Source organism: Aquarana catesbeiana, linkage group LG02, assembly GCF_042186555.1.
Source record: "Aquarana catesbeiana isolate 2022-GZ linkage group LG02, ASM4218655v1, whole genome shotgun sequence".
Taxonomy (NCBI): domain Eukaryota; kingdom Metazoa; phylum Chordata; class Amphibia; order Anura; family Ranidae; genus Aquarana; species Aquarana catesbeiana.
Genome location: NC_133325.1, coordinates 17,992,483 through 18,136,661, shown reverse-complemented (window position 1 = coordinate 18,136,661; position 144,179 = coordinate 17,992,483). Strand labels below are relative to the sequence as shown.

At 47.0% G+C, this 144,179-nt stretch overlaps 3 protein-coding genes across 4 annotated transcripts; 2 read left to right on the top strand and 1 right to left on the bottom strand.

Annotated features, from left to right (window-relative positions):
* Positions 1-52,061: 52,061 nt before the first annotated feature.
* Positions 52,062-70,044, bottom strand: LAMTOR1 (late endosomal/lysosomal adaptor, MAPK and MTOR activator 1). The gene is made up of 5 exons (XM_073612645.1): positions 69,893-70,044; positions 63,518-63,666; positions 55,812-55,889; positions 54,288-54,414; positions 52,062-53,649 (listed from the first exon to the last, which is right to left on the bottom strand). Exons 1-5 carry the CDS (start codon positions 69,932-69,934, stop codon positions 53,557-53,559), a joined length of 489 nt encoding a protein of 162 aa, XP_073468746.1. The 5' UTR covers positions 69,935-70,044; the 3' UTR covers positions 52,062-53,556.
* Positions 70,045-87,581: 17,537 nt separating this feature from the next.
* LOC141126678 (secreted frizzled-related protein 2-like) lies at positions 87,582-112,156 on the top strand. 2 transcript variants are annotated; one of them, XM_073612644.1, is made up of 4 exons: positions 87,582-88,092; positions 90,537-91,071; positions 92,490-92,567; positions 111,823-112,156. In XM_073612644.1, the coding sequence occupies exons 2-4, from the start codon at positions 90,573-90,575 to the stop codon at positions 112,059-112,061; spliced, it is 816 nt and encodes a 271-aa protein (XP_073468745.1). In that variant the 5' UTR covers positions 87,582-88,092; positions 90,537-90,572; the 3' UTR covers positions 112,062-112,156. The 2 variants fall into 2 exon arrangements, with proteins under 2 accessions (XP_073468745.1, XP_073468744.1); XM_073612643.1 differs by lacking the exon at positions 111,823-112,156 and adding an exon at positions 101,984-107,330 and having other exon boundaries at positions 87,614-88,092.
* Positions 112,157-122,917: 10,761 nt separating this feature from the next.
* On the top strand, positions 122,918-137,224 carry LOC141126677 (transmembrane O-methyltransferase homolog). Its single transcript, XM_073612642.1, has 3 exons — positions 122,918-123,185; positions 129,793-129,989; positions 136,904-137,224. The coding sequence occupies exons 1-3, from the start codon at positions 122,924-122,926 to the stop codon at positions 137,222-137,224; spliced, it is 780 nt and encodes a 259-aa protein (XP_073468743.1). The 5' UTR covers positions 122,918-122,923.
* The last annotated feature ends 6,955 nt before the right edge of the window (positions 137,225-144,179 follow it).

Genomic DNA, 144,179 nt, shown 5'->3' with positions numbered 1-144,179 from the left:
TAATGTAAAACACACACATGTCCCCACATAATGGAAAACACAAACATGTCCCCACATAATGTAAAACACACACATGTCCCCACATAATGGAAAACACAAACATGTCCCCACATAATGTAAAACAAACACATGTCCCCACATAATGTAAAACACACATGTCCCCATACAATGTAAAACACAAACATGTCCCCACATAATATAAAACACACACATGTCCTCACACAATGTAAAACACACACATGTCCCCACACAATGTAAAACACACATGTCCCCACACAATGTAAAACACAAACATGTCCCCACATAATATAAAACACACACATGTCCCCACACAATGTAAAACACACACATGTCCCCACATAATGTAAAACACACACATGTCCCCACACAATGTAAAACACACACATGTCCCCACATAATGTAAAACACACATGTCCCCACATAATGGAAAACACAAACATGTCCCCACATAATGTAAAACACACACATGTCCCCACATAATATAAAACACAAACATTTCCCCACATAATGTAAAACAAACACATGTCCCCACATAATGTAAAACACACATGTCCCCATACAATGTAAAACACACACATGTCCCCACACAATGTAAAACACACATGTCCCCACACAATGTAAAACACAAACATGTCCCCACATAATATAAAACACACACATGTCCTCACACAATGTAAAACACACACATGTCCCCACATAATATAAAACACACACATGTCCTCACACAATGTAAAACACACACATGTCCCCACACAATGTAAAACACACATGTCCCCACATAATATAAAACACACACATGTCCTCACACAATGTAAAACACAAACATGTCCCCACACAATGTAAAACACACACATGTCCCCACATAATATAAAACACACACATGTCCTCACACAATGTAAAACACACACATGTCCCCACACAATGTAAAACACACATGTCCCCACATAATGTAAAACACACACATGTCCCCACATAATGTAAAACACACACATGTCCCCACATAATATAAAACACACACATGTCCCCACATAATGTAAAACACACACATGTCCCCACACAATGTAAAACACACATGTCCCCACATAATATAAAACACACACATGTCCTCACACAATGTAAAACACACACATGTCCCCACACAATGTAAAACACACATGTCCCCACATAATGTAAAACACACACATGTCCCCACACAATGTAAAACACACATGTCCCCACATAATGTAAAACACACACATGTCCCCACATAATGTAAAACACACACATGTCCCCACATAATGTAAAACACACACATGTCCCCACACAATGTAAAACACACACATGTCCCCACATAATGTAAAACACACACATGTCCCCACATAATGTAAAACACACACATGTCCCCACATAATGTAAAACACACACATGTCCCCACATAATGTAAAACACACACATGTCCCCACATAATGTAAAACACACACATGTCCCCACATAATGTAAAACACACACATGTCCCCGCATAATGTAAAACACACATGTCCCCACACAATGTAAAACACACATGTCCCCACATAATGTAAAACACACACATGTCCCCACATAATGTAAAACACACACATGTCCCCACATAATGTAAAACACACATGTCCCCACATAATGTAAAACACACACACATGTCCCCACATAATGTAAAACACACATGTCCCCATACAATGTAAAACACACACATGTCCCCACATAATGTAAAACACACACATGTCCCCACATAATGTAAAACACACATGTCCCCACATAATGTAAAACACACACATGTCCCCACATAATGTAAAACACACACATGTCCCCACATAATGTAAAACACACACATGTCCCCGCATAATGTAAAACACACACATGTCCCCACACAATGTAAAACACACATGTCCCCACATAATGTAAAACACACACATGTCCCCACATAATGTAAAACACACACATGTCCCCACATAATGTAAAACACACACATGTCCCCACACAATGTAAAACACACATGTCCCCACATAATGTAAAACACACACATGTCCCCACACAATGTAAAACACACATGTCCCCACATAATGTAAAACACACACATGTCCCCACATAATGTAAAACACACACATGTCCCCACATAATGTAAAACACACACATGTCCCCACATAATGTAAAACACACACATGTCCCCACACAATGTAAAACACACATGTCCCCACATAATGTAAAACACACACATGTCCCCACATAATGTAAAACACACATGTCCCCACATAATGTAAAACACACACATGTCCCCACATAATGTAAAACACACACATGTCCCCACATAATGTAAAACACACATGTCCCCACATAATGTAAAACACACATGTCCCCATACAATGTAAAACACACATGTCCCCACACAATGTAAAACACACACATGTCCCCACATAATGTAAAACACACATGTCCCCACACAATGTAAAACAAACATGTCCCCACATAATGTAAAACACACATGTCCCCACATAATGTAAAACACACACACATGTCCCCACATAATGTAAAACACACATGTCCCCACATAATGTAAAACACACATGTCCCCATACAATGTAAAACACACACATGTCCCCACATAATGTAAAACACACACATGTCCCCACATAATGTAAAACACACATGTCCCCACATAATGTAAAACACACACATGTCCCCACATAATGTAAAACACACACATGTCCCCACATAATGTAAAACACACATGTCCCCACATAAAGTAAAACACAAACATGTCCCCACATAATATAAAACACACACATGTCCCCACATAATGTAAAACACACATGTCCCCACATAATGTAAAACACACACATGTCCCCACATAATGTAAAACACACATGTCCCCACGTAATATAAAACACACACATGTCCCCACATAATGTAAAACACACACATGTCCCCATACGATGTAAAACACACATGTCCCCACACAATGTAAAACACACACATGTCCCCACATAATGTAAAACACACACATGTCCCCACATAATGTAAAACACACATGTCCCCATACAATGTAAAACACACACATGTCCCCACATAATGTAAAACACACACATGTCCCCACATAATGTAAAACACACATGTCCCCACACAATGTAAAACACACACATGTCCCCATACAATGTAAAACACACACATGTCCCCATACGATGTAAAACACACACATGTCCCCACATAATGTAAAACACACATGTCCCCACACAATGTAAAACACACACATGTCCCCACACAATGTAAAACACACACATGTCCCCACATAATGTAAAACACACATGTCCCCACACAATGTAAAACACACACATGTCCCCACATAATATAAAACACACACATGTCCCCACATAATGTAAAACACACATGTCCCCATACAATGTAAAACACACACATGTCCCCACATAATGTAAAACACACACACATGTCCCCACATAATGTAAAACACACATGTCCCCACATAATGTAAAACACACATGTCCCCATACAATGTAAAACACACACATGTCCCCACATAATGTAAAACACACACATGTCCCCACATAATGTAAAACACACATGTCCCCACATAAAGTAAAACACAAACATGTCCCCACATAATATAAAACACACACATGTCCCCACATAATGTAAAACACACATGTCCCCACATAATGTAAAACACACACATGTCCCCACATAATGTAAAACACACACATGTCCCCACATAATGTAAAACACACATGTCCCCACACAATGTAAAACACACACATGTCCCCACATAATGTAAAACACACACATGTCCCCACATAATGTAAAACACACATGTCCCCATACAATGTAAAACACACACATGTCCCCACATAATGTAAAACACACACATGTCCCCACATAATGTAAAACACACATGTCCCCACACAATGTAAAACACACACATGTCCCCATACAATGTAAAACACACACATGTCCCCATACGATGTAAAACACACACATGTCCCCACATAATGTAAAACACACATGTCCCCACACAATGTAAAACACACACATGTCCCCACACAATGTAAAACACACACATGTCCCCACATAATGTAAAACACACATGTCCCCACACAATGTAAAACACACACATGTCCCCACATAATATAAAACACACACATGTCCCCACATAATGTAAAACACACATGTCCCCATACAATGTAAAACACACACATGTCCCCACATAATGTAAAACACACACATGTCCCCACATAATGTAAAACACACATGTCCCCACACAATGTAAAACACACACATGTCCCCCTACAATGTAAAACACACACATGTCCCCATACGATGTAAAACACACACATGTCCCCACATAATGTAAAACACACATGTCCCCATACAATGTAAAACACACACATGTCCCCACATAATGTAAAACACACACATGTCCCCACATAATGTAAAACACACATGTCCCCACATAATGTAAAACACACACATGTCCCCACATAATGTAAAACACACACATGTCCCCACATAATGTAAAACACACATGTCCCCACATAATGTAAAACACAAACATGTCCCCACATAATATAAAACACACACATGTCCCCACATAATGTAAAACACACATGTCCCCACATAATGTAAAACACACACATGTCCCCACATAATGTAAAACACACATGTCCCCACATAATATAAAACACACACATGTCCCCACATAATGTAAAACACACACATGTCCCCATACGATGTAAAACACACACATGTCCCCACATAATGTAAAACACACATGTCCCCACACAATGTAAAACACACACATGTCCCCACATAATGTAAAACACACATGTCCCCACACAATGTAAAACACACACATGTCCCCACATAATGTAAAACACACACATGTCCCCACATAATGTAAAACACACATGTCCCCATACAATGTAAAACACACACATGTCCCCACATAATGTAAAACACACACATGTCCCCACATAATGTAAAACACACATGTCCCCACACAATGTAAAACACACACATGTCCCCATACAATGTAAAACACACACATGTCCCCATACGATGTAAAACACACACATGTCCCCACATAATGTAAAACACACACATGTCCCCACACAATGTAAAACACACACATGTCCCCACACAATGTAAAACACACACATGTCCCCACATAATGTAAAACACACACATGTCCCCACATAATGTAAAACACACACATGTCCCCACATAATATAAAACACACACATGTCCCCACATAATGTAAAACACACATGTCCCCACATAATGGAAAACACAAACATGTCCCCACATAATGTAAAACACACACATGTCCCCACATAATGTAAAACACACATGTCCCCACATAATGTAAAACACACACATGTCCCCACACAATGTAAAACACACATGTCCCCACACAATGTAAAACACACATGTCCCCACATAATGGAAAACACAAACATGTCCCCACATAATGTAAAACACACACATGTCCCCACATAATGTAAAACACACACATGTCCCCATACAATGTAAAACACACATGTCCCCACACAATGTAAAACACACATGTCCCCACACAATGTAAAACACACACATGTCCCCACATAATGTAAAACACACACATGTCCCCACATAATGTAAAACACACATGTCCCCACATAATGTAAAACACACACATGTCCCCACATAATGTAAAACACACATGTCCCCACATAATGGAAAACACAAACATGTCTCCACATAATGTAAAACACACACATGTCCCCACACAATGTAAAACACACATGTCCCCACACAATGTAAAACACACATGTCCCCACATAATGGAAAACACAAACATGTCCCCACATAATGTAAAACACACACATGTCCCCACATAATGTAAAACACACACATGTCCCCATACAATGTAAAACACACATGTCCCCACACAATGTAAAACACAAACATGTCCCCACATAATATAAAACACACACATGTTCCCACACAATGTAAAACACACACATGTCCCCACACAATGTAAAACACACACATGTCCCCACACAATGTAAAACACACACATGTCCCCACATAATGTAAAACACACACATGTCCCCACACAATGTAAAACACACACATGTCCCCACACAATGTAAAACACACACATGTCCCCACACAATGTAAAACACACACATGTCCCCACATAATGTAAAACACACACATGTCCCCACATAATATAAAACACACACATGTCCCCAAATAATGTAAAACACACACATGTCCCCACATAATGTAAAACACACACATGTCCCCACATAATGTAAAACACACACATGTCCCCACATAATGGAAAACACACACATGTCCCCACATAATGTAAAACACACACATGTCCCCACACAATGTAAAACACACATGTCCCCACATAATGTAAAACACACACATGTCCCCACACAATGTAAAACACACACATGTCCCCACATAATGTAAAACACACACATGTCCCCACATAATGTAAAACACACACATGTCCCCACATAATGTAAAACACACACATGTCCCCACATAATGTAAAACACACACATGTCCCCACATAATGTAAAACACACACATGTCCCCGCATAATGTAAAACACACATGTCCCCATACAATGTAAAACACACACATGTCCCCACATAATGTAAAACACACACATGTCCCCACATAATGTAAAACACACACATGTCCCCACATAATATAAAACACACACATGTCCCCACATAATGTAAAACACACATGTCCCCACACAATGTAAAACACACACATGTCCCCATACAATGTAAAACACACACATGTCCCCATACGATGTAAAACACACACATGTCCCCACATAATGTAAAACACACATGTCCCCACACAATGTAAAACACACACATGTCCCCATACGATGTAAAACACACACATGTCCCCACACAATGTAAAACACACACATGTCCCCATACGATGTAAAACACACACATGTCCCCACATAATGTAAAACACACATGTCCCCACACAATGTAAAACACACACATGTCCCCATACAATGTAAAACACACACATGTCCCCATACGATGTAAAACACACACATGTCCCCACATAATGTAAAACACACACATGTCCCCACATAATGTAAAACACACATGTCCCCACACAATGTAAAACACACACATGTCCCCATACGATGTAAAACACACACATGTCCCCACATAATGTAAAACACACATGTCCCCACACAATGTAAAACACACACATGTCCCCACACAATGTAAAACACACACATGTCCCCATACGATGTAAAACACACACATGTCCCCACATAATGTAAAACACACATGTCCCCACATAATGTAAAACACACACATGTCCCCACATAATGTAAAACACACACATGTCCCCACATAATGTAAAACACACATGTCCCCACACAATGTAAAACACACACATGTCCCCATACAATGTAAAACACACACATGTCCCCATACGATGTAAAACACACACATGTCCCCATACGATGTAAAACACACACATGTCCCCACATAATGTAAAACACACATGTCCCCACACAATGTAAAACACACACATGTCCCCATACGATGTAAAACACACACATGTCCCCACATAATGTAAAACACACATGTCCCCACACAATGTAAAACACACACATGTCCCCACATAATGTAAAACACACATGTCCCCACATAATGTAAAACACACACATGTCCCCACATAATATAAAACACACACATGTCCCCACATAATGTAAAACACAAACATGTCCCCACATAATGTAAAACAAACACATGTCCCCACATAATGTAAAACACACATGTCCCCATACAATGTAAAACACAAACATGTCCCCACATAATATAAAACACACACATGTCCCCACACAATGTAAAACACACACATGTCCCCACATAATGTAAAACACACACATGTCCCCACATAATGTAAAACACACACATGTCCCCACATAATGGAAAACACACACATGTCCCCACATAATGTAAAACACACACATGTCCCCACATAATGTAAAACACACATGTCCCCACATAATGTAAAACACACATGTCCCCATACAATGTAAAACACACACATGTCCCCACATAATATAAAACACACACATGTCCCCATACAATGTAAAACACAAACATGTCCCCACATAATATAAAACACACACATGTCCCCACACAATGTAAAACACACACATGTCCCCACACAATGTAAAACACACACATGTCCCCACACAATGTAAAACACACACATGTCCCCACACAATGTAAAACACACATGTCCCCACACAATGTAAAACACAAACATGTCCCCACATAATATAAAACACACACATGTTCCCACACAATGTAAAACACACACATGTCCCCACACAATGTAAAACACACACATGTCCCCACACAATGTAAAACACACACATGTCCCCACATAATGTAAAACACACACATGTCCCCACACAATGTAAAACACACACATGTCCCCACACAATGTAAAACACACACATGTCCCCACACAATGTAAAACACACACATGTCCCCACATAATGTAAAACACACACATGTCCCCACATAATATAAAACACACACATGTCCCCAAATAATGTAAAACACACACATGTCCCCACATAATGTAAAACACACACATGTCCCCACATAATGTAAAACACACACATGTCCCCACATAATGGAAAACACACACATGTCCCCACATAATGTAAAACACACACATGTCCCCACACAATGTAAAACACACATGTCCCCACATAATGTAAAACACACACATGTCCCCACACAATGTAAAACACACACATGTCCCCACATAATGTAAAACACACACATGTCCCCACATAATGTAAAACACACACATGTCCCCACATAATGTAAAACACACACATGTCCCCACATAATGTAAAACACACACATGTCCCCACATAATGTAAAACACACACATGTCCCCGCATAATGTAAAACACACATGTCCCCATACAATGTAAAACACACACATGTCCCCACATAATGTAAAACACACACATGTCCCCACATAATGTAAAACACACACATGTCCCCACATAATATAAAACACACACATGTCCCCACATAATGTAAAACACACATGTCCCCACACAATGTAAAACACACACATGTCCCCATACAATGTAAAACACACACATGTCCCCATACGATGTAAAACACACACATGTCCCCACATAATGTAAAACACACATGTCCCCACACAATGTAAAACACACACATGTCCCCATACGATGTAAAACACACACATGTCCCCACATAATGTAAAACACACACATGTCCCCACATAATGTAAAACACACATGTCCCCACACAATGTAAAACACACACATGTCCCCATACGATGTAAAACACACACATGTCCCCACATAATGTAAAACACACATGTCCCCACACAATGTAAAACACACACATGTCCCCACACAATGTAAAACACACACATGTCCCCATACGATGTAAAACACACACATGTCCCCACATAATGTAAAACACACATGTCCCCACATAATGTAAAACACACACATGTCCCCACATAATGTAAAACACACACATGTCCCCACATAATGTAAAACACACATGTCCCCACACAATGTAAAACACACACATGTCCCCATACAATGTAAAACACACACATGTCCCCATACGATGTAAAACACACACATGTCCCCATACGATGTAAAACACACACATGTCCCCACATAATGTAAAACACACATGTCCCCACACAATGTAAAACACACACATGTCCCCATACGATGTAAAACACACACATGTCCCCACATAATGTAAAACACACATGTCCCCACACAATGTAAAACACACACATGTCCCCACATAATGTAAAACACACATGTCCCCACATAATGTAAAACACACACATGTCCCCACATAATATAAAACACACACATGTCCCCACATAATGTAAAACACACACATGTCCCCACATAATGTAAAACACACACATGTCCCCACATAATGGAAAACACACACATGTCCCCACATAATGTAAAACACACACATGTCCCCACATAATGTAAAACACACACATGTCCCCACATAATGGAAAACACACACATGTCCCCACATAATGTAAAACAAACACATGTCCCCACATAATGTAAAACACACATGTCCCCATACAATGTAAAACACACACATGTCCCCACATAATATAAAACACACACATGTCCCCACATAATGTAAAACACAAACATGTCCCCACATAATGTAAAACAAACACATGTCCCCACATAATGTAAAACACACATGTCCCCATACAATGTAAAACACAAACATGTCCCCACATAATATAAAACACACACATGTCCCCACACAATGTAAAACACACACATGTCCCCACATAATGTAAAACACACACATGTCCCCACATAATGTAAAACACACACATGTCCCCACATAATGGAAAACACACACATGTCCCCACATAATGTAAAACACACACATGTCCCCACACAATGTAAAACACACATGTCCCCACATAATGTAAAACACACACATGTCCCCACACAATGTAAAACACACACATGTCCCCACATAATGTAAAACACACACATGTCCCCACATAATGTAAAACACACACATGTCCCCACATAATGTAAAACACACACATGTCCCCACATAATGTAAAACACACACATGTCCCCACATAATGTAAAACACACACATGTCCCCGCATAATGTAAAACACACATGTCCCCATACAATGTAAAACACACACATGTCCCCACATAATGTAAAACACACACATGTCCCCACATAATGTAAAACACACACATGTCCCCACATAATGTAAAACACACACATGTCCCCACATAATGTAAAACACACACATGTCCCCACATAATATAAAACACACACATGTCCCCACATAATGTAAAACACACATGTCCCCACACAATGTAAAACACACACATGTCCCCATACAATGTAAAACACACACATGTCCCCATACGATGTAAAACACACACATGTCCCCACATAATGTAAAACACACATGTCCCCACACAATGTAAAACACACACATGTCCCCACATAATGTAAAACACACACATGTCCCCACATAATGTAAAACACACATGTCCCCACACAATGTAAAACACACACATGTCCCCATACGATGTAAAACACACACATGTCCCCACATAATGTAAAACACACACATGTCCCCACATAATGTAAAACACACATGTCCCCACACAATGTAAAACACACACATGTCCCCATACGATGTAAAACACACACATGTCCCCACATAATGTAAAACACACATGTCCCCACACAATGTAAAACACACACATGTCCCCACACAATGTAAAACACACACATGTCCCCATACGATGTAAAACACACACATGTCCCCACATAATGTAAAACACACATGTCCCCACATAATGTAAAACACACACATGTCCCCACATAATGTAAAACACACACATGTCCCCACATAATGTAAAACACACATGTCCCCACACAATGTAAAACACACACATGTCCCCATACAATGTAAAACACACACATGTCCCCATACGATGTAAAACACACACATGTCCCCACACAATGTAAAACACACACATGTCCCCACATAATGTAAAACACACACATGTCCCCACATAATGTAAAACACACACATGTCCCCATACGATGTAAAACACACACATGTCCCCACATAATGTAAAACACACACATGTCCCCACATAATGTAAAACACACACATGTCCCCATACAATGTAAAACACACACATGTCCCCATACGATGTAAAACACACACATGTCCCCACACAATGTAAAACACACACATGTCCCCATACAATGTAAAACACACACATGTCCCCATACGATGTAAAACACACACATGTCCCCACACAATGTAAAACACACACATGTCCCCATACGATGTAAAACACACACATGTCCCCACATAATGTAAAACACACATGTCCCCACACAATGTAAAACACACACATGTCCCCACATAATGTAAAACACACATGTCCCCACATAATGTAAAACACACACATGTCCCCACATAATATAAAACACACACATGTCCCCACATAATGTAAAACACACACATGTCCCCACATAATGTAAAACACACACATGTCCCCACATAATGTAAAACACACATGTCCCCACACAATGTAAAACACACACATGTCCCCATACGATGTAAAACACACACATGTCCCCACATAATGTAAAACACACATGTCCCCACACAATGTAAAACACACACATGTCCCCACATAATGTAAAACACACATGTCCCCACATAATGTAAAACACACACATGTCCCCACATAATATAAAACACACACATGTCCCCACATAATGTAAAACACACACATGTCCCCACATAATGTAAAACACACACATGTCCCCACATAATGGAAAACACAAACATGTCCCCACATAATGTAAAACACACACATGTCCCCACATAATGTAAAACACACATGTCCCCATACAATGTAAAACACACACATGTCCCCACATAATATAAAACACACACATGTCCCCACATATTGTAAAACACACACATGTCCCCACATAATGTAAAACACACACATGTCCCCACATAATGGAAAACACACATGTCCCCATACAATGTAAAACACAAACATGTCCCCACATAATATAAAACACACACATGTCCTCACACAATGTAAAACACACACATGTCCCCACACAATGTAAAACACACATGTCCCCACACAATGTAAAACACAAACATGTCCCCACATAATATAAAACACACACATGTCCCCACACAATGTAAAACACACACATGTCCCCACATAATGTAAAACACACACATGTCCCCACACAATGTAAAACACACACATGTCCCCACATAATGTAAAACACACATGTCCCCACATAATGGAAAACACAAACATTTCCCCACATAATGTAAAACAAACACATGTCCCCACATAATGTAAAACACACATGTCCCCATACAATGTAAAACACACACATGTCCCCACACAATGTAAAACACACATGTCCCCACACAATGTAAAACACAAACATGTCCCCACATAATATAAAACACACACATGTCCTCACACAATGTAAAACACACACATGTCCCCACATAATATAAAACACACACATGTCCTCACACAATGTAAAACACACACATGTCCCCACATAATATAAAACACACACATGTCCCCACACAATGTAAAACACACACATGTCCTCACACAATGTAAAACACACACATGTCCCCACACAATGTAAAACACACACATGTCCCCACACAATGTAAAACACACACATGTCCCCACATAATATAAAACACACACATGTCCTCACACAATGTAAAACACAAACATGTCCTCACACAATGTAAAACACACACATGTCCTCACACAATGTAAAACACACACATGTCCTCACACAATGTAAAACACACACATGTCCCCACATAATGTAAAACACACACATGTCCCCACACAATGTAAAACACAAACATGTCCCCACACAATGTAAAACACACACATGTCCTCACACAATGTAAAACACACATGTCCCCACATAATGTAAAACACACATGTCCCCACATAATGTAAAACACACATGTCCCCATACAATGTAAAACACACATGTCCCCACACAATGTAAAACACACACATGTCCCCACATAATGTAAAACACACATGTCCCCACATAATGTAAAACACACATGTCCCCACATAATGTAAAACACACACACATGTCCCCACATAATGTAAAACACACATGTCCCCATACAATGTAAAACACACACATGTCCCCACATAATGTAAAACACACACATGTCCCCACATAATGTAAAACACACATGTCCCCACATAATGTAAAACACACACATGTCCCCACATAATGTAAAACACACACATGTCCCCACATAATGTAAAACACACACATGTCCCCGCATAATGTAAAACACACACATGTCCCCACACAATGTAAAACACACATGTCCCCACATAATGTAAAACACACACATGTCCCCACATAATGTAAAACACACACATGTCCCCACATAATGTAAAACACACACATGTCCCCACACAATGTAAAACACACATGTCCCCACATAATGTAAAACACACACATGTCCCCACACAATGTAAAACACACATGTCCCCACATAATGTAAAACACACACATGTCCCCACATAATGTAAAACACACACATGTCCCCACATAATGTAAAACACACACATGTCCCCACATAATGTAAAACACACACATGTCCCCACACAATGTAAAACACACATGTCCCCACATAATGTAAAACACACACATGTCCCCACATAATGTAAAACACACATGTCCCCACATAATGTAAAACACACACATGTCCCCACATAATGTAAAACACACACATGTCCCCACATAATGTAAAACACACATGTCCCCACATAATGTAAAACACACATGTCCCCACACAATGTAAAACACACATGTCCCCATACAATGTAAAACACACATGTCCCCACACAATGTAAAACACACACATGTCCCCACATAATGTAAAACACACATGTCCCCACACAATGTAAAACAAACATGTCCCCACATAATGTAAAACACACATGTCCCCACATAATGTAAAACACACACACATGTCCCCACATAATGTAAAACACACATGTCCCCACATAATGTAAAACACACATGTCCCCATACAATGTAAAACACACACATGTCCCCACATAATGTAAAACACACACATGTCCCCACATAATGTAAAACACACATGTCCCCACATAATGTAAAACACACACATGTCCCCACATAATGTAAAACACACACATGTCCCCACATAATGTAAAACACACATGTCCCCACATAAAGTAAAACACAAACATGTCCCCACATAATATAAAACACACACATGTCCCCACATAATGTAAAACACACATGTCCCCACATAATGTAAAACACACACATGTCCCCACATAATGTAAAACACACATGTCCCCACATAATATAAAACACACACATGTCCCCACATAATGTAAAACACACACATGTCCCCATACGATGTAAAACACACATGTCCCCACACAATGTAAAACACACACATGTCCCCACATAATGTAAAACACACACATGTCCCCACATAATGTAAAACACACATGTCCCCATACAATGTAAAACACACACATGTCCCCACATAATGTAAAACACACACATGTCCCCACATAATGTAAAACACACATGTCCCCACACAATGTAAAACACACACATGTCCCCATACAATGTAAAACACACACATGTCCCCATACGATGTAAAACACACACATGTCCCCACATAATGTAAAACACACATGTCCCCACACAATGTAAAACACACACATGTCCCCACACAATGTAAAACACACACATGTCCCCACATAATGTAAAACACACATGTCCCCACACAATGTAAAACACACACATGTCCCCACATAATATAAAACACACACATGTCCCCACATAATGTAAAACACACATGTCCCCATACAATGTAAAACACACACATGTCCCCACATAATGTAAAACACACACACATGTCCCCACATAATGTAAAACACACATGTCCCCACATAATGTAAAACACACATGTCCCCATACAATGTAAAACACACACATGTCCCCACATAATGTAAAACACACACATGTCCCCACATAATGTAAAACACACATGTCCCCACATAAAGTAAAACACAAACATGTCCCCACATAATATAAAACACACACATGTCCCCACATAATGTAAAACACACATGTCCCCACATAATGTAAAACACACACATGTCCCCACATAATGTAAAACACACATGTCCCCACATAATGTAAAACACACACATGTCCCCACATAATGTAAAACACACATGTCCCCACACAATGTAAAACACACACATGTCCCCACATAATGTAAAACACACACATGTCCCCACATAATGTAAAACACACATGTCCCCATACAATGTAAAACACACACATGTCCCCACATAATGTAAAACACACACATGTCCCCACATAATGTAAAACACACATGTCCCCACACAATGTAAAACACACACATGTCCCCATACAATGTAAAACACACACATGTCCCCATACGATGTAAAACACACACATGTCCCCACATAATGTAAAACACACATGTCCCCACACAATGTAAAACACACACATGTCCCCACACAATGTAAAACACACACATGTCCCCACATAATGTAAAACACACATGTCCCCACACAATGTAAAACACACACATGTCCCCACATAATGTAAAACACACATGTCCCCACACAATGTAAAACACACACATGTCCCCACATAATGTAAAACACACACATGTCCCCACATAATGTAAAACACACATGTCCCCATACAATGTAAAACACACACATGTCCCCACATAATGTAAAACACACACATGTCCCCACATAATATAAAACACACACATGTCCCCACATAATATAAAACACACACATGTCCCCACATAATGTAAAACACACACATGTCCCCACATAATATAAAACACACACATGTCCCCACATAATGTAAAACACACATGTCCCCATACAATGTAAAACACACACATGTCCCCACATAATGTAAAACACACACATGTCCCCACATAATGTAAAACACACATGTCCCCACACAATGTAAAACACACACATGTCCCCCTACAATGTAAAACACACACATGTCCCCATACGATGTAAAACACACACATGTCCCCACATAATGTAAAACACACATGTCCCCATACAATGTAAAACACACACATGTCCCCACATAATGTAAAACACACACATGTCCCCACATAATGTAAAACACACATGTCCCCACATAATGTAAAACACACACATGTCCCCACATAATGTAAAACACACACATGTCCCCACATAATGTAAAACACACATGTCCCCACATAATGTAAAACACAAACATGTCCCCACATAATGTAAAACACAAACATGTCCCCACATAATATAAAACACACACATGTCCCCACATAATGTAAAACACACATGTCCCCACATAATGTAAAACACACACATGTCCCCACATAATGTAAAACACACATGTCCCCACATAATATAAAACACACACATGTCCCCACATAATGTAAAACACACACATGTCCCCATACGATGTAAAACACACACATGTCCCCACATAATGTAAAACACACATGTCCCCACACAATGTAAAACACACACATGTCCCCACATAATGTAAAACACACATGTCCCCACACAATGTAAAACACACACATGTCCCCACATAATGTAAAACACACACATGTCCCCACATAATGTAAAACACACATGTCCCCATACAATGTAAAACACACACATGTCCCCACATAATGTAAAACACACACATGTCCCCACATAATGTAAAACACACATGTCCCCACACAATGTAAAACACACACATGTCCCCATACAATGTAAAACACACACATGTCCCCATACGATGTAAAACACACACATGTCCCCACATAATGTAAAACACACACATGTCCCCACACAATGTAAAACACACACATGTCCCCACACAATGTAAAACACACACATGTCCCCACATAATGTAAAACACACACATGTCCCCACATAATGTAAAACACACACATGTCCCCACATAATATAAAACACACACATGTCCCCACATAATGTAAAACACACATGTCCCCACATAATGGAAAACACAAACATGTCCCCACATAATGTAAAACACACACATGTCCCCACATAATGTAAAACACACATGTCCCCACATAATGTAAAACACACACATGTCCCCACACAATGTAAAACACACATGTCCCCACACAATGTAAAACACACATGTCCCCACATAATGGAAAACACAAACATGTCCCCACATAATGTAAAACACACACATGTCCCCACATAATGTAAAACACACACATGTCCCCATACAATGTAAAACACACATGTCCCCACACAATGTAAAACACACATGTCCCCACACAATGTAAAACACACACATGTCCCCACATAATGTAAAACACACACATGTCCCCACATAATGTAAAACACACATGTCCCCACATAATGTAAAACACACACATGTCCCCACATAATGTAAAACACACATGTCCCCACATAATGGAAAACACAAACATGTCCCCACATAATGTAAAACACACACATGTCTCCACATAATGTAAAACACACACATGTCCCCACACAATGTAAAACACACATGTCCCCACACAATGTAAAACACACATGTCCCCACATAATGGAAAACACAAACATGTCCCCACATAATGTAAAACACACACATGTCCCCACATAATGTAAAACACACACATGTCCCCATACAATGTAAAACACACATGTCCCCACACAATGTAAAACACAAACATGTCCCCACATAATATAAAACACACACATGTTCCCACACAATGTAAAACACACACATGTCCCCACACAATGTAAAACACACACATGTCCCCACACAATGTAAAACACACACATGTCCCCACATAATGTAAAACACACACATGTCCCCACACAATGTAAAACACACACATGTCCCCACACAATGTAAAACACACACATGTCCCCACACAATGTAAAACACACACATGTCCCCACATAATGTAAAACACACACATGTCCCCACATAATATAAAACACACACATGTCCCCACATAATATAAAACACACACATGTCCCCAAATAATGTAAAACACACACATGTCCCCACATAATGTAAAACACACACATGTCCCCACATAATGTAAAACACACACATGTCCCCACATAATGGAAAACACACACATGTCCCCACATAATGTAAAACACACACATGTCCCCACACAATGTAAAACACACATGTCCCCACATAATGTAAAACACACACATGTCCCCACACAATGTAAAACACACACATGTCCCCACATAATGTAAAACACACACATGTCCCCACATAATGTAAAACACACACATGTCCCCACATAATGTAAAACACACACATGTCCCCACATAATGTAAAACACACACATGTCCCCACATAATGTAAAACACACACATGTCCCCGCATAATGTAAAACACACATGTCCCCATACAATGTAAAACACACACATGTCCCCACATAATGTAAAACACACACATGTCCCCACATAATGTAAAACACACACATGTCCCCACATAATATAAAACACACACATGTCCCCACATAATGTAAAACACACATGTCCCCACACAATGTAAAACACACACATGTCCCCATACAATGTAAAACACACACATGTCCCCATACGATGTAAAACACACACATGTCCCCACATAATGTAAAACACACATGTCCCCACACAATGTAAAACACACACATGTCCCCATACGATGTAAAACACACACATGTCCCCACACAATGTAAAACACACACATGTCCCCATACGATGTAAAACACACACATGTCCCCACATAATGTAAAACACACATGTCCCCACACAATGTAAAACACACACATGTCCCCATACAATGTAAAACACACACATGTCCCCATACGATGTAAAACACACACATGTCCCCACATAATGTAAAACACACACATGTCCCCACATAATGTAAAACACACATGTCCCCACACAATGTAAAACACACACATGTCCCCATACGATGTAAAACACACACATGTCCCCACATAATGTAAAACACACATGTCCCCACACAATGTAAAACACACACATGTCCCCACACAATGTAAAACACACACATGTCCCCATACGATGTAAAACACACACATGTCCCCACATAATGTAAAACACACATGTCCCCACATAATGTAAAACACACACATGTCCCCACATAATGTAAAACACACACATGTCCCCACATAATGTAAAACACACATGTCCCCACACAATGTAAAACACACACATGTCCCCATACAATGTAAAACACACACATGTCCCCATACGATGTAAAACACACACATGTCCCCATACGATGTAAAACACACACATGTCCCCACATAATGTAAAACACACATGTCCCCACACAATGTAAAACACACACATGTCCCCATACGATGTAAAACACACACATGTCCCCACATAATGTAAAACACACATGTCCCCACACAATGTAAAACACACACATGTCCCCACATAATGTAAAACACACATGTCCCCACATAATGTAAAACACACACATGTCCCCACATAATATAAAACACACACATGTCCCCACATAATGTAAAACACAAACATGTCCCCACATAATGTAAAACAAACACATGTCCCCACATAATGTAAAACACACATGTCCCCATACAATGTAAAACACAAACATGTCCCCACATAATATAAAACACACACATGTCCCCACACAATGTAAAACACACACATGTCCCCACATAATGTAAAACACACACATGTCCCCACATAATGTAAAACACACACATGTCCCCACATAATGGAAAACACACACATGTCCCCACATAATGTAAAACACACACATGTCCCCACATAATGTAAAACACACATGTCCCCACATAATGTAAAACACACATGTCCCCATACAATGTAAAACACACACATGTCCCCACATAATATAAAACACACACATGTCCCCACACAATGTAAAACACACATGTCCCCACATAATGTAAAACACACACATGTCCCCACACAATGTAAAACACACATGTCCCCACATAATGTAAAACACACACATGTCCCCACATAATGTAAAACACACACATGTCCCCACATAATGTAAAACACACACATGTCCCCACACAATGTAAAACACACACATGTCCCCACATAATGTAAAACACACACATGTCCCCACATAATGTAAAACACACACATGTCCCCACATAATGTAAAACACACACATGTCCCCACATAATGTAAAACACACACATGTCCCCACATAATGTAAAACACACACATGTCCCCACATAATATAAAACACACATGTCCCCACATAATGTAAAACACACATGTCCCCACATAATGTAAAACACACACATGTCCCCACATAATGTAAAACACACACATGTCCCCACATAATGTAAAACACACACATGTCCCCACATAATGTAAAACACACATGTCCCCACATAATGGAAAACACAAACATGTCCCCACATAATGTAAAACACACACATGTCCCCACATAATATAAAACACAAACATTTCCCCACATAATGTAAAACAAACACATGTCCCCACACAATGTAAAACACACATGTCCCCACACAATGTAAAACACAAACATGTCCCCACATAATATAAAACACACACATGTCCTCACACAATGTAAAACACACACATGTCCCCACATAATGTAAAACACACACATGTTCCCACACAATGTAAAACACACACATGTCCCCACACAATGTAAAACACACACATGTCCCCACACAATGTAAAACACACACATGTCCCCATACGATGTAAAACACACACATGTCCCCACATAATGTAAAACACACATGTCCCCATACAATGTAAAACACACACATGTCCCCACACAATGTAAAACACACATGTCCCCACACAATGTAAAACACAAACATGTCCCCACATAATATAAAACACACACATGTCCCCACACAATGTAAAACACACACATGTCCCCACATAATGTAAAACACACACATGTCCCCACACAATGTAAAACACACACATGTCCCCACATAATGTAAAACACACATGTCCCCACATAATGGAAAACACAAACATGTCCCCACATAATGTAAAACACACACATGTCCCCACATAATATAAAACACAAACATGTCCCCACACAATGTAAAACACACATGTCCCCATACAATGTAAAACACACACATGTCCCCACACAATGTAAAATACACATGTCCCCACACAATGTAAAACACAAACATGTCCCCACATAATATAAAACACACACATGTCCTCACACAATGTAAAACACACACATGTCCCCACACAATGTAAAACACACACATGTCCCCACACAATGTAAAACACACACATGTCCCCACACAATGTAAAACACACACATGTCCCCACACAATGTAAAACACACATGTCCCCACACAATGTAAAACACAAACATGTCCCCACATAATATAAAACACACACATGTTCCCACACAATGTAAAACACACACATGTCCCCACACAATGTAAAACACACACATGTCCCCACACAATGTAAAACACACACATGTCCCCACATAATGTAAAACACACACATGTCCCCACACAATGTAAAACACACACATGTCCCCACACAATGTAAAACACACACATGTCCCCACACAATGTAAAACACACACATGTCCCCACATAATGTAAAACACACACATGTCCCCACATAATATAAAACACACACATGTCCCCAAATAATGTAAAACACACACATGTCCCCACATAATGTAAAACACACACATGTCCCCACATAATGTAAAACACACACATGTCCCCACATAATGTAAAACACACACATGTCCCCACACAATGTAAAACACACATGTCCCCACATAATGTAAAACACACACATGTCCCCACACAATGTAAAACACACACATGTCCCCACATAATGTAAAACACACACATGTCCCCACATAATGTAAAACACACACATGTCCCCACATAATGTAAAACACACACATGTCCCCACATAATGTAAAACACACACATGTCCCCACATAATGTAAAACACACACATGTCCCCGCATAATGTAAAACACACATGTCCCCATACAATGTAAAACACACACATGTCCCCACATAATGTAAAACACACACATGTCCCCACATAATGTAAAACACACACATGTCCCCACATAATATAAAACACACACATGTCCCCACATAATGTAAAACACACATGTCCCCACACAATGTAAAACACACACATGTCCCCATACAATGTAAAACACACACATGTCCCCATACGATGTAAAACACACACATGTCCCCACATAATGTAAAACACACATGTCCCCACACAATGTAAAACACACACATGTCCCCATACGATGTAAAACACACACATGTCCCCACATAATGTAAAACACACATGTCCCCACACAATGTAAAACACACACATGTCCCCATACAATGTAAAACACACACATGTCCCCATACGATGTAAAACACACACATGTCCCCACATAATGTAAAACACACACATGTCCCCACATAATGTAAAACACACATGTCCCCACACAATGTAAAACACACACATGTCCCCATACGATGTAAAACACACACATGTCCCCACATAATGTAAAACACACATGTCCCCACACAATGTAAAACACACACATGTCCCCACACAATGTAAAACACACACATGTCCCCATACGATGTAAAACACACACATGTCCCCACATAATGTAAAACACACATGTCCCCACATAATGTAAAACACACACATGTCCCCACATAATGTAAAACACACACATGTCCCCACATAATGTAAAACACACATGTCCCCACACAATGTAAAACACACACATGTCCCCATACAATGTAAAACACACACATGTCCCCACATAATGTAAAACACACATGTCCCCACACAATGTAAAACACACACATGTCCCCATACGATGTAAAACACACACATGTCCCCACATAATGTAAAACACACATGTCCCCACACAATGTAAAACACACACATGTCCCCACATAATGTAAAACACACATGTCCCCACATAATGTAAAACACACACATGTCCCCACATAATATAAAACACACACATGTCCCCACATAATGTAAAACACACACATGTCCCCACATAATGTAAAACACACACATGTCCCCACATAATGGAAAACACACACATGTCCCCACATAATGTAAAACACACACATGTCCCCACATAATGTAAAACACACACATGTCCCCACATAATGGAAAACACACACATGTCCCCACATAATGTAAAACAAACACATGTCCCCACATAATGTAAAACACACATGTCCCCATACAATGTAAAACACACACATGTCCCCACATAATATAAAACACACACATGTCCCCACATAATGTAAAACACAAACATGTCCCCACATAATGTAAAACAAACACATGTCCCCACATAATGTAAAACACACATGTCCCCATACAATGTAAAACACAAACATGTCCCCACATAATATAAAACACACACATGTCCCCACACAATGTAAAACACACACATGTCCCCACATAATGTAAAACACACACATGTCCCCACATAATGTAAAACACACACATGTCCCCACATAATGGAAAACACACACATGTCCCCACATAATGTAAAACACACACATGTCCCCACACAATGTAAAACACACATGTCCCCACATAATGTAAAACACACACATGTCCCCACACAATGTAAAACACACACATGTCCCCACATAATGTAAAACACACACATGTCCCCACATAATGTAAAACACACACATGTCCCCACATAATGTAAAACACACACATGTCCCCACATAATGTAAAACACACACATGTCCCCACATAATGTAAAACACACACATGTCCCCACATAATGTAAAACACACATGTCCCCATACAATGTAAAACACACACATGTCCCCACATAATGTAAAACACACACATGTCCCCACATAATGTAAAACACACACATGTCCCCACATAATGTAAAACACACACATGTCCCCACATAATGTAAAACACACACATGTCCCCACATAATATAAAACACACACATGTCCCCACATAATGTAAAACACACATGTCCCCACACAATGTAAAACACACACATGTCCCCATACAATGTAAAACACACACATGTCCCCATACGATGTAAAACACACACATGTCCCCACATAATGTAAAACACACATGTCCCCACACAATGTAAAACACACACATGTCCCCATACGATGTAAAACACACACATGTCCCCACATAATGTAAAACACACACATGTCCCCACATAATGTAAAACACACATGTCCCCACACAATGTAAAACACACACATGTCCCCATACGATGTAAAACACACACATGTCCCCACATAATGTAAAACACACATGTCCCCACACAATGTAAAACACACACATGTCCCCACACAATGTAAAACACACACATGTCCCCATACGATGTAAAACACACACATGTCCCCACATAATGTAAAACACACATGTCCCCACATAATGTAAAACACACACATGTCCCCACATAATGTAAAACACACACATGTCCCCACATAATGTAAAACACACATGTCCCCACACAATGTAAAACACACACATGTCCCCATACAATGTAAAACACACACATGTCCCCATACGATGTAAAACACACACATGTCCCCACACAATGTAAAACACACACATGTCCCCACATAATGTAAAACACACACATGTCCCCACATAATGTAAAACACACACATGTCCCCATACGATGTAAAACACACACATGTCCCCACATAATGTAAAACACACACATGTCCCCATACAATGTAAAACACACACATGTCCCCATACAATGTAAAACACACACATGTCCCCATACGATGTAAAACACACACATGTCCCCACACAATGTAAAACACACACATGTCCCCATACGATGTAAAACACACACATGTCCCCACATAATGTAAAACACACATGTCCCCACACAATGTAAAACACACACATGTCCCCACATAATGTAAAACACACATGTCCCCACATAATGTAAAACACACACATGTCCCCACATAATATAAAACACACACATGTCCCCACATAATGTAAAACACACACATGTCCCCACATAATGTAAAACACACACATGTCCCCACATAATGGAAAACACAAACATGTCCCCACATAATGTAAAACACACACATGTCCCCACATAATGTAAAACACACATGTCCCCATACAATGTAAAACACACACATGTCCCCACATAATATAAAACACACACATGTCCCCACATATTGTAAAACACACACATGTCCCCACATAATGTAAAACACACACATGTCCCCACATAATGGAAAACACACATGTCCCCATACAATGTAAAACACAAACATGTCCCCACATAATATAAAACACACACATGTCCTCACACAATGTAAAACACACACATGTCCCCACACAATGTAAAACACACATGTCCCCACACAATGTAAAACACAAACATGTCCCCACATAATATAAAACACACACATGTCCCCACACAATGTAAAACACACACATGTCCCCACATAATGTAAAACACACACATGTCCCCACACAATGTAAAACACACACATGTCCCCACATAATGTAAAACACACATGTCCCCACATAATGGAAAACACAAACATTTCCCCACATAATGTAAAACAAACACATGTCCCCACATAATGTAAAACACACATGTCCCCATACAATGTAAAACACACACATGTCCCCACACAATGTAAAACACACATGTCCCCACACAATGTAAAACACAAACATGTCCCCACATAATATAAAACACACACATGTCCTCACACAATGTAAAACACACACATGTCCCCACATAATATAAAACACACACATGTCCTCACACAATGTAAAACACACACATGTCCCCACATAATATAAAACACACACATGTCCTCACACAATGTAAAACACACACATGTCCCCACACAATGTAAAACACACACATGTCCTCACACAATGTAAAACACACACATGTCCCCACACAATGTAAAACACACACATGTCCCCACACAATGTAAAACACACACATGTCCCCACATAATATAAAACACACACATGTCCTCACACAATGTAAAACACAAACATGTCCTCACACAATGTAAAACACACACATGTCCTCACACAATGTAAAACACACACATGTCCTCACACAATGTAAAACACACACATGTCCCCACATAATGTAAAACACACACATGTCCCCACACAATGTAAAACACAAACATGTCCTCACACAATGTAAAACACACACATGTCCTCACACAATGTAAAACACACACATGTCCCCACATAATGTAAAACACACACATGTCCCCACATAATGTAAAACACACACATGTCCCCACATAATGTAAAACACACACATGTCCCCACACAATGTAAAACACACACATGTCCCCACATAATATAAAACACACACATGTCCCCATACAATGTAAAACACAAACATGTCCTCACACAATGTAAAACACACACATGTCCTCACACAATGTAAAACACACACATGTCCCCACATAATGTAAAACACACACATGTCCCCACATAATGTAAAACACACACATGTCCCCACACAATGTAAAACACACACATGTCCCCACACAATGTAAAACACACATGTCCCCACATAATGTAAAACACACACATGTCCCCACATAATGTAAAACACACACATGTCCCCACATAATGTAAAACACACACATGTCCCCACACAATGTAAAACACACACATGTCCCCACATAATGTAAAACACACACATGTCCCCACATAATGTAAAACACACACATGTCCCCACATAATGTAAAACACACACATGTCCCCACATAATGTAAAACACACACATGTCCCCACATAATGTAAAACACACACATGTCCCCACATAATGTAAAACACACACATGTCCCCGCATAATGTAAAACACACATGTCCCCACACAATGTAAAACACACATGTCCCCACATAATGTAAAACACACACATGTCCCCACATAATGTAAAACACACACATGTCCCCACATAATGTAAAACACACATGTCCCCACATAATGTAAAACACACACATGTCCCCACATAATGTAAAACACACATGTCCCCACATAATGTAAAACACACATGTCCCCACACAATGTAAAACACACATGTCCCCACATAATGTAAAACACACATGTCCCCACATAATGTAAAACACACATGTCCCCATACAATGTAAAACACACATGTCCCCACACAATGTAAAACACACACATGTCCCCACATAATGTAAAACACACATGTCCCCACATAATGTAAAACACACATGTCCCCACATAATGTAAAACACACACACATGTCCCCACATAATGTAAAACACACATGTCCCCATACAATGTAAAACACACACATGTCCCCACATAATGTAAAACACACACATGTCCCCACATAATGTAAAACACACACATGTCCCCACATAATGTAAAACACACACATGTCCCCACATAATGTAAAACACACACATGTCCCCGCATAATGTAAAACACACACATGTCCCCACACAATGTAAAACACACATGTCCCCACATAATGTAAAACACACACATGTCCCCACATAATGTAAAACACACACATGTCCCCACATAATGTAAAACACACATGTCCCCACATAATGTAAAACACACACATGTCCCCACATAATGTAAAACACACATGTCCCCACATAATGTAAAACACACATGTCCCCACACAATGTAAAACACACATGTCCCCACTTAATGTAAAACACACATGTCCCCACATAATGTAAAACACACACATGTCCCCATACAATGTAAAACACACATGTCCCCACACAATGTAAAACACACACATGTCCCCACATAATGTAAAACACACACATGTCCCCACATAATGTAAAACACACATGTCCCCACATAATGTAAAACACACACACATGTCCCCACATAATGTAAAACACACATGTCCCCACATAATGTAAAACACACATGTCCCCATACAATGTAAAACACACACATGTCCCCACATAATGTAAAACACACACATGTCCCCACATAATGTAAAACACACATGTCCCCACATAATGTAAAACACACACATGTCCCCACATAATATAAAACACACACATGTCCCCACATAATGTAAAACACACACATGTCCCCACATAATGTAAAACACACACATGTCCCCACATAATGTAAAACACACATGTCCCCACATAATGTAAAACACAAACATGTCCCCACATAATATAAAACACACACATGTCCCCACATAATGTAAAACACACATGTCCCCACATAATGTAAAACACACACATGTCCCCACATAATGTAAAACACACATGTCCCCACATAATGTAAAACACACATGTCCCCATACAATGTAAAACACACACATGTCCCCACATAATGTAAAACACACACATGTCCCCACATAATGTAAAACACACATGTCCCCACATAATGTAAAACACACACATGTCCCCACATAATATAAAACACACACATGTCCCCACATAATGTAAAACACACACATGTCCCCACATAATGTAAAACACACACATGTCCCCACATAATGTAAAACACACATGTCCCCACATAATGTAAAACACAAACATGTCCCCACATAATATAAAACACACACATGTCCCCACATAATGTAAAACACACATGTCCCCACATAATGTAAAACACACACATGTCCCCACATAATGTAAAACACACATGTCCCCACATAATATAAAACACACACATGTCCCCACATAATGTAAAACACACACATGTCCCCATACGATGTAAAACACACATGTCCCCACATAATGTAAAACACACATGTCCCCACACAATGTAAAACACACACATGTCCCCATACGATGTAAAACACACACATGTCCCCACATAATGTAAAACACACATGTCCCCACACAATGTAAAACACACACATGTCCCCACATAATGTAAAACACACATGTCCCCACACAATGTAAAACACACACATGTCCCCACATAATGTAAAACACACACATGTCCCCACATAATGTAAAACACACATGTCCCCATACAATGTAAAACACACACATGTCCCCACATAATGTAAAACACACACATGTCCCCACATAATGTAAAACACACATGTCCCCACACAATGTAAAACACACACATGTCCCCATACAATGTAAAACACACACATGTCCCCATACGATGTAAAACACACACATGTCCCCACATAATGTAAAACACACATGTCCCCACACAATGTAAAACACACACATGTCCCCACACAATGTAAAACACACACATGTCCCCACATAATGTAAAACACACATGTCCCCACACAATGTAAAACACACACATGTCCCCACATAATATAAAACACACACATGTCCCCACATAATGTAAAACACACATGTCCCCATACAATGTAAAACACACACATGTCCCCACATAATGTAAAACACACACATGTCCCCACATAATGTAAAACACACATGTCCCCACACAATGTAAAACACACACATGTCCCCATACAATGTAAAACACACACATGTCCCCATACGATGTAAAACACACACATGTCCCCACATAATGTAAAACACACATGTCCCCATACAATGTAAAACACACACATGTCCCCACATAATGTAAAACACACACATGTCCCCACATAATGTAAAACACACATGTCCCCACATAATGTAAAACACACACATGTCCCCACATAATGTAAAACACACACATGTCCCCACATAATGTAAAACACACATGTCCCCACATAATGTAAAACACAAACATGTCCCCACATAATATAAAACACACACATGTCCCCACATAATGTAAAACACACATGTCCCCACATAATGTAAAACACACACATGTCCCCACATAATGTAAAACACACATGTCCCCACATAATATAAAACACACACATGTCCCCACATAATGTAAAACACACACATGTCCCCATACGATGTAAAACACACACATGTCCCCACATAATGTAAAACACACATGTCCCCACACAATGTAAAACACACACATGTCCCCACATAATGTAAAACACACACATGTCCCCACATAATGTAAAACACACATGTCCCCATACAATGTAAAACACACACATGTCCCCACATAATGTAAAACACACACATGTCCCCACATAATGTAAAACACACACATGTCCCCACACAATGTAAAACACACACATGTCCCCACATAATGTAAAACACACACATGTCCCCACATAATGTAAAACACACACATGTCCCCACATAATGTAAAACACACACATGTCCCCATACGATGTAAAACACACACATGTCCCCACATAATGTAAAACACACATGTCCCCACACAATGTAAAACACACACATGTCCCCACACAATGTAAAACACACACATGTCCCCACATAATGTAAAACACACACATGTCCCCACATAATGTAAAACACACACATGTCCCCACATAATATAAAACACACACATGTCCCCACATAATGTAAAACACACATGTCCCCACATAATGGAAAACACAAACATGTCCCCACATAATGTAAAACACACACATGTCCCCACATAATGTAAAACACACACATGTCCCCACACAATGTAAAACACACATGTCCCCACACAATGTAAAACACACATGTCCCCACATAATGGAAAACACAAACATGTCCCCACATAATGTAAAACACACACATGTCCCCACATAATGTAAAACACACACATGTCCCCATACAATGTAAAACACACATGTCCCCACACAATGTAAAACACACATGTCCCCACACAATGTAAAACACACACATGTCCCCACATAATGTAAAACACACACATGTCCCCACATAATGTAAAACACACACATGTCCCCACATAATGGAAAACACAAACATGTCCCCACATAATGTAAAACACACATGTCCCCATACAATGTAAAACACACACATGTCCCCACACAATGTAAAACACACACATGTCCCCACATAATGTAAAACACACACATGTCCCCACATAATGTAAAACACACACATGTCCCCACACAATGTAAAACACACACATGTCCCCACATAATATAAAACACACACATGTCCCCACATAATGTAAAACACACACATGTCCCCACATAATGTAAAACACACATGTCCCCACATAATGTAAAACACACACATGTCCCCACATAATGTAAAACACACACATGTCCCCACACAATGTAAAACACACATGTCCCCACATAATGTAAAACACACACATGTCCCCACATAATGTAAAACACACACATGTCCCCACATAATGTAAAACACACACATGTCCCCACACAATGTAAAACACACATGTCCCCACATAATGTAAAACACACACATGTCCCCACATAATGTAAAACACACACATGTCCCCACATAATGTAAAACACACACATGTCCCCACATAATGTAAAACACACACATGTCCCCACATAATGTAAAACACACACATGTCCCCATACAATGTAAAACACACACATGTCCCCACATAATGGAAAACACACACATGTCCCCATACAATGTCCCCAAAACACATGTCCTCAAATAATAAAAAGCTGTCCCCCACATATGTCCCAATGATTATCTGCACACATATGTCCGTGGTCACCTGCGCACATCTGTACATGATCATTTGCGTACATATGTCTGTGATCACAGGAACCAATTATTATACACTTAACAGAAATTTTTTTCATCAAAAACATGTAGCAAAATACATTTTGGCTTAAATTTATGACAAAATTCGATTTTATTGGATTTCTTTTAAAACAGAAAGAAGAAAGTATTGTTATTTTTCCAAATTTCCGCTCTTTTTGCGCTTATATCGCAAAAAAAAAAAAAAAATGGAGTCGTGAATAAATACCACCAAAAGAAAGCTCTATTTGTGCGAACAAAATAATAAAAACTTCATTTGGGTACAGCGTAGCATGACTGAGTAATTGTCATTAAAAGCGCGAGAACGCTGAAAGCTGAAAATTTTATCTTGAAGCTGAAAAGTGACAAAAATGTCACTTTTATTCCTGTTACAAGGAATGTAAACATCCCCTGTAATAGAAAAAAGCATGACAGGTCCTCTTAAATATGAGATTTGGGGGTCAAAAATACCTCAGATCTCACATTTACACTAAAATGTGGCGGGTCGGTAAGTGGCTAGGAAAAGGATCCGATCGCCTCCGCTGTTGGTAAGCGGCGGAGGGGACCGGATCGCGGCGGGGGGGGGGGGGGGGCGCCACCGACAAAAGTGATCTCATGACGAATCCGCCGCAGAGACCACTTTAATCTTGAAGCGGACCGCCCTGCTGAAGAAGAGGATATACCGGGGTTATGGCAGCTAGCTGTTGCCATAACAACGATATTCCTCTTCAAAGTACCGACGTACGAAAAATGGCCTGGTCAGGAAAGGGGGGGGGGGGGGGTGTAAAACCTTCCGGGGCTGAAGTGGTTAAAAACACATAAAAAAAATAAAAGATAAATAATAATAATAAACAATTGATGGGAACAACAGAAATCATAAAACACAAATATAAAGAATATGAAATAAAGATGTATATACACAGTACTCACCGAGGGGCGCTCTCCTCAGAACCGCCTGATTGTTATCATGAGGGGAGAGAAGAAAATAGGTTAGTATTATTGTTATTACTATTATATATAATATTATTATTATTACTATTATTATTAATATTACTATTATAAATATTATTATTTGCCTTACCTCTGTCCTGTGACATTTTTTACTGCTGAGGAATCTCCTCACACACTTTCCCGCCTCAGCAACTACGCACCTAGCCCTCGAAGATACGCGGGGCGTGGCCTACTGCTCAAACCACGCCCCTTCTCCAGAACCTCTGGTCTGTCTAAAAAAGTTCCAACCTGTCAAAAAACGAGGGGGTGTGGCTGCAGACTGGAGCTCCACCGATGACCGGAAGCATGGGTCCTCCACTCCACTCATTTTACTTTTTTTTTTTTTTTTTAAATAAACTTTATTGTGAATCTCTGCAGCTGGATCTCCACACTACTGGAAGTGGAGGTCACATGACTTGTGTGTGTGGAGTGGAGCTCCAAGTGAGTGCAGTCTGCAGCACATGGCTGATCCATTCTGGTGGGATTGGCAGAAATAAGAGATTTTTGGGAGGTTTTGTAATTTCTGGTAAAGTTTTTCTCCTTCAGATAACTTTGTAAACTGGATTTGCTTGTGAAAGGCGATTGTCTAACATCTCCCAATGTACATGTTTAGGGATGATGCTGTAAGTTCATGTTGGGAGAAGAATTCAATCGATGTCTCTAATAAACAATCTCATTGTCCTTGTCTGCCCCACCTTCATCCCAACTAACAGGACCAAGACTGAGACACACAACGATCGATCTCCACACAACAAATGTTTTACGCTTCAATGATATGTCGGCATTAAACCTCCATCTTCCTGAAAATCATATCTGTTCTACTGCAAATATTATCCACATAACGATCGCCCCGCCACATTGTACTGAGGATGGGGGACTCTACTGAGGACGGGGGGCGCTGTACTGAGGACGGGGGCTCTGTACTGAGATCGGGGGACTCTACTGAGGACGGGGGACTCTACTGAGGACGGGGGGCGCTGTACTGAGGACGGGGGGCTCTGTACTGAGATCGGGGGACTCTACTGAGGACGGGGGACTCTACTGAGGACGGGGGGCGCTGTACTGAGGACGGGGGTTCTGTACTGAGGACGGGGGACTCTACTGAGGACGGGGGGCGCTGTACTGAGGACGGGGGGCACTGTACTGAGGACGGGGGACTCTACTGAGGACGGGGGGCGCTGTACTGAGGACGGGGGCTGTGTACTGAGGACGGGGGGCTGTGTACTGAGGACGGGGGGGTTCTGTACTGAGGACGGGGGCTCTGTACTGAGGACGGGGGGGTTCTGTACTGAGGACGGGGGGCGCTGTACTGAGGACGGGGGGCTCTGTACTGAGGACGGGGGGCGCTGTACTGAGGACGGGGGGCTCTGTACTGAGGACGGGGGGCTCTGTACTGAGGACGGGGGGCGCTGTACTGAGGACGGGGGTTCTGTACTGAGGACGGGGGGCGCTGTACTGAGGACGGGGGTTCTGTACTGAGGACGGGGGGCTCTGTACTGAGGACGGGGGGTTCTGTACTGAGGACGGGGGGTTCTGTACTGAGGACGGGGGGCTCTGTACTGAGGACGGGGGTTCTGTACTGAGGACGGGGGGCGCTGTACTGAGGACGGGGGGCTCTGTACTGAGGACGGGGGGGTTCTGTACTGAGGACGGGGGCTCTGTACTGAGGACGGGGGTTCTGTACTGAGGACGGGGGGCGCTGTACTGAGGACGGGGGGCTCTGTACTGAGGACGGGGGGCGCTGTACTGAGGACGGGGGGGTTCTGTACTGAGGACGGGGGTTCTGTACTGAGGACGGGGGTTCTGTACTGAGGACGGGGGGGTTCTGTACTGAGGACGGGGGTTCTGTACTGAGGACGGGGGGCTCTGTACTGAGGACGGGGGGCTCTGTACTGAGGACGGGGGGGTTCTGTACTGAGGACGGGGGCTCTGTACTGAGGACGGGGGTTCTGTACTGAGGACGGGGGGCGCTGTACTGAGGACGGGGGGCTCTGTACTGAGGACGGGGGGCGCTGTACTGAGGACGGGGGGGTTCTGTACTGAGGACGGGGGTTCTGTACTGAGGACGGGGGTTCTGTACTGAGGACGGGGGGGTTCTGTACTGAGGACGGGGGTTCTGTACTGAGGACGGGGGGCTCTGTACTGAGGACGGGGGTTCTGTACTGAGGACGGGGGTTCTGTACTGAGGACGGGGGGGTTCTGTACTGAGGACGGGGGTTCTGTACTGAGGACGGGGGGCTCTGTACTGAGGACGGGGGTTCTGTACTGAGGACGGGGGGCGCTGTACTGAGGACGGGGGGCTCTATACTGAGGACAGGGGGTTCTGTACTGAGGACGGGGGTTCTGTACTGAGGACGGGGGGCTCTGTACTGAGGACGGGGGTTCTGTACTGAGGACGGGGGGCTCTGTACTGAGGACGGGGGTTCTGTACTGAGGACGGGGGGCGCTGTACTGAGGACGGGGGGCGCTGTACTGAGGACGGGGGGCTCTGTACTGAGGACGGGGGGGTTCTGTACTGAGGATGGGGGGCTCTGTACTGAGGACAGGGGGTTCTGTACTGAGGACGGGGGGCGCTGTACTGAGGACGGGGGGCTCTGTACTGAGGACGGGGGGTTCTGTACTGAGGACGGGGGGTTCTGTACTGAGGACGGGGGGCTCTGTACTGAGGACGGGGGCTCTGTACTGAGGACGGGGGGCGCTGTACTGAGGACGGGGGGCTCTGTACTGAGGACGGGGGGTTCTGTACTGAGGACGGGGGGCTCTGTACTGAGGACGGGGGGGTTCTGTACTGAGGACGGGGGCTCTGTACTGAGGACGGGGGTTCTGTACTGAGGACGGGGGGCGCTGTACTGAGGACGGGGGGCTCTGTACTGAGGACGGGGGGCGCTGTACTGAGGACGGGGGGGTTCTGTACTGAGGACGGGGGTTCTGTACTGAGGACGGGGGTTCTGTACTGAGGACGGGGGGGTTCTGTACTGAGGACGGGGGTTCTGTACTGAGGACGGGGGGCTCTGTACTGAGGACGGGGGTTCTGTACTGAGGACGGGGGTTCTGTACTGAGGACGGGGGGGTTCTGTACTGAGGACGGGGGTTCTGTACTGAGGACGGGGGGCTCTGTACTGAGGACGGGGGTTCTGTACTGAGGACGGGGGGCGCTGTACTGAGGACGGGGGGCTCTATACTGAGGACAGGGGGTTCTGTACTGAGGACGGGGGTTCTGTACTGAGGACGGGGGGCTCTGTACTGAGGACGGGGGTTCTGTACTGAGGACGGGGGGCTCTGTACTGAGGACGGGGGTTCTGTACTGAGGACGGGGGGCGCTGTACTGAGGACGGGGGGCGCTGTACTGAGGACGGGGGGCTCTGTACTGAGGACGGGGGGGTTCTGTACTGAGGATGGGGGGCTCTGTACTGAGGACAGGGGGTTCTGTACTGAGGACGGGGGGCGCTGTACTGAGGACGGGGGGCTCTGTACTGAGGACGGGGGGTTCTGTACTGAGGACGGGGGGTTCTGTACTGAGGACGGGGGGCTCTGTACTGAGGACGGGGGCTCTGTACTGAGGACGGGGGGCGCTGTACTGAGGACGGGGGGCTCTGTACTGAGGACGGGGGGTTCTGTACTGAGGACGGGGGGCTCTGTACTGAGGACGGGGGGGTTCTGTACTGAGGACGGGGGGCGCTGTACTGAGGACGGGGGGCTCTGTACTGAGATCGGGGGACTCTACTTAGGACGGGGGACTCTACTGAGGACGGGGGGCGCTGTACTGAGGACGGGGGGCTCTGTACTGAGATCGGGGGACTCTACTGAGGACGGGGGACTCTACTGAGGACGGGGGGCGCTGTACTGAGGACGGGGGTTCTGTACTGAGGACGGGGGACTCTACTGAGGACGGGGGGCGCTGTACTGAGGACGGGGGGCACTGTACTGAGGACGGGGGACTCTACTGAGGACGGGGGGCGCTGTACTGAGGACGGGGGCTCTGTACTGAGGACGGGGGCTGTACTGAGGACGGGGGGCTGTGTACTGAGGACGGGGGGGGTTCTGTACTGAGGACGGGGGGCTCTGTACTGAGGACGGGGGGGTTCTGTACTGAGGACGGGGGCTCTGTACTGAGGACGGGGGTTCTGTACTGAGGACGGGGGGCGCTGTACTGAGGACGGGGGGCTCTGTACTGAGGACGGGGGGCGCTGTACTGAGGACGGGGGTTCTGTACTGAGGACGGGGGGCTCTGTACTGAGGACGGGGGTTCTGTACTGAGGACGGGGGGGTTCTGTACTGAGGACGGGGGTTCTGTACTGAGGACGGGGGGCTCTGTACTGAGGACGGGGGGGTTCTGTACTGAGGATGGGGGGCTCTGTACTGAGGACAGGGGGTTCTGTACTGAGGACGGGGGGCGCTGTACTGAGGACGGGGGGCTCTGTACTGAGGACGGGGGGTTCTGTACTGAGGACGGGGGGTTCTGTACTGAGGACGGGGGGCTCTGTACTGAGGACGGGGGCTCTGTACTGAGGACGGGGGGCGCTGTACTGAGGACGGGGGGCTCTGTACTGAGGACGGGGGGTTCTGTACTGAGGACGGGGGGCTCTGTACTGAGGACGGGGGGGTTCTGTACTGAGGACGGGGGCTCTGTACTGAGGACGGGGGTTCTGTACTGAGGACGGGGGGCGCTGTACTGAGGACGGGGGGCTCTGTACTGAGGACGGGGGGCGCTGTACTGAGGACGGGGGGGTTCTGTACTGAGGACGGGGGTTCTGTACTGAGGACGGGGGTTCTGTACTGAGGACGGGGGGGTTCTGTACTGAGGACGGGGGTTCTGTACTGAGGACGGGGGGCTCTGTACTGAGGACGGGGGTTCTGTACTGAGGACGGGGGTTCTGTACTGAGGACGGGGGGGTTCTGTACTGAGGACGGGGGTTCTGTACTGAGGACGGGGGGCTCTGTACTGAGGACGGGGGTTCTGTACTGAGGACGGGGGGCGCTGTACTGAGGACGGGGGGCTCTATACTGAGGACAGGGGGTTCTGTACTGAGGACGGGGGTTCTGTACTGAGGACGGGGGGCTCTGTACTGAGGACGGGGGTTCTGTACTGAGGACGGGGGGCTCTGTACTGAGGACGGGGGTTCTGTACTGAGGACGGGGGGCGCTGTACTGAGGACGGGGGGCGCTGTACTGAGGACGGGGGGCTCTGTACTGAGGACGGGGGGGTTCTGTACTGAGGATGGGGGGCTCTGTACTGAGGACAGGGGGTTCTGTACTGAGGACGGGGGGCGCTGTACTGAGGACGGGGGGCTCTGTACTGAGGACGGGGGGTTCTGTACTGAGGACGGGGGGTTCTGTACTGAGGACGGGGGGCTCTGTACTGAGGACGGGGGCTCTGTACTGAGGACGGGGGGCGCTGTACTGAGGACGGGGGGCTCTGTACTGAGGACGGGGGGTTCTGTACTGAGGACGGGGGGCTCTGTACTGAGGACGGGGGGGTTCTGTACTGAGGACGGGGGGCTCTGTACTGAGATCGGGGGACTCTACTTAGGACGGGGGACTCTACTGAGGACGGGGGGCGCTGTACTGAGGACGGGGGGCTCTGTACTGAGATCGGGGGACTCTACTGAGGACGGGGGACTCTACTGAGGACGGGGGGCGCTGTACTGAGGACGGGGGTTCTGTACTGAGGACGGGGGACTCTACTGAGGACGGGGGGCGCTGTACTGAGGACGGGGGGCACTGTACTGAGGACGGGGGACTCTACTGAGGACGGGGGGCGCTGTACTGAGGACGGGGGCTCTGTACTGAGGACGGGGGCTGTACTGAGGACGGGGGGCTGTGTACTGAGGACGGGGGGGGTTCTGTACTGAGGACGGGGGGCTCTGTACTGAGGACGGGGGGGTTCTGTACTGAGGACGGGGGCTCTGTACTGAGGACGGGGGTTCTGTACTGAGGACGGGGGGCGCTGTACTGAGGACGGGGGGCTCTGTACTGAGGACGGGGGGCGCTGTACTGAGGACGGGGGTTCTGTACTGAGGACGGGGGGCTCTGTACTGAGGACGGGGGTTCTGTACTGAGGACGGGGGGGTTCTGTACTGAGGACGGGGGTTCTGTACTGAGGACGGGGGTTCTGTACTGAGGACGGGGGGGTTCTGTACTGAGGACGGGGGTTCTGTACTGAGGACGGGGGGCTCTGTACTGAGGACGGGGGTTCTGTACTGAGGACGGGGGGCTCTGTACTGAGGACGGGGGTTCTGTACTGAGGACGGGGGTTCTGTACTGAGGACGGGGGTTCTGTACTGAGGACGGGGGGCTCTGTACTGAGGACGGGGGTTCTGTACTGAGGACGGGGGGCTCTGTACTGAGGACGGGGGTTCTGTACTGAGGACGGGGGGGCGCTGTACTGAGGACGGGGGGCTCTGTACTGAGGACGGGGGGGTTCTGTACTGAGGACGGGGGGCTCTGTACTGAGGACAGGGGGTTCTGTACTGAGGACGGGGGGCGCTGTACTGAGGACGGGGGGCTCTGTACTGAGGACGGGGGGTTCTGTACTGAGGACGGGGGGCTCTGTACTGAGGACGGGGGCTCTGTACTGAGGACGGGGGGCTCTGTACTGAGGACGGGGGGCGCTGTACTGAGGACGGGGGGCTCTGTACTGAGGACGGGGGGTTCTGTACTGAGGACGGGGGGCTCTGTACTGAGGACGGGGGGGTTCTGTACTGAGGACGGGGGGCTCTGTACTGAGGACGGGGGGCGCTGTACTGAGGACGGGGGGCTCTGTACTGAGGACGGGGGGTTCTGTACTGAGGACGGGGGGCTCTGTACTGAGGACGGGGGGGTTCTGTACTGAGGACGGGGGGCGCTGTACTGAGGACGGGGGGCTCTGTACTGAGATCGGGGGACTCTACTGAGGACGGGGGACTCTACTGAGGATGGGGGGCGCTGTACTGAGGACGGGGGGCTCTGTACTGAGATCAGGGGACTCTACTGAGGACGGGGGACTCTACTGAGGACGGGGGGCGCTGTACTGAGGACGGGGGTTCTGTACTGAGGACGGGGGGCGCTGTACTGAGGACGGGGGGCACTGTACTGAGGACGGGGGACTCTACTGAGGACGGGGGGCGCTGTACTGAGGACGGGGGCTCTGTACTGAGGACGGGGGCTGTACTGAGGACGGGGGGCTGTGTACTGAGGACGGGGGGCTGTGTACTGAGGACGGGGGGGTTCTGTACTGAGGACGGGGGCTCTGTACTGAGGACGGGGGGGTTCTGTACTGAGGACGGGGGCTCTGTACTGAGGACGGGGGTTCTGTACTGAGGACGGGGGGCGCTGTACTGAGGACGGGGGGCTCTGTACTGAGGACGGGGGACGCTGTACTGAGGACGGGGGTTCTGTACTGAGGACGGGGGGCGCTGTACTGAGGACGGGGGGCTCTGTACTGAGGACGGGGGGCTCTGTACTGAGGACGGGGGTTCTGTACTGAGGACGGGGGGCTCTGTACTGAGGACGGGGGTTCTGTACTGAGGACGGGGGGCGCTGTACTGAGGACGGGGGGCTCTGTACTGAGGACGGGGGGGTTCTGTACTGAGGACGGGGGCTCTGTACTGAGGACGGGGGTTCTGTACTGAGGACGGGGGGCGCTGTACTGAGGACGGGGGGCTCTGTACTGAGGACGGGGGGCGCTGTACTGAGGACGGGGGTTCTGTACTGAGGACGGGGGGCTCTGTACTGAGGACGGGGGTTCTGTACTGAGGACAGGGGGCTCTGTACTGAGGACGGGGGTTCTGTACTGAGGACGGGGGTTCTGTACTGAGGACGTGGGGGTTCTGTACTGAGGACGGGGGTTCTGTACTGAGGACGGGGGTTCTGTACTGAGGACGGGGGGGTTCTGTACTGAGGACGGGGGTTCTGTACTGAGGACGGGGGGCTCTGTACTGAGGACGGGGGTTCTGTACTGAGGACGGGGGGCTCTGTACTGAGGACGGGGGTTCTGTACTGAGGACGGGGGGCTCTATACTGAGGACGGGGGTTCTGTACTGAGGACGGGGGTTCTGTACTGAGGACGGGGGTTCTGTACTGAGGACGGGGGGCTCTGTACTGAGGACGGGGGTTCTGTACTGAGGACGGGGGGCGCTGTACTGAGGACGGGGGGCGCTGTACTGAGGACGGGGGGCTCTGTACTGAGGACGGGGGTTCTGTACTGAGGACGGGGGGCGCTGTACTGAGGACGGGGGTACATTGTGTATGGGGTCACCGCCTGGGACACTCTCATTTTTGGTTTCAATGATTTCAATAATACCCCCCAGCATTTTTGCGTTCGTTTTGTGGCTGGTCTCCACTGACTAATATATCTCAGTATATATACGATCGCCTCCTATCCTGAACTCTTCAGTGCTTTTTTCACCTTCTTGGGGACTTATTTTTTGTCCGGGGTCTTCCTCCTCCTAACTAAAACTAGCATTTTGTATTGATGGCTGTGAGTAATATTAGGTTTCATTGTTTTGCCTCCCATATTGTATGTAATCACATTATATATTATTTATTATATATTTATGTACGTTGCCATTAATAGTACCCTGATCTCCTGAAGAAGCACATTCCATGAAACGTGTTGTGAACTATCCCCTCCCTTCGCTATGCCAAGACAGCATTTTATATTTTTCTCTTTTCATGTAGTATTATTATTTATGGTGACCATCTATGAATACAATATATCAGGTCTATGCTGGGTGGGGGGCGCTATGTACAGGGTGTTTCATTGCATTCCCTTTAATCATTCATGTTTCATGTGGCTATACTATTATTATTATTATTATTAGTGAAATGTTTTTACTTCAATATCTTTTAATAATGTATAATAAAGGTACTTGTTTTGTATCTATATTTTGTGTGTTGTTTCCTGTAAAGTGTTAGAACCTTAAGGCTATGTTTCCACTAGTGCGACTTTTCATGCGACTTGGGACTGAAAAGTCGCATGATAAATAGTACCCCATGATTTCCAATGAGTACCGTTCATATCTGTGCGACTTCAAGTCCCAGCGACTTCAAAGTAGTCCCTGCACTACTTTGGTCCCACTTTGATGCGACTTGAGGTACATAGACACAGGCATTGCTTCAAATCGCGGTAAAAAGTCGCGGTAAAATCGTGGTAAAAAATCGCGGCAAAATTGCGCGACTTTGGGGACGCAATAGTGGAAACATAGCCTTAAAGTGCCACATTTTTCTATATGGTTTGGATGTATATACATGATTTGGGATGTGGTGCATTATTTACCCAGTTACACCATTGTTCATATAAAATAACCCCCAGCATTGGTGTCAGCAGACACAGTAATAACCCCCAGCATTGGTGTCAGTGGACACAGTAATAACCCCCAGCGTTGGTGTCAGTGAACACAGTAATAACCCCCAGCGTTGGTGTCAGCGGACACAGTAATAACCCCCAACATTGGTGTCAGTGGACACAGTAATAACCCCCAACATTGGTGTCAGTGAACACAGTAATAACCCCCAGCGTTGGTGTCAGTGGACACAGTAATAACCCCCAACATTGGTGTCAGCGGACACAGTAATAACCCCCAGCATTGGTGTCAGTGGACACAGTAATAACCCCCAGCACTGGTATCAGCGGACACAGTAATAACCCCCAGCATTGGTGTCAGCGGACACAGTAATAACCTCCAGCGTTGGTGTCAGTGGACACAATAATAACCCCCAACATTGGTGTCAGTGAACACAGTAATAACCCCCAGCATTGGTGTCAGCGGACACAGTAATAACCCCCAACATTGGTGTCAGTGAACACAGTAATAACCCCCAGCGTTGGTGTCAGTGGACACAGTAATAACCCCCAACATTGGTGTCAGTGAACACAGTAATAACCTCCAGCGTTGGTGTCAGTGGACACAGTAATAACCCCCAGCGTTGGTGTCAGTGGACACAGTAATAACCCCCAACATTGGTGTCAGTGAACACAGTAATAACCCCCAGCGTTGGTGTCAGTGGACACAGTAATAACCTCCAGCGTTGGTGTCAGTGGACACAGTAATAACCCCCAACATTGGTGTCAGTGGACACAGTAATAACCCCCAACATTGGTGTCAGTGAACACAGTAATAACCCCCAGCATTGGTGTCAGTGAACACAGTAATAACCTCCAGCGTTGGTGTCAGTGGACACAGTAATAACCCCCAACATTGGTGTCAGTGGACACAATAATAACCACCAACATTGGTGTCAGTGGACACAGTAATAACCCCCAGCACTGGTGTCAGTGGACACAGTAATAACCTCCAGCGTTGGTGTCAGTGGACACAGTAATAACCTCCAGCGTTGGTGTCAGTGGACACAGTAATAACCCCCAACATTGGTGTCAGTGGACACAGTAATAACCCCCAACATTGGTGTCAGTGAACACAGTAATAACCCCCAGCACTGGTGTCAGTGGACACAGTAATAACCCCCAACATTGGTGTCAGTGGACACAGTAATAACCCCCAGCACTGGTATCAGTGGACACAGTAATAACCCCCAACATTGGTGTTAGCAGACACAGTAATAACCCCCAACATTGGTGTCAGTGGACACAGTAATAACCCCCAGCACTGGTATCAGTGGACACAGTAATAACCTCCAGCGTTGGTATCAGTGGGCACAGTAATAACCCCCAGCATTGGTGTCAGCGGACACAGTAATAACCCCCAGCGTTGGTGTCAGTGGACACAGTAATAACCCCCAACATTGGTGTCAGTGGACACAGTAATAACCCCCAACATTGGTGTCAGTGGACACAGTAATAACCTCCAGCGTTGGTGTCAGTGGACACAGTAATAACCTCCAGCGTTGGTGTCAGTGGACACAGTAATAACCTCCAGCGTTGGTGTCAGTGGACACAGTAATAACCCCCAGCGTTGGTGTCAGTGGACACAGTAATAACCTCCAGCGTTGGTGTCAGTGGACACAGTAATAACCCCCAACATTGGTGTCAGTGGACACAGTAATAACCCCCAGCACTGGTATCAGTGGACACAGTAATAACCTCCAGCGTTGGTGTCAGTGGACACAGTAATAACCTCCAGCGTTGGTGTCAGTGGACACAGTAATAACCTCCAGCGTTGGTGTCAGTGGACACAGTAATAACCCCCAACATTGGTGTCAGTGGACACAGTAATAACCCCCAACATTGGTGTCAGTGAACACAGTAATAACCCCCAGCATTGGTGTCAGTGGACACAGTAATAACCCCCAACATTGGTGTCAGTGGACACAGTAATAACCCCCAACATTGGTGTCAGTGGACACAGTAATAACCCCCAACATTGGTGTCAGTGAACACAGTAATAACCTCCAGCGTTGGTGTCAGTGGACACAGTAATAACCCCCAACATTGGTGTCAGTGGACACAGTAATAACCCCCAACATTGGTGTCAGTGAACACAGTAATAACCTCCAGCGTTGGTGTCAGTGGACACAGTAATAACCCCCAGCATTGGTGTCAGTGAACACAGTAATAACCCCCAACATTGGTGTCAGTGAACACAGTAATAACCCCCAGTGTTGGGGGGAAAGAGCCCTAAAGCAAGACATGTTAGGTATCTATTTACTCAGTGTAACATCATCTTTCACGTTATACAAAAAATTGGGGTAACTATTGTGGGTTTTTTTTTTTTTTAAATTCATTAAAGTGTATTTTTTTTCCCCTATAAAATTGCGTTTGAAAGACCGCTGCACAAATACCGTGTGAGATAAAATATTGCAACGATCTCCATTTTATTCCCTAGGGTCTCTGCTAAATATACAGTATGTCACAAAAGTGAGTACACCCCTCACATATTTGTAAATATTTTATTATATCTTTTCATGTGACAGCACTAAGACCCCTTTCACACTGGTCCAGTAGCGGTAAAGCGGCGCTTTATCGCCAAAGCTATTCGGGCGGGTAGCTTTTAACCCCCTAGAAGCACCCATGCAGCGCCACTGCCGAAGCGCTCTGCAGGCACATTGGCAGCGCTGCCCATGCGTTCCAATGGGCAGGGGCGGTTTAGGAGTTTTGTATACACCGCTCACAAACCGCCGCACAGTTGCTGCTTGCAGGACTTTTTCTAACGTCCTGCAAGCGCACCGCCCCAGTGTCAAAGCACTCGGGCTTTCACACTGGGACTGCAGATAAAGCATTTTTCAGCCGCTTTAAAGGCACTATTTCTAGCACTAAAGTGCCTTAAAAAATGCCCTGGTGTGAAAGGGGTCTAAAGAAATGACACTTGTCTACAATGTAAAGTAGTGAGTGTACAGCTTGTATAACAGTGTAAATTTGCTGTCCCCTCAAAATAATTCAACACACAGCCATTAAACCGCTGGCAACAAAAGTGAGTACACCCCTAAGTGAAAATGTCCAAATTGGGGCCAAAGTGTCAATATTTTGTGTGGCCACCATTATTTTCCAGCACTGCCTTAACCCTCTTGGGCATGGAGATCACCAGAGCTTCACAGGTTACCACCGGAGTCCTCTTCCACTCCTCCATGATGACATCACGGAGCTGGTGGATGTTAGAGACCTTGCGCTCCTCCACCTTCCGTTTGAGGATGTCCCACAGATGCTCAATAGGGTTTAGGTCTGGAGACATGCTTGGCCAGTCCATCACCTTTACCCTCAGCTTCTTTAGCAAGGCAGTGGTCATCTTGGAGGTGTTTGGGGTCGTTATCATGTTGGAATACTGCCCTGCGGCCCAGTCTCTGAAGGGAGGGGATCATGCTCTGCTTCAGTATATCACAGTACATGTTGGCATTCATGGTTCCCTCAATGAACTGTAGCTCCCCAGTGCCAGCAGTACTCATCCAGCTCCAGACCATGACACTCCCACCACCATACTTGACTGTAGACAAGACACACTTGTCTTTGTCCTCCTCACCTGGTTGCCCCCACACACGCTTGTCACCATCTGAACCAAATAAGTTTATCTTGGTCTCATCAGACCGCAGGACATGGTTCCAGTAATCCATGTCCTTAGTCTGCTTGTCTTCAGCAAACTGTTTGTGGACTTTCTTGTGCATCATCTTTAGAAGAGGCTTCCTTCTGGGACGACAGCCATGTAGACCAATTTGATGCAGTGTGCGGCGTATGGTCTGAGCACTGACAGGCTGACCCCCCACCCCTTCAACCTCTGCAGCAATGCTGGCAGCACTCATACGTCTATTTCCCAAAGACAACCTCTGGATATGACGCTGAGCACGTGACCTCAACTTCTTTGGTGGACCATGGCGAGGCCTGTTCTGAGTGGAACCTGTCCTGTTATACCGCTGTATGGTCTTGGCCACCGTGCTGCAGCTCAGTTTCAGGGTCTTGGCAATCTTCTTATAGTCTAGGCCATCTTTATGTAGAGCAACAATTCTTTTTTTCAGATCCTCAGAGAGTTCTTTGCCATGAGATGCCATGTTGTACTTCCAGTGACCAGTATGAGAGAGTGAGAGCGATAACACCAAATTTAACACACCTGCTCCCCATTCACACCTGAGACCTTGTAACACTAACGAGTCACATGACACCGGGGAGGGAAAATGGCTAATTGGGCCCAATTTGGACATTTTCACTTAGGGGTGTACTCACTTTTGTTGCCAGCGGTTTAGACATTAATGGCTGTGTGTTGAGTTATTTTGAGGGGACAGCAAATTTACACTGTTATACAAGCTGTACACTCACTACTTTACATTGTAGCAAAGTGTCATTTCTTCAGTGTTGTCACATGAAAAGATAGAAGAAAAGATTTACACAAATGTGAGGGGTGTACTCACTTTTGTGAGATACTGTGTGTGTATATATATATAATGTCTGGGGGTTCTCTAGTACAAAATATGAATTTAAACTTGAAAACAAAAAGTCCCAGAAAAGGCCTGGTCAGCAAGTGGCTAACCTACCCAATACATCATCATTTCAGCGATTGTTGACACCCCTCCCCCCATTTGTAAGGATCCTCAATGTCAGACTTCATATCTCCGAATAATACTCTGTCTTGGTGCACCGGGTCCTCCAGTCCAACATTTAAATGACAACCCTCTGCTCTTCTCTGCTCTTCTCTGCTCCTCTCTGCTCTTCTCTGCTATTTTTGTGATATTTCTATACAATATACGGATATGATACTGAGACAGAATGACACATATCATTCCTTTCCACATGACTATTTTTCCCGTATTGCTCATATATTCACAAAGCGGCAATTTCTTCCTCCTATTATTAACCACTTGCCTACAAGGCGCTTTTACCCCCCTTCCTGTCCAGGCCAATTTTCAGCTCTCAGCGCTGTCACACTTTGAATAACAATTGAGCGGTCATGAAACACCTTACCCAAATCAAATTTTTATCATTTTTTTAAAAAAAGACCTAAAATGTCGAAGAAAGGAAAAGAAATTTTTTTTCTTAGTTCCTGTTATAAAATTTTGCAAACAGCTAATTCTTTTCCTTCAGTGATGTGCACTGATTGGCTGCACTGATGACGAGGCACTGATAATCAGGACAATGATGACCTCTCCCTCTCCCTCGAAAATGCCGATAACCGGCAAGTGTGTTTACATCATGAGCAGCTGTGATTGGACGCAGCTGATCACGTGGTAAAGAGCCGCTGTGATTGGCCTTTTACCCCGATCTGTGATCACAGAGCGCCCCGCAGTGGGCGGGATTACGGGAGGACATCAGATGACGCCCTCCTAGAACTGACTGACCGTGTTGTAGCCGTCATTTTTCTATAGCGTGACCAGCAAGTGGTTAAAGCTCAGATTGTCCCCGCCTCTCGCTCTGATCGTGATCATGTGACCCCGTTAGCGCCTCGCTTTACACACATTCTTTGGCGGGTGAATGATTCTCCTCTCACTTTTTTGGATACAGTACAATCTATTCAAAATTCTCTATTTTGCTAAAAATTGTGTTTCCGTCAGATCCATTTGGGAAGCTCATAAAGACACATTTTGGACGGGGGGGAGGGGGGTATAAGCACGCAGGTAACCCTCGCAGGCGCAGCCCCACTACAAGGGTTCATTTTTTTAGGTTTGCCGGAGTTGGGCTTTAACAAACATTCCCGATAGAAAGAGGAATTCTTCAAGGTCCCCCCCCCCACCTTTCCCCCACGGAGTTTATTTTATCTACCCCCCCCCCAACACACCTCATAATACGGTGTGCGGACTTCGCTTATTCCTGGACAATATGAACTTAAAACCCGACTCCAGGCACAAGAAATAAAAGTCTCGGGGGATGCAGAAGACACAGAGGGGTTGATTTACTAAAACTGGAGGGTGCAAAAGCTCTGCATAGAAACCAATCAGTTTATAACTTCAGCTTCTTCAATTAGGGAGAATCTTCAGTCATTTTTTCATCTTTCCATCTATTAAATCTGTTGTTGTTGTTGTTGTTGTTGTTGTTGTTGTTGTTGTTACTTTGGATAGTAAAGCATTTTATTTTCTGCCAGTAAATCCCTTCTACAGCCCACTTCATGTCTCTTGTCTGGTCCTTAGTCTAGACCAGTGATGGGGAACCTTGGCATCCCAGATGTTTTGGAACTCCATTTTTCCATGATGCTCAACTACACTGCAGAGTGCATGAGCATCATGGGAAATGTAGTTCCAAAACATCTGGGGTGCCAAGGTTCCCCATCACTGGTCTAGGCTTATGACATCATGCTCGTGAGAGTTTGCCAGGAAGGGAGAGGGGGGGTTATAAGAGGGCCAGTGAGAGCTGCAGAGCTGGAGGTCTGCCTCTGTGTATCTGTGTAAATCCAGGAAGTGAACAGGCAGCAGCTTCAGTTGCTCACAGTTAAAATGGCTGCAGCCAGACTCAGTGGAGGGAGATTTCTGCAGGATATTTGGCAAATACAGAATCCCAGTGTATATAAAATAATATGCAAAGTGGTTGGAGGGAAGCTTCAGAATGGCAAAGATGTTTTTTTTTCTTTTTATTATTACAAATTATGTGAGCAGACTGCAGTTCCTCTTTAAGCTTTGACAAAAAAAAATAAAAACCTGGAAGCCGATGCACATGCACAGCAGATTTTGCACTCTCCAGTTGAAGTAAATCACCTCCCCCCCCCCCTGTATTACTTACCGGACTCCCCACCCCGGCCGGCTCCGACACTCCTCTCACCCTGCACTGTGTGTGGGTGAGGCTGAAGTACAGCGGAATGTAGGTTACAGAGGAACATTGGCATTGATATTAGTTAGGCCCTCCATGCACACCGGGTGTTTGGTCCTGGTGCATGGGGGGGGGGGGGGCTCCGGCATTTAGCTGTGGGCACAAGCGCCCCGTTGAGCCCAGCTGCTGCCTGTCAAAATCCATGCCGGTCTGACCGCTGCTGCGGCTGAGTGGTGCACCTATCTGTACATTTAGGGCAGTGTATGCCCGGAGAATTCCGGGCATTCCATCCTGGGCACATCATGCCCTAAACATTTGTACAGCTGAGCGGGAGAAGACTCTCATAGTGTTTGACAGGCTGGACACTTGTGCCCTCCACCCACCGCTAAACGCCATCGCCTCCCCCATGTGCCAGGGCTAAATGCCCAGTGTGCCTGGGGCCTCACTATAACAACAATGGGAGATCGCCAGCTCTTAATATTTCTTTACCAAAGGAGACGGTCACTACCCAGCAAACCAACGTTCTCTTATCATGGCAACCTACCCATTTAGATTCCTTGGAAATGAAAGTGACCCCCAAAATATAATTCTTTATATTCTACCAACTATATTCATACTTTCTGAAACTCAGAGACTTAACCAGTTCAGGTCCTTCCCATAGCAGGTTTACTGCTACGGGGCGGCACCTGCGGTCCGGCTCTAGCAGGTAGGGGGCGTGCATCCGCCGATGATGGAGGAGAGAGACACAACGGTGGTCTGTCTATGTAAACAAGGCAGATCGCCGTTCTGTCAGTAGGGAAAGCCTGGATCCCGTGTTCCTGCAAAGCAGAGACTACGATCCATGCCTTCCCTTAGTAAAAGCACCTCCCCCACAGTTTAGAAAAACACTGGCTAGGCACACATTTAACCCCTTGATCGCCCCCCCCGATGTTTAACCCCTTCCTTGCCAGCGTCATTAGTACAGTGATGAGAAGAACCCCAGCGCTCAGGTAGAGCCACAAACAAGAAGTCCTTTTCCTCCAGAGAAGAAAGAGCCCCAGGTGATGGCTAATGCAAGTGTAGATGAAGGCAAGTGGAAAAGTTCTGGACAGCCGCACACCGATAGAAATTTCTTATGCCTTTATTTGTAAACCGAGATCACTATACAGGGCACCAAAGCAGAGTGGTACAGAACAGCTGACGCGTTTCACACTTATACCAAGTGCTTACTCATAGCACTGTCCAGAACTTTTCCACTTGTCTTCATTAGTACAGTGATGGTGTATATTTTAAGCACTGATCACTGTTATTGGTGTCACTGTCCAAATTGTCCGCCGAAATATCGCAGTTCTGCTATAAGTCGCTGATCACCACCATTGCTAGTAATAAAATAAATAAATATATCAGTTTGGTTTGCGTAAACATTATAGCGTCTACAATCAATATTCACTTATTGTTTTTTTTTTTTAACCAAAAAACATGTAGCAGAATACATATTGACCTAAGGACTAAGAAGCTACCCAAATAAAATTTGTCATTTTTTTCCCCCACAAATGATTTTGGTTGTAATTTGATCACCTCTGCTGTATTTATTTTTTGCGATATAAACAAAAGAAAGATTGAAAAAAATAAACACACCATACACATACACATACACATACACATAGTTTTTTATAGCAGAAAGTAAAAAAAGTGTAACACACAAATCCCCCCAAATAAAAAACAAATTTCTTCATTAATTTAGGCCAATGTGTATTCTGCTACATATATTTGGTAAAAAAAAAAATCCCAATAAGCATATATTGATTGGTTGTTTTCTCAAAGTTACAGCGTCTACCAACTATGGAATATTTTTATTTCTTTTTTTTTTTTTTATTATTATTTTACAGGGAGACACTCACTACTTTACATTGTAGACAAGTGTCATTTCTTCAGTGTTGTCACATGAAAAGATAGAAGAAAAGAGTTACACAAATGTGAGGGGTGTACTTACTTTTGTGAGTAGTCAGCAGTTACCGGAAAAAAGCTCCCGCTACATGCTAGCGATCGGGAGCTTTTCCGATCATGTGACAGCCAATCACACAGAGGTCACATGACCCGAACGCCCACCTCCGGGCGTTTAAATCCCTTAAAGGGCCGGGAGGCGGCTGGCAGGAAGGGGGTTAACATGTATCCTGCAATTTGTCAAATCTTTTAAAAACTAAAAATAAACAAAAAAAAAAAAAAATTAAATACTTCATGTAAATTGTGTTTTTTTTTTTAATTACAATATTACATTTCCCTTCAAAAACAGTAAAAAAAAAAAAAAAAAAAAAAGACTAAAACAATAATCAGAAAACGTTAGACGTTAATAATGCCCTGCAGAGTTCCCGGTTACACAATCCGATGGAGAATTTTTAGACCGATCCGCCCAATTCACCTTCCCTTTTTTATAAAGATGACCCGGAACCCGACCAGAACAAATAAAACACAGAGCCGGGGAAATCTTTGAGGAATAATTTTTAATCTCTAGTGCCAGGAACTATTTAAAAAAAAAAAAAAAAAAAAAAAAAAAAAAAAAAGTAAAAACAGAACGGGGGAGGGGTATCAAACATCCAATCTTTATAATCCATGAATTCCATAAACTCTGAGATTTATAAAAGGAAACAAATACATTTCATCCACTCTTCTATAAACTTGGCAAAAAAAGTTCCTCAACATGGAAAATCTAAAGCTGTAAATGGCGCAGCTCTGCGGACTTGAAGTGAAGGCCTTCACCTTGATGAAGCGACGCCATCCTGGTTGTGACCGATCGGTATTCCGACCATCAGTTCTCCACACAGTCATCAAGAAGAGTGCAACGATCGTCCCCCCCCCCCCTTCTGCCTCTTGCGGTCGCTCCATCCCGGGGGGAGGGGACTGAGGGGCTTCATCCGATTGCAAAGATGGATACCAGACAAGTCCTCTAGAAGAGCCGGGAGATGGCGGCTTTCGCCTTCAATGGACAGATCTGCATCATGTCTGGAGATTAAAGTATACAGCTGGTTGTGGTGAAGACTGATCGAAAAATCAGCTAAAAAAACCAAGCCAAGTGCATCAAAACAAGGGAGGTGTGCCGACTGTTTTCTGAAGAAAGCAAAGCCTGTCCCCTGCCAGCACGCTGCAGAGAAGGTGAGCTCTAATTCTGATGGGTTAAGCGGGACCTCTGCAGAGAGGACACTGCTTACACATAAGCCGAATATATATATATATATATATATATATATATATATATTTTTATATATAAATATATGTGTGTGTATATATAAATATGTGTGTGTGTATGTGTGTATATATATATATATATATATATATATATATATATATATATATATATATATATATATACATACATATACATATACATACACATACACATACATATACATAGAACAACTTTTGTTTGGATGCACCTGAAATGTATTTAGCTGATCGCCGTGAGGTTGGGCTTTAAACTCCGGTCACCCCTGAGTGATTCCAAATCACAGGACGCTTGTGTGATGCCGTTACTTCTTAATGACACCCCAAAACACGCCGCCATTGTGTGCAGTTTGCATGCCAATGGCACCGTGCGGCACTTGTCACCCAAAAAGGAGCTCCTTTTGCAGCGACAGCGACGTTCGTTGCCATTTGCCACGATTGCCGTGCGCTATATTGCGTGACAATCGCAACCCCGATTGGGGTGCCACTAAGTAGTTAATGGCATCGCACAAGCGTCCCGCGATTTGGAACCGCAGAGATTCGGAGTCGCTCGGGTGTGAACGGAGCCTCAATGTTTGCAGGAAATGGTGAGTTTCTATAAATTAGCTATAAAATGTCGGGCTGTGTTCCGGATCCCCCGCATACCGAGTGCTGGGCAGTGCAAAGACTGGTGTCTGAAGTCTCGGGGCAGAAAGCGGGGACCTGGGGGGGGGGGGGATTGGGGGAGCCTGTGCGTTAAGTACAGAAAGTGGGGGGAGGGGGGAGCCCGTGTGCTGAGGGGGTGAATGAGGGGTGAATGAGGGGTGTGCGGGAATTAGGGAATCCCAAACTGTACGACAAGATCCTCCTTCGCATCCACACGGATCTGTGAAAGTGCACTGAAGGCGTAAGCTGCTATCTTTGAAACCTGTGTATAAAAAAAATAAAAAAAAAAAAATAATTAGAATCCAATTCATCACAAAAGGAAAACAGTCCATTTTATCCACAAGTGATATTTTTTTTGTCTGGAAATAAACTAAAGGAATATCCTGAATTCTCATTTTCAGTCAGTAGATGGCGCTCTCCTCAGCACTTCTGTTTGAAATTTACAATTCTAGAAGTGAATAAGTCAGAGGGCGAGGGCCCCCCCAGCCCCCCCGCCTCCAGAGCCCCCGCCTCCAGAGGCATGACTCCAGAAACGGGAGTTTAGGTAAAATTAAGACCTACATTATAGAAAGGAGCCCCCACCTCCAGAGGCAGAGCCCCCGCCTCCAGAAAGGGGAGTTTAGGTAAAATTAAGACCTACAATTATGGAAGGAAGGAAGGAAGGAAGGAAGGAAGGAAGGAAGGAAGGAAGGAAGGAAGGAAGGAAGGAAGGAAGGAAGGAAGGAAGGAAGGGATTCCCCCCCCCCCCCCCATGTCCTCACTGCTGTACACCGCTTAGTGTGGGGACTCCCACAGACTGGAGTAATGATCAGGCAATGCTCGGTTGGGCTGCGCCTATGTGTGATGACATCATACAATTTCCGGTCCCCAGCCCCGCCCACCCCCCCATGGGCTGCTTACCTGCTGGATATCTGCATAAGGAACGGGGTCGCTGGCGAGTATTTGGTGTGGTTGGGCGGTGAGCGAGGGCAGAGGGGGCAACTTCTTCCAGTGTGTTAGGTTACTGTTGAGCTTCGCTAGCCGTGTGCTGCAGAGACACAAAGAGAAACGCATGACTGAGGAAGCGCACCGTAACCATGGAGACCGCGGTGACACCGGAATCCATCAATAGACAAATACACAGAAGACACACCCACAGCTCAATTGTTATACCTGTCAGAGGCCGACACCCCAAAGATCCCCCTGTCCCTGCTCTGCGGTGGAGGCCGACTACATTTTCCTATAGATTATGTGCCACTTCCCCTCCTCCTGCCCCCTCCAGACTACAGACAAGGCCCACACTGAGCCCCTCCTTCCTGTGTCACTGCCCCGCCTCCTGCCACCACACTACAGACAAGGCCCACACTGAGCCCCTCCTTCCTGTGCCACTGCCCCACCTCCACACTACAGACAAGGCCCACACTGAGCCCCTCCTTCCTGTGCCACTGCCCCACCTCCACACTACAGACAAGGCCCACACTGAGCCCCTCCTTCCTAGGCCACTGCCCCACCTCCACACTACAGACAAGGCCCACACTGAGCCCCTCCTTCCTGTGCCACTGCCCCACCTCCACACTACAGACAAGGCCCACACTGAGCCCCTCCTTCCTAGGCCACTGCCCCACCTCCTGCCACCTTCACACTACAGGTAAGGCCTAAGCTTAGCCCTTCCTTCCCGTGTCACTGCCCTGCTTCCCGTCACCTCCACACTACAGACAAGGCCCACACTGAGCCCCTCCTTCCTGTGTCACTGCCCCGCCTCCTGCCACCAGACTACAGGCAACGCCCACACTGAGCCCCTCCTTCCTGTACCACCACCGTGTCTCCATTAGATTACGGATAAAATCAACACTATACCTCCACTGCCCCACCTTCTTTAGATTACCAATAAGGCCAACACAAAACGCTCTCTGTGATACTGCCCCGCCTCCCTTAAACACCGGCAAGGCCCCCCCCCCCCCCAGTGTAAGCCCCCTCCCACCTATCCAGCATTTGCAAGCCTCATTACAGCTGGTGGGCAGTTCCTCATTTTAAACTTTTTTTTTTTCTTATTTACACTTTATTTTCTGACTTTTGTATCCATGACCTAAATGAAACCCAAAGCCTATTTTTCAGTATTGGTCATCAGGCCTCACTGTATGCAGTTCAGCTGTGAATCTGCTGCAAAGTTTCTCACCTGGATGAATGGTGACAACCCTGAGCCCCCTAACTTGGCAATTTGCAGCAGTGTTGTCAGCCCGTCTCTCCGAAGTCCATCAAACGACCGACCAGACAGGTGGGAGAGCACACACGGCAGGCTGACAACCCTGCTGCAAAACGGGAGGCCGGGGCTTAGGCGTTGTCACCCTGCAAAAGGTAAAAGCAGGATCTCCAGGGAAAAAATCTGCATCCGATTCATAAAAAAACCACAAAAAAGGTCACGACTCCCGTAGGGACACGGCTCACCTGTACTGCCTGGCTCTGTCCATACATTCGTGTTGCTCCATCCCCTGGGACTCTACAGCCGATACGTCGATGATGTTCCTGTGTAGACACAGAACAATACACACACAGCTTTAGGTCATGGGAGGAAAAAAGATTCATAAAGGTCAAAATAATAAAAAAAAAAAAAAATGTAATCACCAGAAATACCAATTCCAGCAGCTTTATCTGCAGTGCTCTCCCCTCCCCCTCTTAACCTTTTTAACCACTTAAAGACCGAGCCTCTTTCAGACTCGGTGTTTACAAGTTAAAAACAATTTTTTTTGCCAGAAAATTACTTAGAACCCCCAAACATTATACATTTTTTTTTCTAACACCCTAGTGAATAAAATATCGGTCGGTGTAATACTTTCTGTCACACTGTATTTGCGCAGAGGTCTTACAAGCGCACTTTTTAAAAAAAATTAACTTTTTTGAAAAGTAAAGTAAAGTTAGCCCAATTTTTTTTTTATATTGTGAAAGATAATGTTACGCAGAGTAAATTGATACCCAACATGTCACGCTTCAAAATTGCGCCCGCTCGTGGCATGGCGTTAAACTTTTACCCTTAAAAATCTCCAAGGTCGACATTTAAAAAAATTCTACAGGTTGCATGTTTTGCGTTGCAGAGGAGGGCTAGGGCCAGAATTATTGCTCTCGCTCCAACGTTCGCGGCGATACCTCACGTGTGTGGTTTTGACCACCATTTTCATATGCGGGCACTACTCACGTATGCGTTTCCTTCTGCGCGCGAGCTCGTCGGGAGGGGGGCACTTAAAATTTATTTTTATTTTTTTTTATTTATTTTACTTGATTTTATTTTTACACTTTTTTTTTTAATTGTGTCACTTTTATTCTTATTACAAGGAATGTAAACATCCCTTGTAATAGAAAAAAAAAAGCATGACAGGTCCTCAAATGTGGGATCTGGGGTCAAAATGACCTCTGATCTCATATTTGGACTTTTTTAAATGCAATAGAAAAAAAAAAAAAAAAAAAAAAAACAATTTTGTCATTTGAATAAATTACAAAAAAATAAAAAAAAAGTGCCTTTAAGACGTCGCTTCCGCCCTGCTATGGTATGGAGATGGGTGGGGGGCCACCTTCCCCTCACTCGTCTCCATACCACAGGAAGGACAGGTCCCGATCGCCTGCGCCGCTGCCCATGGCTCCGGTAAGTGGCGGAGGGCGTGGGAGCTCCTCTCCCGCCGCCAATAACGGTGATCTTGCGGCACATCCGCCACAAAGACCACCATTATCGTTAACAGGATCGCCCACTGAAAAGATGGATATTTCTATTGTGGCAGCAGCTGCTGCCGTTACCGAGATAGCCATCTTTAAATTGCCAACGTATATGTACAGGAGCCGGTCCCAGGGCTACAATTTTATAAGACGTTTAAAACCTCAATATTTTTAAACGTGAAACGTAAAAAGGAAGAATTGAACACCTTCCCGCCTGGCCTATAGCAAATTGACAACCCGGCTGGGGGTTCCATTGTTCGGACTGGGCGTCCTATCTATGCTGTCCTTCAGAACAAGCTGCTCATGGGCATCCCTGGGGGGGGGGCGGGGGCTGGGGGGGGGGCGCAATCAGTGATGCGGTGTGTCACGGTCACACCGCATCTCCAATCACAGTAAGGCCTCAGCACACTGAAGCTGATAAACGGACCTTTTTGGGAGTTTGGGCGTTTTTTTTTTTTTTTACAGCCCTTAAACTCCCCTGTATGATATCCTATGTGTCCACGCACACATGGACGTTTAACAGTGGGGGAGTTTATGGGCTGTTGTCAGAACACCCTAAAATTGCGTTCAAGAGCAGTCCTGACTACAAAAAAAAAAAAAAAAAAAAATGCAGAAAAATGCACTTTTATCAGTGTTTTGAGCTGAATGTAAGCTGGTGTAATTTAAAAAAGTCCAAAACACGAAATAAAAAAATAAAAAAAAACACACACGCATAAACGTTTTTAGAAAACGCTGCTAAAAGTGCGTTTTTGAAGCAGCGTTTCCTGCCAGCATTCCGACGTCCAGAACGAGCGTCCTGTGTGCCTTAAGAGCCGATGGCGTAGGATCGTTACCATGTGATCAGCTGTGTCCAATCACAGTGTAAATACGAAGTGCAGGTTATCGTTTTTCCTCTAATTACGCTGACAATGCGAGAGTAGAGGAGACGATAAGAGGCTTTCCTGATGGGGGGGGGGGGGGGGGGGGGGGGGGGGGGGGGGGTCTGCACTGTTAATCAGTGCATTGATTATCAGTGCTGCCTCACCAGTGTCACCCATAAAGGCTGCCCACCAGTGCCGCCCATAAAGGCTGCCCCACCAGTGTCGCCCATAAAGGCTGCCCCACCAGTGCCGCCCATTAATCCCAACCACGACACTACCTGCCTGGAGTTTGCATGTTCTCCCTGTGTCTGCGTGGGTTTCCTCCGGGTACTCCGGTTTCCTCCCACACTCCAAAGACATGCTGGGAGGTTAATTGGATCCTGTCTAAATTGTCCCTAGTATGTATGAATGTGAGTTAGGGACCTTAGATTGTAAGCTCCTTGAGGGTAGGGACTGATATGAATGTATAATGTATATGTAAAGCGCTGCGTAAATTGACGGCGCTATATAAGTACCTGAAATAAATAAAATAAAGGCTGCCCCACCAGTGTGGCCCATAAAGGCTGCCCCACCAGTGTGGCCCATAAAGGCTGCCCCACCAGTGTGGCCCATAAAGGCTGCCCCACCAGTGTGGCCCATAAAGGCTGCCCCACCAGTGTCGCCCATAAAGGCTGCCCCACCAGTGTGGCCCATAAAGGCTGCTGGCCCATAAAGGCTGCCCCACCAGTGTTGCATATTAGAGCCTCCTCATCAGTGCAGTAGAAAAATTACCGGTTTACAAAACTTTGTAACAAACTTAACATTTTTGGTCTATTTTCATTTGTTTAGCAAAAAAAAAAAAAAAAAAAAAAAAAAAACAGTGATTCAATACCACCAAAAGAAAGCTCTAAATTGATGGTGCAATTACCAGTTAAATTAGCTCAGTGCTGAATAGCAAAAAACGCCCTGGTTATGAAAGAGGGAAAACCTTCCGGAGAAGAAGTGGGTGAAAACCCTTAGCGTTTTAAAGCACAGATTTTTGGACGTCCGGTAAGGAGTTTGGAGGGTCTCAGCCGAGGCGATTGACTTGGTGGAATTTTTTCGATGGGTATTAATGGGAAATGCGCAGCGAATGTATTCTAAGAGATGAGTGTAAAGGAAGATTGGATTCAGAGGAAGGAGGAAGTTGATGGACAGACGATGCCTGATCTTCGGTTATACAGAGACATTACTGAACTTGTTATATTGGGGGTTTGAGAACGCTGGTCACTTATCATTGAAAACAATAACCTGATAGCAGTTTTTAAAAAAGGTAAATTCACCTTTTCACGAAAAAAGATAAAATGAAAAGGTGAGCGGACTCCAAATATCCCGGCCGCCCCTTTGGACCCCACTGCATATAAGAGACGTGATGCCCCGGTGTGGTGTTATGTATCCCATAATACTCAGCTCCAGACTGAGGATCCATCATCATGCCTGCAATGGAAAGTCAATCCAATAAGTATTACAGCGCTGCTAGGGAAAAAAACAATTTGAATCTTGAATCGAGTTGAGAGGTCAAATCGATTCAAAATTTAAGCAAATCGATTTTTTTTTTTTTCACCAGGACCGGCGAGGCCGGACGCCGCGGACTAGGCCTAAGCCATGGCCTCGCCTAAAAACTCCTGCCCACAGCTCCTCAGGAATCGTGAATCAAGGAATCGAATCGTGAATCAAGTTTTTTTTTTTTGAGAAAAATCGCCCAGCCCTAAGTGCTGCCTAATATAAACTCATAGAACACAGTTCTAGGCTCCTATACAGTTCATAAAGTCCAAAAAATATCATCTGTGTTCAAACAAATGTTGACAAAGTGCTCGGTGCTTATTCCATGTAAAATTAAAGCGGGGGTTCACCCACACCGCTAAAAAAAAAAATGATTAAAAGCCAGCAGCTACAAATACTGCAGCTGCTGACTTTTAATAAATGGCCACTTACCTGTCCCAGGGTCCAGCGATGTCGGCAGGCGACGCGGAGAACCCGCTCGGTTCTCGGCAGCTGCCGCCGCCAACCTAGGTGAGGGAATCAGGAAGTGAAGCGTTGCGGCTTCACTTCCCGGTTCCCTACTGCGCATGCGCGAGTCGCGCTGCGCGTCCCTAGTGGTCCCCGCTCTCTCCTGGGAGCTTTGTGTTCCCAGCAGACAGCGCGGTGGGGACGGGAAGAGGCATAGACTCCCATGGGTGCAGTGGGTGCAAATGAGACACCGGAGGGGGGGAGGGTTCCAAAAAGCGGAAGTTCCATTTTTGTGTGGAACTCCGCTTTAAATAAAAGGTATCTGACCCCCTGCTGATTTTGTACGTTTGCCCACTGACAAAGAAACGATCAGTTTATAATTTTAATGGTCGGCTTATTTTACCGGTGAGAGACAGAACAACAACAATATCCAGAAAAATGCATTTCAAAAAAAGTTATAAATTGATTTACATTTTAAATGAGTGAAATAAGTATTTGCTCCTCCTATCAATCAGCAAGATTTCTGTCTCCCAGGTGTCATTTATACAGGTAACGAGCTGAGATAAGCAGCACTCTCTTAAAGGGAGTGCTTCTAATTCCTGCTTGTTACCTGTATAGAAGACACCTGTCCACAGAAGCAATCAGATTCCAATCTCTCCACCATGGCCAAGACCAAAGAGCTGTCCAAGGATGTCAGGGACAAGATTGTAGACCTACACAAGGCTGGAAAAGGCTACAAGACCATCGCCAAACAGCTTGGTGAGAGGGTGACAACAGTTGATGCGATTATTCCCAAATGGAAGAAAACACAAAATAACTGTCAATCTCCCTCGGTCTGGGGCTCCATGGAAGATCTCACCTGGTGGAGTTTCAGTGGTCATGAGAACGGTGAGGAATCAGCCCAGAACTACACAGGAGAATCTTGTCAATGATCTCAGCTGGGACCACAGTCACCAAGAAAACAATTGGTAACACACTACACCGTGAAGGACTGAAATCCTGCAGCACCCCCAAGGTCCCCCTGCTCAAGAAAGCACATGTACAGGTCCATCTGAAGTTTACTAATCAACATCTGAATGATTCAGAGGAGAACTGGGGGAAAGTGTTGTGCTCAGATGAGACCAAAATTCAGCTCTTTGGCATCAACTCAACTCGCCGTGTTTGGAGGAGGAGGAATGCTGCCTATGACCCCAAGAACACCATCCCCCACCATCAGACATGGAGGTGGTGTTTTTCTGATAAAAGGACAGGACAACTTAACCGCATCAAAGGGGCGATGGAGGGAACCATGTACCATCAAATCTTGGGTGAGAACTTCCTTCCCTCAGCCAGGGCATTGAAAATGGGTGGTGGATGGGTATTCCAGCATGACAATAACCCAAAACACACCGCCAAGGCAACAAAGGAGCGCCTCAAGAAGAAGCACATAAAATACTGGCCTAAACAGTCTCCAGACCATAGAAAATATGTGGAGGGAGCTGAAGGTTCGAGTTACCAAACATCAGCCTGGAAACCTTAATGACTTGGAGAGGATCTGCAAAGAGGACAAAGTCCCTCCTGAGATTTCTGCAAATGAGGTCACCAACTACAAGAAACGTCTGACCTCTGTGATCGCCAACAAGGGTTTCTCCACCAAGTACTAAGTCATGTTTTACGAAGGGGTCAAATTCTTATTTCACTCATTAAAAATGCAAATCGATTTATAACTTTTTTGAAATGCGTTTTTCTGGATATTTTTGTTGCTATTCTGTCTCTCACTGTTCTAATAAACCGACCATTAAAATTATAGACCGATCGTTTGTCAGTGGGGCAAACATACAAAATCAGAAGGGGGTCGAATACTTTTTCCCTTCACTGTATAACAGGCACCGATCGTATATGAAGTCTTTTCTTCCTCTTATATATGATCAGTGCCTGTTATACACCGAATGTTGGTGAGTAGGGGGGGGATCACATAGGGAAGGAGTCACGTCTGAGCACAGAAGTCACCAGTTTACATGGAATAAGCACCGAGCACTTGGTCACCATTTGTTTGAACACAGATGATATTTTTTGGACTTTCTGAAGTGTATAGGAGCCTAGAACTATGTTCTATCAGTTTATATTAGGGCAGCGCTGTGAGACCCCCCCATACACACTATTATGCCCCGTACACACGATCGGACATTGATCGGACTTTCCGACAACAAAACCGTGGAATTTTATTGAAGGTTGTTGGCTCCAACTTGTCTTGCATACACACCGTCACACAAATGTGGGCCAACAATTACGAAAGTAGTGACGTACAAGACTTACGACGAGCCGAGAAAAGGGAAGTTCAATAGCCAGCGCGGCTCCTTCTGCTCGATTCCGAGCATGCGTGGAACTTTTGTGCGTCGGACCTGTGTACACACGATCGGAAATTCCAAGAAGGTTTTGTTGGCGGAAAATTTGAGAACCCGAAAGTGGTTTGATGGAGCGTACACACGGTCGGACTTTCAGCCAACAAGCTCACATCCAACATTTGTTGTGGGAAAATCCCATCGTGTGTACGAGATTTTCTGCAGATTTTTGTCTTCAGATTTACCAAAACCATGTAGTGCGAGGGCCTGCCCTGATTGCATACAAATTGAAAAACACTTAAAAGGTTTGACCTCCTATTATATGGTTTTGGTAAATCTGAAGACAAAAATCTGCAGAAAATCTAATAGTGTGTATGAGGCCTAATACTTATTGGATTCACACTACAGGAGTACACAGGCACCTACATTGCAGCGGCCGCCTCATCCAATTTAACTTAATTGGTTTAATCATCTGAATTTATTTTCACATTCAAATTTAAACCACAGCGCAGGTGCATTTCTACTACTGCTCATTGGTTGCTGCTACCATGTGAGCATGTCGACCAATGAGAAGTGCATCTAAGGCTTCTTCTTTCCATAAGGGGCCTCAGAAGAAAGAAGCACTTCAATGGTCACTCCGGTAACATGGTGGCATGTGCAGCGGGATCCAAAGGGTACCTTATAACCCTGAGGCTCACCACAGTCATTATTATAATCTGACTGTACAATCAAAGATAGATCTACCAGAACAATTTCATACCAGGACTTTTTCCAAACACTATTTAAAAAAAAAACCAAAAAAAAAAACCACATAAAATTGGAAAAAAAAAAAAAAAAAAAAAACAAACAAAAACACTGAAGTAAGCCCAATTCTTTTTGTATAATGTGAAAGATAATGTTACGCCGAGGGGGGGGGCTTACATTTTATATTTTTTATTTTTTTATTGTCGATTTCATTTTAATTTTTTTTTATTTTTACACTTTCCCTTAAAATTTTTATTTTTTGATCACTTTTATTCCTATTAGAAGGAACGTAAAAATCCCTTGTAACAGGAATTGGGGCATGACAGGAAATCTTTATGGAGAGATGTGGAGTCTATAAGACCCCACAAGTCTCTCCTCTAGGCTGAAAAGCCTGAGATCAAATTAAAAAAATAATCTCAGCTTCCCAGCCCAAAAAAACGGCAGCGTTTACATCTGCCAGAGGTGGCGTCATAACATCGCGCCCGGCCTCTGAAGGTCATGGAGGTGGCCGGGGAAAAAAAGAAATGATATCTGGACCCCCTCCGACTATACTCACTGAGCCGTCCGGGCCAGGATCCGCGAGAGCAGCGCCTGCTCGTCCGTCCGGGCCGCCGGGTTATTGATGGAGTTGTGTTCTGCTCCATTGGGCGTCCTGTTGGGAAGCGTCTGATTGGAGGGCAGCAGATGTTCCCTTTCACCCTGCTCCTGCCCGAGAGAGAAAACACAGGAACAAAAATATGTTACCTCACCCGCTACAACGTGACACCCGATACCCCTCGCCCGCGACACCCGATCCATCCCCCTCGCCCCCGCTACAACACGACACCCGATCCCCCTCGCCCCCGCCCCAACGCGACACCCGATCCCCCTCGCCCCCGCCCCAACGCGACACCCGATCCCCCTCGCCCCCGCTACAACGCGACACCCGATCCCCCTCGCCCCCGCCCCAACGCGACACCCGATCCCCCTCGCCCCCGCCCCAACACGACACCCGATCCCCCTCGCCCCCGCCCCAACGCGACACCCGATCCCCCCCGCCCCAACGCGACACCCGATCCCCCTCGCCCCAACGCGACACCCGATCCCCCTCGCCCCAACGCGACACCCGATCCCCCTCGCCCCAACGCGACACCCGATCCCCCTCGCCCCAACGCGACACCCGATCCCCCTCGCCCCAACGCGACACCCGATCCCCCTCGCCCCAACGCGACACCCGATTCCCCTCGCCCCAACGCGACACCCGATTCCCCTCACCCCCGCTAGAACGGGACACCATCACCCCCGCGCCACTGCTACAACGCGACACCCTCACCCCCGCACCACCGCTACACCCGATTCCCCTCACCCCCGCTACAACGCGACACCCTCACCCCCGCGCCAGCGCTACACCCGATCCCCTCACCCCCGCTACAACGACACACTCAATCCCCTCACCCCCACTACAACACGACACCCGATTCCCCTCACCCCAACGCAACACCCGATTCCCCTCACCCCCGCTACAACGCGACACCCTCACCCCCGCGCCACCGCTACACCCGATCCCCTCACCCCCGCTACAACGAGACACTCAATCCCCTCACCCCCACTACAACACGACACCTGATCCCCTCGCCCCCGCTACAACGAGACACCCGATCCCCTCACCCCCGCTACAACGAGACACCCGATCCCCCGCGACACCCAATCCCCCGCGACAACGCGACACCCAATCCCCCGCGACACCCGATCCCCCGCGACAACGCGACACCCAATCCCCCGCGACACCCGATCCCCCGCGACAACGCGACACCCGATCCCCCGCGACAACCGATCCCCCACTACAACGCGACACCCGATCCCCCGCTACAACGCGACACCCGATCCCCCGCGACACCCGATCCCCCGCTACAACGCGACACCCGATCCCCCGCGACAACGAGACACTCAATCCCCTCACCCCCACTACAACGCGACACCCGATCCCCCGCGACACCCGATCCCCCGCGACACCCGATCCCCTGCGACAACGAGACACTCAATCCCCTCACCCCCACTACAACGCGACACCCGATCCCCCGCGACACCCGATCCCCCGCGACAACGAGACACTCAATCTCCCGCGACACCCGATCCCCCGCGACACCCGATCCCCCGCGACACCCGATCCCCCGCGACACCCGATCCCCCGCGACACCCGATCCCCCGCTACAACGCGACACCCGATCCCCCGCTACAACGCGACACCCGATCCCCCGCTACAACGCGACACCCGATCCCCTGCTACAACGCGACACCCGATCCCCCGCGACACCTGATCCCCCGCTACAACGCGACACCCGATCCCCCGCGACACCTGATCCCCCGACACCTGATCCCCCGCTACAACGCGACACCCGATCCCCCGCTACAACGCGACACCCCGATCCCCCGCGACACCCGATCCCCCGCTACAACGCGACACCCGATCCCCCGCTACAACGCGACACCCGATCCCCCGCTACAACGCGACACCCGATCCCCCGCGACACCTGATCCCCCGACACCTGATCCCCCGCTACAACGCGACACCCGATCCCCCGCTACAACCGATCCCCCCGCGACACCCGATCCCCCCGACACCCGATCCCCCCGACACCTGATCCCCCCGACACCTGATCCCCCGCTACAACGCGACACCCGATCCCCCGCTACAACGCGACACCCGATCCCCCGCTACAACGCGACACCCGATCCCCCGCTACAACGCGACACCCGATCCCCCGCTACAACGCGACACCCGATCCCCCGCTACAACGCGACACCCGATCCCCCGCGACACCCGATCCCCCGCGACACCCGATCCCCCGCTACAACGCGACACCCGATCCCCTCGCCCCGCTACAACCCGACACATGTCAGAGTGGAGCTCGGTGAGGTCACGATATCAGGGTGGAGTTGGGTGATGTCTGTGTTGCCCCCTCCCCCCATAGTGAAGTGAGGACTGTCTGTGTTGCCCATAGTGAAGTGAGGACTGTCTGTGTTGCCCATAGTGAAGTGAGGACTGTCTGTGTTGCCCATAGTGAAGTGAGGACTGTCTGTGTTGCCCATAGTGAAGTGAGGACTGTCTGTGTTGCCCCCCCTCCCCCCATAGTGAAGTGAGGACTGTCTGTGTTGCCCCCCCATAGTGAAGTGAGGACTGTCTGTGTTGCCCCCCTCCCCCCATAGTGAAGTGAGGACTGTCTGTGTTGCCCCCCTCCCCCCATAGTGAAGTGAGGACTGTCTGTGTTGCCCCCCTCCCCCCATAGTGAAGTGAGGACTGTCTGTGTTGCCCCCCTCCCCCCATAGTGAAGTGAGGACTGTCTGTGTTGCCCATAGTGAAGTGAGGACTGTCGGTGTTGCCCATAGTGAAGTGAGGACTGTCGGTGTTGCCCATAGTGAAGTGAGGACTGTCTGTGTTGCCCCCCCTCCCCCCATAGTGAAGTGAGGACTGTCTGTGTTGCCCCCCTCCCCCCCATAGTGAAGTGAGGACTGTCTGTGTTGCCCCCCCTCCCCCCATAGTGAAGTGAGGACTGTCGGTGTTGCCCCCCTCCCCCCCATAGTGAAGTGAGGACTGTCTGTGTTGCCCATAGTGAAGTGAGGACTGTCGGTGTTGCCCATAGTGAAGTGAGGACTGTCTGTGTTGCCCCCCTCCCCCCATAGTGAAGTGAGGACTGTCGGTGTTGCCCCCCTCCCCCCCATAGTGAAGTGAGGACTGTCTGTGTTGCCCATAGTGAAGTGAGGACTGTCGGTGTTGCCCATAGTGAAGTGAGGACTGTCTGTGTTGCCCCCTCCCCCCCATAGTGAAGTGAAGTGAGGACTGTCTGTGTTGCCCCCCTCCCCCCATAGTGAAGTGAGGACTGTCTGTGTTGCCCCCCCTCCCCCCATAGTGAAGTGAGGACTGTCTGTGTTGCCCCCCCTCCCCCCATAGTGAAGTGAAGTGAGGACTGTCGGTGTTGCCCCCCTCCCCCCCATAGTGAAGTGAGGACTGTCGGTGTTGCCCCCCCCTCCCCCCATAGTGAAGTGAGGACTGTCTGTGTTGCCCCCCTCCCCCCCATAGTGAAGTGAGGACTGTCTGTGTTGCCCCCCCTCCCCCCATAGTGAAGTGAGGACTGTCTGTGTTGCCCCCCTCCCCCCCATAGTGAAGTGAGGACTGTCGGTGTTGCCCCCCTCCCCCCCATAGTGAAGTGAGGACTGTCGGTGTTGCCCCCCCTCCCCCCATAGTGAAGTGAGGACTGTCTGTGTTGCCCCCCTCCCCCCCCATAGTGAAGTGAGGACTGTCTGTGTTGCCCCCCCTCCCCCCATAGTGAAGTGAGGACTGTCTGTGTTGCCCCCCTCCCCCCCATAGTGAAGTGAGGACTGTCTGTGTTGCCCCCCTCCCCCCCATAGTGAAGTGAGGACTGTCTGTGTTGCCCCCCCTCCCCCCATAGTGAAGTGAGGACTGTCTGTGTTGCCCCCCCTCCCCCCCATAGTGAAGTGAGGACTGTCGGTGTTGCCCCCCTCCCCCCCATAGTGAAGTGAGGACTGTCGGTGTTGCCCCCCTCCCCCCCATAGTGAAGTGAGGACTGTCGGTGTTGCCCCCCTCCCCCCCATAGTGAAGTGAGGACTGTCGGTGTTGCCCCCCTCCCCCCCATAGTGAAGTGAGGACTGTCTGTGTTGCCCATAGTGAAGTGAGGACTGTCTGTGTTGCCCCCCCCTCCCCCCCCATAGTGAAGTGAGGACTGTCTGTGTTGCCCATAGTGAAGTGAGGACTGTCTGTGTTGCCCCCCCTCCCCCCATAGTGAAGTGAGGACTGTCTGTGTTGTGTGTTGCCCCCCTCCCCCCCATAGTGAAGTGAGGACTGTCGGTGTTGCCCCCCTCCCCCATAGTGAAGTGAGGACTGTCTGTGTTGCCCCCCTCCCCCCCATAGTGAAGTGAGGACTGTCTGTGTTGCCCCCTCCCCCCATAGTGAAGTGAGGACTGTCTGTGTTGCCCCCTCCCCCCATAGTGAAGTGAGGACTGTCTGTGTTGCCCCCCTCCCCCCATAGTGAAGTGAGGACTGTCGGTGTTGCCCCCCTCCCCCCCATAGTGAAGTGAGGACTGTCGGTGTTGCCCCCCTCCCCCCATAGTGAAGTGAGGACTGTCTGTGTTGCCCCCTCCCCCCATAGTGAAGTGAGGACTGTCGGTGTTGCCCCCCTCCCCCCCATAGTGAAGTGAGGACTGTCTGTGTTGCCCCCCTCCCCCCCATAGTGAAGTGAGGACTGTCTGTGTTGCCCCCCTCCCCCCATAGTGAAGTGAGGACTGTCTGTGTTGCCCCCCCTCCCCCCATAGTGAAGTGAGGACTGTCTGTGTTGCCCCATAGTGAAGTGAGGACTGTCTGTGTTGCCCATAGTGAAGTGAGGACTGTCTGTGTTGCCCCTCCCCCCCATAGTGAAGTGAGGACTGTCTGTGTTGCCCCCCTCCCCCCCATAGTGAAGTGAGGACTGTCTGTGTTGCCCCCCTCCCCCCCATAGTGAAGTGAGGACTGTCTGTGTTGCCCCCTCCCCCCATAGTGAAGTGAGGACTGTCTGTGTTGCCCCCCTCCCCCCCATAGTGAAGTGAGGACTGTCTGTGTTGCCCCCCTCCCCCCCATAGTGAAGTGAGGACTGTCTGTGTTGCCCCCTCCCCCCCATAGTGAAGTGAGGACTGTCTGTGTTGCCCCCCTCCCCCCCATAGTGAAGTGAGGACTGTCTGTGTTGCCCCCCTCCCCCCCATAGTGAAGTGAGGACTGTCTGTGTTGCCCCCCTCCCCCCCATAGTGAAGTGAGGACTGTCGGTGTTGCCCCCCTCCCCCCATAGTGAAGTGAGGACTGTCTGTGTTGCCCCCCCTCCCCCCATAGTGAAGTGAGGACTGTCTGTGTTGCCCATAGTGAAGTGAGGACTGTCTGTGTTGCCCATAGTGAAGTGAGGACTGTCTGTGTTGCCCCCTCCCCCCCATAGTGAAGTGAGGACTGTCGGTGTTGCCCCCCTCCCCCCATAGTGAAGTGAGGACTGTCTGTGTTGCCCCCCCTCCCCCCATAGTGAAGTGAGGACTGTCTGTGTTGCCCATAGTGAAGTGAGGACTGTCTGTGTTGCCCATAGTGAAGTGAGGACTGTCTGTGTTGCCCCCTCCCCCCCATAGTGAAGTGAGGACTGTCTGTGTTGCCCCCCTCCCCCCCATAGTGAAGTGAGGACTGTCTGTGTTGCCCCCCTCCCCCCCATAGTGAAGTGAGGACTGTCTGTGTTGCCCCCTCCCCCCCATAGTGAAGTGAGGACTGTCTGTGTTGCCCCCCTCCCCCCCATAGTGAAGTGAGGACTGTCTGTGTTGCCCCCCTCCCCCCCATAGTGAAGTGAGGACTGTCTGTGTTGCCCCCTCCCCCCCATAGTGAAGTGAGGACTGTCTGTGTTGCCCCCCTCCCCCCCATAGTGAAGTGAGGACTGTCTGTGTTGCCCCCTCCCCCCCATAGTGAAGTGAGGACTGTCTGTGTTGCCCATAGTGAAGTGAAGTGAGGACTGTCTGTGTTGCCCCCTCCCCCCATAGTGAAGTGAGGACTGTCTGTGTTGCCCCCTCCCCCCATAGTGAAGTGAGGACTGTCTGTGTTGCCCCCCTCCCCCCCATAGTGAAGTGAAGTGAGGACTGTCTGTGTTGCCCCCCTCCCCCCATAGTGAAGTGAAGTGAGGACTGTCTGTGTTCCCCTCAGTGAAGTGAAGTGAAGTGAGGACTGTCTGTGTTGCCCCCCTCCCCCCATAGTGAAGTGAAGTGAGGACTGTCGGTGTTGCCCCCTCCCCCCATAGTGAAGTGAGGACTGTCTGTGTTGCCCCCCCCCCCATAGTGAAGTGAGGACTGTCTGTGTTGCCCCCTCCCCCCATAGTGAAGTGAGGAATGTCTGTGTTGCCCATAGTGAAGTGAAGTGAAGTGAAGACTGTCGGTGTCTCACCCCCTTGGCGGTGTCGGTCTCGCCGCTGTAGCAGCAGCCCATGTCCTTCCCGGAGAGCCCACAGACTCAGCTCCCTCACATGACCAGCCGGAAGTGGTGAACTTCGCTGAACTTCCTCTTCCTGTCCGCAGACAGTCACGAGACGGGTTGTCGGGGAAACGGAGAGGGGCGGGGCTGTGTTTTGATTGAGAATGGGCGGGGAAAGACTGCTGGCTCCTCAAAGGATAGGCGGGACTTTATAAACCTGGGGCGGGGCAAACATGCAGCGAGAGCCCAGAACTTTTGTGGGCGGGGCCAATTGGGAAAGTGGGTGTGACCTACTGAAGAGTCTTCAGAGCTGGGAAAGAGAGAGTGGGCGGGGCTGTGCACAGTCAGGAGACGAGGAGATATCATATCAGTGATATCAAGGGGAAGTTGGGTGATGTCAGGGTGGAGCTCGGTGATGTCACCGTATCAGGGTGGAGCTCAGTGATGTCAGGGTGGAGTTGGGTGATGTCAGGGTGGAGCTCGGTGATGTCACCATATCAGGGTGGAGCTCAGTGATGTCAGGGTGGAGTTGGGTGATGTCCAGGTGGAGCTCAGTGATGTCAGGGTGGAGTTGGGTGATGTCCAGGTGGAGCTCAGTGATGTCAGGGTGGAGTTGGGTGATGTCAGGGTGGAGTTGGTTGATGTCAAGGTGGAGCTTGGTGATGTCAGGGTGGAGTTGGGTGATGTCAGGGTGGAGTTGGGTGATGTCCAGGTGGAGCTCGGTGATGTCAGGGTGGAGTTGGGTGATGTCAGGGTGCAGTTGGGTGATGTCCAGGTGGAGCTCGGTGATGTCAGGGTGGAGTTGGGTGATGTCAGGGTGGAGTTGGTTGATGTCAAGGTGGAGCTTGGTGATGTCAGGGTGGAGTTGGGCGATGTCAGGGTGGAGTTGGGTGATGTCCAGGTGGAGCTCGGTGATGTCAGGGTGGAGTTGGGTGATGTCAGGGTGGAGTTGGGTGATGTCAGGGTGGAGCTCGGTGATGTCAGGGTGGAGTTGGGTGATGTCCAGGTGGAGCTCAGTGATGTCAGGGTGGAGTTGGTTGATGTCAGGGTGGAGTTGGGTGATGTCAGGGTGGAGTTGGTTGATGTCAAGGTGGAGCTTGGTGATGTCAGGGTGGAGTTGGGTGATGTCAGGGTGGAGCTCGGTGATGTCAGGGTGGAGTTGGGTGATGTCAGGGTGGAGTTGGGTGATGTCCAGGTGGAGCTCGGTGATGTCAGGGTGGAGTTGGGTGATGTCCAGGTGGAGCTCGGTGATGTCAGGGTGGAGTTGGGTGATGTCAGGGTGGAGTTGGGTGATGTCCAGGTGGAGCTCGGTGATGTCAGGGTGGAGTTGGGTGATGTCCAGGTGGAGCTCGGTGATGTCAGGGTGGAGTTGGTTGATGTCAAGGTGGAGCTTGGTGATGTCAGGGTGGAGTTGGGTGATGTCAGGGTGGAGCTCGGTGATGTCAGGGTGGAGTTGGGTGATGTCAGGGTGGAGTTGGGTGATGTCCAGGTGGAGCTCGGTGATGTCAGGGTGGAGTTGCGTGATGTCAGGGTGGAGTTGGGTGATGTCCAGGTGGAGCTCAGTGATGTCAGGGTGGAGTTGGTTGATGTCAAGGTGGAGCTCGGTGATGTCAGGGTGGAGTTGGGTGATGTCAGGGTGGAGTTGGGTGATGTCCAGGTGGAGCTCGGTGATGTCAGGGTGGAGTTGGGTGATGTCAGGGTGGAGTTGGGTGATGTCCAGGTGGAGCTCGGTGATGTCAGGGTGGAGTTGGGTGATGTCCAGGTGGAGCTCGGTGATGTCAGGGTGGAGTTGGGTGATGTCCAGGTGGAGTTGGGTGATGTCAGGGTGGAGTTGGGTGATGTCCAGGTGGAGCTCGGTGATGTCAGGGTGGAGTTGGGTGATGTCAGGGTGGAGTTGGGTGATGTCCAGGTGGAGCTCGGTGATGTCAAGGTGGAGTTGGGTGATGTCAGGGTGGAGTTGGGTGATGTCCAGGTGGAGCTCGGTGATGTCAGGGTGGAGTTGGGTGATGTCCAGGTGGAGCTCGGTGATGTCAGGGTGGAGTTGGGTGATGTCCAGGTGGAGTTGGGTGATGTCAGGGTGGAGTTGGGTGATGTCCAGGTGGAGCTCGGTGATGTCAGGGTGGAGTTGGGTGATGTCAGGGTGGAGTGGGGTGATGTCCAGGTGGAGCTCGGTGATGTCAGGGTGGAGTTGGTTGATGTCAAGGTGGAGCTCGGTGATGTCAGGGTGGAGTGGGGTGATGTCAGGGTGGAGCTCAGTGATGTCAGGGTGGAGTTGTGTGATGTCCAGGTGGAGCTCGGTGATGTCAGGGTGGAGTTGGGTGATGTCAGGGTTGAGTTGGGTGATGTCCAGGTGGAGCTCGGTGATGTCAGGGTGGAGTTGGGTGATGTCCAGGTGGAGCTTGGTGATGTCAGGGTGGAGTTGGTTGATGACAAGGTGGAGCTCGGTGATGTCAGGGTGGAGTTGGGTGATGTCAGGGTGGAGTTGGGTGATGTCCAGGTGGAGCTCGGTGATGTCAGGGTGGAGTTGGGTGATGTCAGGGTGGAGTTGGGTGATGTCCAGGTGGAGCTCGGTGATGTCAGGGTGGAGTTGGGTGATGTCCAGGTGGAGCTCGGTGATGTCAGGGTGGAGTTGGTTGATGTCAAGGTGGAGCTCGGTGATGTCAGGGTGGAGTTGGGTGATGTCAGGGTGGAGTTGGGTGATGTCAAGGTGGAGCTCGGTGATGTCAGGGTGGAGTTGGTTGATGTCAAGGTGGAGCTCGGTGATGTCAGGGTGGAGTTGGGTGATGTCAGGGTGGAGTTGGGTGATGTCAAGGTGGAGCTCGGTGATGTCAGGGTGGAGTTGGGTGATGTCAGGGTGGAGTTGGTTGATGTCAAGGTGGAGCTCGGTGATGTCAGGGTGGAGTTGGGTGATGTCAGGGTGGAGTTGGGTGATGTCAAGGTGGAGCTCGGTGATGTCAGGGTGGAGTTGGGTGATGTCAGGGTGGAGTTGGGTGATGTCCAGGTGGAGCTCGGTGATGTCAGGGTGGAGTTGGGTGATGTCAGGGTGGAGTTGGGTGATGTCCAGGTGGAGCTCGGTGATGTCAGGGTGGAGTTGGGTGATGTCCAGGTGGAGCTCGGTGATGTCAGGGTGGAGTTGGTTGATGTCAAGGTGGAGCTCGGTGATGTCAGGGTGGAGTTGGGTGATGTCAGGGTGGAGTTGGTTTATGTCAAGGTGGAGCTCGGTGATGTCAGGGTGGAGTTGGGTGATGTCAGGGTGGAGTTGGGTGATGTCAAGGTGGAGCTCGGTGATGTCAGGGTGGAGTTGGGTGATGTCAGGGTGGAGTTGGGTGATGTCCAGGTGGAGCTCGGTGATGTCAGGGTGGAGTTGGGTGATGTCAGGGTGGAGTTGGGTGATGTCCAGGTGGAGCTCGGTGATGTCAGGGTGGAGTTGGGTGATGTCCAGGTGGAGCTCGGTGATGTCAGGGTGGAGTTGGTTGATGTCAAGGTGGAGCTCGGTGATGTCAGGGTGGAGTTGGGTGATGTCAGGGTGGAGTTGAGTGATGTCAAGGTGGAGCTCGGTGATGTCAGGGTGGAGTTGGGTGATGTCAGGGTGGAGTTGGTTTATGTCAAGGTGGAGCTCGGTGATGTCAGGGTGGAGTTGGGTGATGTCAGGGTGGAGTTGGGTGATGTCCAGGTGGAGCTCGGTGATGTCAGGGTGGAGTTGGGTGATGTCAGGGTGGAGTTGGGTGATGTCCAGGTGGAGCTCGGTGATGTCAGGGTGGAGTTGGGTGATGTCAAGGTGGAGCTCGGTGATGTCAGGGTGGAGTTGGGTGATGTCCAGGTGGAGCTCGGTGATGTCAGGGTGGAGTTGGGTGATGTCCAGGTGGAGCTCGGTGATGTCAGGGTGGAGTTGGGTGATGTCAAGGTGGAGCTCGGTGATGTCAGGGTGGAGTTGGGTGATGTCAAGGTGGAGCTCGGTGATGTCAGGGTGGAGTTGGGTGATGTCCGGGTGGAGCTCGGTGATGTCAGGGTGGAGTTGGGTGATGTCAGGGTGGAGTTGGGTGATGTCAGGGTGGAGTTGGGTCATGTCCAGGTGGAGCTCGGTGATGTCAGGGTGGAGTTGGTTGATGTCAGGGTGGAGTTGGTTGATGTCAGGGTGGAGTTGGGTGATTTCAGGGTGGAGTTGGTTGATGTCAAGGTGGAGTTGGGTGATGTCAGGGTGGAGTTGGGTGATGTCAGGGTGGAGCTCGGTGATGTCAGGGTGGAGTTGGGTGATGTCAGGGTGGAGTTGGGTGATGTCCAGGTGGAGTTGGTTGATGTCAGGGTGGAGTTGGGTGATGTCCAGGTGGAGCTCGGTGATGTCAGGGTGGAGTTGGTTGATGTCAAGGTGGAGTTGGGTGATGTCAAGGTGGAGCTCGGTGATGTCAGGGTGGAGTTGGGTGATGTCAGGGTGGAGTTGGGTGATGTCAGGGTGGAGTTGGGTGATGTCAGGGTGGAGTTGGGTGATGTCAAGGTGGAGCTGGGTAATGTTGGGGTGGTGTTGGGTGATGTCTGATATTATGGGGAAGTTGGGCAATGACAGGGTGGAGCTCAGTGATGTCACCATATCAGGGTGGAGCTCAGTGATGTCACCATATCAGGGTGGAGTTGAGTGATGTCAAGTTGGAGTTGGGTGTTGTCAAGGTGGAGCTCATGATGTCAGTGATGCCAGAGTAGAGTTGGGTGATGTCAGGGTTGAGCTCGGTGATGTCAGAGTGGAGCTCAGTGAGGTCACGATATCAGGGTGGAGCTTGTGATGTCAGGGTGGAGTTGGGTGATGCTAGAGTGGATTTCAGTGATGTCAGGGTGGAGCTCGGTGATGTCAAGGTTGAGTTGGGTGATATCAGTGATGCCAGAGTGGAGTTGGGTGATGTCAGGGTGGAGTTGGTTGATGTCAAGGTGGTGCTTGTCCTATGTCACCCAGTGACCTCAGAGCATCCTATGTCACCCAGTGACCCCAGAGTATCCTGTTTCACCCAGTGACCCCAGAGTATCCTGTGTCACCCAGTGACCTCAGAGCATCCTATGTCACCCAGTGACCCCAGAGTATCCTGTGTCACCCAGTGACCCCAGAGTATCCTATGTCACCCAGTGACCCCAGAATATCCCATGTCACCCTGTGACCCCAGAGTATCCTGTGTCACCCGGTGACCCCAGAGTATCCTGTGTCACCCAGTGACCCCAGAATATCCCATGTCACCTAGTGACCTCAGAGCATCCTATGTCACCCAGTGACCCCAGAGTATCCTATGTCACCCAGTGACCCCAGAATATCCCATGTCACCCTGTGACCCCAGAGTATCCTGTGTCACCCAGTGACCCCAGAGTATCCTGTGTCACCCAGTGACCCCAGAATATCCCATGTCACCCTGTGACCCCAGAGTATCCTATGTCACCCAGTGACCCCAGAGTATCCTGTGTCACCCAGTGACCCCAGAGTATCTTATGTCACCCAGTGACCCCAGAGTATCCTGTGTCACCCAGTGACCCCAGAATATACCATGTCACCCTGTGACCCCAGAGTATCCTATGTTACCCAGTGACCCCAGAGTATCCTGTGTCACCCAGTGACCCCAGAATATCCCATGTCACCCAGTGACCCCAGAATATCCCATGTCACCCAGTGACCCCAGAGTATCCTGTGTCCCCTAGTGACCCCAGAGCATCCTATGTCACCCAGTGACCCCAGAGTATTCTATGTCACCCATTGACTACAGAGTATCCTATGTCACCCAGTGACCCCAGAGCATCCTGTGTCACCCAGTGACCCCAGAATATCCCATGTCACCCAGTGACCCCAGAGTATCCTGTGTCCCCTAGTGACCCCAGAGCATCCTATGTCACCCAGTGACCCCAGAGTATCCTGTGTCACCCAGTGACCCCAGAGTATTCCATGTCACCCTGTGACCCCAGAGTATCCTGTGTCACCCAGTGACCCCAGAGTATTCCATGTCACCCAGTGACCCCAGAGCATCCTGTGTCACCCAGTGACCCCAGAATATCCCATGTCACCCAGTGACCCCAGAGTATCCTGTGTCCCCTAGTGACCCCAGAGCATCCTATGTCACCCAGTGACCCCAGAGTATTCTATGTCACCCATTGACTACAGAGTATCCTATGTCACCCAGTGACCCCAGAGCATCCTGTGTCACCCAGTGACCCCAGAATATCCCATGTCACCCAGTGACCCCAGAGTATCCTATGTCACCCAGTGACCCCAGAGTATTCTATGTCACCCATTGACTACAGAGTATCCTGTGTCACCCAGTGACCCCAGAGTATTCCATGTCACCCAGTGACCCCAGAGTATCCTGTGTCACCCAGTGACCCCAGAGTATTCCATGTCACCCAGTGACCCCAGAGCATCCTGTGTCACCCAGTGACCCCAGAATATCCCATGTCACCCAGTGACCCCAGAGCATCCTGTGTCACCCAGTGACCCCAGAATATCCCATGTCACCCAGTGACCCCAGAGCATCCTATGTCACCCATTGACTACAGAGTATCCTGTGTCACCCAGTGACCCCAGAGTATTCCATGTCACCCAGTGACCCCAGAATATCCCATGTCACCCAGTGACCCCAGAATATCCCATGTCACCCAGTGACCTCAGAGCATCCTATGTCACCCAGTGACCCCAGAGTATCCTGTGTCACCCAGTGACCCCAGAGTATTCCATGTCACCCAGTGACCCCAGAATATCCCATGTCACCCAGTGACCCCAGAATATCCCATGTCACCCAGTGACCTCAGAGCATCCTATGTCACCCAGTGACCCCAGAGTATCCTGTGTCACCCAGTGACCCCAGAGTATTCCATGTCACCCAGTGACCCCAGAGTATCCTGTGTCACCCAGTGACCCCAGAATATCCCATGTCACCCAGTGACCTCAGAGCATCCTATGTCACCCAGTGACCCCAGAGTATCCTATGTCACCCAGTGACCCCAGAATATCCCATGTCACCCAGTGACCCCAGAGTATCCTATGTCACCCAGTGACCCCAGAATATCCCATGTCACCCTGTGACCCCAGAGTATCCTGTGTCACCCAGTGACCCCAGAGTATCCTGTGTCACCCAGTGACCCCAGAATATCCCATGTCACCCTGTGACCCCAGAGTATCCTATGTCACCCAGTGACCCCAGAGTATCCTGTGTCACCCAGTGACCCCAGAGTATCTTATGTCACCCAGTGACCCCAGAGTATCCTGTGTCACCCAGTGACCCCAGAATATCCCATGTCACCCTGTGACCCCAGAGTATCCTATGTCACCCAGTGACCCCAGAGTATTCTGTGTCACCCAGTGACCCCAGAATATACCATGTCACCCTGTGACCCCAGAGTATCCTATGTCACCCAGTGACCCCAGAATATCCCATGTCACCCAGTGACCCCAGAATATCCCATGTCACCCAGTGACCCCAAAGAATCCTATGTCACCCAGTGACCCCAGAATATCCCATGTCACCCAGTGACCCTAGAGTATCCTGTGTCCCCTAGTGACCCCAGAGCATCCTATGTCACCCAGTGACCCCAGAGTATTCTATGTCACCCATTGACTACAGAGTATCCTGTGTCACCCAGTGACCCCAGAGTATTCCATGTCACCCAGTGACCCCAGAGTATCCTGTGTCACCCAGTGACCCCAGAATATCCCATGTCACCCAGTGACCCCAGAGAATCCTATGTCACCCAGTGACCCCAGAGTGTCCTATGTCACCCAGTGACCCCAGAATATCCCATGTCACCCAGTGACCCCAGAGTGTCCTATGTCACCCAGTGACCCCAGAATATCCCATGTCACCCAGTGACCCCAGAATATCCCATGTCACCCAGTGACCCCAGAATATCCCATGTCACCTAGTGATTTCAGAGTATCCTGTGTCACCCAGTGACCCCAGAGTATCCTTTGTCCCCAGATATTTCAGTGTCACCCAGTGAAAATGAGCCCTGGTTGTCCTTATATGACAATATATCAGTCATTGGATGTGTGTCAGGCTGGTCTACTCCCCTCCCCCCGCCGATGTCCCCATCTCCCTGACCCGTCTCTGTTTCCAGTACAATGTGCGATGTTTCCAGGGCCTGACACAGCTCTCTGCACTCAGGACATTCGGGGACACAAATCACCCATCCGCCACAGCTGTAAACAGTCAACAATGAGCTCCACTGAGAACCCAACACCCCGATAGAGACAACCTGATCCCTTCCATACACCTCGAGATCTCACTAATCATCAACACTCTGCAACCACCCCTCTCCCCCCATAGTCTTCTCTCTATCTTAGGGATACCTGCACTTACCAGGTCTGTACACCTGATGTGCCCATTATGAGGGGTTCCCACCATCCCTGTGCTGAGTTCCCGGGTCTGTACACCCGCTGTGCCCATTATGAGGGGTTCCCACCATCCCTGTGCTGAGTTCCCAGGTCTGTACACCTGCTGTGCCCATTATGAGGGGTTCCCACCATCCCTGTGCTGAGTTCCCAGGTCTGTACACCTGATGTGCCCATTATGAGGGGTTCCCACCATCCCTGTGCTGAGTTCTCAGGTCTGTACACCTGATGTGCCCATTATGAGGGGTTCCCACCATCCCTGAGCTGAGTTCCCAGGTCTGTACACCTGATGTGCCTAATTATGAGGGGTTCTCACCATCCCTGTGCTGAGTTCCCAGGTCTGTACACCTGATGTGCCCATTATGAGGGGTTCCCACCATCCCTGAGCTGAGTTCCCAGGTCTGTACACCTGATGTGCCCATTATGAGGGGTTCCCACCATCCCTGTGCCGAGTTCCCGGGTCTGTACACCTGCTGTGCCCATTATGAGGGGTTCCCACCATCCCTGTGCTGAGTTCCCGGGTCTGTATACCTGCTGTGCCCAATATGAGGGGTTCCCACCATCCCTGTGCTGAGTTCCCGGGTCTGTATACCTGCTGTGCCCAATATGAGGGGTATGGTGTTGCGATTAAGTTCATAGTTTAGGGTGGGTAGGGGGCGCTCTTTGGAATAGGCTGTTCTGTGGCCCCCCGTCCGCTCACTGTCCCGGAGTATTATGTGAATTCCAGAAACCTCCACAACCATTTATCACCCAATTCTGGGTGGAGCCATAAAACAATCCACTGAATGACTTCCTGTCCTCATCTACCTGCAGGTCCTACTTTGAAGTCGCCGGAGTGCCGAGGAGATCGTTATCCCCACCGCCCTGTCCTTTTATATGGGTTTACAGCTCATCGTAAAGTGGACCTGTCATTGTCTCCGCCCATCTCCCTGGATACAGGTATGACATCACAATGTACAGCATTGTCCAGAAGTGCTGCGGAGGAAAGTGCTGTTGCAGAACTTCAAGTCCCACGAGGCATTGCAAGGCTGACAGTTACAAGCATGATCTCCCAAAAGCAGAGGCATGATGGGATTTGTAGTTCAGCAACAGCTGGAGGGCCACAGGTTGAGCACCCAGGTGATGTTGGATGTCCTCCAGCCAGGAAATAAGGCGTGGCTCTATATGACTTGCTGCAGCTTCTAATGCACATGGCGAGATGCTCTAAGTGTGCAGTGAAATCAGAGGAAGCCATTTCAGCCCAGGAGAGGAGGCACAGGAAAGAAAGTGAGGGAAAATGTTCCAATGAGGACACCAGGACAGGAAATAAGGGTAAATCTTCCAATGGGGACACCAGGACAGGAAGTGAGGAAATATCTTTTCAACGGGGACACCAGGACAGGAAGTGAGGAAATATCTTCCAATGGGGACACCAGGACAGGAAGTGAGGGGACATCTTCCAATGGCGACACTGGGAGACAGGAAATATTCTAATGGGAACAACAGGATAGGAAGCTAGAGGAAATATTCAATTAGGCACATCAGGGACAAGTGAAGGAAACATTTCCAGTGGGGACTCTAGGACAGCATGTAAGAGGAAATCTTCCAACAGACATAGTAAGACCAGAAGTGAAGGGAATGCTTCCAATAGGCACAGCAGGAAAGGGACTGAGAAAAAATCTTCCAAAGGGGACACCAAAACAGGAAGTGAGGGGAAATTTTCAAATGGGAACAGCAGGATTCGATGTAAGAGGAAACTTTGCAATGGAGACACCAAGACAGGAAGTAAGGGTAACTCTTCCAATGGGGATAGCACGTCAGAAAATGAGGGTAAGCCTTCCAATGGGGATACCAGGACAGGGAGTGAGGGGAAATTTTCCAGTGGGGACACCAAGCTTGGAAGTGAGGGTAAGTCTTCCAATGGGGATATCAGGACAGAAAGTGAGGGTAAGCCTTCCAAGGGGGACACCAGGACAGGAAGTGAGGGTAAGTCTTCCAATGGGGATATCAGGACAGGAAGTGAGGGTAAGAGCCCATTCACACAGGGATGACTTGTCAGGCGACCTAGTCGCCTGACAAGTCGCCTCCCGTTCTGTGCTATGGAACCATTCTAAGGGGAGCGACGCAAGTCGCTCCGACTTAGAAAAAGGTTCCTGTACGACTTCGGGGGCGACTTGGGGCGACTTGCATAGACTTCTATACAGAAGTTGTTTTGCAAGTCGCCCGGGCAGTCGAGACACCAAGACAGGAAGTAAGGGTAACTCTTCCAATGGGGATAGCACGTCAGAAAATGAGGGTAAGCCTTCCAATGGGGATACCAGGACAGGGAGTGAGGGGAAATTTTCCAGTGGGGACACCAAGCTTGGAAGTGAGGGTAAGTCTTCCAATGGGGATACCAGGACAGGAAGTGAGGGTAAGTCTTTCAATGAGGACAACAGGACAGGAAGTGAGAGTAAGTCTTCCAATGGGAATACCAGGACAGGAAGTGAGGGTAAGTCTTCCAATGGGGACACCAGGACAGGAAGTGAGGGTAAGTGTTCCAATGGGGATACCAGGACAGGAAGTGAGGGTAAGTCTTTCAATAAGTATACCAGGACAGAAGGTGAGAGTGAGTCTTCCAATCGAGGTATCAGGACAGGAAGTAAGGGTAAGTCTTCCAATGGGCATATCAAGACAGGAAGTGAGGGTAAGTCTTTCCATTGGGACACCAGGACAGGAAGTGAGGGTAAGTCTTTCAAAGGGGATATCAGGACAGGAAGTGAGGGTAAGTCTTTCAAAGGGGATATCAGGACAGGAAGTGAGGGTAAGTCTTTCCATTGGGACACCAGGACAGGAAGTGAGGGTAAGTCTTTCCATTGGGACACCAGGACAGGAAGTGAGGGTAAGTCTTTCAATGGGGATATCAGGACAGGAAGTGAGGGTAAGTCTTTCCATTGGGACACCAGGACAGGAAGTGAGGGTAAGTCTTTCAATGGGGATATCAGGACAGGAAGTGAGGGTAAGTCTTCCCTGTTTTCTACCACTCTGGAGGAATTTGCTCTCAGTTCCTGTTGTGACTACAATTAAAAAAGATTGAAAAGGTCAGTCCTACATTTCCCTACTGCACTATAAGTGAAAAAAACATTTGTTGTTAGATATAGTTGGAAGCTGATCATACACTATACATATACAATCTGATTGTACCATCCCCTTTAGATCTTCCATCTCCCATATAGGGTCAGGGCCTGTCTGATTGGATTGTTCAGGTGTGTCCTCCTATTGCACAGTTTTGGTAAATCTAAAGGAGATTGTACAACCAGATTGTACAGTGTATTGCCAGCTTGTGATGATAATGTTGTATATTGTTATAGTGATTGCACAGACACATGCTGGTTGTCAGTGGATTAGTGTTATCAGGTGAAGGGTTAGCGGGTGTGGTGAAGATTGTTGGTGTTGGACACCCCGGAGATCCTAGGGGGAGGGGAGCTCCGTTCTCTGATACCATGAGATCATTGCTGGCTATAGAGCGGGATTCCGAGAAAATTTCATGAATATTGAATCACTGACAGCGATATACACACAGATGGTGAGATGTCTCTGGGGGACAGACGGTGAGATGTCTCTGAGGGACAGGCGGTGAGATGTCTCTGAGGGACAGGCGGTGAGATGTCTCTGGGGGGGACAGACGGTGAGATGTCTCTGAGGGACAGGCGGTGAGATGTCTCTGAGGGACAGACGGTGAGATGTCTCTGGGGGGGACAGACGGTGAGATGTCTCTGGGGGGGACAGACGGTGAGATGTCTCTGAGGGACAGGCGGTGAGATGTCTCTGAGGGACAGACGGTGAGATGTCTCTGGGGGGGACAGACGGTGAGATGTCTCTGAGGGACAGGCGGTGAGATGTCTCTGGGGGGACAGACGGTGAGATGTCTCTGGGGGGACAGACGGTGAGATGTCTCTGGGGGGACAGACGGTGAGATGTCTCTGAGGGACAGGCGGTGAGATGTCTCTGGGGGACAGGCGGTGAGATGTCTCTGGGGGACAGACGGTGAGATGTCTCTGGGGGACAGACGGTGAGATGTCTCTGAGGGACAGACGGTGAGATGTCTCTGGGGGACAGACGGTGAGATGTCTCTGAGGGACAGACGGTGAGATGTCTCTGGGGGACAGACGGTGAGATGTCTCTGGGGGGGACAGACGGTGAGATGTCTCTGAGGGACAGGCGGTGAGATGTCTCTGAGGGACAGACGGTGAGATGTCTCTGAGGGACAGGCGGTGAGATGTCTCTGGGGGGACAGGCGGTGAGATGTCTCTGGGGGGACAGACGGTGAGATGTCTCTGGGGGGACAGACGGTGAGATGTCTCTGGGGGGACAGACGGTGAGATGTCTCTGGGGGGACAGACGGTGAGATGTCTCTGGGGGGACAGACGGTGAGATGTCTCTGGGGGGACAGACGGTGAGATGTCTCTGGGGGGACAGACGGTGAGATGTCTCTGAGGGACAGGCGGTGAGATGTCTCTGGGGGGACAGACGGTGAGATGTCTCTGGGGGGACAGACGGTGAGATGTCTCTGAGGGACGGGCGGTGAGATGTCTCTGGGGGGACAGACGGTGAGATGTCTCTGAGGGACAGGCGGTGAGATGTCTCTGAGGGACAGGCGGTGAGATGTCTCTGAGGGACAGACGGTGAGATGTCTCTGGGGGGACAGACGGTGAGATGTCTCTGGGGGGACAGACGGTGAGATGTCTCTGGGGGGACAGACGGTGAGATGTCTCTGGGGGACAGACGGTGAGATGTCTCTGGGGGACAGACGGTGAGATGTCTCTGAGGGACAGGCGGTGAGATGTCTCTGAGGGACAGGCGGTGAGATGTCTCTGAGGGACAGGCGGTGAGATGTCTCTGAGGGACAGGCGGTGAGATGTCTCTGGGGGGACAGACGGTGAGATGTCTCTGGGGGACAGACGGTGAGATGTCTCTGGGGGGACAGACGGTGAGATGTCTCTGGGGGGACAGACGGTGAGATGTCTCTGGGGGGACAGACGGTGAGATGTCTCTGAGGGACAGGCGGTGAGATGTCTCTGGGGGACAGACGGTGAGATGTTTCTGGGGGGACAGGCGGTGAGATGTCTCTGGGGGGACAGACGGTGAGATGTCTCTGGGGGACAGACGGTGAGATGTCTCTGGGGGACAGACGGTGAGATGTCTCTGAGGGGGGGACAGGCGGTGAGATGTCTCTGGGGGGACAGACGGTGAGATGTCTCTGGGGGGACAGACGGTGAGATGTCTCTGGGGGACAGACGGTGAGATGTCTCTGAGGGACAGGCAGTGAGATGAAATGAAAAGAGATCTGAGTCCTCCAAAAGTTCAGATGGGAAGGGGAGCAATCAAAGCCATTATGATACAAAGTATGGGTCAGATCTTCCCGTGTTTATGAGGAAGGAAGGTGTGCGATGTCACCTGTGTCCCCACAGAGCATGAGAACGCACTCTGTACCAGCAGGTGTGCTGTGGTGTAATTCATTCTTTATGGCGCCTCAAATTTACCAGCAAACAGATGAGCTCCAAATTACGCGGCATGGTCACTTCCTGTCACCCATTGTACTGCGATGGGATTTGTAGAAAGGGGGATTTCTTATCTTCTGTGTGATAGTTGGGTGAAAGGCGGCCCTCTGCAATGGATGAGCTGGCTGATCACTGTCCTACCTCCATAGGTGTGAATGGAGCCTAAGGACTCATTTAGACAAACTCTGCCCTCTGAAGATGGATCACTATTCAGAGAGCATGAAGATATCTCCTCACTTCCTGTCCTGGTGTCCCCACTGGAAAATTTTCTTATTTCCTGTCCTGGAGTCCTCATTGGGAGATTTCCCCTCACTTCCTGTCTGGGTGTCCCTATTGGAAGATATCCCCTCACTTCCTGTCCTGGTGTCCCCAATGCAAGGTTTTCCCTTCCTGTCCTGGTATTTCCACTGGAAGATTTCCCCTTACATTCTGTCCTGGTGTCCCCATTAGAAGATTTCCCCTTAACTTCTGTCCTGGTGTCCCCATTAGAAGATTTCCCCTTACATTCTGTCCTGGTGTCCCCATTAGAAGATTTCCCCTTACATTCTGTCCTGGTGTCCCCATTAGAAGATTTCCCCTTACATTCTGTCCTGGTGTCCCCATTAGAAGATTTCCCCTTACATTCTGTCCTGGTGTCCCCATTAGAAGATTTCCCCTTACATTCTGTCCTGGTGTGCCCATTAGAAGATTTCCCCTTACATTCTGTTTTGGTGTCCCCATTGGAAGATTTCCCCTCGCCTTCTGTTTTGGTGTCCCCATTGGAAGATTTCCCCTCGCCTTCTGTTTCAGTATCCCCATTGGAAGATTTCCCCTCACCTTCTGTCCAGGTGTCTCCATTGGAAGATTTCCCCTCACCTTCTGTCCAGGTGTCTCCATTGGAAGATTTCCCCTCACCTTCTGTCCAGGTGTCTCCATTGGAAGATTTCCCCTTACTCCCTGTCCTGGAGTCCCCATTGGGAGCTTTTTCCTCACTTCCTGTCTGGGTGTCCCGATTTGAAGATTTCTCATTTTTTCCTGTCCTGGTGCCCCCATTGGAAGATATCCCCTCACCTTCTGTCCTGGTGTCCCAATGGAAGATTTCCTCTCACTTTCTGTCCTGGTGTCCCCGTTGGACGATTTCCCCTCCCTTCCGGTCCTGATGTCCCCATTGGAAGATTTCTCCTCCCTGGGGACACCAGAACATAAAATGAAGTTAAATCTTCCAATGGGGATACCAACAAAGGAAGTGAGGAGAAGTTTCTCAATGGGGCACCAGGACATGAAGTTAGAGGAAATATTCCATTGGGGACACCAGTACAGGAAATTAGGGGAAATCTTACCATGAGGACACCAAGACAGGAAGTGAAGGGGAATCTGTTTCTCGTGTGCTTTCCGATGGGGTAAGCAAGCCATTGCACACAATGCATCATGAGACCACGCTTGAAGAGCTCAGTCCCACGGTCTGGTGAGCTCATTGACGCGTCCGGAGAGCTTAATCCTGTAATTTTTTTTTTTTTTTAATTTATTTTGGATATAGGAGAGATGGGTTACCCTTTGGTAATTGGGGGAGATTTGCCTTCACTTCCTGTCTGGGAGACACCATGATAAGTGAGAAGAAATCCTCTCTTAGACAGTTGTCGCCAGAACTAGTGTCCCCAATGGAAGATTTTCCCTCACTTCCTGTCCTGTTAACTGACTTTTCCCATCACTTTCATTCCTGGGGAGAGATCTCACCAATGGAGTCCCTGAGATATACAAGAGACTGTCGGGGGGGGGGGGGTCTTCTCTCAGTTTTGAGATGAGGTGACCCTTTTCATAGATGGTTTGCTGGGTGTTCAGGACTTGTAGGCCCTCCATGGTCAGGGGTCTTCTGGAAGATGGAGGAGGTGAGTCTGGGCACACACTGGTTGTACAGCAAAGTGATTGTCACCTGCAACAGATGGGGGACCCGATACTTCATGGTTGGTGCCTCCTGAAAACAGCAAAACTACCGAAGCGATGACCTCCGATATCCCCCACTGAGGAGGAACTCCGAGTCCTTCTACACTATGGGGGGGCAGAGACTGATGTGACTGGCTCAATGTTCTCTGTACAGCACTGCGGTATATGTCAGAGCTATATAATTGTATAATAATAATAGTGTGTGACTGTGGGGGGACATTAGAGTGTAAGCTCCTCTGGTACAGAGACTGATGTAACTGTGTAGGGACATTAGAGTGTAAGCTCCTCTGGTACAGAGACTGATGTGACTGTGGGGGGACATTAGAGTGTAAGCTCCTCTGGTACAGAGACTGATGTGACTGTGGGGGGGGGGGGACATTAGAGTGTAAGCTCCTCTGGAACAGAGACTGATGTGACTGTGAGGGGAGGGGACATTAGAGTGTAAGCTCCTCTGTACAGAGACTGATGTGACTGTGAGGGGAGGGGACATTAGAGTGTAAGCTCCTCTGGTACAGAGACTGATGTGACTGTGGGGGGGGGGGACATTAGAGTGTAAGCTCCTCTGGTACAGAGACTGATGTGACTGTGAGGGGAGGGGACATTAGAGTGTAAGCTCCTCTGTACAGAGACTGATGTGACTGTGAGGGGAGGGGACATTAGAGTGTAAGCTCCTCTGGTACAGAGACTGATGTGACTGTGGGGGGGGGGGACATTAGAGTGTAAGCTCCTCTGGTACAGAGACTGATGTGACTGTGAGGGGAGGGGACATTAGAGTGTAAGCTCCTCTGTACAGAGACTGATGTGACTGTGGGGGGAGGGGACATTAGAGTGTAAGCTCCTCTGGTACAGACACTGATGTGACTGGCTCAATGTTCTCTGTACAGCACTGCGGTATATGTCAGAGCTCTATAAATGTATAATAATAGTGTGTGACTGGGGGGAGGGGGACATTAGAGTGTAAGCTCCTCTGTACAGAGACTGATGTGACTGGCTCAGTGATCTCTGTACAGCACTGCGGTATATGTCAGAGACATTTAAATGTATTATAATAATAATAATAATAATAATAGTGTGTGACTGGGGGGGGGGGGGACATTAGAGTGTAAGCTCCTCTGGTACAGAGACTGATGTGACTGGGGGGGGGGGGACATTAGAGTGTAAGCTCCTCTGGTACAGACACTGATGTGACTGTGGGGGGGGGGGGGGGGACATTAGAGTGTAAGCTCCTCTGGTACAGAGACTGATGTGACTGGGGGGGGGGACATTAGAGTGTAAGCTCCTCTGGTACAGAGACTGATGTGACTGTGGGGGGGGGGGGGACATTAGAGTGTAAGCTCCTCTGGTACAGAGACTGATGTGACTGGCTCAGTGTTCTCTGTACAGCACTGCAGTTTTTTTTTTTTTTTTTTTAATTAAACAGCCATCTTTGAGCTCCAGTTCCAAGCTGAGATGATGTCATCAGTCTGCTGCAGGCAGGAGCAAGCATTTACTCAGTCTCTCCCCTCCCCCCAGTGATCAGACTGCAACATTGTAACTTTGTAGCAAGTCACTTGAATTTACATGATTGGAAGTGAGAATCTCACTTCGTGAAGTCGATTGGTGACCCTGGATGATGCCTGAACAAACATGGCGCTGTCCTTTTTTTTTAGCGTCTCTCCTCTGCTCCGTCGTGTTTTCATAGCACCCTATATAGTGGCTTTTATAGGTGCTGCACATCTGTCTTTTTATAGGATCCAGGGCCGAGCCGGGGTGTTGGCAAACAAAAAGGGCAGAAACTGCAACCTATGCTGCTAAATGTGTTCAGAGCTCATTGGGGGGGGGGGCAAATTTCGGCCCGTTCTCCCTGGGTGGTAAAGGGCCTTCGCCCCGACACCGGCGGGACCCATATTCTCCACCTTCGTCACGTCGGTGAATTCCAATTTCAAATCCAAGATCTCGGTCTCCCTGCGTGCCGAGTCTTGTTCTGCGAACACAAAACAAATCTGCGAGGACTTAACTCTTCAAACCGAAGGACTCGCTCCATAGAATAAACACCAAGTCAGCTCGTTTTTTGTGTGTGTGTGTTTGCACAAGAGACCTTTTCAGGACTCCGTCTGCTGGTGGTGCTTTTTTTTTTATTGAATTATCGCCACGCCTGGAAATTTATGATACTAATCCGAGGGGAGTTTGTGTACTGTGCCTGCGGGCAAAACACAGCCCCAGCCGGAGAGCCGAGCGAGAGACCCGCTCTAATTATTGGCTGGAGGTTTTCTTTTTTTTTTCTCTTACATCCCCCTCCATTCCAGCAGCTGAACATTCAAGACACGACACATACCTATCCAGACTTTCCTGCCAGAGCCTGTTCTCCTTGGGAGTTCGCCGTCTGCTCGCAAAACCTACGCAAGGTAAGTCCATTGCATGGTGGTTTGGAGTGGAGGTAGAGGGTCACCTGGTGCATGGTGACCACCAAACAATTCTTTTATATTTTAGATTAAGGTCTTTATTTTAGAGAAACGAGCAGAAGATGACCAAGAGGTCCATCCACTCTGCATCTTTTTGTATAGTATAGATCTATGAGCCATGTTCACTTACTCGCTACCTCTGCTGGAAGTCTGTTCCAAGCATCAACTACTCTTTTGATCAAAACTAACCTCAGAGAATATTATTTAAACTTTCAGCTGGTGATCCCTCTAGTGATCTAAAGATCTATATAGAGCAATTAGAACCTCCCGCTGGTGATCCCTCTAGTGATATAAAGATCTCCATAGAGAAATCAGGACCCCCTTCCTCCTGCTGGTGATCCCCCTAGTGATATAAAGATCTCTATAGAGAAATCAGGACCTCCTTCCTCCTGCTGGTGATCCCCCTAGTGATATAAAGATCTCTATAGAGAAATCAGGACCTCCTTCCTCCTTCTGGTGACCCCTCTAGTGATATAAAGATCTATATAGAGGAATCGGGACCTCCTTCTAGTGATCCCTCTAGTGATCTAAAGATCTATATAGAGGAATAAGAACCTTCTGCTGGTGACCCCTCTAGTGATATAAAGATCTATATAGAGGAATCAGGACCTCCTTCTTGTCTGGTGGTGACCCCTCTAGTGATATAAAGATCTATATAGAGGAATCAGGACCTCCTTCTTGTCTGGTGGTGACCCCTCTAGTGATATAAAGATCTATATAGAGGAATCGGGACCTCCTTCTGGTGATCCTTCTAGTGATCTAAAGATCTCTATAGAGAAATCAGGACCTCCTTCCTCCTTCTGGTGATCCCTCTAGTGATATAAAGATCTCTATAGAGAAATCAGGACCTCCTTCTTGTCTGGTGGTGACCCCTCTAGTGATATAAAGATCTATATAGAGGAATCAGAACCTCCTGCTGGTGACCCCTCTAGTGATATAAAGATCTATATAGAGAAATCAGAACCTCCTTCCTCCTTCTGGTGATCCCTCTAGTGATATAAAGATCTCTATAGAGAAATCAGGACCTCCTTCTTGTCTGGTGGTGACCCCTCTAGTGATATAAAGATCTATATAGAGGAATCAGAACCTCCTGCTGGTGACCCCTCTAGTGATATAAAGATCTATATAGAGGAATCAGGTCCTCCTTCTTGTCTGGTGGTGACCCCTCTAGTGATAAGAAAGATCTATAGGAATCAGGACCTCCTCCCTCCTGCTGGTGACCCCTCTAGGGATATAATGCAGATTCCAAATGCACTTAGAAATGTTGATTTGCAGATTCCGTTGCTTCACCCAATCTTCTAGCACAATGACTTGTCTAACCCACCAAACCTTCAGGTACATCACAAGCAGATTAAATAGAACGGGGCCTACTACAGAGCCTTGGGGTACACCACTAGTGACTGGTCTCTCTTCAGTTCAGTCCTTAGAGACCAGCCTTTATTTCACCCATTTTATATATTATTCCACCACTTTACAGTGTAATCTGTACCCTTTTATTACTTAGTAGGTTGGCACTTTATAGAGGAGTGACAGTCAAAGCCATATTTGGCTATATGGCTCGCCGCTATTTAACCAAGAGGGGCTGTTTGGGAGGGGGCCGATTCCTGCATGGGACAAAATTCTTGGAAACTTTTTTTTTTTTTTTTTTTTTTTAAGGTCTTATTGCTTATAAAACCACTTTTTATTGGTTTTTGTTTTTTTTGTGTCTGTTTTCCAATTCGATGTTTGTTTCCAATTTTGTCATCCCGGTTTTAGCCGCCTTTTGCTATATTTAGTTGGAAGACAAAACTTTCATAAGCACTCCAAATTTAATTAGCATAGTCATAGAGCAAAGAGAGACGCAACCACCTTCGTTGTCTGTCTATACGGTCACCAGTTATATATTGATAGAATTCTGATATATTCCATAGTGCTGTACAGAGAACACTGAGCCAGTCACATCAGTCTCTGTACCAGAGGAGCTTACACTCTAATGTCCCCCCACAGTCACACACTATTATTATTACACATTTATATAGCTCTGACATATACCGCAGTGCTGTACAGAGATCACTGAGCCAGTCACATCAGTCTCTGTACCAGAGGAGCTTACACTCTAATGTCCCCCCCACAGTACTATTATTATTATTACACATTTATATAGCTCTGACATATACCGCAGTGTTGTTTATTGGGGTGAAGTTCTGCTCATTTCAAATAAACTGGGCTGCCAAAAATGTGATTGTGAGACCCTGTATTGGGTCCATCTTCCAGAGTGAATAAACTCATACCCAACCCTCACTGGGTGACCCCTGAGATCTGGTTTTGATGGACCTGATAGACTTCTTTATTTCTTTAGGTAATATATGAAGGTCAACGAATTTCTGACTTTTGTTTCTTTCTTTTAGTCCATCTAGAATTGTGTCCTCTATAACACTCCAGAGATGATCATGTGGCTACTCCAGTGCATCGGGGTCCTCTTGGGCATCGGGGTCCATCTTCACCCAGCGGGCGCCTCTCCCTTCATTCTCACCCAGCTGAGCACCCGCAAGAGCAGCTGCAAGCAAATCCCCAGCAGCATGACGCTCTGCCATGCAGTGGGCTACGGAGAGATGCGTCTGCCCAACCTGCTCGGCCATGACACCATGAAAGAGGTTCTGCAGCAGGCCGGATCCTGGGTGCCTCTTCTCACCAAGCAGTGCCACGCTGACACCAAGAAGTTTCTGTGCTCGCTGTTCGCCCCCGTCTGTCTGAGCGACCTGGAGGAGGCCATCCACCCCTGCAGATCCCTCTGTGAGGAGGTCCGTGATGGTTGCACACCCGTCATGGCTGCCTTTGGTTTCCCATGGCCTGAAATGTTTAACTGCACCCAGTTCCCTGAGGGCAACGAGCTGTGTGTGCCCCCTGCTGGCTTGGATGAGAAGCCACTTTTGGTGAAAGAAGGTAGGTGACCCTGATCATCAATGGTCAGGACTTGGGTCTGGAGGTCCCAGTACAATGACCTATAATTTAACTTAACCGGGAAAGGACTGAAAACCTTTGGCCTGAGGAGCATATGCAACCAACCAGCCCTTTCGTTGTAGAGCAGAATTCTGTGGGCTACAGAAAGTTGGCCATGCAAAGTGTGCCATAGTTCTCGATGGTCATGGTAAAGGTGGTGTCCCTAATGGCATGGCTTATTGTGCGAGATTGTGATCTTCCAGCATCGGCTGCCTTTGAAGCTTTTACCATTTTGTCAGGTGATATTCAAGAGACCCCAAGGAAGTCCACACTGGAAGGCTTCCCTCTGCCAGATACTGTAATTGCAGGTCTAAATGGGGAGCAGATCGGTATATAATGCCCTGTCACTGGCTATGGTCCTCCAATTTGATGTCTGAATGGATGAGCCCAATGTGCTTCGGTTCGGTTTGTGGTGGGTTCGGCAAACAGTAATAGCCTTTTTCCGGCAGGGGATTGTCAAAAAAAAATGCCATGGGGTCGTGGCCCTGGACATGTAGAAAACCCAAAAAAAAATGTTTAAAAATTCAGTTTGGAGGGGACCGGCGATTTTTAAAAGGTCAACATTACAAATGCAAAGAGGGGAACCTCCATTCACACACAAAAAAAAGCGCAAGGTTCCCCCGAAAACTACATACCTTATCCTTGATGAGGGTCTACTATGGATGCCAAGGGAGACCTCAAAAAAAAAAAAAAAGTTTGGAGTTCCCCTACATTTTATACCTGACCCTTGGGGTCCAGTATGAATTTTGAGGAGGAACCCCTACGCTCCTACCTCACATACACAATTGCCTATAATTAGTATATTAGAAAAAAAAAATTAAAAAACAAACAATCCTTTTTCATGTAACTACGTTCTTATGAACTTGTTTTTCCATACTTTTTTTTTTTCGTAATAAATATAGAGATTTGTAGATTGGCCACTAGAGGGAGTTGAAACATTTGGATCACTTCTTTGCCAAGACCATGAACTTCAGAATAGCACCTACGTAGTGCACTACATACTATTGAGAATGTGTTTTTTTTTTTTTTTTTTTTTTTGTTTGTTTCTGTGTCCCAACTGGTGAGGTTTCCCATCACTTTGGTCTTAACAGGAAGAGAAGGTAAATGTCTCCAACGTGGACTCAGGTGGCAATAAAAGCCAGGCAGAACCCTTTCTTGCTCTATTCATAGTGAAATTACGAGTTTTGCATATAAAAGGTTTTGGACCACGTTTTTGTCCCCTCTGTACATGTCTATAGACAACCTAGGGTTTCAGATATGCTTCATCTTCTTTCAAATACGCAGAGTTTAGGCCTAGCGAAATCATTGAAATCTCAGAGGAGTCTCTATCCACTCAGTGTAATCGTGTCTTCTGTCCGCAGAGCTCCCATGTGCTGCCTGCCAGAGCGGAGGGGACGCTGACAAAGAATTCTTGCAGGATTATTGCTCTTGGGATTTTGGTAAGTACCTTTTTAAAGTTGTTCTTGCATGATGACCAGAGTTTAACTTCTACACTGACCACTAATGTGAGGAGCATTCACCCCACTGACCACCAATGTAAGGGTCCTAGTAGACCACCTGGGGCTCCCAGTAGACGATAGGCTCAGCGATGGCATGCAATGCTAAGCTGCTGCTAACAGAATATTGGCATGCATTAAAAAGGGGATCAACGCAAGAGATAAAACGATAATTCTCCCGCTCTACAAGACTCTGGTCCGGCCACACCTGGAGTATGCTGTCCAGTTCTGGGCACCAGTCCTCAGGAAGGATGTACTGGAAATGGAGCGAGTACAAAGAAGGGCAACAAAGCTAATAAAGGGTCTGGAGGATCTTAGTTATGAGGAAAGGTTGCGAGCACTAAACTTATTCTCTCTGGAGAAGAGACACTTGAGAGGGGATATGATTTCACTTTACAAATACCGTACTGGTGACCCCACAATAGGGATAAAACTTTTTCACGGAAGGGAGTTTAATAAGACACGTGGCCACTCATTAAAATTAGAAGAAAAGAGGTTTAGCCTTAAAGTATGTAGAGGGTTTTTTATTGTAAGAGCGGCAAGGATGTGGAATTCCCTTCCACAGGCGGTGGTCTCAGTGGGGAGCATCGATAGTTTCAAAAAACTATTATATAATCACCTGAACGACCGCAGCATACGGGAATATACAATGTAATACTGACATATAATCACACACATAGGTTGGACTTGATGGACTTTCTTTTTTTTTTTAACTTCGCCTACTATGTAACTATGTAAGGGACATTCTTCTCACTGATCATCAATGTAAGGGACATTCTTCCCACTGATCACCAATGTAAGGAACATTCTTCTCACTGATCACCAATGTAAGGAACATTCTTCCCACTGATCACCAATGTAAGGAGCATTCTTCTCACTGATCACCAATGTAAGGAACATTCTTCTCACTGATCACCAATGTAAGGAACATTCTTCTCACTGACCACCAATGTAAGGAACATTCTTCTCACTGATCACCAATGTAAGGAACATTCTTCTCACTGATCACCAATGTAAGGAACATTCTTCTCACTGACCACCAATGTAAGGAACATTCTTCTCACTGATCACCAATGTAAGGGACATTCTTCCCACTGATCACCAATGTAAGGGACATTCTTCTCACTGATCACCAATGTAAGGAACATTCTTCTCACTGATCACCAATGTAAGGAACATTCTTCCCACTGATCACCAATGTAAGGAACATTCTTCTCACTGATCACCAATGTAAGGAACATTCTTCCCACTGATCACCAATGTAAGGGACATTCTTCTCACTGATCACCAATGTAAGGAACATTCTTCTCACTGATCACCAATGTAAGGAACATTCTTTTCACTGATCACCAATGTAAGGAACATTCTTTTCACTGATCACCAATGTAAGGAACATTCTTCTCACTGATCACCAATGTGAGGGACATTCTTCTCACTGATGACCAATGTAAGGAACATTCTTTTCACTGATCACCAATGTAAGGAACATTCTTTTCACTGATCACCAATGTGAGGGACATTCTTCTCACTGATGACCAATGTAAGGAACATTCTTCTCACTGATGACCAATGTAAGGAACATTCTTCTCACTGATCACCAATGTAAGGAACATTCTTCTCACTGATGACCAATGTAAGGAACATTCTTCTCACTGATCACCAATGTAAGGAACATTCTTCCCACTGATCACCAATGTAAGGAACATTCTTCTCACTGATCACCAATGTAAGGAACATTCTTCTCACTGATCACCACTCTAGTTTGCATTATTCCCACAGACCCCAAGTGAATTAATCTTAGCTGAGGTTCCCTGAAACCTGAAAATTATTTCAAGGGTTCCCCTGCGGTAAAACAGTTGAGAAAGGTTACAGTAGACTCTGGCCAAATGTATTGTCATCAGCTGTGCACAGGGCCAACCAATGCAGTTAATTTAATTGACAAATTGCCAATAATATACCTATTTGGACATAAAACCTCTTATGACTATTTACTTCCTTGTCCTTTGATTTGATTAACACCTTTTATAGTAAAAATAATAATATCTCATTGTCTTATGATCTTGATTCACGTGTATAACTGGACCAAGAGGTCCTATTTCCTGGTAATGGCTTTTTACAATTGTTTGTTACCTTCAGAAACTCAAAAAAAATAAAAAAAACGCCAAAAAGTAAGGAACTAACAAAAATCTTTCATCACTGAAAAAAATCCCAAATAATCAAACCAAATACTGCATCATTCTTCTAAGCTAGCATAAAGGAGTTGTTCATTAAACCATTTTGTCTCCTCAGGACGAGGCCTAAGAACCCTTTTCATATCTTCCCTCCTGTGGCATCATGACCGAAACTTCCATTAATTTACCCAAAAAAGCATGGTTATATCCTTCATTAGAGGGCTGCATCTTCTGGTCCACCCCATGGATCCCCTTCACTTGACACATAGGGATTGATTTACTAAAACTGGAGAGTGCAAACTCTGGTGCAGCTCTGCATATAAACCAATCAGCTTCCAGGTTTTTTTTTTTTTTGTCAAAGCCTAATTGAACAATCTGAAGTTAGAAGCTGATTGGCTACCACGCAGAGCTGCACCAGATTTTGTACTCTCCAGTTTTAGTAAATCGACCCCATAATCTCCTTGGGGGGGCAACATCTACAAGCAGGCCCAGACTGGAACATAAAACAGGCCAATGCATTCCAGACCAAGCAGCCAATTCCTCCCAGGTCCGTGGGTAAAGCCAGGACCAGGATACCCACGAAGCTGGTCCCCTGCACTGCAACGCAAACCCCCCCCCCCCACATACAATGATCTCCTACAAAGAAAACAACGGTAAAATAAATGGATCGGCATCAACAAGTGGAACCCTCCAGATACCAATAAACTGGTAGGCTGGAGAAAAGCATTCCATATGGGTTTTAGTTCTTTTCAAAGATGCATTCAGATACTTAAATATTGGAAGACCTTTCATAAACCTTGATGTTGTTTTTGAAAAAAGTAGACCCGAAGAAAAATAAACAGGAAAGTCATTTGCAACAACATTAGCAATCAGACCAATGGTAACCACATATCCAAATCCATTCATGAGAATATGTATAGTTTTGGGCCAGTGGGATTAGGGTTTGCTGGGTTTTTTTTGTTTTTGGATCTTTACCTTCTCAGAAGAGGCAAAGAGGCAGGGCCAGGTTCGTGGCGTGTGGGGTTGCACTCTATTCTGGTCAGATGCTGGACGGGGTTGACCCCTACTAATGCCCCGTACACACGGTCGGATTTTCCGACGGAAAATGTGTGATAGGACCTTGTTGTCGGAAATTCCGACCGTGTGTAGGCTCCATCACACATTTTCCATCGGATTTTCAGACACAAAAAGTTTGAAAGCAGGATATAAAATTTTCCGACAACAAAATTCGTTGTCGGAATTTCCGATCGTGTGTACACAAATCCAACGCACAAAGTGCCACGCATGCTCGGAATAAATAAAGAGATGAAAGCTATTGGCTACTGCCCCGTTTATAGTCCAGACGTACGTGTTTTACGTCACCACGTTCAGAATGATCGGATTTTCCGACAACTTTGTGTGACCGTGTGTATGCAAGACAAGTTTGAGCCAACATCCGTCGGAAAAAATCCATGGATTTTGTTGTCGGAATGTCCGAACAAAGTCCGACCGTGTATATGGGGCATTACAGTGAGAAGTAGAAATTGATTAAGGGGGCCTGCCTTTCATTTTTACCACTTATGCCGCGTACACACGAGCGGACTTTACGGCAGACTTTGTCCGGCGTACTTTTCGACAGACTTCACGACGGACTTTCCAAATGAACGGACTTGCCTACACACAATCCACCAAAGTACGTCGAATTCGTATGTGATGATGTACGACCGGACTAAAACAAGGAAGTTCCTAGCCAGTAGCCAATAGCTGCCCTAGCGTCGGTTTTAGTCCGTCGGACTAGCATACAGACGAGCTGACTTTTCGACCGGACTCGAGTCAGTCGGACAGATTTGAAACATGTTTCATTTCTAGGTCCGTCAAACTTTTGAGAAAAAAGAGTCCACTGGAGCCCACACACGATCGAATTGTCCGACGGACTACGGTTCGCCGGACCAAGTATGCCGCAAAGTCCGGTCGTGTGTACGCGGCATTAGAATGCAAGAAGGGAGAGAACTAGTGTGGGTCTGTCCGCCTTAAAGCCGAGGATGTCTTCCGTTCATGGCTTTTTACCATGACAGTCTTCAGGCTGGGCAAATAAACTTCCTGTTACCTCCAAATCAAAAGAACTCCTGAGTCGTCTACTGAAGACAGGACTAACCCAATGTTTTGCTGCTGCACTAACCCTTGTATCAGCAAAATCCCTTTTTACACTATAGACACACCTCTATGCAATCAGCAATATAATCTCCTAATGCTCCCACCATCTCTGTGCCCCTTGTCTAGAGTTACACAGTTCTGATTTCCTAAAGTGTCTGTAAAGCCAACATATTTCTTAAACAGTTGTCATCAGAACAGGTGTCCCAAATGGAGAGGACAATAAAAACCTGAGGGGGTTTTAAATACCTCACCATTCTTTCCAAACCTAGAAAAAAGTTTAAGCTATACATATTTTATCTTGTAAAGTGCTGCGTAAACTGTTGGTGCTAATACATAAAATCTGTATAATAATAATAACATTTTTCTTTTAAGATATTTCTTTTAAATTAAAACAATACATCTCCGATCCACAACTGAGTCTGTAGGATTAAAATATTTACAAAGAACAGCTACAAAGCTTTGGTGTTCCACCATGAGCCTTTTTATGGCTACCAGCAGTGCTTTGATAATCTGGAGACCCCCTAGGCAATCACTTGAACAAAGATGTATGAAAGCAGCATTGAAGCAAAGTGTTTTAGGGCTTGTGTTGATGGTCTATGGCAACCTTTTGAACCCAGGGTTCCTCTAGAGATTGATAGAGATACAGTATTTTGAAGCAGTAATGGATTGATCTCCTGCTTCCAATGTCTCTTGCCAGAATCGGCAGTGTGGGACTAGTGAAGCCTCATCCTCATCTCTGAGGAAAGTAACCATTGACAGTAATGATCTTTTTAGCAGTTTGTAAGGCAGCATTCTTATCCCTAATATAATAAAGAATTGGTCCCAATGACCACCAATGTAAGATGACACTACACTGACATCAATGAAATGTGTATTCTTTCCACTGGCCATCAATGTCATGAGGCCCTTGTCCATTGGCCATCAATGGAAGGGGACCTTGTCCGTTGGCCATCAATGGAAGGGGACCTTGTCCGTTGGCCATCAATGGAAGGGGACCTTGTCCGTTGGCCATCAATGGAAGGGGACCTTGTCCGTTGGCCATCAATGGAAGGGGACCTTGTCCGTTGGCCAGCCATGGAAGGGGACCCTGTTACATAGTTACATAGTAGGTGAGGTTGAAAAAAGACACAAGTCCAACCTATGTGTGTGATTATATGTCAGTATTTACATTGTATATCCCTGTATGTTGTGGCCGTTCAGGTGCTTATCTAATAGTTTCTTGAAACTATCGATGCTCCCCGCTAAGACCACCGCCTGTGGAAGGGAATTCCACATCCTTGCCGCTCTTACAGTAAAGAACCCTCTACGTAGTTTAAGGTTAAACCTCTTTTCTTCTAATTTTAATGAGTGGCCACGAGTCTTGTTCATTGGCCATCAATCAAAGGGTACCCTGTCTATTGATCATCAATGGCAGGAGACTCTGTCCACTGGCAATCAATGCAAGGGGCCCTGTCCACTGGCCATCAATGCAAGGGGATCCTGTCCACTGGCCATCAATGCAAGGGGATCCTGTCCACTGACCATCAATGCAAGGGGATCCTGTCCACTGGCCTTCAGTGGAAGGGGATCCTGTCCACTGGCCTCCAGTGGAAGGGGACCCTGTCCACTGGCCTTCAGTGGATAGGGGGACCCTGTCCGCTGGCCTTCAGTGGATAGGGGGACCCTGTCCGCTGGCCTTCAGTGGATAGGGGGACCCTGTCCGCTGGCCTTCAGTGGATAGGGGGACCCTGTCCGCTGGCCTTCAGTGGATAGGGGGACCCTGTCCGCTGGCCTTCAGTGGATAGGGGGACCCTGTCCGCTGGCCTTCAGTGGATAGGGGGACCCTGTCCGCTGGCCTTCAGTGGATAGGGGGACCCTGTCCGCTGGCCTTCAGTGGATAGGGGGACCCTGTCCGCTGGCCTTCAGTGGATAGGGGGACCCTGTCCGCTGGCCTTCAGTGGATAGGGGGACCCTGTCCGCTGGCCTTCAGTGGATAGGGGGACCCTAATGCAAGTTGGTTTTTTTTTTTTCCTGTGACCTGCATTGTAGAATGCTAAAATTTTTACTGCTTTCATTTATTTTCTGACCAGACTTGGCTGTAGTTTGTTTTCAGATCTGTAGATATTAAAATTATGTCTCAAGGGACCCCTGCTAAAATGATTTTAAGGTTTCCACTGGGGTAATAAGTTTGAGAAAGTCTGGTTTATGAGAATGCGAAACCCCCATGAATCGGGTCAGATGGAGGTCCGCTGCATGACAAAAGCACCTGCCAATGAATTCTGAATGATCTCAAAGGCATCTCACACTAATGCCATTGACACAAGGCCAAAAGCCCATCCATAGAGGACACTTTACCAAGGCAGAGCAAAGCACTGGCTTTGCTGCAACCTTTCCCTACCAATCTGGACATACTCAGCATTTTTTATTCCCTTCAAAGCTCTATTTAAATGCCAGAAGAGAAGAGCATATCCAATAACTTCAACGCTGTCACCAGGACAGAAAGTGAGAAGATATCCAATTTCTTACTGTTATCACCTCAACAAGAGGGCAAACCTTTCTAAGAGAACACCTGTTCCAAAGAGAAAATAAAATAATCCCCTTACACTATCCAGAAATAAAACATATATATTTGGATTTGATTATACTTTTAAAAACCTTGGGGTGTTCATTAATCCCCCCCACCCCCATTCTGAAATCTGGAGCAGTTAGCTGTGGAGTTTTTGCTTTTTCTACATCTTGCTTGGCTTTATCCCCATACTATGTTGGGGGGGGGGGGGGGACTCCCACCTGAAATATCTCTATTTTTTGGGTGGAGATCTTTCCTCTGGGTCTTTTCCTGATGCTTAAGGCTCCAATGTAGGAGATCACCTCCGACTCAAACACAGCTGTGGTCAATAGAGCTTGACTTTCAGTTGAGGTAATGGTTTCTTCAGGAAAAAATGAGTTCCACCTATATTCCAATATAGGGTGCAACAGGACTCAGAGTGGGAGGAACAGCTAACACAGGGAAAGTTTAAGTTGTTGATGAGGTGATGATTATATACGCTATGGAGACCGATGACTTAATAACTAGTATTGAGACTTGAATGACCTGCATTATGTCTTCTCTGATGCCCCCCCCCAGTATTATGTCTTCTCTTAACCCCCCCCCCAGTATTATGTCTTCTCTGAGCCCCCCCCCCCAGTATTATGTCTTCTCTGACCCCCCCTAGTATTATGTCTTCTCTGCCCCCCCCATAGTAGTATGTCTTCTCTGCCCCCCCCCCCAGCAGTATGTCTTCTCCGACCCCCCCCCCCCCCAGTAGTATGTGTTCCCCGACCATCTTCAAACCCACCCCCCATGAATGTCTTCTCTGCCCCCCCCCCGTAGTATGTCTTCTCCGACCCCCTTCCAGTAGTATGTCTTCTGCGAGGTAGTAGTATGTCTTTTCCGACCCCCACCTCCAGTAGTATATCTTCTCTGACCCCCCCCCTCCTGTAGTATGTCTTCTCTGACCACCCCCTCCTGTAGTATATCTTCTCCGACCCCCCCCCCCCCCTCCTGTAGTATGTCTTCTCTGACCCCCCCCCTCCTGTAGTATGTCTTCTCTGACCCCCCCTCCTGTAGTATGTCTTCTCTGATCCCTTCTCCTGTAGTATGTCTTCTCTGATCCCTTCTCCTGTAGTATGTCTTCTCTGATCCCTTCTCCTGTAGTATGTCTTCTCTGACCCCCCCCCCCCCCCTGTAGTATGTCTTCTCTGACCCCCCCCCCTCCTGTAGTATGTCTTCTCTGACCCCCCCCCCTCCTGTAGTATATCTTCTCCGACCCCCCCCCCCTCCTGTAGTATGTCTTCTCTGACCCCCCCCTCCTGTAGTATGTCTTCTCTGACCCCCCCTCCTGTAGTATGTCTTCTCTGACCACCCCCTCCTGTAGTATGTCTTCTCTGACCACCCCCTCCTGTAGTATATCTTCTCCGACCCCCCCCCCCCTCCTGTAGTATGTCTTCTCTGAACCCCCCCCCTCCTGTAGTATGTCTTCTCTGAACCCCCCCCCCCTCCTGTAGTATGTCTTCTCTGAACCCCCCCCCCTCCTGTAGTATGTCTTCTCTGACCCCCCCCTCCTGTAGTATGTCTTCTCTGACCCCCCCCCCTCCTGTAGTATGTCTTCTCTGACCCCCCCCCCTCCTGTAGTATGTCTTCTCTGACCCCCCCCCCTCCTGTAGTATGTCTTCTCTGACCCCCCCCCCTCCTGTAGTATGTCTTCTCTGACCCCCCCCCTCATGTAGTATGTCTTCTCTGACCCCCCCCTCATGTAGTATGTCTTCTCTGACCCCCCCCCCTCCTGTAGTATGTCTTCTCTGACACCCCCCCCCCCCCCCCGTAGTATGTCTTCTCTGACACCCCCCCCCTCCTGTAGTATGTCTTCTCTGACACCCCCCCCTGTAGTATGTCTTCTCTGACCCCCTACTGTAGTTATGTCTTTCAGTAGGAGGGCATGCAAAAAGGGCAAGGCCTGCAACCTATGCCACTAAAGTAGTCTTCAGCTCATGCTGGGGCACACAATGGTGTTTGAGTGCTAAAATACCTTGTCCCAGCAATGCTAACAATTGTCTGTTATACACTTAAAGTGGACCTCCACCTCAGTGGCAAAACACTGCATAAAAATAACGGAGGGGGGGTGGGGGATGAATTGACCTTTCCTACTTGTGTAGTGCAGGGGGTGGCATCATCCTTCTTGTAAATTCTGAGCCCAAATGAGGAGATACTACAGCACAATGTAGGATCTTCTTATCCCAAAATCCAGGGCTTTTCAACAATCTCTGGCTAGAAGGATCATGTTACCCTCACCTAGGTGCTGTGGGAGAAGTTGGAGAAAGGTAAATATATTATCTTTTTTTTTTTTTAACATCACTGGTAATTTTGTGCAGCAATTTAGTTGGGGGGGCAGCACCTTGAGTAAGTGCACATTGCTACTAAGGTGGAAGGTCCACATTAAATGTTACGTGTGGCCCTTTACATCTTTCAGGGGACAACAGTTGAGGCCTCCTATACCTTGTAAGTTGACCGCCACTGCTTTATCATCTTGTCATCCTCAGCCCTAAAGATCAACATTCACTCGACGTCCACTCTGGATGGAGACCTCATGGTGGTCCCGGAAGTGAAGAGCAGGACCGTATACAAGGCCAAAGGGTGGACAGAGGAGGAGCTGAAGAAGAAGACCTACCTGTGGCTGACAGACGGGGACAGCTGCATCTGCCGAGACCTCCAGGAACCCGGGACCACCGTGCTGGTCATGGGCCACCGAGTGGACGACAGGCTGGTCATCTCCTGGGTGCGTAAGTGGCAGAAGACGGAGAAGGAGATGAAGAGGTTTTCTCGGACTGTCCGCAAGCTTCAGTGCTAGATGCAAGATAAATCCACCAAATGCTGGGTGTGGAACGTAACCTTGTGCTGAGACCCAAGAACATGCATCCTCGTAATTTCTGCTCTTTGCCCCAATTCTGCCACCACCGCGTAGGCAAAAAAAAAAAAACACGAAGAACTATTTGTACGTAAGCTCACCACGTTCCATTTATAAGGTTCCATTTTTAGCACTACTACAACGCTTTCTGTGAAAAGACTTTTTTTTAATTTTTTTGGTTGTGCCCATAACTGCCAGGTACATGTGCAACAACTTGAACATTTGCTCTTGTGTATAGCCACTCCTCATCAGCTGAGCAAATTGAGTTTTCCCTGCCTGCTCCTGCATTGCAATGATGTAGTGGAGGAGATGAGCGGAGACATGCAGATTGTGAAGGTGTGGGCAGACATCAGGAAGGGAGATAAAATGTCTTCACTCTTTTTGTATTTAGCTATTTCAAAAGGTTTTAATAATATCTTGTTCTTTAATCGGTTACCAGGAGCACCATATCTTTTTATTTTTTTATAAAATCAACAGCCAAAGTCCGTAATCGATGACCGCAACATGCAACGAACATTGCCGCCATGGCCTTAAAGGGAACCTTTCATGGGGGAAATTGAGGGGAAGGGGGCATTGCTAACCTCCTGCTGAAAATGCTATTTTTCTGGTTTTCATACTGGTCCTCTGCCTTCAATACATTAAGGGCTTTGTAAGCATAGCTACTTTGTCAAACATGTTGCCCCCCTGTGGCTGTCCAGCAACGTGGTGGCAAGCAGAATTCGGCCAACCGAAATGAGCAGCGGCAAGAGAAATTCAGATGGATGGGAGGCTGGCACATCCTGAACCCTCCTTCCTGCATTCTTCTTGCCGACACTTGTCTCGAGAAGTGTTTGGAGCAGAGACTATAGCCGGTTATCAAGAAGCTGTCTCCTTGCTAGCTAAGTTGTGAGATGATCCCGAGGAGGAGGAGGAGGGGGCGGGGGGGGGGGGGACAGGTCCTCATAGCTAGGTCTACATAGGACGTAGGTACAAGGGACAAACTACTACATGTACTTTGTCCCTGAGGGACTCTGAAAAAATTGAAGTGGGACCTCTTCAAAAAGATTCCATATATGTGTTGGGTTATCTATACCAGTGGTCATCAACCCTGTCCTCAGGGCAGAATAACAGGCCAGGTTTTATGTATTACCTTGGGGAGATGCAGACTAGAATACTGCAATCACTGAGCAGCAAATTATATCATCTGTGATGCATTTCAGTTATCTTGCAAACCTGGCCTGTTAGTGGGCCCTGAGGACAGGGGTTGATGACCACTGATATAGATAACCCAACACACATAGTTTTTAGTACACGTAGCGTGAAATTATTCTATTTTGTACAATGGCTGCTAAATACCTGGTTATCCGGCCAGTGACTGTTTCAAACCGACCAAGCAGATCCATGCTGTAGTGGTCACTTTGAGTCCCTTTGGTTTGCTGCTGTACTGGATTGTAGCAAGGTCCCAGGCCTCCTTTGATCTAATGAGAACCTCCAGAGCCAGAGATAGCTGACATCCTTCTATAGGTGGTGGGTTGTGAGGCATGGTGGGTGCAGAGTAGTTAAATTTATTGGGCGCCAGACACTTCTTGAATGCAAAAGAAAGTTTATTTCTCTTAACAACAAACTTTTTAGGGGGAGAGAGGGTTAGGGCAAGGACACCCTTAGGTAGTTGCAAGATTAATTGGTAGACTCAGAGACTTCAATAGGAGGACAGCCATGCAGGGAAAAGCATCCAGCAAGATGCCACATCTGCATGTGCAGGAATGCTGTCTCCTATGGCAACAGTCTTTAACAGCTCCTAACACAAAGTGTAACAGTTCCCTTCTCCTTCACTACAACCTCTCCTTGTAGCCCACTGAGCCCCCAGTCACTCTCACTAGACCCACTGATTCACTGCCACTGAATCCCTTGTGCTCCTCCGATCTTCATGGTGGTATCTTCCTCAAGCGTCACCCCTGCCTCTTTGCTGGGTCCCTGGCTTGGCACTCAAGATGCTTCTCAAGCTTCACCCCACTGGCCTGCTCGGTCCCTGGCTTGGCACACAAGGCTGTTCTGCAAGCATCACCTCCGCTGGCTGGGTCCGTGGCTTGCTTCCCAAGTTTTTCGATTCTTCACCGTCCCCGTCTGGTGAGAATACTGCTCCGGTACTTGCTTCAGTTACTCACTGTGGTCCCTGGTAATTGGGCGGATAGTCCTTTACTGGCGACATCTTCCCCTCTACCTCCGATCACAACAGGTTCTCCGGCCGGCAGAACCGTCACTTTTGGTTGGGCTACAAGCCGCAGTCCCAACCCTGCGCTGCTCTCTTGCTTCTGGATAGGCCCTCAAACAGTCTAGCAGCCAGATGTGCCCAGGATAGGCCCCATCTCCGGCCTAGAATCCCAGGCAATACAACACACGTCCACCCAGACAGCCGTCCAGGTGGCACAGAGCACCGATCACCTGACCTCACCCGAATAGTCAGGTTCTTCCAGCAGGCCAAGGGAAAACGCCTGCCTATTGGCTGAGATACCTCACATACCCATAACTTGACCTTGTGTTGTCCTTCTCACATCTAGTACCACCAAGTGGAAGAAGAGAAAGGTGCAACAAGGCCAAACTTGGGGAGAAATCAATAGATCTCTAATAATCAACCAGGATAATTATTCCTGGCAAGTCAATTTGTGAGGAGCAACCCTGCCTCAGGGTGCTACAAGGATAATGTGCCGATGCATTGTCTATCTGTATCAGTGGTCATGGCCCCACCCAGCAGCTCCCAGTACGAGTGTTAAATGGCAGCGGCTCTCAGTACGAGTGTTAAATGGCAGCAGCTCCCAGTAGGGGTGTTTTATATGACAGCGGCTCCCAGTAGGGGTGTTATACGGCAGTGGCTCGCAGTAGGGGTGTTATACGGCAGTGGCTCGCAGTAGGGGTGTTATATGGCAGTGGCTCGCAGTAGGGGTGTTATATGACAGCGGCTCCCAGTAGGGGTGTTATACGGCAGTGGCTCGCAGTAGGGGTGTTATATGGCAGTGGCTCGCAGTAGGGGTGTTATATGGCAGTGGCTCGCAGTAGGGGTGTTATATGGCAGTGGCTCGCAGTAGGGGTGTTATATGGCAGTGGCTCGCAGTAGGGGTGTTATATGGCAGTGGCTCGCAGTAGGGGTGTTATATGGCAGTGGCTCGCAGTAGGGGTGTTAATTGGCAGTGGCTCGCAGTAGGGGTGTTAATTGGCAGTGGCTCGCAGTAGGGGTGTTAATTAGCAGTGGCTCCCAGTAGGAGCGTTTAATTGGCAGTGGCTCCCAGTAGGAGTGTTTTTATATGACCGCAGATCCCAGTAGGAGTGTTAATTGGTAGTAGCTCCCAGTAGGAGTGTTTAATTGGCAGTGGCTCCCAGTAGGAGTGTTTAATTGGCAGTGGCTTCCAGTAGGAGTGTTTTAATTGGCAGTGGCTCCCAGTAGGGGTGATAATTGGCAGTGGCTCCCAGTAGGGGTGTTGGTAGTGGCTCTCAGTATAAGTGTTGGCAGTGGCTCCCAGTAGGAGTGTTAATTGGCAGTGGCTCCCAGTGGGAGTGTTTAATTGGCAGCGGCTCCCAGTGGGGGTGTTGGCAGTGGCTCCCAGTGGGGGTGTTGGCAGTGGCTCCCAGTGGGGGTGTTGGCAGTGGCTCCCAGTGGGGGTGTTGGCAGTGGCTCCCAGTGGGGGTGTTGGTAATGGCTCCCAGTAGGGGTGTTGGTAATGGCTCCCAGTAGGGGTGTTGGTAATGGCTCCCAGTAGGGGTATTGGCAGTGGCTCCCAGTAGGGGTGTTAATTGGCAGTGGCTCCCAGTAGGGGTGTTTAATTGGCAGTGGCTCCCAGTAGGAGTGTTTAATTGGCAGTGGTGGCTCCCAGTAGGAGTGTTTAATTGGCAGTGGTGGCTCCCAGTAGGAGTGTTTAATTGGCAGTGGTGGCTCCCAGTAGGAGTGTTTAATTGGCAGTGGTGGCTCCCAGTAGGAGTGTTTAATTGGCAGTGGTGGCTCCCAGTAGGAGTGTTTAATTGGCAGTGGTGGCTCCCAGTAGGGGTGTTGGCAGTGGCTCCCAGTAGGGGTGTTATATGGCAGTGACTCCCAGTAGGGGTGTTATATGGCAGTGACTCCCAGTAGGAGCCTTGCTGTCCAAACCTGCACATATCCCACCATGTATGACATCACTCTTCCCACCTGCAAGCCTACAGCATTGTCACTGTGGATGGCAGATGTAGGGCCACACCTACTACAGCAGTGTCACACCAGCCCTGCCCCCTCTCCTCTCTACTAATTGAGTGATCAAAGTGGTTCTAATGTATTTTTCTAGGAGGAGGGTGATGAGAAACTGCAAATGTCATGGCTGCCCGCCTCCTAGTACTCAGACCCTCGGGGGGGGGGGTGGGGGGGGGGGTTCTATAATGATTGACAGCAGCTCTTATAAAAGGCCTTGCTGTTGTTCTATAGCGGGGCATTCCAGCAGCACACTGGGCAGACGACAGCTACACATATGTATGAGATGCGATATGGTACTACCGGTCACCGCCATGAGAGTTTGCAACTGCCAAAACCGCAACTGTCCACCTACTAGTGCTCAGAACCGAGGGGGTGGTTCTTCTAGAATGATTGACAGCAGCTCTTATAAAGCGCGGCACCTTTTATGTTTATATGTAACCTTTTGCTGCCAGTAAATTGTGCAAGCTGCTTGTTATTCGTAGGCGCAGGTTTATTGTTGTTTTTGCTCATATAAAGAGCCTTGCTGTCGCTCTATAGCAGGGCGTTCAGCTGAGCACTGTGCTTAGTATAAGGAGCCGACAACAGCTGCACATGTATGAGATTTGGCGTGGTGCTGCCCGCCGGTTATCTTAGGACCTCCCCGACAGCCGTCATGTGACCGCCGTACAGTTGCCAAATAAAGGTGTTATTGATGTGTTGGTTGTGGCAAACTACCTGGCAATGCTTACTTGTAATAATACATTATGTCATGATTACATTGTGTTTCATTATATCACATTATTACATTGTATTTAATTCCATCATGTTATAATCATTATTACATTATTGTATTACATTGCATTACAGCTTGGAAAGCTTTGAACCTTTACATAGCCAGGCAACCAGAATTTTTTTTGAAGGAGGCCAGCAATGGCAGCCCCCCCCCATATATATTTTCATTTCAATATAAATGAATAACGTTGCTTGTATTTCTTCTAGTCTCGGAAATGTTACGAAGGGGCTTTAAACCAGAAAAAAATTTTTGTTGTCATATTTTTTAATGCATAAAAAAAACTATATATATAAAGGATAATGCTGGGTTTACACAAAGCGTGTTACTTCCTGCATTAAGGTCCCTCTGTTAGGGCAGCCTGTTTGTAAAGACAAATTGGAGGGATGTGGTGCCATTCCTTCTTAACGCATTTTAGTGCCCAACAAGGCGTGATAATGCAACGGGTGCTGTAGTGCACTACCATTAACAAGAAAAACTACATGCATTTTTTTTTTTTTTTGCTGCATTTTAGTGCATTCAGGAGACAATTCCAATGAATGGGCTGCCCTATCAAAATGCATGGCAATGCATTAGGTAACGCATGTCAGCGCAGTTTGTGTTAATGCACCTCAAAATAGTGAACATTACAGAGATGCTGCGTTGGCCTGACGCTGCCTCTTGCATGGTCGGGCAAACATAATTATATACGCATTAATGGTGTGTCTATGATGAAAGGGATGTTTGTCTTTGCTGATCAAGGGCGGTGTCTATGCTAAATAAGGAGTGAGTGTCTATGCTAAGCAGGGGATGTTCCTATGGTGAGCAGGGGGTGGGTGTCAATGCTGAGCAGGGGATGTTCCTGTGGTGAGCAGGGGGTGGGTGTCAATGCTGAGCAGGGGGTGATCCTGTGGTGAGCAGGGGGTGGGTGTCAATGCTGAGCAGGGGGTGGTCCTGTGGTGAGCAGGGGGTGGGTGTCAATGCTGAGCAGGGGGTGGTCCTGTGGTGAGCAGGGGGTGGGTGTCAATGCTGAGCAGGGGGTGGTCCTGTGGTGAGCAGGGGGTGGGTGTCAATGCTGAGCAGGGGATGGTCCTGTGGTGAGCAGGGGGTGGGTGTCAATGCTGAGCAGGGGATGGTCCTGTGGTGAGCAGGGGGTGGGTGTCAATGCTGAGCAGGGGATGGTCCTGTGGTGAGCAGGGGGTTGGTGTCAATGCTGAGCAGGGGGTGGTCCTGTGGTGAGCAGGGGATGGTCCTGTGGTGAGCAGAGGGTGGGTGTCAATGCTGAGCAGGGGATGGTCCTGTGGTGAGCAGGGGGTTGGTGTCAATGCTGAGCAGGGGGTGGTCCTGTGGTGAGCAGGGGGTGGGTGTCAATGCTGAGCAGGGGGTGACCTGTGGTGAGCAGGGGGTGGGTGTCAATGCTGAGCAGGGGGTGGTCCTGTGGTGAGCAGGGGGTGGGTGTCAATGCTGAGCAGGGGGTGGTCCTGTGGTGAGCAGGGGGTGGGTGTCAATGCTGAGCAGGGGATGGTCCTGTGGTGAGCAGGGGGTGGGTGTCAATGCTGAGCAGGGGATGGTCCTGTGGTGAGCAGGGGGTGGGTGTCAATGCTGAGCAGGGGATGGTCCTGTGGTGAGCAGGGGGTTGGTGTCAATGCTGAGCAGGGGGTGGTCCTGTGGTGAGCAGGGGATGGTCCTGTGGTGAGCAGAGGGTGGGTGTCAATGCTGAGCAGGGGATGGTCCTGTGGTGAGCAGGGGGTTGGTGTCAATGCTGAGCAGGGGGTGGTCCTGTGGTGAGCAGGGGGTGGGTGTCAATGCTGAGCAGGGGGTGGTCCTGTGGTGAGCAGGGGGTGGGTGTCAATGCTGAGCAGGGGGTGGTCCTGTGGTGAGCAGGGGGTGGGTGTCAATGCTGAGCAGGGGGTGGTCCTGTGGTGAGCAGGGGGTGGGTGTCAATGCTGAGCAGGGGGTGGTCCTGTGGTGAGCAGGGGGTGGGTGTCAATGCTGAGCAATCAATGGGTCTATGCAGTGCCGGGACAAGGCCATCTAGCGGCCAGGGCAAAGATGCCAAAATCCCCCCCAACCCTCCTAAAACAAATCTCCACTCATCTTCCCCTTTTCGAGCACAATCCCCCCCCCCGCAATCCCGCCTCCTAACTCCTAGCACATGTCTACCCCCCCCCCCCCCCCCCAATTATCCTTACTAGCACAAATCCTCCCCCTCAAATCACTATTCCTAACACAACCCTCCCCCCCCCAGCACCCCCCTTCCAAGAAAAAAAACTCTCTTGACCTCTCATGGTTGTGGAGGCGCCTAGGGCTCGGTTCACACTGGGGCGACTTGGGATCCGACTTGTACGCCCTCAAGTCGCCCCAAGTCGCTTTGCATTTAGATTACAATTGTAGTGAATTGAACCGTCTTAACTGACACTACTGAAGTCGCTCCGACTTCAAAAAAGGTTCCTGTACTACTTCTATCCGACTTGTAGGCGACTTGTACCCATTCAACTCAATGTAAGTCGCCTGCAAGTCGGATCTCTCAAGCGACTTTGCAGAGAAAACCCCTCCCTCCCCCCTCCCTCCCAGAGAGGTGATTGGCCACAGGCGAAGTCGCCTGTCATGGAGGCGACTTCAAGTCGCCTCATAATTTGCGGAAGTCGCGCTGAAGTCGCGCTAAAGTCGCGCTGAAGCCGCGTTGAAGTCGCGGTACAAAGTCGCGCTAAAGTCATGTTGCCCATGTGTGAACCGACCCTAGGGTAGCTGCTTTAAAAAAAAAAAAAAGTGTTGACAGGCAGCTGGGAGGGAGAGGTGGAGGTTGGGATCGTGGCCGCAGGGTCTCACAATAGAGATGCTACTAGCTATCACATCGGAGTGAGCAGGGTTTTCTTATCCACAGAGAGAGAGACGAACATACACAGCCTGAACCTCCTCCCAGCTCTCTCCAGATTTGGCTATGTCACTGTAAAGCCTCGTACACACGATCGGTTTTTCCGACGAGAAATGTGTGATGACAGGCTGTTGGCGGAAAATCCGACCGTGTGTACGCTGCATCGGACAATTGTTGTCGGATTTTCCGCAGACTAATGTTGGATGGCAGGCTAGGAATTTTTCGGCGGACAACGGTCTGTTGTCGGATTTTTCCAATTGTGTGCACACAAGTCCGTCAGACAAATGTCCAAAGTACAAACACAGAAGCGGTCGGTCTTGTAAACTAGCGTTCGTAATGGAGAATTAACATTTGGGACGCGGCAAATTATGAAATCTGGAAATGCAGCGCACAATTCTCTTCTTCTTTAATGGGATAATAATGAAGCTGCTTTGCTGGTGATACTGATGGAGTTATTTTCAAAGGCTTTTTTTTTTTCTAGTGATATCAAGAATAATATTATTATGCTTTTTTTTTTTTTTTTTTTTTTTTTCTTTTACCACAACACCATTATCTAGTAGTTTTTAAGATCAAAGATACAACTATGTTGGTGTTCCTTGTTAATATTACATTGTATTTTGTAAAATGTAACTGGCTACTCCCAGACTGTCATTTGAAATAAAACACACATAGCCAAGTAGTATTCCACACAATTTTTTTTATTGTGCATTAAAAAAAGAAAACAAACAAAATTAGACATGTTATCTACCAAAAAGTGAATTCTATGCATCCAAAAATATAGAAAATATACCAAATCAAATCATTATTTTCCAACCAAAAATTAAAATAAAAGCCTCCTGCATGTGTCCTTCTTCTTAGTATAGGGGGGTCAACAATGCCAAGAGTTGGTGAAAGCAGGGGTCCGTCATCCGGAGATAATTCCAAAAATCATCCGGATTATTCTCCTGGAGCTCCCACAGCAAAGGCATATGACAGAATTGGTCACAATTAATAAAGCAACCAATTTTTGGTCCAAGAACTCCTCCTCCTCCTGTTCCTGGACTGGACTTGGGTCAAAGCAATAACTCCAAGGCCAATAATAAATAACACGTTATCTCCTCCGATTCCGCAACATGTCTGGCTGACGAACGGCCGTTCAGTAACAAACTGAAAAGCGCGAAATGAAAAGTGAGAATCAACACTCGCCAAACTTCCACTAACACGAAATTAGCAGAAGGAGCCCAAAGGGTGGCGCTAAAGAGCTGAAAAACAACGTAGTACGTCACTACGTTTGTATTTGTTGGCTGATAATTCCTTGCCGCTTGTATGTATGCTGAGCAGGGGCGTGTCTCTATGCTGAGCAGGGGATGTCTACACTGAGTGGGGGGTGTGGATTTGACTTGTGCTGATGAACTTGTAGAAAATGTTTTAAGCGGCTTGTTAACTGGCGCTGCCATAGAGTACAGAATAACTGTTATTATACTATCCTCCTGCAAGATTAATGTAATATTGATCATTCACCATATCACAACTCATCTTGTATTTGAAGGGTACCTTACACAAGATGATTTACAGTCATTAACATATTTTTTTTTTTTTACACTTGGAATGAACGTTGTGAAAATTATATGTATTAGAGATCTAGAAAAACTTTCAACTCGGCTCTTCTCCTCCAATCAGTGATTTGCCCTCCTACGCGGAGCGACCATGTACAAAGGACAGACCGGAAAGTAGAGTGCACCGCTCCCAAGCCCAGAAAATGGGTCACCATCGAGATGACCGGGTGCCAGGAGCCAGACAGGGGGCACTCCATGCACTGCAAGCCAAACAAGTCCAGGGTAAAGGAAGCCGGCTCTGATAACTTTATTGATTTTGACAAACAGACAAGGAGTCCTCATCCTCTGGCTCATTTCAATTGAGTAGTTAGTCTTGTCCGTGAAATTCATCATGGCAGGAGATCTCAAGTGGGAACTCCTTGTCCGTTTGTTCAGTTTAATAAAGTTTTTAGACTTTTGCAGTGTGTCCCTGGCTTTCTTTATCATGCACAAACGACATCCACCTAGACGCCTACATTTTGGAGCACTCATGCCAAACACCAAGTCCCACCTAGACGCCCCTGCACCAATAATCAATTGCAACAGATTGCCAAATGGTCAATGTGTCCCAAACACCTTCTGATCATGGTTAGCCATAAAGAGGACCTGTCACCTTTTTGCATGATTATAAAACTGACAGCAAGAGGTCACTGTATGTTGGTGAATATCTGCTCCATGTTACAATAAATTTGGCTGACCTTGACATCTTATGTGATTGGTGGAATCCCGGGGATGATACAATGGAGACCCAAAATACATAACATGGATTCATTAACTGTAAAAAAATAATAAGACGCAGCCTACAATAACATTTGTCCAAGGAGAGACCCGACCCTGGTGTTTAGTTACATTTTAGCTGCTACTGTGTGTTTATCCATCTCTCTGGGACTCTGTTGGTGAGACCCCTGTGCTGATTTCCTCGATCTGTACACCTGCTGTGCCCATTATGAGGGGTTTCCACCATCCCTGTGCTGAGTTCCCGGGTCTGTACACCTGATGTGCTCATTATGAGGGGTTCCCACCATCCCTGTGCTGAGTTCCCGGGTCTGTACACCTGATGTGCCCATTATGAGGGGTTCCCACCATCCCTGTGCTTAGTTCCCGGGTCTGTACACCTGCTGTGCCCATTATGAGGGGTTCCCACCATCCCTGTGCTGAGTTCCTGGGTCTGTACACCCGCTGTGCCCATTATGAGGGGTTCCCACCATCCCTGTGCTGAGTTCCCGGGTCTGTACACCTGCTGTGCCCATTATGAGGGGTTCCCACCATCCCTGTGCTGAGTTCCTGGGTCTGTACACCCGCTGTGCCCATTATGAGGGGTTCCCACCATCCCTGTGCTGAGTTCCTGGGTCTGTACACCCGCTGTGCCCATTATGAGGGGTTCCCACCATCCCTGTGCTGAGTTCCCGGGTCTGTACACCTGCTGTGCCCATTATGAGGGGTTCCCACCATCCCTGTGCTGAGTTCCTAGGTCTGTACACCTGCTGAATCCAGAATAAGGCAATAGAAGTTAGGGGGTAGAGGGTCCCATGCCCCATCCCATGGTGTCCTCACATGCAGACTGGCACCTGGGTCTCTCACTCCTAAGGCACCAATCTTGGATAAGACAATAGAACAATGGAGGTAGGGGGTAAAATCCCCAATACAGATTTTCATCTGGAGGTCCCTCAACCTTAAACCACCAATCCAGACTAAGGCAATAGAAATTCGGAGGTAGGGGGTAGAGTTAGGGTTTCCACCTCATCCCTTTAAACCCAAACACATCTAAATTACACAAGTTCTAATGCCGTGTACACACGACGGGACTTTTCAACAGCAGCGAATCCGTCAGACAATTCAATCGTATGTGGGCTTCATCTGACCTTTTCTGTCGAAAAATCTGACCGACTTTAGAAATAGAACATGTTTCAAATCTTTCCAATGGACTTGAGGCCTATAGAAAATCAGTTTGTCTGTATGCTAGTCCGACGGACCAAAAACGACGCAAGGGCAGCTATTGGCTGCTGGCTATGAACTTCCTTATTCTAGTCCGGTCGTACGTCATCACGTTCGAATCAGTCGGACTTTGGTGTGATGGTGTGTAGGCAAGTCCGTTTCGTTGGAACTCCGTCAAAAAGTCCTTCGGAGTTCAGTCCGACGGAAAGACCGGTCGTGTGTACGCGGCATAAGGCTAACTTAATGCAGATAAGGCACCAAGTGAGTTTAATTACTACCTCAATCGGCCAAAGAACCTGTGTAATTATTATGTGTTGGGGTTTAAAGGGATGAGGTGGCAACTCTAGGTAGGGGGTCACTGTACATCATCCCATGGTGTCCCCTCAATTGCAGATCTTCATCTAGAGAGGTCCCTCACTCATTTACCACCAATCAGGTTATGGCAATAGAAGGTCCTGTGTACCATCCTGTGGTGACCCTAACTGCAGATTTGCCCTCACTCCTGACCCACCAATCCAGGATAAGGTATTAGAACTAGAAAGGTGGAGGATGCTTGTGCCCCATCCCATGGTGTTACCTGCTTTCTGTGAGGTTGTCCCTTATTCAATGAGACATTTATTGCGATGACATGAACCTTGTTCTGTCTATAAAAATCCTCCGTGGTTGCTGTTTTTATATGAAATGCAATAAATGAGATAAATCATTTTCATATGGCACACCTTCTGTAGCTGGAAACTTACACGCAGATCTCCTCTCAGGGAGGCAGATTAGCAGACCAGGAATTCAAACTGGTCAGCTGACCCCCCAATATTATTGCAGAGATCTACAGGCTACTTTAGAGCAACCACAAAGATCTTGGATATTCCCTCCTGTGTGTGGGCACCCTTATGGCCCTGTCCTTTATTTAGGACCCAGAACTTGCCTGTGGAGGGGGTGTTGTGATTTCAAGGGAACCTGTCATGACACAAGTAGCAAGGCTCCCGTCCAGTGCTAACCTCAGCGTTGGGACCTGTAGAGTCATTTGCCTTCTAGTGGGACTTTACCCCAGCTGGGTAGGGGAGCTCTTGTACAGCATATTTGCACATTATGGCACCCCTACCCAGGGTCGCTGATAAGGCAGTACAGCCAGCCCTCCTGTATTGGGCAAAAGCCCCATCAGTTTAAAAAGGGGACACAGGCACCTGCCGAACAGGAGGTCGGGCTTTACAGCCTTGGGACTCTTGTGGATCCCCTTGCAGTGCTGCCGACTTTCTCCCTCAGGCTGTGCTGCAGGGAAATCAGTTGTCTAGTATCTGAGCCCCTTTCCACCTGCTGCGAATTGTCCCCTGTGTGCCCCTCCTCTCCTCCCCCCTCTGGGAGCTGCTCAGGGCACGCAGGGGGGATTGCAACAGGATAAAAAGCTGGGGGGGGGTAAATATTTTCTATACAGTATATTACCTAAATGAACACAGCAATTGGTAGCAATTACTCCTGTGTCCATCCATCACTGAAGCATAGTAAGCTGTGTTTACTATGCTTCAGTTTGTGAATAATCAGGGAGCCTCAGAGCACTTCCTATTCATTCATCGGTGCAGATGAGGCTGCAGAGAAAGGGACCGATGAATCACAAATCTCTGTCCTCAGTCCCTTTCTCTGTCTCAAATGTGGTACATGAGGGGTCTCTTTCGCCCCTGCCATTTCACCAAAGCCCCCCAGCAGGGCAGTTAAAAAAAAAATGTAAAAAATACATAAAGTTCTAAAAAAAAAAAATAAAAACAAAGAATGGCTTTTTCACATGTGCTTTGCTTTCTGAAGAGCAGTCAGTATTTGGTTTACTTCCATTGCTAGCAGGTCCACGCTTGCTGTCTCTGTTCATTCCGGAATGAGCCACCTGCGTGTGTTGGGGTGGTGGAGGGTCCTGTGTCTCATCCCATGGTGTCCACAATTGCAGATTTGCATCCAGGGGTCCCTCACTCCCGAGCCACCAATTCAGGATGAGGCAATAGGAACTTGGAGGTAGAGGGTAGAGGGTCTCATGCCCCATCCCAAGGTGTTCTCAGTTGAAGACTTGCACCCAGGGGTCTCTCACTCTGAGCCACCAATTCAGGATAAGGCTATAGAAACTTGGAGGTAGAGGGTCTCATGCCTCATCCCAAGGTGTTCTCAGTTGAAGACTTGCACCCAGGGGTCTCTCACTCTGAGCCACCAATTCAGGATAAGGCTATAGAAACTTGGAGGTAGAGGGTCTCATGCCTCATCCCAAGGTGTTCTCAGTTGAAGACTTGCACCCAGGGGTCTCTCACTCTGAGCCACCAATTCAGCATAAGGCAATAGAAACTTGGCAGTAGAGGGTCTCATGCCCCATCCCAAGGTGTTCTCAGTTGAAGACTTGTACCCAGGGGTCCCTCACTCCCAAGGACCAATTCAAGATAAGGCAATAGGAACTTGGAGGTAGAGGGTAGAGGGTCTCATGCCCCATCCCAAGGTGTTCTCAGTTGAAGACTTGCACCCAGGGGTCCCTCACTTTAAACCAATTCAGGATAAGGTTATAGAAACTTGGAGGTAGAGGGTCTCATGCCTCATCTCAAGGTGTTCTCAGTTGAAGACTTGCATCCAGGGGTCCCTCACTCCTGAGCCACCAATTCAAGATAAGGCTAAAGAAACTTGGAGGTAGAGGGTCTCATGCCTCATCTCAAGGTGTTCTCAGTTGAAGACTTGCACCCAGGGGTCCCTCACTCCTGAACCACCAATCCAGGATCAGGCAATAGAATCTAGAAGGTAAGAGTTAGGGGATCCTGTGCCCCATCCCATGGTGTCCCCAATTAAGGGCTTGCATCCAGGGATCCCTCACTCCTGAGCCACCAATCCAGGATAAAGCAGTAGAACCTAGAAGGTAGAGGGTAGAGAGTCTCCTGCCCCATCCCGTTCTTCACTGCTTCCTCTGGGTTCAACATTTCTCCTCCTCAGCAAGTGGGCAGCCATTGACGGGGGTTACAATGTGTCAACATTTTGGGGTATCCTGCCCATCCCTGAGTTTACCCCCTATGAATTGTCCTGGAACACATATTTTCTCTGTGCACTACATCATGAAAAAATCCTAACCCTCTCCACACTGAGGATCCACCCTAAGGGCACACAAAATGCTTCCTCCTGCCTTCTACAAAGTTACAAAGTCTGATCCCTGGGGGAGGGGAGACTGAGGAAATGCCTCCTCCTGCCTGAAGCAGACGTAACATCATCCCAGCCTAGGCAAAGTCACTGGCCAGAGATTGAGGGTGTCTTCTTAATGATAAAAGGTGGAAAGTTTTTGAAGAATCAAACCTGTTTATATATATATTGTGACATGACAGGTGTGTGTGCAGAGAAGTTTCTGACTGGTCCACTTAAAACCTTCACTCATTTTTCCCTATTTAAATTCTGTATCTCTTATAAACAATCAATGAAATAAGCAGTTAGAGGTGCAAATGAAATGAAGTTAGCTTTGAATAAAAACGCCATAGGACTGGACTGTGTTTGTTACTCGGACGGTCCCCAGCTGGTGTGACTCCCCCGTCTCCTCCTGGCAGTCCGGGAACACCTGTGATCCGGAGTAACCTGACCTCAGCTTCTCAGGTGACATCCTCTGACTGGTCCTGGGCCTCATCAATAATGGACGAGAAGAACATCGTGTTTCAGGACAGTAAGTGTGGCATTCAGCGGGCAGGAGACGGAAGGAGCTGCGTCTGACCAGGTAACCCTGAAACTCTCACATAGGCTGAGAACTGACTCTGTTTATGACCATCAATTACTTCTTATATCTGTATGTATAGAGCAGTGATCTGCGAACTGCAGCCCATGGGTCAGATGTGGCCCTTTCCATGCCTTTATCCAACTCTTGGGGAATCCACTTCCACTGACACCAATGATGGGACACTATTCCTCCCACTGACACCAATGATGGGACACTATTCCTCCCACTGACACCAATGATGGGACACTATTCCTCCCACTGATACCAATGATGGGACACTATTCCTCCCACTGACACCAATGATGGGACACTATTCCTCCCACTGACACCAATGATGGGACACTATTCCTCCCACTGACACCAATGATGGGACACTATTCCTCCCACTGATACCAATGATGGGACACTATTGCTCCCACTGACACCAATGATGGGACACTATTCCTCCCACTGATACCAATGATGGGGCACTATTCCTCCCACTGACACCAATGATGGGACACTATTCCTCCCACTGGCACCAATGATGGGGCACTATTTTTCCCACTGATACCAATGATGGGGCACTATTCCTCCCATTAATATCAATGATGGGACACTATTCCTCCCACTGATACCAATGATGGGACACTATTCCTCCCACTGATACCAATGATGGGGCACTATTGCTCCCACTAATACCAATGATGGGGCACTATTCCTCCCACTGATACCAATGATGGGGCACTATTGCTCCCATTAATATCAATGATGGGACACTATTCCTCCCACTGATACCAATGATGGGACACTATTCCTCCCACTGATACCAATGATGAGGCACTATTGCTCCCACTAATACCAATGATGGGGCACTATTGCTCCCACTAATACCAATGATGGGGCACTGTTCCTCCCACTAATACCTTCTGAAAATGGCAGCTAGTCCGGCTGTTTCAATAATTTAATATTCTGACCTTGGGACGAGTATACAGAAAAGAGATCTGACAGTTTTGTATTGCTGTGCCTGCTCTGTGATTGAAAGCTGAAAAAAAAAGCACACCGGAGAGTAAAGATAAACCCCCCCATCTGATAATACCACCATTACTGCACTGTAAATTCACTGAAAGGTAACTATTTTCCTCCTTTTTGTCTGTGTGGCCACACTCTAATGCACCCCCCCCCCCCCCATTGTATCACATGCCGCCATTTTTAAAAGAAGATGTCATCGATGGTCGGAGACTTCTTCCTTGTCCTGTGCCGGCCTGCTGACGGATCTCACGCTGAAATGCGTTCTTTTTTTTTCCTGGCTCTATGTCACTTTGCCCAATATAGGATACGCATTTGTAAGATACCTACCGAAGTGCCGGCTTTTCATTGAAGTTTGATTAGTGACGTAGCCTTCCCAGGGTGCACCTACATCACCAATTCCTCAGGGAAACCCCGAAGTTGGAAAAGATTGTAAGCGTGCAATAATTGTTTGCTTTTACAAATATCTTTATTGTATTTATGGACAGGCACGCATCATTAATTTCTCTGTTGGGGGTAAAGGTCGGCTTTAATTGATAAAATAAAGATACATTGCAATCACAACGTTGCCAGAGTATGATCATGGGAATGACACTGAGCACACAAGGGGTTAAACCCCTACAAACTTGAATGAGCCTGCTGCCCATACTGAAGGGCCCCTATTGTACACATCTCGGGGCCCTGCCCTTTCATCTGAAACCCCAAGTCATTTTCTTAGCAGTTTAACCCCTGGGGTGTTCAGTGTCATTTCCAGCCTATTCTAGCGGCATGGTCTCCGCCTTTTTTGCCGGCTCTCCAGAAGTGAAAGTTGTTGCATCGGTCCGAAGGCCTGACATCCACTGGAAGGTGGTTTACCTGGTCACATGATCCAGATGCATTTTATTTTTTTTTTTCAATTGACTATTTTTTTTTTTTTGGAATATTTTTATTTTACAAAGGGAAAAAAGGAAGGGAACAAAAAAATAAATAAATAAATAAACAACAAATAAAGGATATCTTGTAAGGTCCACAATAGACCGATATACAAGTATTGTAGCAGCAAGACAACCTCAAATAATAGTAGTAGCATTTGACCAAAAATACAAAAATGAACAGTCTAGCTTCACAAACATTATCAGCTGGGGCAAATCCCAGAAGGGACCAGCCAAATCTTAGCTGGGGCCTATAAGCAGGGCCCAAAGCGTTACACAAAGTACTTAAATAACTTCCAAAAATATCAACAATGAAAACATGAAGGAGAAATAAACATTTAAAAAAAGAAGAAATAAAAAGAGAGAGCGCAAGAGTGAAAAAGGATACTGGGTTCATCACTGCTGGGGGGGTTAGCGTATGCCATCACCACGGACAATGGCGAATACTAGAGCTTCACGAGGGTTCTTCTCGTGAATGCCAAGGCTCCCAAACTGCATTATGCTGCTCAATCATATCGGTGAGACGTGCCGTGAGAGACTTCATAATCTCCACATCTTTAATCCTGGCGTACAACTCAATGGAGGTCGGCGGTGTTTGCCTCTTTCATTGAAGGGCTATAAAGCATCTAACGGCTGTTAGAATGTGGTGTGTTAATTTCTTAGCTAGCCTAGTCAATCTAGTAGGGAGTAGCCCTATTAGAAAGACCTTAGGGTCCAGATCGAACAATTGTTGGAGGAGATCCTGTACCAATCTCCAGTAAGGTTGTATAAGTGGACATTGCCAGTAGATATGAAGCAAAGTGCCATGGCAGCGCCAGCATCGATCTAAGGCTGAAAGGGTATATAGCTTTGAGATGGGTCGGTGTCATATACCAAAAGAAGAGCACTTCATATGTATTCTCTTTATAGAGGGTGCAAATAGAGCTTTTGGCTGCTTGGGACCAAACTATCTGCCACTGAGATAGGGACAGCTCTTCCACAATCGCCTGTTCACATCTAAGCATATACCGGTGTTTGCCAAGTTGCAATCTTTAAATACAGATGACCTATTTAGAGTGTTTGATCTTTACTCTCCGATGTGTTTTGTTTTCTTCTAGTCTCAGCTATCTATATGTCTTTGTATATATGTGGAGCTTGCAAGGAAGAACAGTCTGCATTGGTTAAAGTGATGGGCTCTGTTTCTGAAGATTATACCTACTTTTCCTTTTACTTAAAGCACTAAAGCCAGAAATAGCCAAGCAAATAGCATTTTCAAAAAGAAGCCAGGTAAAAACCTCTGCCAAGTTCATTCTTACTGGTTTTACCTAGAGTTCTGATCTTAATGAGGAAAGCTACAGGTGGAGAAACCCAAGAAGAAAAATGTAATATATATAGCAGCTTACCAGCCCTTAGATGTGATGCCTGCATTCGTTTTTTTTTTTTGGTTTTTTGTTTGTTTTTTTCAACAATGCTTAGCATAGTGTATCTAGGGGACAGCCGCATTGTCACCCTAGGACAGGAGGTACATTAGAACTACAGAACGCCTCCCCTTCACCTCATGTATATTACACTGCTTGCACAGTACAGAGGTGTCATGTACCTGGTGGGGAGCTTCCCTTACATCTCCTATCCAATACCCACTGGGGTTAGTAACAGGGCAGGGTAGGATGAGGCACTGGTGTTGGTGGCGGATTACAACAGATAATCTGAAGTCAGTTGTGGATATTATTGAAGTACTCAGACCAGATCAGTGGAGAATAGTGGTTCACAGATCAGGCACAGGAGCCTGTAGGTGCAGGAAGCAAAGGTGTAGTCAGGGAAAACAGGAGCCAGCAACAGCCAGGCAGCAGATGTAAGAATTCAGAAAGCAGAAGAGAAGTTAGGCCAGGGTGGAGATCAGACAGGCAACGGAGGTAGCAACTGGGAAAGCAGAAGAGAAGTCCGACCAGGGTGGAGATCAGACAGGCAATAGAGGTAGCAATTCAGAAAGCAGAAGAGATGTCAGGCCAGCATGGAGATCAGACAGGCAGCAGAGGTAGTAATTTGGAAAGCAGAAGAGAAGCCCGGCCAGAGTGGAGATCAGACAGGCAACGGAGGTAGCAATTCAGAAAGCAATAGAGAAGTTAGGCCAGGGGGAAGATAAAACATACAGCAGAGGTAGCAATGCAGAAAGCAGAAGATAATTCAGGCCACAGTGAAGATCAGAAAGGCAGCAGAGGTAGCAATTCAGAAAGCAGAAGAGAGGTCAGGCTATGGTGGAGATCAGACAGGCAGCAGAGGTAGCAATTCAGAAAGCAGAAGAGAGGTCAGGTTATGGTGGAGATCACACAGGCAGCAGAGGTAGCAATTTAGAAAGCAGAAGAGAGGTCAGGCCATGGTGGAGATCAGAAAGGCAACAGAGATAACAATTTGGAAAGCAGAAGAGAAGTCAGGTTAGGGGGAGATCAGATGGGCAGAAGAGGCACCACGACAGCAGGCAAGGGAGAAGTCAGGACACAAGCCAAAGTGAGCAGCAGGAGATACGGATACACCAGAGGCAAGCCAGGTCAAACTAGGATAGCGGAGCATAAGTCAGATCACAGTAGATGATGACCACTCAGCAACTCTCCTAGGTTGTGCTGAGCTTTAAATAGGGTGATTGGCACCAAAAGCAAATGTACGCACAGCAGTGACCCAAAGTTTTTGACCATGGCAGGCAAACTACGAACGTGCTGATCTTCAGGACTGTCCATGCACTTGCCCTTCCTGACAACAGGACAGCTCACAAGAGTTCTGACAGGATCAACAAGTACTTGATTGCAGATATCAAAAAAACCCTTTAATGGAATATTCAACACAAAGGTAGCATAGAAAATACGTTCATTTTTGGGGATTACAAAACCCTTGGGGGACCAGTTTAATACAAAAAGATCCAGTGTAGCTAAATAACTAGGGGCAGATGGTAAATGCAGGAGTATGCAGGAGATGACGCACAGCTGCAGGAGAGACCTGAAACCAAGGGTGCTACCTTATGCAAATCTCGCATCTGAGGATGCCTTTTGTCCCACCTCCTTAATATGACAGGGGACCCCACTGACCAATAGTGATGTGCGGTAGGTGAAAGGAAATCTCTGTCTATGGAGCGGAAGTCGGTATTTGCATAATAGGGCACCCCAGATTTTATTACTGCCCTATTGTTTAATATAAAGTGAACCTGTGAATGTTTTAATATTTTTCCTAGTGAAGCCCCCAGTACAGGAAATTATATCTGTTCCGAGGTCTTCAATTATTCTGGTTTACTAAAACCCATCAATAACAGAGAAGAACGAATTTTCTAAATGTACTTAAAATTTCAGTCAGTTGTGTTTTGGTGGAACATTCCTATAATTCACAAACTTCTCAAATCTGAACCAAAAGCCCCACTGAGGTCAATGGACATCCAAACCCAGCTACAAAGAAGGTTTGTATTAATAGAGCAGCAAATGAGGCAACATTGTGCAGATTGGTTTGGGAGGCTCCTTAGAACGAATGTCTGCGAGCTGGTCGGTAAGTAGGCTTGGGTTTTTTCCTGGGCATTCCCCAGGCTTTGTTGTTATCCTTAGAACAAATGTACGTATGAAGGGCATCACAGCGTCACCTGTCTATCTTCCTTCGAAGGTTGGAACATGGTGTCCCCAGCAATAGCCTTGGCCTTCATCCCCTTCATCATCACCCTGATCATCCGCTACCGCCATTATTTCCTGCTCTTCTACCGAGCCGTGATTGTGCGCAGGATTCAGGACTATCTGACCGGCATGTCGCGCGAGGAGCGGGCCTTCCAGTATGTCATGCTTCACGCCATTCCCGGGGACCCCCAGCACTTGCTCAACACCTTCGACCAGTACTGTCTGCACTGTGAGCACCTCAGCAACATTGGACCTCAGAAAGGTGAGTCACTAAGTTTTATTCTATCCACTGATGAGTATCTCCAAAACTTGTACACCCTCCACCTTCATATGCCACAAGTCTAATTACCTCTAATATTTACCGTATCTACAGACGAAAAAGGAGATTTAAAACGAAAAACTCCAGAAAAAAAAAAAAAAAAAGTTTAGACATTTGCTATGTACCAATAAAAGACCTCCAAGGATGGGTGTCCTGTGTGTGGATAGCTGTTGCTTTGGGTAAAACTCTTATGCCTCGTACACACGATCGGACATTCTGACAACAAAATCCATGGATTTTTTTCCAACGGATGTTGACTCAAACTTGTCTTGCATACACACGGTCACACAAATCTTGTCGGAAATTCCGAACGTCAAGAACGCGGTGATGTACAACACGTACGACGAGCCGAGAAAAATGAAGTTCAATAGCCAGTGCGGCTCTTCTTCTTGATTCCGAGCATGTGTGGAACTTTGTGCGTCGGAAATGTGTACACACGATCGGAATTTACGACAACGGAAAATTTGAGATCCAGAAATTCCGATGGAAAATGTCCGATGGAGCCTACACATGGCCGGAATTTCTGACAACAAGCTCCCATCGAACATTTTCCGTCAGAAAATCCGACCGTGTGTACCGGGCATAAGGGGTGTATTTATCAAGCATTTAGGGATCATACCACATTATGGCCACTAGAAGGAGCTGAGGATGATACGTATTTCATTTTTATTTGTACATAGCAAATGTCCAAAGACAACTTGTTTTCCTTAAAACCCCCTTAAACTAGAGGAGCACCCAATCATTTACTGTAAAGCTCTTGTTTAGGTCAGCGTATAAGTGTTTTTCAATCCTTCTAAATTTACAGCTTTTCATTTAAATCCCTGGTGATCCTGCCATGAATGCCCTTGTTCATGCACTTCCTGTTATAGGGTGACAACACTCTGTCCCTGTTGCCCAGTTGTGCTCCTGCGTTGTCACCCTCACACATGCTGCTCTGGTGGAGACTACAAGTGGTTGTGCCGACACACATGGTGCAGGCATGGTCCACCCCTGTCCCCATCAGGAAGCTGGTCCAGTGGAATGATGTGCAGCCAACCGGAGAGAAAGTGTATGTAGACAAGAAGTGGCTGAAAATGGCAAAATGATAGCAGAATGGGGAAAAGAATGAAAAAAGGGTGAAAACAGTATTTTGTGGTTAAAAAAAAAAGTCAATTGTTTACGACACACAATGCACAGAGCAAGGTTCAGTAGGGAAGGACCTCCTTATATAAGTGGTCTTTGGAGAAGAAGTTCTTTATTGTATTGAGAAAATGGAGACAGAAACCGCAATGTGTGGCACCACATCCAATTATATAAACAGATTAAAGAAGACATTGAAAAGTGGATTTTTAAGGCTGCCACTATAATCCCTGCAGGGAAGGAAAAGTACTCAAAGGTAAAATTAAATATCAAAATGTATTAAATATCATTAAAAAACATGTAGCAAAGGTAAATACATGGGTGTGCCATAGTATGTACATTCTCCTATATAAGACCGATATGGCTGGACGAGGAAACCTGTACCGGTAGCCTTAGGAATGTTGAGTATGTTATCATAACAGTAATCTTCCATCTTTTTTTTTTTTTATATATACCGTATATACTCGAGTATAAGTCGTTCCGAGTATAAGTCGAGGCCCTAATTTACCACAAAAAAATGGGAAAAACTTAGTGACCCAAGTATAAGACGAGTGTGATAAATGCACAGGTACTGTAAATGGAAAAGAGGGTCAACCATGCCCATTTGCAGCCTCACTGTGCCCATTTGCAGCCATAGGTCCCCCGAACTTCAAACTCGGTAGTTAAGGGTTCCTAGATGCCCCCAAGCTGCAGCCAAAATTTGGGGTCTCTGAACCCAAATGGTCCCGAAATGACATTGCTGCAGATGGACACAGTTGACCGACTTTGGGGCCCCATATCTCGGGGCCACTTAGTGCTAGGAACTTCAAATTTGGTGTGCAAACTCAGTGGAACTAGCGCCAAGTGTTCCCGAGATACAATGCCCCAAAAATCAGTTCAGAAAATGTCAAGCACTTTTCTGCAGCAGAGAATGACATTTTCCAAACCAACTTTGGGGCCCCGTATCTCGGGGCCACTTGGTCCTAGGAACGCCAGCTTTGGATATGTTATGGTACCAGTTCCACTGGGTTTGTACACCAAATTTGGGGTTCCTAGCACCTAGTGGCCCTGAGATACATGGCCCCAAACTCGGTTCAGAAAATGTCAAGCACTTTTCTGCAGCAGAGAATGACATTTTCTGAACCGAATTTGGGGCCCCATATCTCGGGGTCACTTAGTGCTAGGAACTTCAGCTTGGATATGTTATGGTACCAGTTCCACTGGGTTTGCATAAGTCGAGGGGGGCACTTTCAGCACAAAAAAAGTGCTGAAAAACTCGACTTATACTCGAGTATATACGGTATATAACTTTTTCTTTCTTAAGGCAAATTCCAACATACAACATAGAAATACACATTGCACAAAATATCTGTAGAAATCCCTTCATTAACATACACCACACTAACCCCCCCCCCCACCGAGATCCTTCATCACGTCCTCTTCAGAAGAGAGAAAAAAAGGAAAAAAAAGGAAAAAGCCCACCCACTTACCTACCCATAACCAAAACTCAATTTGTGCAAAACATTATTCAAAGTATAATTAAGAAGGGGGCTTTACAGTGCCCTATTACATGTGTCAAACAACCAATACAAAAAAAAAAAGTGTATCATTTTCAATTACTATTTTCGTGTCCTGTTATGTTTAGTGTTTTAATTCAATATAATCTCAATCTACTATTTCATTTTTATACCTCTCCACCTATCATTTCAATCTACCCTTCTGTATGTGGTTCCATTACGTGTTGCCCATCCCCTGCCTAATTTACTATTATAATTCATCCTCTTCCTTTAATGACATCAATCATCTCTCCACTGTGCCTCCCAGAGGAGGAAAACAAAAAAAAAACAAAAAATCCCACCTCCTCCCAATTTCCCCCCACCAGATGCATCCCGTAGACTATCCAATCCATAACGCAGAATTGCCCCCAAAAGGGTTTAATCCACCCCTATTTCTGAGGAGTAATACAGCCATCCTGCCCATGTATCTTTAAATTTATTCTGTTGGTCTTTACCCATATGTATCCATCTATCTGCTTCCATTATTTTTCCTACCTCCCTTTTCCAATCCATTACAGTGGGACATCCGGACTCTTTCCAAAATCTAGGTATCAGTATTTTGGCCGCATTTAGCAAAAGGTGGAGTAATGCTTCTCTTATAAAACCAGATGATGGCATCCCATGAAGAAGAAAATGTAATGGAAAGAATTCTATAGGTCTAATGCCGCGTACACACGAGCGGGAAAGTCCGATAGTCCGACGGAGTCTTTTCATCGTCTATTCCGATCATGTGTATGCCTCATCGGACTTTTTTTTTTTCAAAAATTCTGACGGACCAAGAAATAGAACATGTTCTAAATATTTCCAACGGAACCAATTCCTATCGGGAAAAACGATCATCTGTATGCTGTTACGGCGGACCAAAAACTACGCATGCTGTGAAGCAAGTACGAGACGGAAGCTATTGGCTACTGGCTATTGCACTTCCTTTTTCTAGTCCTGTCGTACATGTTGCACGCCACCGTGTTCTGGACGGTCGGACTTTGGTCGGACTTTAGTTTGACCGTGTGTAGGCAAGACCTCTTGAATGGAATTGCGTCGGAGTTCCGTCGGAGAAACCTTTGGAGTTTAGTCCGACGGCAAAACCGGTTGTGTGTACGCAGGTTTAGTGTCATTTTCTTAATCCAAGGGGCCATCTCCTCCCAGAAAACTTTAATCTTTGGGCAATGCCACCATAAATGCAGAAATGAACCCCTTTGGTTACATCCCCTCCAGCAGTTAACATCCACCAATGAATATATCTGAGCCAATCAATCAGGAATACGATACCATCTTGCCAGGAACTTGTAAGACATCTCCTGTATATGTGAGCTTATTGAAGTATGGTGTGTCGCTCCCATCAGCCTTTTAATTTGTTTGGATGTAAAATTATAGCCCAGTTCTCTTCCCCATTCTCGAATGAAATAGGGAGTTGTCATATTTTGGGCGCTCAGAACCAGCCTATACATTCGAGACAACATATGACCCGGCTCTGATAAGTTAACACACCATTCCTCAAAAGTAGTAAGCGGGTTCGCTGGCCTAATCTGGTGCTTCCACTTATTGAACAAATCTGTCAGTTGACGGTATTTCCATAAGCCATTGGTACTTCCCCCAGTATTCGAACCAAATCTACTAATGGAAGCAATTTACCCTGTGGGGCCACGCCAGCGCGATTACCCTTCCCGTCCATTCCCCAGCAATCTAAACTCCCTTTCTCTTCCCCCGGGGGAAACCAGGGAAATCCTTCCAATGGTGTTATAGGGGATATTGGGGGGGGGGGGGGCTTTCCCTTACTGTTCATTCTATCCCAAATGGTTAATGTTGTCTTCATCAATGGTGATACACATTCCGACAACCACCTATAAGAAACCGAAATCCAGGGAGCTCCGGCCAAGTTCCCACCTGATAATGTTTTCTCCAAGGGCACCCAAATTTTCAGTCATGGCACCAATTCATTGTACGAACCAGGGCCAAGGCTTTGTAATAAAACGCTATATCCGGGAGTCCCACCCCGCCCTCCCATTTTGGTCTCCTCAAAATCTTGTGTGTCAACCTGGGATGTTTATCTCACCACACAAAGGTCATAAAAGCCCTACGTGTTTGTTTAAAGAATATCTGTGGGAGTGTTATGAGTACAGTATGTAAAACGTAAATAAGCCTGGGAATTACACTCATTTTAAGCGCATTTACCCTGCCAAACCACGTCAGAGTGTGACTTCTACCACTTTTGCAAGTCTTTTATTATGGATACCATCAAGGGTCCATAGTTTAAATCATATAGGTACTTTACATCTGAAGAGATGTAGATCCCTAAATAGAATATAGAATCAAGGTGCCAAACAAAAGGAAAAGATTGTTGCAAGGTGGTCCTCATCCTCAAAGGCACATGGCTCGGCACCAACACTGATTTCTCAATATTTATTTTAAAATTAGATATAAAGGCAGACCTGTCTATTTCCAGCATCAGTTCTGTCAAAGACTCTTGAGGAGAGGAGAGGTACAACAGTAGATCATCTGCGTAAGCTGAGAGCTTATGTTCCCTTGATCCAATACAAATCCCCTTAATTTTTCTATTTCCCCTAATCATGCGCAGAAAGGGCACCAGCACCATAGCAAATAACAATGGGGACAGTGGGCATCCCTGACTAGTCTCATTTCGTATCTCAAAATAATCTGATAGTCTACCATTAACTTTAACCCTTGTTCTAGGATCTGCATACCGTGCCGTCACCCATCCCATCATCCGCTCTCTCAGACCCATCTCCCTCAAAACTCCGACCATAAACTTCCACTCCACCCTACCAAATGCTTTTTCAACATCCATTGAAATTACTACACTTGGGGTCAGGTTCGGTCCATTATGCATCCAATGCAATACGTGCAGGGCCCGAATAGTATTATCTCTAGCCTCTCAGCCCTTCATAAATCCTGTTGGGTCTGGGTGAATCAATTTAACGATATATCCTTGTATCCTTAGGGCCAGAATTTTAGCCAGGAGCTTAGTGTCCGAGTTAAGGAGGGAGATGGGTCTGTAGCTGGCACAGCACTGAGGGTCTTTCCCTACCTTCGGGAGAACCATCACATAAGCCAACAGTGCCTCTGGATGCAATGGGTTCGGTGGAGAAGGACCTACTGTATAAGTGGTCAGTGGAGAAGGACTCCCTATATTAGTGGTCGGTGGAGAAGGACCTCCTGCATTAGTGATCGGTGGAGAAGGACCCTCGTAATAGTGGTCTGTGGTCAGTCACTTTAATTGCTGTAGAGAAAATTGGGATGACCTTGCTGTGCTGTCTGCTAGGGCTGGTCAGATCACAAGACACAAGTTCACACCGGTTGGATCTGTTGCACTGCGTTTAGCGCACATTAACACACACTGAGTTAGGACAACCCCATTCATTTGAATGGGCTGCCTAATGCACCACAATAGCCCTAAAAAAGGACATGGATATTTTTATTGGTGCTCACCATATATCCTGGTAGTACATTGTGGTGAGCTGCAGTGCAGGTGCTTGGGGTGCCATTTATAGGGATCATCAGGGCACCAATGCATGTCACCTGCAGTACTGCACATTGGGGTAAGTCATGCTATAGCATGGCCCACTGAAGTGAACAGGCCCTCAGTTTTTTTTTTTCCTACTGGTGAGATTTGCCCTTACTTCCTTTCCTGGTGCTCACACAGGAAGTCAGTGCCAATCTCCCAATTGGGGAAAAACAATAAAAAAACTTTCCCAAACTCTAAAAGTAAAGCTGGAGTTCCAGTTTAAGACCTAAAAAAAGGAAGAAATGTGATTGGGTAAGAAGGAGGAGCATTTCTTTACTTGTTAAAGTTTTGTTCCCCTAGGCAGCAGCCTACATGGGCCCTCCACCCATAAAACCATTAACTCCCCCGCCCCGTCTCTTCTTTCCTCCCCCAGGGAAGACCCTGGATCGCCTGGTCTATGAAAACGCCCCGCTCAACGTGCTGGAACTGGGCACATACTGCGGCTATGCCACCATTATCATCGCCCAGGCCCTGCCACTGGGAGCCCGCCTCTACACAGTGGACTATAACCCCAAGAGGGCCGCCGTGGCTGAAAAGGTGATCCGATTGGCTGGCTTTGATGATGACACGGTGGGTACTGTCTCTATTCACCAATAAGTAAATCCATCTAGAGGGTACGACTGATGGTATAGCAGACCACGTGACCTCTATGGGGGTCTAGCACTAACTGGCGCCACGGTTATTAATGCTACATAAACACACTGCAATCTGTGGTCAGTAGAAGAAGGCCGCCCCTTATATTAATGGTCAGTGGAAGAAGGACCCTCTTATATCCGTGATCAATAGAAGAAGAACTCCATTATATCAGTGGTTGGTAGAAGAAGGACTCCTTTATATCAATGGTCAGTATAAGAAGGACCACCTTATATCAGTGGCCAGTAGAAAGAGGATTCCCTTATATTATAGAGAGAAGAGAAAGTAGAGCCCTACATTCTCAAAAAACGTGACAGATTTTGTAGGTTCAACATGAGGAAGTCTATTTAAAATATATAACAATCTTTATTCCAAAAAGTCTAAAAAAATATTTGCATAAAACCATTACAGCACCCTCTACATTCAATAGGTCAACAGATACCCAGTCCCAGGCATGGAGATACACACCCAGCCGAGTATTGTATGTGATGAATAGAAGTCCATCAGTGGAAAATATATATGTGGGGTCAGCATGGATATCACAGATCAACTTCACAGTTCCTCCATACTTGTTAGTCAACGCGTTTCACAAGATTTACTTGCTTCTTCAGGACTGATAGGGTGGGTGCTACTATTAGATTCAAAATATGCACAGAAATATTCCACGAGTATCATATCTTATTGAAGGGTATCTTTGTCATATACTGTACATTATTACTGTAGCAAAGTCCTGGGCCTCTTTGGGCCTAATAGTTACCTCCAGGGTTAGGAAGAGCTGACATCCTTCAGTGTAGGGTGGGTTACAAGGCATGGTGGGTGTAAAAATGCAAAATGAACAGGTGGGCGCCAGACACTTTTTTTAATGCAAAGAGATTTATTGTCTCTTAAATAGAACTGTGGGAGAGAGGGTTAGGACCAGGACACCCTTAGGTAGATGCAAAGATAATTGGCAGGCTCTGAGACTTTTATAGGTAAACAGTTATACAGGTGAAGGCCTCCAGCCGGACACCACTTCTGTATAGGTAGGATCACTGTCTCCTATGGCAACGATCTTGTAGCTGTTACTAACGGTAATGGTATTCAACTATTTGCAACACGAACGGTTCTCTTTACCCCACCATCACTCACTGTGGGTCTTCACTCAACGAGCTCCCAGTCTCTCTCACTAGACTTAAGATCCACTAGCCACTGGATCCCCAAAGCTCCTTCAGAGTAGCACTCCCATCTTTATTGGAAGATCTTTTTTGGAGGCCCACCCAGTTGTTGGGTGATTTCCAGGTTTTGGCCAAGGGTAAGTATGTAGGAGATACCGTTGATGGGGTGTTTGCTTAATATATTAAGGTGTTTACCCTAAACTTTCGGAGCATACTTTATTCTCGGACAGTTCTGAGTCCAGATGCTTATCCTCTTACACGACACATTGGGACTACTCACCCTCAAGCTTGATTTTACTTTCACGTTTGTACGGGTATATATTAAGTCTCCTTTGACACAAGATATCAAGCACTCCCACTACATATGCGTCTGACTTTTCTTTGGGGTTTGGTTACATCTTTTTTCGCCTCGGGGCCTCCTGTTTATGTTGTGTGGACAGCCAGTTGCAGCCTTTGGTAATTGGTCTTCCGGGACACAAGGCAACTCCTGGTGAAATTGAAAGATTTAGAGCGGGGAGATGATTATGGATGGATTATTTGTGATGTGTCGAGTCCTTACTCGAGTATTCCACATTCTTTGGGACTACAGGCTGTTGCCTTCTTCCTTAAAGGATCCGGTAGATATTCATTGCTACTTCAGGAGTTCATTTTATTTAGTCTAGAGTTTTTGCTCACACATAATTTTTTCATGTTTGACGGGTGCTACTATCTTCAGAGATGCGGTGCCTTTATGGGGGGCAAAATTTTTGCCCTCACTGGCCAACCTTTATATGGGGTGGTGGGAGAGGACCCGCATCTTTGGACATGGTAGCCCATGCCGTTTGGACACTGTGTTCTGTTGTCGTTACATAGAAGATCTGCTGTTCATTGTGTCCAATCACCAAATAGATATTGATGTATGGCTTAACTACTTGACAATGGACTCAATCTAAAATATTTAAAGGCCATTCACATGCCAGATCCATCAAGTTCCTTGATGTACAGCATTACACATCGCCGGCGAAATTCCCAGGAATGATTTGCTGTCTAACACACATTGTAGGGAGCACTTGGATAGGGGGCATCCCTCATCTTCTTCAGTCAGTTCTACAGTCAGTATTCTGGTACTCTCTACCCCATTCAGTATAGAATTTAACAAAATAAGAAACACGGTTAATAAATATCTTCCCGTTTTGTTTAATGATCCTATTTACACTCAGATACTTTCTAGAGGCATCAGACCGGGACAGAAGTACAGGTAAATCACACTTGTTTAATAATAAAAGTAAAAAGAACAAACGTAGTCAAAACATAGCCAAAGTTCAGTAACTGGAACGGATAGTCAGCCAAGCCAGAAGTCAGGGATCAACGTAGAGAAACAGCAAGCAGGATATGGAGCCAGAAGGGATGTCAGCAAAGCCAGTCTTTAAACAGGATCGCAGGAGATAGTTTCTGTGATGTTGACCAAGGTGAAGGCAGAGCTCCTCTGGACTGGGTGGCTTAAGTAGGCAGGACTGACGAGCAGGATATCATCAACAGCTGAGTAACTGTGGAGAGATTGGAGCTGGCTATTAGCCAACAGCTGAGCGGCCAGCTCAGAGAAGGAGCGGCTGAGTCCAGCCCTGACAGAAATACAAGGATGTGCTTATTGTTGTCATATCAAGAGGGACCCTTAAGTCTGTTCTACTACTACTGGTAGAAGTTTTGTTGTTTCTTCATTTATTAACTGCAGCACCAGGTTTCTGGTATATGTAGTTACATGCGATTTATGCAACATTCAGTATGTGGGTCACTCGACGCGCAGACTGAAGGATCGTCTCTATGATCATTTAATAGACATCAAGAAAAACCACTCCACGAATGTAGCCAAACATTGGAACATAGTTCATAACAAGGATGTCTCCAGTTTAGTTATTCAGGGGATTGAAGCTGTAGTGACACCCCCTAGGGGAGGCGATAGATTTAGAGCGCTTGGCAAGAGGGAAGTTTACTATATTTTTTCCCCCAATACCTGGAAACCAGCAGGATTACATTTTGAGTGGAATGTCTCATATTATTATGATCAACTCTCAATTGAGGTTGACTTTTTTTTCATACATAAATTTTTTATGTTTAAACTGATGTTTTATGGGGGTTTTACTGCGTTTTTCTGCGTGGGTTTTTATTATTAAACTGTTTTAATTTTTTGCATTTTTTCTATTTTTTTTCTGCATTTAAATTTTTTTTTGCGTTTTCTTTTTGTTTTTTCTGTGTCTTTTTTTTGCTGCTTTCCTGCTGTTTTGCTGGTTTCTGATAGATGTCAGGATGGGCGGGACCAAGAAGCTATTAACATGGGCACGGCAGCTTAAGAAAGGGGGTGGAGCCACATAAATGTAGCGGCCCACCCAGACCCCATCCCATTGGCTGGTATTTGATGGTCGTTCGGTCCCGCCCACCCCCGACATCACCGCTCAGTTTTGACAGCTGGTTTCTCTCTCTCTGCAAGCCGTGACATTATATGACAGCTCACACACTCAGCGGCTCTGGTAAACATCACGATCTGCTGCCTGTGAAACCGTTTCACAGGCAGCGGGCGGCTACACACTCTTTTGAATGCAACATTTCGGGGCAGATCTTGGAAGACAGCACGGGTGATTAGGGTGTGCCCAGGCACACCCAGTACACTCCGTTCGCACGTCTATTTATATATGCATATCTTTAATATGTACATGTATATATAGCAATCCCTTTTTACTTTTTTGTTCATGTTAACTATCTCATTTTGTGGTCTATTTCCATGTTTTCTCAGGGGCCTCGCATGTATGTTTGTATGTATCTCTTCCTCCCCCCCGCCCCCCTTTTTTGGCCACATGTGTTTGCATTTTAAAATCACTGAATGCATCATATGACATGTTTGAATCAGGTATATATTTGTCAAACAATATGTGGTCATTTAGCTATGACAAAGCAACAATGATGTTGTGAAACGCGTCAGCTGTTTGTCCTGCTTCTGTTGTCTCAAGAACGTTGACTATTCATTACTATAAAGGCTTTTATCGGAGTGCGGCTGTCCAGAATCCATTTCTTCAATACTCCTGTTTATGTTTCTCAGTAACAACTTTCTGGCTAAGATATATACAAATTGAGGACATTATTATATGGCTGCCCCACCGATAACTAGTCTTTACTGAGTAACATAATATATATGTCCCCCTCTCTTTCAGAGCTTTGTGGTTGAACAACTCTATCTACTTATATACGTTTGGTTAGTCTGGATTTGGGAGAAGTGGGAATTTGGATTCTTTATTCAGTGTCCCCCCCCCCCCTTCCCTAAGGTGACCCCTGTGTTCGACCCATAAATGGCTATCGCCCGTATTCCTCCATTCAAGGCTGATCGGGCAAGCACAACTTTTTGATTGTGTATGGATAGGATGCATGAAGATATGTATAAAAAGTAATAATGTAGAGTATAAGATAAGGATAACCTTCAACAAGATATGATACTCATGGAATATTTCTGTGCGTGTTTTGAATCTAATAGTAACACCCAACCAATCAGTCCTGAAGAAGCAAGTAAATCTTGTGAAATGCGTTGACTAACAAGTATGGAGGAACTGTGAAGTTGATCTGTGATATCCATGCTGACACCACATATATTTTTTTCACTGATGGACTTCATACACATACTATACTATTCATCACATACAATACTCGGCTGGATTTGTATCTCCATGCCTGGGACTGGGTATCTGTCGACCTATTGGATGTAGATAGAGGGTGCTGTAATGGTTTTATACAAATAATTTTTTATACATTTTTGGAATAAAGATTGTTATATATTTTAAATTGACTGCCTCATGTTGTGCTTACAAACTCCGTCATGGTTTTTGAGAAGGTAGGGCTCTACTTTCTCTTCTCTCTATATTTAATTTGGATGTTGGCAAGGTGAGGGTCCTTCCTCTGTAGACCCCTTATATTAATGGTCAGTAGAAGAATAACTCCTTTATCAGTGGTCAGCAGAAGAAGAACTCCTTTATCAGTGGTCAGTAGAAGAGGGACCCCTTATATCAGTGGCCAGTAGAGGAAAGACTCCTTTATATCAGTGGCCAGTATAAGAAGGACTCGTTTATATCAGTGGTCAGTAGAACAAGTACTCGTTTATATCAGTGGTCAGTAGAAGAATAACTCTCTTATATCAATGGCCAGTAGAAGAACTCCTATATATTAGTGGTCAGTAGAAGAAGAACTCCCTTATATCAGTGGTCAGTAGAAGAAGGACTCCCTTACATCAGTGGTCAGTAGAAGAGGGGCTCTCATATATCAGTGGTCAATAGAAGGAGTCCTTTATATCATTGGTCAGTAGAAGGACTCTTTTATATCAGTGGTCAGTAGAAGAAGGACTCTCTTATATCAGTGGCCAGTAGAAGAAGGACCCCCTTACATCAGTGGTCAGTAGAAGAGGGGCTCTCTTATATCAGTGGTCAATAGAAGGACTCCTTTATATCATTGGTCAGTAGAAGGACTCTTTTATATCAGTGGTCAGTAGAAGAAGGACTCCCTTAAATCAGTGGCCAGTAGAAGAAGCACACCTTTATATCAGTGATCAGTAGAAGAGGGACTCCCTTAAATCAGTGGCCAGTAGAAGGACTTCTTTATATCAGTGGTCAGTAGAAGAAGGACTCTCTTATATCAGTGGTAAGGGGAAGAAGGACCCTGTTATATCAGTGGAAAAAGTCCGCCTTATGTTAGAGGTCAGTGGGAGAAGGACTCCCTTCTATAAGTGGTTAGTTGAGAAGGACCTACTTTTATTAAAAGTCAGTGGAAAATTACCCCCTTATATTAGTGGTCAGTAGGAGAAGGATCCCTTATATTAGTGACCAATGAGATAAGGAAACCCCTTATATTAGTGGTCATTGGTAGAGGGAGCTCCCTTATATTAGTGGTAAGTGGATATAGACCTCCATATATTAGTGGTCTGTGGGAGAAGCCCCCTTTATATTAATGGTCAGTTACATAATAATGCCCTTATATTAGTATCATATGAGATATATGTGGGCTGCCGTTGCTTGCCGCCTTCTGCAAACTCCACTTCCCAGGCTGTGTCCGGCCTCAATACTTTCTGAGTCACAAGTAAGCAGCAGATTCAGAATTCCTCACAAGGGTAGTTTTGGTTCACAGGCCCAAAAAGCATCAGTATGACAGCCAGACAACTAGCATTTTCAGAAGTATAGGTCAGCTATGGTGACTTTGCTTAGGCTGAGATGATGTCAGTGATCAGACTGTAGATTGTAACTTTGTAGAAGGAAGAGGAGTCATTTCCTCAGTCTCCCCTCCCCCGGTGATCAGACTGTACATTGTAACTTTGTAGAAGGAGGAGGAAGCATTTCCTCAGTCTCCCCTCCTACAGCACCGGGATGTACATGATTGTGTCATCTCTGAGCCGGCATCTCAGTCCAGGAAGTAGATGGTGACCCTGGTGCCTGAACAAAGATGAAGCCGCCCTTCCGGAGATGAAAGCAGATGAAGGCATTGTCTGTGGGAGTCCTGTGATCTCTGTGAGGGGGGGGGGGGATGAATACCTGGAAGGGTTACACTGATCTACTTTACATATATCAAATAAATAATAACAATAGATCTGGTGACAATGGTCTTGTAAGAGGATGATGAAGAGGATGTAGGTACCAGTGTCATTGTTCTCGTATTTCCCCCTTACGTTGTCATCTTCTGCCCCGCCTGCAGGTGGAGCTCCTGGTGGCTCCCTCGGATGAGGTTATCCCCCAGCTGAAGGACAAGCATGGGGTGCAGAAGTTGGATTTCATCTTCATGGATCACGGGAAGCGCTGCTACCTGCGGGACCTCCAGCTGCTGGAAGAAGTGGGTCTCCTGCAGGAAGGGACCATCATCCTGGCGGACAACGTGCTGTTCCCGGGGGCCCCCCATTTCATGCAGTATGTGAAGGCCTCCGGAAAGTACCAATGCAAGATGCACCGTAGCAGCCTGGAGTACTTCCGTTATATCCGGGACGGCATGGCAGAGCTGACCTATACCAAACTGATATGAGTAGGGATCACCGATCAATAAAGACTTTTTTTAGAGCTCCGCCTCATTATTGGTGTCATGGTTGACTAGTCTAAAGGTCTGGGCTGTCGTCCCCATCCCTCCTCTTCATGGTCACTGACCTGACGCAAATATGCAGGATGGGAACTTTGCTGGCTGCATGCTTGTCATAGGACATGAAGTCCTAAAACTGTCCATACATGGGTCTGTACACCTGCTGTGCCCATTATGAGGGGTTCCCACCATCCCTGTGCTGAGTTCCTGGGTCTGTACACCTGCTGTGCCCATTATGAGGGGTTCCCACCATCCTGTGCTGAGTTCCCGGGTCTGTACACCTGCTGTGCCCATTATGAGGGGTTCCCACCATCCCTGTGCTGAGTTCCCAGGTCTGTACACCTACTGTGCCCATTATGAGGGGTTCCCACCATCCCTGTGCTAAGTTCCCAGGTCTGTACACCTGCTGTGCCCATTATGAGGGGTTCCCACATCCCTGTGCTAAGTTCCCAGGTCTGTACACCTGATGTGCCCATTATGAGGGGTTCTCACCATCCCTGTGCTGAGTTCCCAGGTCTGTACACCTGATGTGCCCATTATGAGGGGTTCCCACCATCCCTGTGCTGAGTTCCCAGGTCTGTACACCTGCTGTGCCCATTATGAGGGGTTCCCACCATCCCTGTGCTGAGTTCACGGGCTGACATTTCTTTTATATCATGATATCAGTGTGATACCTTCGAGTCCTAACCCATCAACCTATTGATATCATATCAGCTGTACTAGCGTTCTATTGTTGGTTCCCATATCTTGTTGTCCTCCTGATGATCAGATAGGAACCTATGATGAGAAGACATGCAGCCCGTTTTTTTGGACCAACATGACACTTCTTCGGGGGCCATAGGAGGCTGATCTCACAATGATACATGAGTACAAAATACATTGCAACATTGTTTATATGGGGCCCCTATAGAGACAATATAAACTTACATTGTACATCACTACTCATATTCCATCCACTTTCTTTAAAACCATGTTGGCCATGAACGCATGGATAGCAATACATGGCCAGGGAAGGCCGCAGGGGATCCTAAGGGGGGAAATCCAAGAAATTATTATTTTTTATGCAATCTAAAGACAAAAAAGGTCCAAATTTTTTTCCAATAATAAACCAATATACCCTAACAAGCGATTTTCTGCGTCTGGGGAGCCGCAGGTGGTGCGTACAGCTGGTGAATGGGAACACAGGGGGGATGTTTCAGGATAGAAAGCAGGGGAAGGGGGCGGGAAATATGTCATATTTACCAGCCCCTGCTTTTCGTGAATGAACACAGTGAGAGACTGGTACCGATCGCTCCTGTGTCCATTCATCACTGAAGTATAGGAAACCGCGGAGGACTACTTTGGTGAAATATCAGGGGTCTAAACAGATCCCTGATTTTTCACTTCTGAGACACAGAAAGTGATTGATGACTTAAACCTAAAAACTTTCTCTGCAGCCTCAGCTGCTACAGAATGAAGAGGAAGCACTCTATACAGAGGCTCCAGTGTCGGCTGGTGGGATTTTTTTTTTTGAGGGGGGGAGGGTGGAAAATAACCACCCCCCCCGATCGGTCGGCAGCACCCCCCATCAAGTCCGGCACTTACCCCATCTAGGTTGTGGGTGGGTGGGTTGCAGGCTCCTACGGGCGGCGGACAGTGGGTGGTGTTGCGGGCTCCTAAGGGCGGCGGGCAGCAGGTGGGTTGCGGGATCCTATGGGCGGCGGGCAGCGGCTCCTGTGTCCTCTTCTACTCTTCTGCGTCACAGTGGCTATCGCCGTGCAGCTCCTCCCACCTCCTCCTAGGCGTCCAATAGGATTTGCCTGTCCTTTCAGCCAAATCATGTGACGGATCTCAAGACCTGCTTCCTGATTGGCCGGGAGGAGGATCAGTGTGGCAATAGTGAATATTCATTCGCTATTGTCGCACAACTGGATGGGCTCGGAGCGCAGTGCTCTGCTCCCCGAGCCCACCCATTTTTGAAAAAATACATAGATGGGGGACGGCGTCCGTGCACCCCTAATGGATGGGCCGTCATTGAGATGCTCCCTATTTATTCACAAACTGAAGCATACTCAACACAGGGGCAAAAAAGAGGATCAAAGCTGCAGATGACGGGGATCCTGGACAGAAGACGGGGTGATCGGAGTGGCGGAAAGGGGGGCCATTCGCTGAGACCGATCACCCTTGTGGTTCCCCCAGCAGCAGCTGACAGACTGCAGGAGGGAGAGAGAGAAGCCAGCTGTGCTGCAGAGAGGGGGGAAATGCCTGCGCCATAAAGCTGCCCGGGCCCCCCTATTGAACTGATGGGGCTTGGGCCCCATACAGGAGGGTCAGTGCTACCCCCTTATCAGCGGCCCTGTACAGGCCAATGCATTTAAATGCACGTGTTGGGTAGAATTTCCCCAATCAGTCGATATGTCATACATGCATCTAAAAGCAACGTTGATTAGCTGAGTATGGCCGCGCACAGCCAATCACTTCTGCGGCTGGCTGCATGCACCACCTGCGGCTCCCCAGACAGGGAACAAAGCCAGGATTTTTCCCTCGAGTGTCTGAAGAAGATACAGCTGTGTAAAATTGGTCTAATAGCAGGACAGTATTAATCGGGGATAACAGGCCTAACTGGTGTATGCCTAACTTATGTACATCTTATCTATAGGGATAAGTGGGTGTGGGGAATGTGATTGATGTAATGTGAGGTGGTTTCCGTGCACACTGTTCTTGCAAACAATAAAAGCTAAGTCTTTTATATTTTACATGGATGGGACAGGAGCTAAAAGTGATCACTGATCTCAAACTAACCATAAAATACATTGATAGACAAAAAAAAAAAAATCTTCCAATAATAAGAAAAATAATTCACTTTAAATGGCTCTGCAATGCACAAAGGCAACACAGCTCCAGCGCACAAATATTGCATTACACCAGATTGCACGGAAATACACTCCAGTGTGTTGGCGGCCCATTCATTTGAATGGGCAGCTTTAATGCAACGCATTGGGACGTCAAGGTTTGAATGGGCCTCAAGAGAACCCTATGAGTACCCTCTAATTCTGGGCTGGCAGGACCGAATCAGCCTGTGGGTCATGTACACTATATTACCAAAAGTATTGGGACGCCTGCCTTTTCACACACACACATGAACTTTAATGGCATCCCAGTCTTAAACCTCATACACATGATCAGATTTTCGGACGAAAGTTTTTTTTTTTTTCGTGGCATGCTAGTCGTCTCATGTCGAAAGTGAAGAGGTTACTCACCATACGAGAATTCTCATATGACAGAATACAACTTCAGAAGTGACGTAGTTTGTTGAATTGTTTTGTATGTGATCTTTCGTTTCTGAGCATGTCTATTCTTTTTTCGGATGAAAAATCGGAGGTTGAGTTCACACCTGACAAAAATGATATAGCCTGCACATCTGGATTTTTCCGTCCGAAAAGTCAGACTCGACTGCTGAAAGGACCGTACTAACGGTAAGATTATCGGACGATCGGGCGTGGTACGAAAATTACCGTACGAATTTCAGATAGCGTGGACGGGGCTTTAGTCCATAGGGATCAATATTGAGTTGGCCAACCCTTTTGTCAAAAGTATTGGGACGCCTGCCTTTACACACACGAACTTTAATGACGTCTTAGTCTGTAGGGTTCAATATTGAGTTGGCTCCGCCCTTTGCAGGTATAACAGCTTCAACTCTTCTGGGAAGGCCGTCCACAAGGTTTAAGAGTGTGTCTATGGGAATGTTTGACCATTCTTCCAGAAGAGCATTTGTGAGGTCAGGCACTGATGTTAGACGAGAAGGCCTGGCTCGCAGTCTCTGCCCTAATTCATCCCAAATGACTTCTATCGGGTTGAGGTCAGGACTCTGTGCAGGGCCAGTCAAGTTCCTCCACTCCAAATTTGTTCATTCATGTCTTTATGGACCTTGCTTTGTGCGCTGGTCCAAATCATTTGGTGGAGGGGGGATTATGGTGTGGGGTTGTTTTTTAGGGGTTGGGCTTGGCCCCTTAGTCCACTGAAGGGAACTCTTAGAGCGTCAGCATACCAAGACATTTTAGACAATTTCATTGTTTGGGGATGGCCCCTTCCTTATCCGGTTGAGGTCAGGATTCTGTGCAGGCCAGTCAAGTTCCTCCACCCCAAACTCTCTCATCCATGTCATTATGGACCTTGCTTTGTGCACTGGTGGGCAGTCATGTTGGAACAGGAAGGGGCCGTCACCAAACTGTTCCCACAAAGTTGGGAGCATGAAATTGTCCAAAATGTCTTGGTATTCTGACGCCTTAAGAGTTGCCTTCACTGGAACTAAAGGGCCAAGCCCAACCCCTGAAAAACAACCCCCCACCATATTCCCCCCTCCACAAAATGATTTGAACCAGTGCACAAAGCAAGGTCCATAAAGACATGGATGAGCGAGTTTGGGGTGGAGGAACTTGACTGTCCTGACCTCAACCTGATAGAACACCTTTGGGATGAATTAGAGTGGAGACTGCGAGCCAGGCCTTCTCGTCAAACATCAGTGCCTGACCTCACAAATGCACTTCTGGAAGAATGGTCAAACATTCCCATAGACACACTCCTAAACCTTGTGGACGGCCTTCCCAGAAGAGTTGAATCTGTTATAGCTGCAAAGGGTGGGCCAACTCAATATTGAACCCTACGGACTAAGACTGGGATGCCATTAGAGTCCATGTGCATGTAAAGGCAGGTGTCCCAATACTTTTGACAATATAGTGTATCTGCCCCCCTGGATGTCAGCGACTTCCTGCCGAGGTTTCTCACACAGGTGTTATGTGGGATGACAGGTCCTCTTTAAGGCAGGGACTGTGCACATGATCCTGATTGCTCCTCCTGTAGGTAGGATTGGATGTGGAGTCCTGCAGGTGAGGAGGCCGGGCATTACGGGAGAGGTGCCGAGCCCCCACCGTACAACCCAGGTGTGTACATGCCCCCCCAGGAAAACTGCAAAGGATTAAAAGTGGGTGCTGGGTCTGAGACCCCCATACACACTATTAGATTCTCTGCAGATTTATGTCTTCAGATTTACCAAAACCATATAATAGGAGGACAAACCTTAAGAGTTTCAATTTGTATCCAATCAGGCAGGCCCTTGTACTACATGGTTTTGGTAAATCTGTCGACAGAAATCTGCAGGAGATCGAATAGTGTGTATGGGGGGGGGTCTTAGACTTGTAGCCCCCAACCTGACCCAATCCTTCTTTTCTCCACAACTCTCTTGTAAGCTGGTAATGCGTTACACTTTGATTGTACAATCGCCTTTAAGGTTACCATACAATCTGATCGTACAATCGATTTACCAAAACGGATGTGATGAGACACCAGGCAGAACTACGCCTGGCCATAAACTATACAATCTGATTGTACAATCTCCTTTTAGATCTGCCAATAAGCATGTAGTGCCGGGGGCCGGCTTGTCTGAATATAAATTGAATGGATTGCTTAGGTATGTCCCTCCCATATTTGGTAAAACTAAAGGAGATTGTACAATCAGATGGTAAAATGTATGACCAGCCTCAAGTTCACCAGTTTTGGTAATTCTAAAGCTGATTGTATAAAGATTGTAGGGGCACAGATACAGGCGCTGTGTCCCGATTTGACAGGCGGACGCACCCTGTGTGCATTTGGGGGCCCACATCTCATATTGGCTGGGCTTTTTTTTTTTTTTTTTTTTTTTTTTTTTTTTTTAGCGGGAACACTGTTCTCCAGCATTGTATTTACTGACAAGGGGTGCGGGGGGGTCAATTTCTTCTGGCTGCTGGGGGATCTATTGTTGCTGGGGAGGTCAAGTGCTGCTGGGAGGGGTCTATTGATGCTGGCTGTTGAAAGATCTATATTGTTGCGGGGGGATCTATTGTCGCTGGGGCAGTCTATTGTGGTTGGTGGGGGTCTATTGTTGTTGGGGGGATATTTGTTGCTGGGGGGGGTCTATTGTTGCTGGGGCAGTCCTATTGTTGTTGGCGTGGGGTCTATTGTCGCTGGGGCAGTCTATTGTGGTTGGTGGGGGTCTATTGTTGTTGGGGGGGATATTTGTTGTTGGGGGGGGTCTATTGTTGTTGGGGGGGGGGTCTATTGTTGCTGGGGCAGTCCTATTGTTGTTGGCGTGGGGTCTATTGTCGCCGGGGCAGTCTATTGTGGTTGGGGGTTAATTGTTGCTGGGGAGTCTATTGTTGCTGGGGCAGTCCTATTGTTGTTGGCGGGGGTCTATTGTTGCTGGGGGGCGTTTTGTTCCTGGGCAGTCTATTGTGGTTGGCAGGGGTCTATTGTTTGTTGGGGGTTATTGGTTTCTGGGGCAGTCCTGTTGTTGTTGGCGGGGGTCTATTGTTGCTGGGGGACATTTTGTTCCTGCGGGGGTCTATTGTTGCTGGGGGGCGTTTTGTTCCTGGGCAGTCTATTGTGGTTGGCAGGGGTCTATTGTTTGTTGGGGGTTATTGGTTTCTGGGGCAGTCCTGTTGTTGGCGGGGGTCTATTGTTGCTGGGGGACATTTTGTTCCTGCGGGGGTCTATTGTTGCTGGGGGGGTTGTCGCTGGGGATCTATTGTTGCTGGGGGTTATTTGTTGCACGGAATCTGTTGTTCCTGCTGGAGGGTCTATTGTTGCTCTCTGCTGAGAGATCTGTTGTTGCTGGGGCAGTCTATTTTTGTTGGGGGGGGGGGTTTGTTTCTGGGGATCTATTGTTACTGGGGGTTAGTTGTTACACAGGATCTGTTGATGCTGCTGGAGGGTCTATTGTTGCTCACTGCTGAGAGATCTATTGTTGTTGCTGGGGCAGTTTATTGTCGGTGGAGATCTATTGCTGCTGAGGGATATTTGTTGCAGGGAGGGGGGTCTATTGTTGCTGTTGGGGGTTTATTGTTGCATGCTGCTGAAAGATCTATTGTTGCTGGGGGTATTTTTCTTCAGG

Bases quoted from the DNA above. Each gene is read 5' to 3' on its own strand.
- LAMTOR1 (XM_073612645.1), bottom strand. From the start codon at position 69,934: ATGGGCTGCTGCTACAGCGGCGAGACCGACACCGCCAAGGGG. The intron at 55,890-63,517 runs GTGAGTATAGTC...GTGTCTACACAG, and splicing joins ATCCTGGCCCGGACGGCTCA to GAACATCATCGACGTATCGG. The intron at 54,415-55,811 runs GTGAGCCGTGTC...GTGTCTCTGCAG, and splicing joins GACAGAGCCAGGCAGTACAG to CACACGGCTAGCGAAGCTCA.
- LOC141126678 (XM_073612643.1), top strand. From the start codon at position 90,573: ATGATCATGTGGCTACTCCAGTGCATCGGGGTCCTCTTGGGCATCGGG. The intron at 91,072-92,489 runs GTAGGTGACCCT...TTCTGTCCGCAG, and splicing joins GCCACTTTTGGTGAAAGAAG to AGCTCCCATGTGCTGCCTGC. The intron at 92,568-101,983 runs GTAAGTACCTTT...TGTCATCCTCAG, and splicing joins TTATTGCTCTTGGGATTTTG to CCCTAAAGATCAACATTCAC.
- LOC141126677 (XM_073612642.1), top strand. From the start codon at position 122,924: ATGGTGTCCCCAGCAATAGCCTTGGCCTTCATCCCCTTCATCATCACC. The intron at 123,186-129,792 runs GTGAGTCACTAA...TTCCTCCCCCAG, and splicing joins CAACATTGGACCTCAGAAAG to GGAAGACCCTGGATCGCCTG. The intron at 129,990-136,903 runs GTGGGTACTGTC...CCCCGCCTGCAG, and splicing joins CTGGCTTTGATGATGACACG to GTGGAGCTCCTGGTGGCTCC.